This window comes from Artibeus jamaicensis, unplaced genomic scaffold, assembly GCF_021234435.1.
Source record: "Artibeus jamaicensis isolate MK-2021 breed Jamaican fruit bat unplaced genomic scaffold, CSHL_Jam_final scaffold_1019, whole genome shotgun sequence".
In the NCBI taxonomy this organism is placed as follows: domain Eukaryota; kingdom Metazoa; phylum Chordata; class Mammalia; order Chiroptera; family Phyllostomidae; genus Artibeus; species Artibeus jamaicensis.
In genome coordinates, this window is record NW_026522025.1 from 6808329 (window position 1) to 6943512 (window position 135184).

Below are 135184 nucleotides of genomic sequence, written 5' to 3' on the forward strand. Positions count from 1 at the left end.
GCCCGGCCTCCATGTTTTCCTAAGTTCCTAAACCCCAGGGGTGCCTCTCTCAAGAACTTTCTATGTTCCCATCCACATCAGTACGGCCCTGGGCTGAGAGGTCAGGTCCTGTAAACTCAGTGCCAGACCAGGAATAAAATGCTGCACTGTTTGGCTGCTGTTGTCTATGCTGCATAACAACTATCCCCAAACTTAGTGGCTTAAACCATATTTTTTCCCTCACAGATCTGTGGCCTGCTAAGCAGCTCTGTTTCAGGTCATGGCAGATGGATTGAGTCTGGATCTGGCTGAGCAACTCTGCTCCACCCGAAGGTGTGCAGTCTGGCTGAGCTGACCTATCCCAGGTGTCACTTTTCCTCTGGGACAAGAGGGCCACCCAGAGCATATCCATGAGAAGGTATATCCATGAGAAGATAACAGAGGTGTAAAAGGTACCTCTAAGTATTATGCCCTCATCCAACTATGTCCAAAAGCAGGAAGGCAAACAAGGATTCTCCTTGCGTACCTTTTTCCGTTCACCAGGGGAGACAAGCTTTGACAGAACCCTCGGAGGCTCATCAGCCAGAACTCGGTTGCCTGTGCATCTTCAAGTGACTCCCCAGGAAAGGGAGAGAAACGACCACAGTGGACCTAGAAAGTGCTTGTCGAGTGAGTGTATTCTTATAGAAATGGATTCTTACAGTAATCCTCCTCTAGGTTCCAACATCCCTTTTAAATAGGCAGAAAGTATATACAGGTTTATGGAAATGACAAAAAAGGAGAAAGAAAAAGGAAAATTCCATGTCATATTTTGTTGCTGACTCAGCTATTCCAATGCAGTTGTATGACTTCAGTAATACAGAGTGTTAATATGCCAGAACTTGAAGGTTACACCAGAGCTTTCCTAGTATTGGGGTTCATATTCAATAAAGCAAAGGCAGTTGCAGTGAGGATCTTAATAATAATTATCATAATATGTTACAATTAGCTAATAATCGGCGACTACTAATACTTTAGTACAAATGAAGTGCCAGACACTTTTCTAACTGCTTTACATATATAAATTCATTATATGTGCTGCTCATGAAGATTGATATGTCCAACTGGCCTCGCTCGATGAACCATACATCCTGATATTGATACCCTTGTGTGGTGCCCTCCCATGCTAATCCTGGGCTTGGCCATGAAGCTGGCTCTGCCAATGGGACATTAGCAAGTGCAATATAAGCAGAAGCATTGTGTCTTGGAAGTTAGTGGCTGGGCTAGGAAGTAGCTGAGATTGGACTTCTGCATGATGAGAGGCCATGGAGAGAGAAACCCTGAAGGAGGAGCGGCCACTGTTCCTGCTCCAGCCCCAGCTGAGCCCTCGGCTGAATGCGGCCCATGCACCACCTTCTATCTACAGAATCCTGAGACATGATAAATCAAAGCTGTCCTGGGCCACTGAGTTTTGAGGTAGTTTGTCACACAACAATAGGAATGGAGACATTTGGTACAACGTATGTGTGCAAATTCGGTAGACACTTTACATGAAGAAATTTCTTCTTTTTTTTTCTTATTATTTGTGGCCAACCAGAAAATCTAAGGGGATATCTGTGCGCCTCCTAGATTCAATCCTTCATTAGACAAATCTGGAGTTTCTGCTCCTTCCCAGGCAGCGTTCTGGGCCCCAGGGACACTGCAGTAAGTATGGCCCTGCCTTCCCGTTGTATACAGTTTATGATTGAACTCGTCCTCCATGACACCCTAGGAAAAGGATGAGTAGAGCTCCCGTAACTGTATCACTTGTTCTCTTCATCACCTACTATGTATCTGTCCCCCACCTAAACGTGACTTTAGTGTGCTTGCAATTCCAAAGACAGGAAGCACAGGCAGACTTTAAGCCAGACCACCTGGGCCTGAAGTCCTCTCTCTCTCCTACCTCTTTCTTTTGGTCTCAGTTTCCTCATCTTTGAACTGGGTATAAGAATTCTCATCTTCAATTAAAAATAAATAAAAAAATAAAGGTAAAGAGAATTCTCATCTAACGCTACCATATAGATCACAAGCAGAGCACAAGTGCCCATAAATGTTTGTGTCCTTCCTCCTACCTCACAGATGGAACACCTGTCTAGTTTCAGGGCAATTTCAACCAGAAGGCTGTCCAGAGGGTCAAGTCTATCCCCCTCCCATTTTCTTGGACTGTGACGCTGATGAGAATTTTGCACCGAGCTCTCCTGCGTGCTCTGTACCTGCCCTGACTCCCTCTTTGCACACGGAGAGCTGAGCCAGTGACCCCTGACAGTGTCTCCTTGCCCACAGAGCCTTGCCAAAGGCCCTTCTGTGCATTATCTCAATTACTCTTTCCAGCAGGCCTTCGAGGTAGGTGTTCTCAGCCTCATTTTACAGTTGAGATACCAGAGGCTCTGAGAACTGAAGTGACTTTTGCAAGGTTACAGAGAAAATGAGTGGCTGAACTTGCCTCGACACCCAGGAGCCCCGTGTACAGCCTCAGGCTCTTTCTACTTTCGTCACACTGCCTCCCTGCTGCGTCCCCTGCCCCTTCCTGGTCCCCCCTCGCCCCCACGGCCCATGCTTTGTCACGGAGATGCTCGAGAAGTGAAACCCACGGCATTCACCAGGAACGAGGCACACACAATTATTTTCTTGCAAATGTGTACATAGGAGGCATTAACATTCACCCACGAGCTGCTGAAATCCACTCAACCAGAACCGAGACAGGCGAGAGGGGACTGACCAAATTTGTTTACAGTGGGCTAATCCGGCTCTGTCTCTCACTCCACACAGCCTGGCTTTATGAGTGGGAAGAAAGTCTAATTACAGACTGACAGCCCAGAGTGTCTCATGGGAATACAAGTCCTGGATGAAAGCAGGGAGAGAGACTTGAACAGTTGGAAATATATACTTGTCTATTTGTTTCCTGGTCTTGTAGTTCTAAGGAAGTACTTTAGATCCAGATGATAGAAGGTTAAGATTTCAGACTGGAAGAGGGGAAGGGAAGGAGAGAAGGAGAGAAACATCAATGTGTGGTTGCCTCTCGTGAGTCCCCTGCTGGGAACTGGCCTGCAACCCAGGCATGTGCCCTGACTGGGAATCAAACCCAGATCATGTGGTTCGCAGGCCCGTGCTCAATCCACTGAGCTATGCCAGCCAGGGCACTCCCCAACTTTTCAATGCTTGAGGTTCTGGAACCTGGGCAGATGTGGAGAAGTGGGTGCTGTGCTGCTCTGTCACCCGGGCCCTACAGCCGAAGCCATTCTCTCAGCTTCTTCTGGCAGCACCCTTCCTCCCGAAGGCTTCAGGGCACCTGGACATGGTCCTCCCACATGCTGCCCTCTCCATTAGCCTCTTTGCCAGGTCCCTTCTCTCTTCTGCTTTCCCCCTTCACTCCCATGCTTATGAGAGAAGATGAGTAACTACTGGGAAGGAAGAGCAGACAGAAGGGAAAATGAAAATAAATTAGGAACAACTGTTCAAAATTCCCAGTTGAGGATGGATTTCCTCATTTAGTCTTTGGCTCTTCAACTCTATCCTGACAGGTACTATTTTATCCATTTCACAGGTAAAGAAACTGAAGCAAGGAGACTGCAATTGGTTGGTGGCACTTTCTGTCCTAGAACTGTGTTCTTTCCACTCCAGCAAATTGCCTCCCTCTGCATTAGGTGTGCAGAATTTTGAGCTCCTGTCTGCACTGGGCAAGCTGCAGGCTCAGCACAGGGGGAGTGTGTGCAGAATTCTGAAAGCTTCCCGGAGAGCACAGACCTGGCTGCCGCCCTGCAGTGGCAGCCTGGGACGACACAGAATACCTTCCACTCCAAGGCCATAACTCACGGGCTGATTTAGATGGTGCAAAGTGTTTCCCTGAGACAAGCAATGCATTTTCAAAATGAACTGGCATCTTGCTGCCTATTCTGGATGGTATTCTATAACTATCTGTCTTTGATAACAGAATGCTACAATTAAGGTGAAATCCACATATGCAAACCTAAAAATGTTTTGGCATTTCCCATTCATCTTAGAACACTCTGGCTCAAAGCAGATGAGTGGCCCACCCCCATCCCAACGCACGCACAGCCCCACACTACCCATGTGCACTTAGTCACAGAGGCACGGAATAATCTCATAGGATTTAGCTTTCTCTCTTCTGATTCTATTCTGTGATGATCTCTCTATTCGCTTTCTTCTGCTTTCTTTGTCCCCTAGAAGTGATATCTCTGAGCTAAAGCATAACAGACAGACAACTGGACCTGGAGGTAGAAGACCCAGGCCTTAGTCCTGATGTACCATTTAGTAATGTAGTGGTTGTATGACCGGACCAAAAAAGATCTCAGGCTTTGAGGTTGGACAGGTCATAAATCCAGGCTTCTGAGACTCACCAGCTGTGTGATTCCAGGCCAGTTACTTAACCACTCTGAAGGCCAATATCCTCATATTCAAAGGAATACTGTTACTACTGGCCTTGAAAAATTACTGTGAAAATTATGTTAAACAATTTTTAATCATGCAGTGTGGCAGGCACAGGGCTAGGGATGCTATCCATCTTGTTTCCATTTTCCGGGGTAGTCACTGTCTCTCTAACTCTCAGGATTCTCTTCATGGCAATGATATTTATCTTACGAGATTGTTGAGGATTAAATGAGTAAATATAAATGAAAGTATATTCATTTGCTAATTCACTCCATCAGAACGTATTTATTAAAGATTTAGTATTAAGTGATATGGGTGTTTATAAAGTAGAACCAGACACAGAATTTACCCTAAAGGAAATTTCATTCTCAAGATATACTCCACTTCCTAAGAAAAATATAATATGAGGCAAAAGGAAAAATGCTGGTAATGTGTTTATAAGCTTAAAGTAACAGAGGCCTAGCCCCCCGATGGAGCCATCAGTCAAGGGTCCGAGATGGACCTGCTGTTTGAGAAGGCACCTGACAGAAGGGTAAGGGGCAGCGGGTGACAGAAGCTCAGGTGGAGGGGCCCGTGTGACAGGTCAAACAGTGAGAATGTGTGAGAAGGTGAGGGACACCTGCACTGCCATGTGGGGGATACTTAGCAGGGTGGGGTCGAGAAGCCTGCACAGATGAGTTGGACCCATTTATGGAGGCATTTGGACTTCTAATTTTATAGACGGTGGGGGTCACCGAAGGTTTCAGAGCAGGAGAGTGATGTTATCGGAGGCAATTTTCTTGAAGACGAGTTCGGCAACAATGTGCAGGGAGGTCTGGAATGAAGAGAAACAGAAGCCCACTAGGAGTCTCTTGTGATCGTCTCAGAGATTGCCGAGGCTCTGAGACGGATCAAAGGGGGCGGTAGAGAAGGAGACAAGCTTGGAGGGAAACTACTGCAAGGGAAGCAATAGAATGTGAGTGACCACGTGGAGGAGTGAAGGATGGGACAGGCAAGTCAAGGTTAAGGAGCCGAGTGTTGCTGAGGTCTTGGGTAGAGAGAAATACATCAGGGAAACTTCAAGAAGGAGCTGGGCTAAGAAGGAAGACAGTAGAGTCTACGTATTAAAAGAAGAAAATGAGTTCAGCAGAATTACAAGGGCCCAGGAAAGCGAGAGCAGCCTTTCTGTGAGAGGCAGCATTTCCCAGCCTCAGCACTGCCCACATTTTGGGCCAGATCATTTTTTGCTCTGGGGGGTGGGGAGCTGTCCTGTGCATCACTGAGCAGCATCCTTGCCTCTACCCGCTGGATGCTGGTACACGACCTCTAAAGTGTGACAACCATAAACGTCTCGGGTCGTTGCCAAATGTCCCTGAGGGGCAAAATCGCCCCCTAAATGACCAGTGTTCTAGAGGGAGGTCTGCTCCACGTGAGAAAAGCGTTACACTGGTGGAGGAAAACCTGCGCTATACTGCCCTGGGGCGGGGGGTGGGGGTGGGTTCTGTGAGCCTGTCTCAGGAACTTGGACTGTGGGTGAGACAAGGAGACAGCTAGGGAGTCGGTGGGAAAAGTGGGCTCCAGACATGCCGCCCTGAGCTGTTCTAAGGGGATGCAGCCATAGCCCCTCTCATGACCCCCACACTTGCAGTAAAAGCTTTAGGAAATGCCCATTGTGACTGGAAGAGTGGAGGAGCATGTGAATGTACGGTGCCATCCACCAGATGTGCAGCTGTTGCTGCGATTCCAGAGAATGCTTCTGGAGATGGCCATGTAAGGTGTCTGGTTCTCTCGAGACACGGATATGCTGGGTCTTAATGATGTCCAATGTCTGGATAAAGAGTGGAAAGTCCATGGAATTGCCTGCATTTCTCAGGTTCCACATGTTTGGCGGTACATCTCGGAACCCTCACGTACCTGTAGGCATTTTTCTTTGACTTGCTGGCTGTTTATGACTGAGCTGATACACCAGTATCAGCCTTCTTTTAGTCTTGCAGTGCAAATTGATCCACAGTTACAAATTCTAAGAGCCACTTAAAAAGACCATGAATTCTGGAACTGTATCTTGATTTGACTTGTGCCTTATTCTGAAAACAAGATCCCTTTGCTAAGCTGGTATTGGTTAAATGAACATCTTATGGGTATCGTTTTTCAATAGGTCTGAAGGACAGTGGCCTTTGCTGGCTGGGGTTCTAGGGTGTTTGGCTAATCAATACCGTAGTAACTAATTAACAGCATCTGAACGAGAACCAAGGGAGTTCTGTTCGTTTCAAGCATAGGATCTTCGGGGTCGCAGCCTGTAGACATCTTTGACTCCATTCCTTCAGGTGACAGAGGCTGGCGGATTCTGGATGAGATGTTTGCTCTTGCTTTCTTCGTGTTGTCTTTGACGGCTTGTCAGCCTGGGGTGACCACACAGGAGGAGGTGAACCGGTGAGTCGGCCGTTTGTCTCTGCAAAATTTGCACGCAGGGTTCACCTTGGGGGGGGACAAAGACACTGTCATGTTTGTAATAGGCCATTTTAGGTTAGAATGTGACCTCTCTTAGTGCCATTACGAATCCCACGAAGAACTGGCCGGCAGTGGGAAGGGAGGGCACTTGGAGGCAGACGGGCCTGTGTGGAAATCACGGTTGTAATACTCAGGCGCCGGGTGATCTGGAGCACGTCACTTCACTTCTTCGGGCTTCAGTTTTCCTACCTGTAAAATGAGAGTACTAACGCCTCTTCCATAAGAAGTAATGAATGAAATAAGATCCTGGATGTACAAGTACTCAGCTTAATAAATAATAGTTGTCTTGAGTGTTGTTGGACAGTTAACCTCTCCTTCTCTGTTTGTGAATCATAAGAATATGTGTCCCATAGTGTCTGGGGAGAACACAATTAGATAATGCACATAAAATTACTGGGAAAGGCAGAAGACTGTGGGATGCTGGGTCATTTCATAGAAACAAGTCTATCTTCTGCAGTGGGGTAATGAATGGAAGTGGTCTTCTCTATGTACATCGTATTTTGCCGACTCCACTTCCTTGAATTTTCTAACCTGCTGCCGTGTTTTTTATGTCTTAACAGTGAGTATTTTGTGGTGCTTAAGCAGCTCCTTATTTCACCACTGGGACAGTTTTAAAGCAGTCCTTATCTCCCCAACATTGAAGATTGTAATTAGAGTTATTTTATTCAAATTCTGGTTGGATGATTCAATTTTAAATCATTATTGCTTTTAAACGCTGGAAAAAGAGCAACTTTTTTCTTTAGGTGGCAGTTCAGAAGGGAGGAAGGCATTTTTGTAAGCTGTTAATTTGCAACTCGTATTTAAAACAAACACAATTTTGAACAAAATCAGAAAATCCATCTCTAATAATTAGAAGATAAAGGCGAGGGGACTATGGCAAAGGAAATCTCTGCTGAGATACTCTTAATTATGGAAGATTATCACTGTAATCCTTTTTGAAAATGAACAAAGAGTCCTGATGTTTGATGAACTTATCAAACAAGACAAATCAGTGAAGAGGCAAATTTGAAGTCAAGGCAAAAGAGAACCAATTAAATAATTTACAAAGTGCTGAAGCAGGAAATCATGAGGTCTCTGCGTCTAATGCCAGTGTGTCTGACCCTGGCTTTGAAAATGGAGAGCTGCCTGGTGACGTCACTCCGTATTCAAATTCTGGCACCCACATTTAGTGTTTGTGTGACCTCAGGCCAGTTACGTAGTTTCTGAGTTAGAAGATGGGAGAAAAGCAAGAGGAAGAATTGAATGCATGAAAAGAACTTAGGGCAATGCTTGGTCCTCAGTAAGCATTCAGTGAACTGTTGCTAGCGGCTGTGTGAACGTTCTTGTCATTTTGGTAATTTACATCCACTCCAATGGTTAAAAAAAATGAGAACAAATTTATAATGTGCCAGTTGGCTTGGATCCGTTAGCTCGGCCAGTGATTTCAAACTTTGAAAATTCAACAATGACACCTTTTCTTCCCCCCCACAAACAAAATCTTACATCATCATCATCATCATCATAATTTTAAAATATTTTTCTCAAAAAACTACTTTTCTATTAAGATTTTATAATAAGCAAATGGTAAGCATGAGCTAATAACAGTAAAAGTACATCATTAAAATGTAGAAGTGTATCATGTGTTTTCAATGTTAGGGTTCATATTGATTTTATTAAATATTCCAAGTATGCTAATTGCTATGTGGTGAGCTAAATAGATAAGTCGCTACACTCCAGGAACGTATAGTATAGTGGTAGAGTCCGTCAGTAAACATGCAAACAAAACATTTCAGTAACATTTGTGGTAACTGCTAGGAAGGAAACGAACGGGCCCCTCATTGGAGGACGCGGGAGGTCAGAGCGGTCTGAAGCTAGGCCGGTAGGGGGCGGGGTTTCTGTGGGGCTGGCATTGAAGCTGAGGGGCCATGGAGGTTAAGGAGGGGAGAACGGAGAGATCAGCACGTGTTAAGACCTTACCGTAGGAGATGGCTGGTCATGCTCGCGGACCTGAAGGGTGCAAGGAGCATAAGAGCAGGGACTGTGCCGTGAGAGGATGTCCAAAAGTGTGCAGAGGCCAGATCACAGAGGGCCCGGGGCACCGTGATGAGGAATTTGGGCTTTAGTCTGTGTGTAGTAAAAAACAACCAGCCGCTAGATGGTCTTGTAAAAGAGCGATATTACCTGATTTCTGCTTTAAAAAGATCATCCTTGTAGCTGTGCAAAGAAGGGACTGGAGGAAGGTGAAGTGGAAGGTCTTGGCCCCCTGGAGGCCACGGCAATGACCTAGGTAGAGATAATGGTACCTTCACTCAGGACAGGGGCAGTCCAGATAGATGGGAGGGAAGATACTTGACATACATTTTGAAGGTGATATTACCGACAGAAATTTCCCAAGGACTGGATGTGGGGGCTATGGAAAGTAAGGAATTAAAGACCACTGCTGGGTAACTGGCTTGAGCAACCGTGTGCTATGGTGGTTGAACTTACTGCTAGTTAAAAGGGGAACATTAACAGTTTGTATTTGAAGCCATTCAGTTTTCCACGCCTGAGAGACCTAATGGAGGAATTACATGGGCAGTCAGATAAACGAAACAGGATTTCAGATCCTTCAGAGCAGTGGTCCAAGCGGAAGATCCAAATTTAGGAGGCATTAATATGGATGATATGCGAAGCTCAGGAAATGGATCTCACTTTCTCAAGAAGGAGAAAAGCAGAAAGAGAGAAGAAGGAAGGCAAGACTTGCACCCAGTGGAATTTCAGAGTTTAGAAAAGTCAAAGGGAACTGGCCGCTGAGGTAGGAAAGGAGCAAGGAAGTGTAGTATAAATGGAGTCCAGAGAGGAAAGATTTCAAGAAGGAAACTGTTTAACAGAGAGCAAGGAAGACCAACCCAGAGAACTCTCCGCTAAATGTAACAGCAGAAAGGTCACTGGAGACGCAGCACTTTCAAAGTCAAACTTAAAATACTTCAGTTTCATGATGTAATTTCCATGTAACTGAATGGAACTGGCTCAAGATGATATAATTAGTGACAATCAGCTTTGAATATAAGCTGAGCCAATGTATTAGGTGCCCTGCTCTGGCAATAATTAGGGTTAGGGTTTCTGACCTTCTAGTTTAGGACTGGTAGCTAATTAGTTACTTTGTGATCTAAGTTGCTGAAGTGGCCACAATCTGGGGTCGAGCATTGGACTTGCAAGCTCTATATTCATGTCCAGGCCTTATGTCCTTTGCCCAATGTGCCACCCTCTTTAAAAAGGCAGATGGGAGGAATCTCAGCAATCCATGGCCCTATAAAGCTTCAGCATGCAATACATTTTGACTGGGATGGAGAGTTTGATGAGCACATACAGGATGACAAGTTTGGAGATAAGAAACTAATGTGTACGTTAGGGTTATGCTTAGGAATTTTACATACATAATTTCATTCTCTATTCAAAATAGCCTTAGAAGTTTTGATTACCCCTGTTTTTAGCTATAAGAAAATTGAAGTTCAGCCCTAGCTGGTGTAGCTCAGTGGATTGAGCATGGGCCTGTGAAGCAAAGGGTTGCTGGTTCGATTCCCAGTCAGGGCACATGCCTGGGTTGCAGGCCAGGTCCCCAGTAGGGGACCCATGAGAGGCAACCATACATTGGTGTTTCTCTCCCTCTCTCCTTCCCTTTCCCTCTAAAGATAAATAAATAAAATATTTTTAAAAATTCAAAAACTCTTTAAAAAAAGAAAATTGAAGTTCAGTAAGTAGCAGAATCTGGGTTTCAATTCATGTCTGTTGGACTCTAATCCCCTTTCTGTTACATCAATGTTTCTTCAACTGTGTTACACAGTCTTACAGACGTTACTTGAAGAAATGACCTGAGTTCAAAAAATTGCATAAATGCTGGGTTAAGTAAACAAAGATGAGAACTTCTCAGAGCCTTTAATATGTCATTGGGCATTTTAAATCTCCAAAGGTAGGGTGCTGTGTGCAATTCATCCAAATGTAGTGGGCCATGTAACTTTCTTTTCCTGTCCCAGCTCAGGTGCATTTCTCGGGAACTGGTGCTCCAGAGAGAACACGCTGAGAGAGCCTCAGTAGCACCATATTGACTTGTGTGATTCTACAGAGGGAAAACTAAAAGCCGGAGAGTTAAATAAGCTTGAACATAGTCTCACAGCGAGGTACATGCAGACCGAAAACTAGAATCAAAGACTCTCCAGTTCCAGGGCTCTCTATTAAGTGTCTCAGTGCTCGAGTAGATTTTCAGTAGCTGGGAAATGCTTTAGAACCATTTGCTGATATTTACTCGCCCACAAATTTATTAATGGTTCCCCAAGTCATTGAAAAATGGATACAATTCTTTTGGAAAGGCATTGGGCTACAAGTGTCATATGGTTTAAAATCACTTCTATTCTTCAACTCAGCCATCCCATTGTGTAGGATATATCTTCAATATGTAACTTAGAATACAGAAAACCTAGGTGCTCAATAATCTAATTGCTTGATATTGGGGCAGCGAAACAATGTGCAGCCATCATAAATAGTGTACATTTCTGCTGCACCATCAAGCGGAAAAACAGGATATAAAATGCAATACTCAAGATGACCTCAACTAGGCTATGAAAATAAAGAGTGACAGAAAGTAGGACAAAATATTAATGTTGATAGGAACTGGGGCATTTTTTACTTTATCTTTTCTATGTTCTCTTTAAGGAGAATGTACTACTTTTATAATCAGCAAAAAATAAACTACATTAAAAAATTCATTGGAGTGCTAAGAGAGAAGGCTGGTCATACTGCTGTTGGTTAGAAGGTTGGAGCCCTGAAATGATTTAATGAATGGTCCCGTGCCCCTTTTGTACGCTTGCTCCGGTGATAGCATTACTGTGTGTGCCTCTGTCTAGACAGCATGTCACAAAGCTTTTAAAACTGCAGCAACATAGCTCTGCTCTGTCTAGGCCTCTGCTTCCATCCATTAATACTGTTTCCTTCCATTTTGACATCATAATGCAGTCTCCGTGGGCTTACAATGACATTATCTTGACAATTCTACAGTGAGATGCAGAACTAATGCTGCAGACATTGCTCCCCAGCCTTCTCTCCCACCTTTTGACGACTAGAACCCTTGTCTTTCTCCGTGTTCCTACGCTTCAAACTTATATTATTGGGACAATTTATCAGCAAAATGACACCTGGACCAAACCTTGAGCCATTTGAATGTCTAGATTCCAGAATAATTAGATTCTAACTGAAAAATAGACTTAAGTAAATCTCGAAACAATGCAATCTATTTCTCCTAAATTGTTTTCATTCTTTCCCTTCTATCCTTTTCCTTTTCTTTCCTTCCTCCCCCTCTCCCCTTTTTAATTCTTCCTTTCCTCCTTTTTTTTTCATTTTTTCCTTTCCTAAATATTTACTGAGCACGTCACTTGGGTCTGGCACCATGATAGGTGCTGGGACTTCAGTAGCAAACACATAGACAGCACTTGCCTTCATCAAGCTTGCAATCTGATGGAGGAAACAGAAATTATACAAATATTACACGTGTGATAATTAAGTGTTGAGAAAATGCACAGAGCTTTACCAAAGCATGTGAAGTGAGGTATCTAACTAGTCTGGGTAGTGAGCAATGCTTCCCTAAGGAACCCGTGTTGGTGATGAGACTGAACGACGTCCAGGAGCTAACCAAGCACCGAGGGGGATAGTTGGGTTCATCCAGGACTGGCTTCTAAAGGTAGGTGTAGTCAAGGGAACAGTGGCGTCCAGGAATTGTAAGTCATGGAATAAAAACTAGTTATAAAGGAAAATAGAAAGATGATGTGTGCACTGACCAGCAGTGCCTGCGGCGTCATGGATGAGACATGAGACAGATTCACACGGACTACCGAGTCCTGTGGAGGAAAAGGGCCAGCAAGGCTACTCCCTCAAGGGGGGAGAGCCTCAGAATGGCCTCGCCACCCTCTCAAGGGGAGAGTGGCTTGGAGCGGCTGGGTAACTCTCTCAAAGGGAGAGAGAGCATGCTGACCCTTGCCTAGACAGGCTTTTATTGGGATTTTTGTACAGGAGTTCAGGTACTACTTATTAATCATTGTCAGGCAGTAAACAGTACATAGTATACAAAGAACCATTAAGGCTTCTTCTAAATCAGGGTCCGTCGGGTAAAAGGCTATAGAACTTTGGGAACTCTTCTTCTGCTCGGGTCCTTATCATCCAACTAAAAGCATTCACAAAGCAGGTCTCACAGGGTTTCACATATTCCTTCTCAGGGCTAATTACCCAGGGTCACTGCCATTCCCAACGCAAGGCTGCACTGGCCTCTGTCATCGTTTCCAGGCTTAAGTCAGGCAGAGGAGGCAGATAACCAAGGAATTCTCGGAGACTTCTCGAAGACAGACTGAGGACTCAGGCTTCGTCAAAGCCTGGGGGCGAGAGTCCATCACCCCCTTTCTCCATAGCCCTCCAAGTCCTTCCCTGGGGCCTCCGTGTGATCATGCCTGACTTAGGTGATTTCCCCCTTGGGGAATCTTACCTGTCATTGGCTAACTGATCAAGCATTCAAGGCCAGTTATGGAAAAAGGAGCAGAAGCTGTGCTCCTGCCAGGGAGATAAGCTTTGTCTCCTTACTGGCTTCTGGTTCAAGGGTTGCTCACTCAGCCTTAGCCATGGTGTCTTTCAGCTCCTGAAACCAAGCAGGGCGGTTCCCAACAAAAAGAAGGAGCTTAGGAGTCAAGAGAATGGAGACCCAAAGAACAAACAAAAGAGCAGTGGGAGTTCTCAAGTATGTAAGAGAGAACGTAAGAGGTGGTGGAGCCCAAGAGAACAAATTCTCAGATGACTCATGAATTAGTGATTTGCAGAAGACGCTGTCTCAGAAAGTGTGAAGGACCAGGATGTGACCATGGAAGACAGTGGAGAGAAAAAGAAAGGTCCCAGAAGAAGAGGAAAAACAACTGAGAGGCCAGCATGTCAGATGGCTCATTGACAGGGATGATGAGGGCTTCCAGTGCCCCAAAAGAAGTTGGAACAGAGAAGAATATTGCGAGTTGAGCCCTGAGGTTTTCTTCGAAGGGACAGTAGGGGTGGTCTCTGCTCACTAGCATCCTTCCATAGATCATGGTTTTCTCCAAGTGTGGTCTGTAGAGCTCAGAGTCCTTGAGATCTTTTCAGCTGGGGGGGGGGAGGGGCGGGGATCCTGTGAGTTCACAACAATTTCACAAAAACACTGACGTCCGACCTTTCACTGTGCTTCTGTTTGTGCTGATGGTGAACAAGCAATGGCAGGTCCGACAACTGTGGCTTTAGTGCAAGTCAAGGGAGCAGCACCAAGCTCGCAGGAAGGAAGTTGAGCTGTACTTGAGAAAGTCCCTTTTGAAACAGTGAAACCCATTGATTGTCTTAGGTCTCCATCTTTAAGCGCATGTTATTTAAATATCCCATGTTTCAAAACGGGAGGGACACGTGCAGACCTGCTGCTGCCCTGAAGCACGATGGCTGTCTTGTGAAAAAGCAGGCATTTGTGCTTCGAAGGAAAGCAGCCACCTTTTCCTGGGACATCGCGTTTACTCAGCAGAATAGCTGTCACACTGGTATTCAGGCCCAGATATTTGGCAGGCTTTGTCTCAAAAGTAAGCAGCGAGCCCATCACTTCAAGTAAATCAAATAATGCTATTGTTACCAAGGGTGGAAGTTGAGCCTTTAAGCAAATGTTAAGATTTTGAAACACATATCCACTAGTATGAGCTTGAGAACATCATTGGCAATCTTAAAAATGTGTCTTTTTATATCGCATAATAATGTATTAATATTTTAAAAATATGTATAATTAGTGAATCATTAGTTTTCAAGTTTCCAAGTGCCCAATGATACAAAAATCATGCATGGGTATTAGATGCATTCAAAGTGTACACAGACTAATGGGTTTAATGTAACAGAGTCCAATAAAATTCACTGATAAGTTTTCAGGTTCCACATTGCTACTAACATTTAAGAATTACTCCTTGCTGTTCATCTTGAGTAGCTGCTCTGGTAGAAGTAGCATGAGATCGGGAGCACTCTTTTTGTTCCTATAGTAGGGAGGTAGTTGTTCCATTCATTATAGCAGAGGCTGCCTGGTTCTCAGAGGTGGGGCAATTCTGGTTGTGACAGACAACCTTTCGACTTTGCCCAGTGGACTGACCAGGCTTTGAAGCTACGGGAGCAAGTGGTGATGCTATGGAAAGAGGCTCAGGCTTGGAGCCAGGATGACAGGATGAGGAACAGGAAATGGGCTTTGCCGTCAAGCCAACTGGTTCAAGTTCTGCCTTTGTCACCCCTGGGCTATGACTTCAGGGGTTCCTTAGCTTTTAAGAACCTCGATTCTCTTATATGCAAAATAAGGCTGATAATATTTACCTCCTGGGATCATATAGAGATTGAATGAGATGATCCATGTAATGTTTTAGCATGTAATAATGAAAGCCAACCTTTAATAAACACTTCATACATATTTAATGTACTTTCAGTAACCCTATTAGGTAATATTACGTTGAACACAGTTCTACTGTTGGGAGAGCTGTAGCTCACAGAAGTGAGATATCTGGCAAAGTTTTCAAAGTCAGCAGGTAGCGAAAATTCAAACTCAGTCCTCTCATCCCAGGCCTTGTGTTTCTAACTATTGGACTTTCTGCTACTCTGACTCTTCAAAAACCTTCGCTTCCTCAGTGCTCGTCACTCTAAAAGTAGGATTCACATAAAATTAAAAGCGAGCTTTTATAGAAACCCTCTAGCATCATACCTGCATACAACAGGAGCATGATAAAATGTTCAGTCTTCCTTTTCAAAAGTGTGATTGACTGGAAGGGACACATGCACAGATTTTTCCTTGGCTTAAACTTTACATCTCCAAACTGATGCCAGGAGAGGAAAGGAGTTCTGGAGATCAACGGTGGCGATGGCGGCAGAATGCTACGGGTGTTTCTAATGGCACTGAGCCACACATTTTAAACATGGTTAAGATGGTAAATTTTATATTATTTGTACTTTACCACAATGAAAGAAATTGGAAAGGAAGAAAGGGCAATAGGCCACATGTTTTTATTTTAAAAACAGCCCATGTCATTCATAACAAGGAAGATAAAGTCATTCAAGTGTTGGAAGTACCCTCAGAACCAAACCTTTCAAGTAAGAGTAACAGCAGCTGTGGACACGCCCTTCCTCTGCCTGCTCTCTCTCCACTCCCACCTCCGGAAAACTTGAAGGTTAAAGGAACAGTTTATAATACTGTGTCGAGTTCTGCTGCTATATGTGGGTACCCAGATGCCCAAATCAATGGGCAAACTTTAAAACATAGAAAATTCAACCCATGTTCAGCTATTAAAAAAAAGGAAATCCTTCCATTTGTGACACCATGGATGGACCTGGAGGACATTATGCTATGTGATTAAAGCCTGACAAAGAGAATACCATACGATCTCTTTTATACATGGAATTTAAAAAGAGTTGAGGTCACAGAACCAGAAAGTAGGCAACAGCAGGTGGTTACCAGGGGCCGAGGAGGGGAAGGTAGGGAGGAGCTGGTCAGAGAGTACAAACGTTCAGTCATAGGATGAGTAAGTTCTGGGTGCAAAGCACAGTGTGGTGACAGTAGTTAATAAAGCTGCTTTGTGTACTCGAAATTTGCCCTAAGAGTAGATACTGTGTTCTCGCCCTCTCCAAAAAAGGGAAGTGTAGGGAAGGGATGTGTTGATGAGCTTCATGGTGGTAATTATTTCACAATGTATATGTATATCAAGCCCTGACATTGTATACCTGAGTATAAGTAATTTTTTCCAATTATATCTCAGCAAAACTAGGAAACATTCAGCATCTGTTTTCATATTAAGAGAGCTTTTTTGCATTTTTAATGTGAAAAATAAAAATTGTCATAATAAAAATGTTTTTTTTAAATCTGCATCTGAATCCTGGCTTCTTTTTTTTTTTTAGATTTTATTTATTTATCTTTATAGGGGAAGGGAAGGAGAGAGGGAGAGAAATATCACTGTATGGTTGCTTCTGGTGCATCCCCTGCTGGGAACTGGCCACTGCTGGGAACTGGCCTGAAACCCACGAATGTGCCCTGACTGGGAACCGAACTGCGATCGTCTGGTTCGCAGACCCACGCTCCATCCACTAAGCTACACCAGCCAGGGTAAAAATGTTCTAAATTGAAGCAGGGGTCTTTCTTCCCTTCAGCAGAGTGAGCCGGGCTGCTGAGACCTCCACGCCTGCAGCAGTTAACTGCCAGCTGAGCAGCTGGTCAGGGTGGACAGGTTGTTTTCCATGCCAGGACAGAAAGGTAAGTCATGCTGACCAGTTCGGGGGCATTTAATGTTTGAGTTGTGTCCTGGGCATTCCAATGGAGATAAGCAGCCAGGTCTATAATTCTGAAGGTCTGGGGAGAAATTGGGTCTAGACATAGGTACTCAGAAGCCTTGGATAGTAGAACTTTTCTCTGCCTCTCCTGATTTTGTTTGGAAGGCATCATTAGGTGAGGCTGCAAAAGATGTGTATGTTATGGCGTACATGCAGATAAGCAGTTATTTGGACAGGGGCACGCTGATCTCAGATGGCTTCTCTGGGTCCTGGCCAATCTATTGCCTTCTGGTGTGGGTCATCTGGAGGGGCCAATGGAGGAATACCAACACGCCCAGCTGTCCGTGACCTACGGTGAGCTGAAATAAACCAGAGCATGCCACAGAGGGTTTTCCCAAGGACTCCACTTTTATGCATTGAAAAGGCTGACACACCCAGTGAACAGATGTGATTCTATTTGCATGTCTAAGTGTTTTTGAGTGGTCGGCGATGGTGGGTAAACTCAGTGGTATACCAAGGGAAGGCAGATGCTGGGAGCACTTCTCAACACCTTCCTTCCTTCTGGCAGGAAGGAATATTAAAAGTCTGACTTTGTTCAGAATCCCTGGCTCATGGTGATGATAAAATGCAGACTAGCTTCTATTCTGTTTTATTAGTTTTTCAGCCTTCTACAGACAACTCATGCCTTTGCTGGATGCGCTCAGGATGGGATGCACCCAGGACCCTGCTCCCGCACACCTGCACACCACTGCTTGAACCTCATCTAACTGACACTCTACTGCCAAGTGTAAATGTTTAGGCTCCAATTTTACAGCTTAGATTCTGTCTTTGCATCTTATTTGCTGTGTTACTTTGGGCATATTTTTTAACTTCTCTCTGTCTTCCTTTCCTTATCTATAAGTGAGAAAAGTAACAATGCTTACGTCATAGAGTTATTATAAGCATTAAATAATGCATGCAAAGTGCTTTTCATAGCATCTGGCACATGTTAGCTGTTTTTACAGCTTCTCTCTGTGCCTGCTTATTCAACTCCTTGTTCACGGCTTGAGTCAGACCCTGTCCTTCTCTTACATGAGCTTTTGCTGATTTGGCTGATGGTCTTCCTTACTCCAAACCCACTCTTCAACTAGATGTGAAAATGCTTGTGAGCGAGCTGTTTAAAACCACAGCGTGATGGAAAGACAATGTGGACCTAGTTTATTCAACATCAAAGCCTGAACTTCATTGTGCTACCTCTCCCATCTTGGAGATACGCTGAAAACTCCTAGACTGTCCTCCAAATGCTCATTTGCTTTGAGATCCTGTATTCATTCTCTGGGTCTGCTGTAACAAATTGCCACAAATAACAGAAACCCATTCTTTCCTGGTTCTGGAGACCAGGCACCTGAAACTTTGTCGGCAAGTTCACACTCCCTCTGGAGGCTCCAGGGGAGAGGCTGTCTCTTGACTTCTCGAGTTTCTGGTGGCTGTGGGCAATCCTTGACATGCGGCTGCATCACTCCAGTCTCTGCCTCTGCAGCCGCATTGCCTCCTGGGTCTCCTTTCTGCATCTGTGTGTGATCGCCCTCTGCCTTCCTCCTGTCAGGCCACTGTGAAGCCATGCCAGGCTTACCAGGGTACTTCAGAGCAATCTCATCTCCAAAACCTGAATAGTGTTTGCAAAGACCCTTTTCCAAACGAAGTAGCATTTACGACTTTCAAGGGTCAGGACTTGATTTCTTTGTATGGCCGTTGGTTAACTTACTACATATCCCAAGCTGCATTTTTTTTTACACATGTTGCAGTTTAGATGATATACAGCACAGATGAATAACTTATAGGTTAAATCAGAATTGAATGACTTCCTTAAGTAACTCTTCAAATAATTAAATCCTGTTATTTAAGTAAAAGACACTCTCGTTTCCCTTTATTAATATGTTTCTTCCTCTCAAAACCACACAAAGATGTGCGTTTCTGGAAAGAAACATGATCTACTAGCTAAAAAAAGAAAATTATGTCTTAATGATACAAACCACAGGCCACAGCACGAAGTCCCTCAGGGAATGTCTGTACCAGCCTTTCTGCAACACAATGTCTTCATTATTTGATAACAACCCAGAAATTAGGGAGCGGGTGGGAACTAACCTCATATTTGCATCATTATTCCCAGTAAGGAACCATAGGAAGGATAACAATGGCATTGGCAATCACTATTTATTAAATCATTTTTACATACCAGGCACTGTGCTAATGCTTTAAATAAAATTGTCTTTTTTGACTTCCACAGCCAGCCGTATGTGGTAGACACCATCATGCCCTTTGCTTGGGTTGCCCATTAAGAAAGTGGCAGAGCCTTGAAATAAAACTTGACCAGTGTGATTCTAAAATGCCCATGCGCCTGACCACTTCACTCTACAGCCACTCCCTGAACTGTGTGGAGAGTGAAAATGATATTAGAAGTCACCTAATCCAGTTCCCACTCAGTCATAAATCCTTCTGGAGTTGCCCAAGAGTTGGCTACGAGGAAGATGACGATGTTGATAAGTATGATTGCTGACTGCGTGCTGGCAACCAGGCCCAGTGCTAATTTTCTTTACACGTATTGTCACTAATCTCCACAATGCTCATTTTACAGATGAGAAGACTGAGGGTCAGAGACATTAAGCAATTTACTCAGTAACACATATATAGTAAATGGTAGAACTGGAATTCCAACTGAGTTTTAAAATGGGATTGATAATAATACATAACCTCCCAAACGTGTAAGGATTAAGTGAGACAAAGACTGTGAAGTGTTTGGCCACTAATATGCACTCAATATGCGGTAGCTACCAGCACCATTTTTATCATGCAAGCCTGAAAACACTGGTGAACCTTTTAAAGAGTCCAAAAGAGACTTGGCTATAAGTTGGTTTGCTGAGCGCTCCTTTATTTACTGCGTTGTGGGGCAAGATGGAAAATGAAAATATCCTCATATCTCCAAATTGATCACTAACCATAATCCTTTCACAGAGTTCACTCATCTCTTGCTGCTATTGTTAACTGAAAGGCAGGGAAGGCGGATGGGGGGTGTGATCTGTCTCTTGCCGCTGCCTCTGCCTCTCTGCTAATGAGTAGTTAAGTAGGCAGAGTGGGCAAGAGGAAAGAGATGCGGAGCTGCGCTGCTCCACACCGACCGCCAATCACCGGGGAAAGACTGCATGATAAAAACGATGATGTAGAAACCACTTCTGTTTACTGAGCACCAGTGATATGCCAGGCCCAGGACTGGGTGCTTCCTCATACATTCTCTCACTTAGTTCTCAGAAATCCCTTTCAAGGTAAGGTGTCATTACACCCACTTTCCACGTTAGAAACCAGAAGTTCAGAGACGTAAATGACTTGCTCAGGGTCGGTTGGTAAATGAATCTGGGATCTGAACCTCAGTCAGTCTAATTCTCACGCCCAGGATCTCTCAGATGTAGGACACAGTAAAAGGACTTTTGGTATCATTATTAGTAAAGTCAACTAGGTCGACCGTCTCATCTTATAGACTGGAAACTGAGGCACAGAGTATCAAGCACTGATACTTTACACAGCAAGCAAGAAATAGATTCTGGTCAGGAACCCATGTCTTGCCACTCAAATCACTGCCTTTCTACTTACTAACATTCTTGAAGGAGAGGTCTGAGTAGCTGATTCAAGGTCAGAGGCAGCAGAAAACTTGGGGCTCTGCATTGCCTTTTTGAACATTTTGTATGGAACTCTCCACACAGCCTGTTTTGTATTGTTATGTATTTTACGTCCTTAGTTAGACTCCGAGCTTCTTGAAGGCAGGAACGGGAAGGCAGGGATGTGCTGCTTTCTCCTTCTACAGTGTCAGGAAATCATAGAGCTCTAAGATTGGTGTGCAGTTTGGTTTTTTCTGTCCTTCTTTCAATAAGCATTATTCTCCTGCAGTCAAAGCCGGACCTCAGACCTCGGATGATGTCTTCGGAGCTCTCTTTGTCTGTCTCTTGCATGGGCTCTTTCTACACAGTACGCAAGATGACCACTTGACACCCACAATTCCCAGTAACTTCAGTAAAAAGAAATGGTCGTTTCCAATAGTTCTGAAAGAAAATCCTCAGCAGGGCTCCGATTGCCTTAAGGTTGAGCCCTGAACCAATCCTTGAATCAATCATTGTAACTTGTCAGGTATGGTGCTCAGGTTGCCCTGCCTGGTTCATACCCAGACATCCCTATGACTGAGGGAAAGAGGTTATCCACTGAACCATATGAGCTATATCTCAAGGAAAGAGGATGCCATGACCAGAAGAAATGCTGCAAAGGAAAAGCAGCAAACATCTAGAAGTGCCTCCTGCATACCTGACTATGCATCAAAGGGTCAAGTGTACAAAGCCAAATAAGACATGCCCCGCCTTTCTCCACCCTTGCTTCCATATGCAAATTGTTTCTAAACTAGTGAGAAAGATAAACAAACAAGTGGACAATTAACCACAACTTTATATGACAAGATTTAAGAAGAGAGGGCTACATAGGGAACTGTGCAATGTTACTTAGTTAGGAGAAGCTGTCAGATGAGCTAAGCCACAGATCTTGAAAGATGAGTAGGAACTAACCAGGTGAGAAAGGGGGGAAAGAGGTTCTTCCTAGCAAATAGGAAGACCCTAGAAATATCTCGTTCAAGCCTTTCATTTGTGCTTGGAGGCCTTATTCAATATTCCAGCTGGTGATTGTGCCACCTCTGGTTGAACATCACTTTTTATGAACACTGATTTCTTCTTTAAAAGACAGCCTTTTAGGCAGCTTTCAATTATTAGACAGTTATTCCTTATGCTGAGCTGAGACCTGCCTGCACCACTCTTGGTTGATTGATAGACAATGTGTCTGGTTCAAAATCTGATTTAGTACCGATACCGGAGCCTGCTGCAGCCAAACAAGTTTGGGGGAGCCATCTGCAGTGGTGATGTCTGGGGTGAAATGAGCTGTCACAGTTCCACAGCTTGTGTAAGGCAAGCACAGTGCGGACAGGATTTCCAGTGCAAAGAGACAGGTGAGTAGCATTCCAGCGGGATAACAGATGTGCTTGTCAAACTTAACATGCAAAACACTTTCCTCGGGAGCTTGTTAAAAGGCAGACTCCTGAGCTTGTACCCTGGAAATTGTCATTCTGCCGGTTTAAGAGGGGGCCCAGAAGTCTGCATTTTAAGCCAAGCAATTTTAAAGTAAGTTTGCAGGAAAATCTGTTGATTCATTTAGAAAAAATAGAATTCACCCATTCATCCTTTTATTGACTTAATATTAATTAGGCACATATTATGTGCCAGGAATTATGACCTGCTACTGGTACAGAGAAGAAAAAATAATGTGCCCTACCTCAGGGTACTCCCAGGTGTCTCTGGGAGAGAGACCTACAAGGAGCCAACAGTAGGTGTGGTAAACAGTGAATGGGCATTAGGACACGGTTGAGTAGGACCCTCTAGCAGGGGGTACATGAATCTGCTTTGGGGGGTCAGAGAAGTCTTCAGAATGATACCTGAACTGAGACTTAGAAAACAAAGAAGAGTTCCTGGGAAATGGAATGTGCAAAAGCACAGGGATTTAGGGGCTTGCCACCAGTTCAAACAGTTGCAGGTTGAGCCCTTGAGAAGAGAGGCATTGGGTGGGCCAAGCAGGTAACCCGGGGCCCAGACTATAGCCCTTTGAGGAGAAATGGGGAGTCACTGCAGGATAAAGATCATGGGGATGACAGGGCCAGATTGGGGTTTTAGAAAGATCACTGGGGCTGTAAGGTAGAGGCTAGATTTTCGAAGGGAGCCTGGATCATGGCCTGACTGGGGGGCTGTGGGTGGGAGACAGCGAGGCTGTAAGGAGGGCAGAGGCAGGGAGGGTGCAAAGAGGATGAAATAGATTGGAGAGAGCTGAGGGGAGATTTAGGGGCGATAATATGTGCAACGGACTTGGAGACCACCGATGCGGGTCATGAGGGAGGGGAGGCTCCAGGAGCACCCACAGCCCCTCCTCTCTCAGGTCGCTGCCTGAAACGCCACCTCGTGTGTAACGGGGACCAGGACTGCTCCGACGGCTCAGACGAGGAGAACTGTGACGATGTCAGGGTCCCTGAAAACGACTGCAGCCTGTATGACCCTATTCCAGGATCTGAGAGGGCAGCTCTTGGGTGAGTTGCTGCCTTCTGGCCATTTGGGGGCACGGAATGATTTATCTTCAATCGTGAAAATCAGTTTTGGAGACAGAAGAGGGTCTTTTTGGAGGGTCTTATAGAGTACTTCCTATGAGGCAGTTGTCACTGTCCGTCTAAGGGGGCGTCCTCGTCCAAGTGGGCTGTAAAAAATACCGCATACCAGGTGGCTTACCAACCACAGAAATGTATGTACTTCTCACAGATCTGGAGGACGGAAGTCCAAGTCAGAGTGGCAGCACAGTCAGGTGAGGGCCCTCTTTCAAGTCTTGTATCCTCACATACTGGAAGGGACTAGAGAGCTCTGTGGGATCTTATTTATAAGGGCACTAATACCATTCATGAAAGCTATAGCTTTATGATCTAAGCACCTCCGAAGGTCCCCTCCTAATACCATCCCAGTGGGGATTAGGGCTTTAACACAAGAAATTTGGCGAGGGTGGGGCGGGGACACAAACATTCAGTCCATAACAGTGGGCTTGCCCAGCCCTGCCTACATGGTACTCTTGTTTCCCATTTTCCCCTCCACGTCTACCCAGGTGTCCTCCTCTCCTTTCTCCTCTGTCCACTCTACCGCCCACTCCTGTCACACCCATTCCATTGCCAAGGCCCATCTCAGAAGCCATGTCTTCCACGAATGCTCCCCGGATGTCTCAGGAAGATAGCTCTTCTCTGACCCAAGTGCACTCCTCAGGAGCCCTGTCGACATTCTGCTTTGGACTGTAGGTGCTGGTACAAGCAGGACTAACAGGATGACACAGTGCAAAGGAAATGCACTCGGGGTGACATGGGAGGGGCTTGACTCTCTACCAGCACTTGCTCACACCTCCTGGCCATAAAGTCTTTATCTGCTGAGACCCAGTCAACCTTGATTCTAGCTTTATCCTGTGCATTCTGCTCACGTTCAGTTCCTTGAATGCATCACACTCTTTATTCTGAAATTTAGTAAGTTTAACTCTTTCTTTCCGAAATGTCCTTCCCCATATTTCTAGCCTGCCTAATTTATTTCTTTTTAAAAAGATTTTACTTATTTATTTTAGGCAGAAGAGAAGGAAGGGAGAAAGAAGAGAGAAACATCCATGTGTGATTGCCTCTCATGTGCCCCCTACTGGGGACCTGGCCTGCAACCCAGGCATGTGCCCTGACTGGGAATTGAACTGGCAACATTTTGGTTTGTAGGCCAGTGCCCAATCCACTGAGCCACACCAGCCAGGGTAATCTAATTTCTTACCTAGTGTTACAGACTGACTTTTGTCCCCCTGAAATTCGTACCATGAAGCCCTAACCTCTGTGTGACTATATTTGGAGACACTGCCTTTCGGAGAGGTCGGTCAGGCTAAGCGAGGTCATAGGGCGGGGCCATCTAATAGGACTCAAGTCCTTATCAGAGAAAGAGACCCAGAGATCGGTCTCACAACATGCAGAGAAGAGGCCCCGTGAGGATGCTGAAAAGGTGGCCACCTGCAACCCAGGAAGAGGCCTCGCCACAAACCAGTCCTTTCAGTGCTTTGATCTTGGACTTCCAACCTCCTGAACTGTGAGAAAACAAATGTTTATTCTTTGAGTCCCCCACTTTGTGGCACTTTTTACAGCCCAAGCTAACGAAGACACCCATGCATCACCTGCTCCACATACTCTTCTGGCTTAATCCTCTCCCGTTGCTCCCAGAGTTCCTTGTGTGTCCTGCCCTTCCAGCACTTATCCAGCCTGGGACATCTGTTACAATGTCCTTCTGCCTCTGAAAGTAACTCCCATCACCTCCGCTTCTCTAGCACCCGCCTCCTAGTGACACTCAGTATTGTTAGTTTGCTATTTGTATTTTCAGATACAAGGGGACAAGATCCAAGCACTTTGTATTTGTCTTGGATCTTGCCCCTTAACTTGAACATAAACTTTTTTTTAACCACGTGAGCCCTGATGTCCGAGCTTTTCCCATAATAGCCGCTCACTGAGTATTGGTTGAATCAGAACAAATCAATATGATCAACTTGATCTTCACAGATGTGGAAATGGAGAAACATGGTAATCATCACAGAGTGACTGGCCACTTTGCAGCCCAGTCAGGGTCAGGGGAGGGTGCTGTGAAGTGCAGCTCTCGTTCATTAGGGCCGAATGGTCCTAATACCTCAGCCCCCCACCAGATAGGGTAGAATCCTGTAAGCGCATGTAGGCACACACTCATGAAAGAACTATAAAATTCCATTTTCTTTCAGACTAACGGTATTAGTTTGCTCAGGCTGCCATGAAGTACCGCACACTGGGCGGCTTAAGCAACAGAAATTTATTTTCTTACAGGTTTGAAGGCTCAGAGTCTGGGATCAGGTGTGAGCAGGGTTGTTTTCTGTGAGGCCTCTCTCTCTGGCGTATAGATAACCACGTTCTCTCTGCGTGTCCACATGCTCTTCCCTCTGGATGCGTCTGGGTCCAATTTCCCCCTTTTTATTAGATGACAGCCCTCCCTACTGACCTCATTTTAACTTAACTGCTTCTGTAAAGACTCTACCACCAAAATGCAGTGAAGTTCTGAGGTTTTGGGGGATCAGGATTTCAACATAGGAATGTTAGGGGCAATGCAATTCAGTCCTTTACACCAATAAAACGTGGTTAATGTAGATTTTGAAAGTGACTGTAGGATGAAGAGAGAAATATAAAATATTGAGGTTTGACTTGAAAAAGAATTACCTTCTTATTGGCAGAAAGATCACAGGCCATGATCTGGTCTGACAGGATTCAGTCAGGAGCATTTCAAAGTCCTGAACGGGCTTCACCCACACCAGGCACTCAAACTGGTGGCATGGCTCCATCCCCACTCCCAACAGCGGGCATCCCGATGGTTTTCCTGTTCAAGATCTTGGATGCCTTTCCTGACGTTTTTTCTAACTAAAGCCTTTCCTAGACTTTAATTTTTATTTATTGTTACAGAAGTCACACATGTTTGAGGTAACAACCGAAAGTCTTCCTTCACCCTCCCGGGCCTGCACCCACCCGGTCACCCTCTCTCACAGCCCTCCCTAGAGCTGGCCCCTGTTAACGGTGCAGGGTAGGCATGTCCAGGTCATGCAGAAATGCGCTGACGATACACACTGTTTGGAAAATATGCCTGTTATATGTTTTGTGCATTCCAGACATAGGTATAGTTTTCATGAATATAATCATACCATATATAATCTATAACTTGCCTTTCTCACTTCATAATACATTTTAAAGATTTCCCCCTACTTTCATTGTCTCTTTCTAAGCACTATAATGTTCCATAGCAGCAAACTATGGCCTGAAGGCCAATTTCAGCCTGGTGTCTGTTTTTGGAGCACCGCTTTTGCCCTTCAATGGCAGCACGGAGTAGTTGCTGCAGAGACCTGCAGTCTGCCAGGCCTAAAATATGTACTATCTGGCTCTCTGCTAAAAAATGTCAACTCTTCCTATAGTATAGTTATATGATAGCTTATTTAACTACTTCCTACTGAAAGATAATTAGATTATTTCCCATTTTTCTCTAATAAACAAACACTGCAATGCATATCCTTATACACATTTTTATAAAGATTTTATTTATTTTTAGAGAGAGGGGAAGGGAGGGAGAGAGGAAGAGAAACATCAATGTGTGGTTGCCTCTAGTGCACCCTGTACTGGGGACCTGGCGTGCAACCCAGGCATGTGCCCTGCCTGGGAACTGAACCAGTGACACTTTGGTTTGCAGGCCCATGCTCAATCCACTAAGCTATACCAGCCAGGGCTCATACACATATTTTTGTATTCTTATGTGAGTATTTCTGCCCAGATTTCCAAAAAGTGGAATTTCTTGACTATGTCTTTTTCTTTTCACTGCTACTTTTGCAACCTCATTTCCAAAATTGATGTAGGCTTAGGGGTTACAGCACAGTCTTAGGGCTTATTATTCCTTTGAATTTTTGTTGGCCCTATTAAAGGGCTTGTATTTATAAGCTTCAGGCAGAAATATGTTCAGTAGGGGAAAGGTAGAAACTGCAGGGTGAAGTAAAGGGAGAACACCCAGATTTGTGTCCTCCTATGAAGAAACTCTATGAAGAAAAGTCTAGTCGTGATTACAAACAACTTACTTCATCTTTCTGTGCTTCGATTTCTGCACTTGCAAAGCTGTCAAGAGGTTGAAAGCTCATGTATGCTCAGTGGCTGGTAGAGTGTACATTCAGTTCATTGGAGCTATTATTACATTGCTTCCACTAACATGAAGACAGAGATTAAGAAAGGAAGAGAAGAAGGTTAACTTCCATTTAATTTTTGCTGTATGGCAGGTGCTCTATAACTGTCCATTTATTCCTTGAGCAGGTTTTATTCAGTCTTTACCTTGCTCATCTCACTGCCTTTGTGACTTTCTACGGAGGTAAAAACAAATGTGACAAGACAATCACTGAGTGCCGTTGGACCACAGAGGAGTGATGACTCTCTGTGCAAGATAATCAAAGAATGCCTTACAGAGGAGGCAACATCTGAGTTGGGTCTTTAAGGCTGAAGAGGAGTTGGACAGACAGAAACAGACAATCATTTTATTAGATAACACAAAAGGCTTTGATTGTCACGTCTGGGAACACCTAGCCAACTCGGAATGTTTTTGTTCAGTTAACTTTCTCTTTTAGATCATTAAAGCTGCATTTCATCTGTTTGACATTATCGTTACCCAAATATGGTAAAACCATCCATAGCCTAAAATACAAAATAGTACTTGAGCAGATAGACTTGAACTTCCCCAGAGAGGGGAGCCTGGGAAAATAGCCCTGGAATGGTATTAGGCCTGGGAAAAAGAGTAACTGTGGAGTGACCAGTATGTGCTCTCAGTGTTCCTTCCGTTTTACTCTACCACTTTCCTTTAGATTTCACAAAAACCATGAGAGGCAGTTTTATTCATGTCTGGTTTTCAAAAGAGGAAAATGACCTTCAGGAAGATTCTAGAATGTGCCCCAAATCACACTGCTAGTAAAGGACAGAGTTGGAAATTACACAGGGGTCTCCCCAACTTTCAAAGGGCGCACACTCTGACATTCATGCTGCGTGAAGACAATGATCTCTCTGAGGATTACATTCTCAGCTGAGCACTCTGACTTACACCCAGTATTTCACACCTGCTTTTCTTAAAATCAGCAAATCTCTTTTCTGAAAACACTAGCAGCAACATTTATTTAGTACTTCATATATGCTAAAAACTCTTAGGATTCCTGTATATGTGGCATATTATTCCTTTGAATTTATTCCTTTGGATTCATAGAGTTAATGTTTAATTCTATGAGGGCAATCGTATTAACTGCTTTTTACAAATGACTAACCTGAGGCACAGAGAGGTTTGATGATCTGCCCAATGTCACACAGCCAGATGTGGCAGAGATAAGGAACTGGACCAGACTCTCTGGTTCCTGTGTTTGGACTTCTGATAATTGTGCATATCTCTCTTTCACTTACTCAGTAAGCACCTAGGGGTGTCTCCTGGGTGGGAGCACTGTTCTAGATGCCGAGTGGGACTGTCTGGCTGCTTTGGTTAGAGAGAATCTAAGGGCCCAGGTCTTGCTTGCTTGGTCTCCCCTGGTTACCCAAAGTGACCTTGAAAGTACTTCAAGGGTTCCATGGAACATGGTTTGAGAAACCACTGCTCAGACTTCCAGCTCCGTTTTCCAGGGAATACCTTGTGCTGTCTTTGCCCTTTTAGTGCTCTCGTAAAAGCATCCTGCCTTTTCAATCTAGGTATAATATCCTGACCCAGAGAGAAACTCAGAGTGTGTACGATGCCACATATTACGGGGGTCGGTGTGAGACGGTGTACAATGGGGAGTGGAGGGAACTTCGATACGACCCCGCCTGCGAGCGTCTGTACTATGGCGACGATGAGAAGTACTTCCGGAAACCCTACAACTTCCTCATGTACCGCTTTGAAGTGAGTCTCCACGGGGACACACAGGCCACGGTGGGCGGGGCGGGGGGGGGCGGAAAGGAGAGGCATGTTGGTGGAGACAGACGCCTTGCTTGGAAGCTCTCGTAGAGCCGGCTGGGGGCTGAAGGCCCCTTCCCGCCTGCCCCTGCATGCTCAGTGCTAAATGAGGCCGAGAGGCCGGGCGAGGCTGGGGACAGATGTGAGGTGCACGCGACCACCCCGCCTGCTGCATGTTGGCTGCGTACCCAAATCGATAAAGTAGACTTGGGGCCCATTATTTGGGTTGCTAGTCAGAAGACCTCCTTCCAAGTTGTGGACCTGTTAGAATATAAGGAGTTTCAGCCCTCCGTACCAGCAGGCGCTGCATCCGTGGATTCAACCAAACATGGGTCAAAAATATTCAAAAACATAAATGTGACATCGTTGCTGACATGTACTATGAGGTTAGGCTATCTATGGTGGTTGCATTTGTACAGAACATGGACAGACTTTTTAAAATTCTTGTCATCATTCTAAACAATACAGTATAACAACCATTTATATAGCCTTTAAGTGGTACTGGGCGTTATAAGTTATCCACGGATGATTTAAAGTATACGGGAGATTGGACATGTGTAGGTTTCATGCAAATACTATGCCATTATACAAGGGACTTGAGCATCTGTGGGTTTTGGTATCCGTGGGTATCCTGGAACCACCCCCGACAGACACCAAGGGGAAAATGTGTAAAAGATCGTGAGCAGTCCATTGCCCCTCCCTGGGCCCAGTTTCCTGTTGTAAAGCAGAGGCAGGGCAGGAGGTGGCTGGACAGGAAAAATGCTCATGCACTGCCGATGATCTGAGATGCTCTCCATCACTAAAATTCCTTGGTGTCCTGGCCGCTTGGAGCAGCACATAGGCCGGGATCAGCTCCAGAGGCTGCTCCTGACCATTCATTCATTTCCTCAAGCTTCACCCTCAGGATGAGACGTCTACCCAGCCAACTTCATCAGATGGTTACTATGTGCCAATTATCCTACTTGCATACACATTCTCCCAGGACAGCACAATGGGGTAGTTGTTATAGTTTTCCCGTTTTAGATGCTAAAACCCCAGAGTCTTAGAAGGATAAAGTGTCAGGCCTGAAGCTGTAGGTGGCAGAGATGAGATTGAAACGCAGACCTGTCGGAACTGAGCCTGGGAATGTGTCATTTAGAAGAGAGGATGAATCATACACATTATATCTATACACTTTCTATCTGTAGAGAGAGATGGTAGAATCCTAGGACTCTAACCAATTTTCAAGGCATATTCCCCACTCCTCCAAGTTTCTGAAGGGAAAAATGTTGACCCAGGATAAAGCCAGGCGAATGGAATCTGTGTTTAAGGAGTTGGCTTCCCCAACCCACTTCTACGTCTGCCATCAGGCCTAAGATACGCCAAGCTGGAAGACATGGATGACGCTATTTTTCTAAACTCGAGGATGCAGGGCGTCCAACCTGCAGTCCGCAGGCCAAGTGCTGCTCAAGGTGACTATGAATATGGCCCAACACAAAATCGTAAATTTACTTAAAACATTACGAGACTGTTTTGTGATTATGTATTGTAATGTATACAATGTGTGGTGCAAGACAACTCTTTTTCTTCCAATGTGGACCAAAGATACCAAAAGGTTGGACACCCCTGGAACTTAGGGCCTATGTATCAGGCAAGACAGGACGAGAATCCTGGCAACATGGGATTCTGAAATCTCAGTGCTTTGAAGCAGCAGTGCCTTACTTATGCTATTTGTCCATCCGAAGGCGGAAAGGAAAATCCCATGCACAGTGAACCACTCACACGCTCTTAGCCCTTGCTTCCTTGGCTCAAACGACACACAAGACCATGCCTCAGTTCAAGCTGGCAGAGAAGTGCAACCCTACTGTGTACCTGGAATGAAATAACTGAACATTCATGGGCAGAATGATCGTCATCTGCATGGCTTCCTTTGCCCCCTTCCACCCCGGTCCATGCCCAGACCAGGCTTTCTGTATCTTTCCATAACAGAGCCAAGCGGCCTTCTCTACAGGAAGGGTTATTAAAGAAATCCATGCTCAGAACAATATAGCATTTTACCAGCATTTTGTTTGTGTTTGTTTACACAAATATTTTAGCAGTACCACTAAACAGTAACTAAACACAGCTTATTTTCTGTATCTTAGTATTAATCTGATGCCCCAGTTAGCCTTTTAAAAGACTTATTTCTGATAACTTGAAACCCTGTAGATACTTTTCAAAGAAAATATTTAAATACCATGTGTGAATTGGAATATAATTCTATGTGCACAAATCTAACATCCACTTGTTTCTTTACAGGCCCTGGCAGACACTAGTTTCTCCTCAGAGATGTATGATAATACAAATGAACTTTTTGTTAAACTAAAAGATGAACTGTCTGTGGCAGGTGGGTTGACCGTTGGTGTGGGCCTTGCAAGAATCCCTGTCACAGTGGACGTAGGTGTGTCTGGATCATACGCCTCCTCGTTCTTGAAGGAGTTAAGCAAGTACAACGAGAAGGTATTAAATACAATGCCTGTGTCACACAGTGCTCCATAATGTGTACCAAACACGTACGACCTTAATTGTATTAAAAAGTACAGTCGTAATTGAACCTTCATTTGCTTGTGTAATTGGAAATGTCTGATCAGTGGTAATCAGGTTTATTTTTCTTATTATGCTTTTGCACACAGAATCATTACAAAGGGAATAAATTGAACGACGAGACTAGAACCTATATCACTTCACCCCATCCTTTTTCCTGGTTAGCTGGAGCATATAGGGAAATACCTAGAATGGTATTGTTTTAAAGAGAAATAGCCAGACCCTCTAAACCAGACTTGGGAGAATTCTAAAGCAAGCCTTACTGTTCCAAATAGATCAGAGGGCTGGCATGCCGACTCAGTTTTTGACTTATTCATCAATCATTCACTACTAACTGACTATTATCCCGAGGGGCCAGACAAGGCTTCTTTGAAGAAAAAACACCTACCTAGACTGAGCTTTAAAGCCTAGTTCAAGTTCTCCAGATGAAGGGAGGCAGAATTGAACAGGAGGGTGTTCTAGGCTTGGGAAACAGCAGGTTCAAAGGTCTGGAGGTGACAGAATGCCTCACAAACTTGAAACTGAAAGTACTTCAGCTGGCTGAAGCACAGGGTAGGAAGGAAGAATAGGGGGTGATGGGGATGGAGAGGCAATCATAGCCAGAGAAAGATTATTGAACTGGTTAGAAATTTACAAAAATGTCTCAATAACATTGATTCCAGGACTGTGGTTTCTGTTGGGAATCTAAAAACTACTTTGAATGATGAAAATACAGCTATAAAATGAATTTATCAAATATTAATTACATCCTGGAGCTTTGCCACAAATTAGCTATTGATCCAAAAGGAAACTATTGTCCTGTCATCTGGCTGTCATGGATGGATGTGGGCTTTTCTAAAAGCAGGTGACCTCAAACTTTCAGTATCACTTTGAATCAAGGTTTACATTACCCAAAAGTAATGCCTGTGCATGACCTTCCTCCTCTTAAATCAATTCAGCAATACCCTGGTCCTGGTTTCCTATTCTTCTTCTTACTATATCAGGTTCCTGCTTTCTTTATTACTTAACAGTACCAGATCACCACTAACTAGAATGTAAGTTACATGAGGATGGGGGCCTCTCTCAGTCAAGAGTATGTCCACTGCTCCTAGCGCAGTACACATGAGTGCAGACACTTCTCAATATTTGCTCAATAAATTAAATACATAATCTTGGCTTTTGACAATATTTCTAAGCATAATTTTTATTCACTACCTAATTCTTGTATAGGAGGTTGCATAACACAGTGCTTTAATTAGGGCAGGGAGCTATTGGAGATGACAATGGACCAGGGGCAGAATAGAGGTGCTAAGTGAGGAGCTAAGTGAAGCACATTGTAGTAAGTAGCCCAGGTGAGTGTTGATGAGAACTTGACCTGGACAGGGCAGTGGGAACAGAGATGAAGTCATGGTGTCTCATATGTGTGCATAAAATACATTAACACTCAATTACATGTATATCTATGCTCATATGTTTATATGTAAATGTATATATTTCTCATAGCTGCTAAACACAGACCTTTTGCATTATCTCATATGGTGCCTCATTTGTTCTCTTCCCTCATTCCATGGCTGGTATTGCTGTGGGCAGAAATACAGCTTCATGAGAATTTACACAAAGGTGCAGACTGCTCATTTTAAGATGAGGAGGGACAACATTGTGCTTGATGAAGGAATAATGCAGTCACTAACGGAGCTTCCGGAGCAGTACAATTATGGCATGTACGCCAAGTTCATCAATGACTACGGCACCCATTATATAACGTCTGGAGTGATGGGCGGCATTTATGAGTATTTCCTGGTGATTAACAGAGAAAAAATGCAATCATCTGGTGAGTGGAAGGTGTATGCACACCGTGGTTGGTGCCTGCACCAGAGCATGGTTTGCACTTTTTGGAGCACTGACTGTGAGCTGTGTGTGGTCTTGTTTACTCCTCGTGACAACCCTATGAGGTGCTGTTGGTATTATTTTTAGGGGATTGAAGTCCAGAGGGTGAAATGACTTACTAATTAAGCTCTGCAAACCTGATTTTAACTCATACTTGTCTGGCTTCCTAAAATTATGTGTCTTCTATTTCACCATGGTTACCTCTTTAGTAATAAAGAGGTAATTTTATTATTCAAAATGTGAAAATTTATTTTAAATGTAGATTCTTAATTAATGGAACAACCATACTCGTCAGTGATACCGGAAAACTGGAGTCACCCCAATTCCTCCTTCTCCTTCCTCCTGTGGATCTCTGAGACCCCCCAAGTCCTCTCACCTGAACAGCTCTGGTCCATCTGCTGTTCTCCACACCCACCCCTACAGTGGGATGCTGGGCTCCCATCTTTCACTCGTGACCGCATCAGCTCCAATCCATTCTCCTCTATTGCCACCAGAAGAATCTTTCTACTTCACAGATTGTGATGTTATCACTTTCTTGCCTAATACCCTGAATGGCTAGGAATAAAATCTAAACTTCTTAGCATGGGATCATCACAGTCTCCCTCCAAACTGCTACAATAGTGGTTCTCAAAGTGTGGACTCCAGCTGGCAGCATCGGCCTGACCAGGGAACCCGTTAGACATGCAAAACCTCAGGCTCCTACCCTGAAGCTACCGAATGAGAAACTCTGGGAGTGGGCACAGCAGTCAGTGTTATGACAAGCCCTCCAGGAGATTCTGATGCTCACGAGTTTGAGAACCACTGACCTAATCAATGAATGAGCAGAAGGGGGAGAGATCTACCCATATTTCAAAGCCAACGTCAAATTCTTGGTTTCAAGAAGTTTTCCTGAGTGCACCAGCCCAGGCTGGTCACTTCTTTGTTCAACAAATTCTTATAAATTCCACACTGCATAGTCCTTAAAAACCAATTTTCCAAATGTTTAATATTTTTTCCTCATCTAGATTCAAGATCTTTAAAAGCAAGTATCATGCCTCATGCTTTTCTGTCTCTTTAATACTCAACACAGGGCTTAGTATGTAGTGAGTGTGTAAAACAAGACATGGAGTTTGAAAGGGGTATTCACTTGGATTCCTGGCTAGGGTTAAGCCATGGAATCCAACTAATTCCTCATTAGTTAAGCCATGTATCCATATATTCACTCTTTCATAAATCACATTCTATTGAGTATCTATTATATGTTCATGCTAGGGATACAATGGTGAGCAAATCTAAGTATGTTTCCTACCCTCTTGTAGCATAGTCATCTTCAAACTGCAGGATGCAACCCCACAGTAGGTCTGGTAATCAATGTATGGATCCCAAATGACATATTGAACAACAAAGGATAGAAGAGAAAACTTATTGCCTCAAGAAACTTTTGCCAGTTAAACATAGATGTGTATACATGTACAGAGTCATGATACAAAATAAACAATTTCATATGGATCAGTGTAAGGAAGAGTTTGACAAACTTAATTCAAGTGGGTCTTTTTAGAATAATTCAGAAACACGAGGAAGGAAAAAGAGCTAACGTGTTGAGTACCTATTGGGTCCTAGGTACTTTTGTGTATATTCTCACTTAATTTTCTGGACAACACTTGGAGGTTGGTGTTGTGATAGTTTTAGCCCTGAGCAATGCTGAGTCTCCTCAGGGAGGTTAATTACTCTGTCCAGGGCTGCAGGAACTTGGCGTCAGAGCCCTTGGACCCATGGTCTTCCCACCATGTGGTGATGCTTAAGCCTTTCATTTGGGCTCGGGCCCCCGTCTTTGGTGTTGGATTCCTAATTAATTGCCTGGGGTATCTGGTGGTCCCTCCTCTTTACAATCTGTGAGGCAGAAATGGGCTTTCGGTGTGGTTAATATTCAAAAGGAGCCCACCAACAAATTGTCCCAGGGATAATTACCTCAGCTCTGTTTATAGAAAACCATATGTCGATAATAGCACAATTTGCTATTTGCGAAGAGCTGATTTTCTATAAATCTGGAAAGTTAGTGTTGCTTTTCTATAAATATGGAAATGTGCTAATCATCACCTCATCTGCTGGAGACCGCTAATAAATCAGAATGTCATTTACATATTAACCTACCAAGAACAAAGACATCTACCTTCTTTCCCTTTGACAAATGGAATCATGCACATCCTCACTCCATGTTTGATGTTTGTCTAGTTTCACTTTGTCTCTTGCTCATCCCCTATCTCTCTCTCACTCCATTTCTTTCTCAGTGCCTTGCTCTTCCTCTCAACCCATTTCTCTGTCTGTGCTCTTTGTCACTGTCTTTTTCTCTCCATGTACCTTTAATCTATGTGACTTTTATAATATTTATAGTCTACTAAGCTCTTATTTCTAAGGAAATTCTTGTGAGGTATATACACTCATGCTCTCAAAGAGCTGGGCTTGGTATGGAAGGATTTAAGTGAACACATTGGCTGATTTGCTGTCAGGGGATCTTTGGTCCTCGGGTTTGCCTCAGATCCTCCCTGGGCCTGTCCCAGACAATGCACATAGCGGTAGCTCTAATGTGTTCTTTAGATAAAATGCTTCTCCCCCAAAAGACAGCATGAAACCAGGCATCAAAAATCTTGTGAAGTCTTGGATGTAGGGGAGGTGATGTTAGACTTCAGTGGGATCCCAGATTCTTCATTGTCTGTGGCTGACAGCTTTCTACCTTCCATAGGAACCAGGATAGCTTTGGGCTTGAATTTCTGGATTTTGATTTCCCCCCCTTCTTCATCCTCTCTTCAGAGATCTTATTGTTTGTCTTGGTATCAAGGTGTGACAAAGAGAATAGTGATTCACGAGTCTGGCCTCTCTGGAGTCTGGCTCAGTCACAGAGCTGATAATTACCTTAGACAGGTCAAGTACTCCAGTAACATTGCTCTGGTCATGTATGTTTCCTGTCTCCCTTTGCACATGCTGTACTGTCAGCATCCAGAGAACTTCCCTCTCTTGCCAATCTGACAGAGTCAACTCAGATGGACCTTGTATGGCCATCTCCACCTCTATGATGATACCTGTCCAGACATCCCTCCACCCCTTCTCCTATAGTTTTGTTTCTTTATACATTCATTCTTTCAACCATGTTTGTTGAATTTTTATTATGTCAAGCAAACGAAATCAATATGGTCCCGGTCCTTACAAAGCTCATGATCTAGTATAGGAAACAAAATAAACAGCTCACAATCCAGATGTCATCTTGGTTCTTTCTTTACATCCTGCTCATCAGTAATATCTGTTGACTTTACTTTTTTTTTTAATTTATTTATTTAGGTTTTAGATTTTATTTATCTTTAGAAGGGAAGGGAAAGAGAGAGGGAGAGAAATATCAATGTATGGTTGCTTCTCATGTGTTCTCTGCTGGGAACTGGCCCCTGCTGGGAAGTAGCTTGCAACCCAAGCATGTGCCCTGACTGGGAATTGAACCACAATCCTTTGGTTCGCAGGCCCGTGCTCAAACCACTGAGCTACACCAGTCAGAGCTGTTGACTTTACTTTTAAGACACATGTGGCAACTGTCCTCCCTCCTCTATTACCATGTAGCTAGTCTAAGTTAGCCTAGTTTTCACCTGGACACTGCTGGAGTATGGTGGACCCCCTTCCTTCCTTCCTTCCTTCCTTCCTTCCTTCCTTCCTTCCTTCCTTCCTTCCTTCCTTCCCTCCCTCCCTCCCTCCCTCCCTCCCTCCCTCTTACCCTCTTTACTTTCTTCCTTCTTTTCTTCCCTTGCTGGTGTCATCATTCTTGTTCCTTTACATTCTAACACACCAAGTTTACTTCAGCCTACAGTTGGATATTAGCTGTCTTCTCTGTCTGGGCTACCCTTTCCCTCTGATGTTTGAATAGTTGTATTCCCATATTTGGATATCAACTTAAATGCTACTTTTTCAGAGGGGCCTTTGCTGATCATGTAGTCAGGTCCCTCTTTGCTATAGAACTCTATTTTAATTCTCCAAAAATCACTATTTATTCAATAGTTACCATTGCTTATTATCAATCCCCTCTTTCTAGAAAGCATGGTTCACGAGAGCAGAGACCTCATCTCTTTTATTCATCACTATATATTCATCTCCTATAACAGAGTACATCATAGTATGGCCTTGATAACTATTGTTGAGTGAACGAATCAATATGTAACTTCAGACTGTGAAAAGAGCTACGTAGGAAATGAACAGGTTGTAGAAATAGACATTAACTGCTGGGGGAGGGGCATGAGGAGGGGATGCTTACATAGCTTAGGAGGATCTGGGAGAGTGTGAGGAGGTGAAATTCAGACTGAGATGAGGTCCAACGGTTAAGCAAGAGACACCAAAGACAACAAGGGAGGTGTCCTGAGCACAGTGGACAGCCTAACCCAGAGGAGGGAATGTGTGGCTGAAGCTTGTGGAGAATGCCAGGAGCTGAGGTTGGAAGAGGCCCAGATGGGCCTCAGAGGGTCTTCCTGGTGCTGGAAAGAAGTATGGACCACATCTGCTATGTGATAAAAGCCACTGTAGTTACCAGCAGGGAAGAGTTGGGCCCATGCATGCACCAGCAGGTCTACCTGCTGCTACGCAGAGCACCCATTAGATGGGGTGAGAGTGGACTCAGGAAGGAAAGCTGGAAGGCCCCTTGCTGATGTCCAGGTGAGGAATAAACCATGGAGAGGAAAGAGTATGACAGAATTAGGATAGATTCTGAAAGGAGAATTCAGGTAATTTGCAGATGGCTTAGGTGTGGGTTGTGAAGAGTAAATTACTCCTTTCTCTAAATTATATTTCCTCTATACACACATATACAAACACACATGTGCATGCGTGCACACAGATGCACACACATTGGGGTGAGAAGAACATGATGCGTTTGTGTGGGGGTGCCAGCTTCCGGGTAGAGCTATCCTGCAGGCTTCAGAATGATGGCTACAGCAGGGGCACTGTAGCCAAGAGAGGGCTCCAGAATATATATTTTAGAAATGTATACGTTATGCCAATTTCAATGACATATGTGCCTCTGCTGCTGGACAGTGAACTTCTACATACAAGTTTTATGCTTATTCTGGTATTTTTGCACCTGGCCAGGACTGGGCCCATGGTGAGTAAACTATGAATACTTGTTGAGCTGATTTAAATGAACCCTGCTTCTCAGACTACTAATTCTCCATCATTTTGCTTGACTGTTTTCCCCTCCTCCACCTGATGCTTAAATGTGGGCATCCTTCACTTCTCCCCTTCATGTGAGTGACCCCACGTCCCCATCTGAATCCCTGCCCACATTGCAAATGCCTGAGGGCGTCTCTACTAGGGAGCTGGGACCACCAGGCACTCACATCCTGTCCTCCTCACCCACCCCCTGCTGTGCTCCTCTCCCAGAGTTCTTTCTGTCAGAGATGTCACCAACATCCCCCCTCCCGCCTCTGTTTACTGGATAGAGAGAAGTGGAAAGATAATTGACAATCCACTACATGCTAAGCTCCCTATTAATCTTTCCATAATTGATATGCCTTCATATCAATCTTTTCACTTAATCCTTTTTAAACTTTTTTTCCAGTTTTACTGAGCTATAAGTGACAAGATCATACATAACTGTAAAGACAAATTAAAGATTATAATTAACTGATAAGACAAATACAACTGTAACATTATTAAAGTGTATAACATGACAATTTGATGTGTGTACATATTGGGAAATGATATCCCCATCAAGTTAATTAACACATCCACCACTTCACGTATTACTTTTTTTTTGGGGGGGGGAGAACATTCCAGTTCTCTTCTCTGAGCTCATTTCAGTTGTACAACACAGTGCTCTCACCTGTGTTCCCCATGCTGTACTTTAGACCCTCAGACCTTACCCGTCTTACAGTGAGAGTTTGCACCCTCCTACCAGCCTCTGCCCCCAGCTCCTGGCAGCCACTTTTCTACTCTCAGTTTCTATTTGACTTTTTTAGGAGGTTGGGGGTGGGGGAGCTCCTCATGTGAGTGATACCGTGTGGAATTTGTCTTTCTCTGTTTGATTTATTTCCCATAATGTAATGCCCTACACATTGTCACAAATGGCAAGATTTCCTTATCTTTTTAAGGCTGAAAAATATTCCATTGTATATCTACACTGCCTTTTCTTTATCCATCCATCTGTCGACTTAGGATGTTTCTCTGGCTTGGCTATTGTGAATCATGCTGCTATGAATGTGAGAGTACAGATGTCTTTTTGAAATAATGATTTTGTTTCCTTTGCATATTATCCCAGAAGTTGGATTGCTGGGTTACATGATAGTTCTATTTTTAATTTCGTGAGGAGCCTCCATACTGCTTTCCATAGTGGCTGTACCAGTTTGTATTTCCACCAACAGGGGGCACAGGTGTTCCCTTTCTCTTGCCAACATTTGTAACCATTTATTTTCTTGATAATAGACGTCCTAACAGGTGTGAGGTGATATTTCACTGTAGTTTTAATTTGTTTTCCTGGTGACTCATGACGTGGAGTCCCTTGTCATATACTCGTTGGCCACTTGTACATCTTCTTACTTAATCTTCCTATGACTTTGTACAAGATGATAGTTTTTTTTCCTTCTATGGATAAAGGGACCAAGGCTGAGAAGTCCTATCACCAGCATATGAAACATACATGTGATGGTCTGAATTATGGTCCAGGCTTCTTTCCTTTGTATTCCAGCTGCTTTTGTCAGGACCCACAACCTGGGAATAATTTTGACTTTTCCTTCTCTCCTCCCACATGCATTGTTAGTCACCTCCTCAGTGTCCACAACCTGTCCCCTCCCATAGTGACTGCTGCTCACTATGCTGCGTCATGCTCTCTCTGCAGGTTCCCTCTAGCCAAGCAGGTGTGTGCAGTGAGAAAAGTATCAAAGCTTTGGTGAATGTGCTATAAACACCTTCGGGACAAAGATGGTGGTGGTCTGTCCGAACCATTCCCCACCCTCCGCTGTTTTTTGTCAATGTAGGTGGGTCCTGACACATTTGTTTCAGCTCCTGTGCCCTTGGTCTCTCAAAATGCAACACAAAATAGTTTCCTATCACTTAAAACACCTAAATAAGTCTGATGAGATGCTACCAACAGAAATGCGGTAATGGAAACAATGCATGAAATATAAAGTAAACTAATAGTCCTCAAGACACCAAAGGTTGATGATTCTGTCGTTTTTGGCCACATTAAATGGGTTGTGCAAAGACCTTACAGAAAATGACTTCTATTGATTTTTTTCTTGTGAAGGAAACCAGTAGCACTTGGTGGCCCCGTAAACGCTAGCAGGCAGTTGGGTGGAGAAAAGAATGCCCAGTACTTTCTTTTCTTTACTTTCCACATAGGCTCTGCCATTTAAAAGTTAATAGTTCACATCTCTGAATCTCATTTTTTTCCCATAACTAATGTATGGATAAGAAGCTACTTCAAAAGGCTATTATGAGAATTAACCAAGATGATATTTTTAAGAGCACTGTGATAAGTAAAGCACTGTTTAAACAGTAGCTACTGTTACAGGTTACAGTTTTAGGTGTGGTCAGTGGGTAGCAAAGTCAATTTGATCAGGGTCAGTGAAATGAGAAATATGCTGGTGATGTGACAGCAAGACCCCCAGACTTTGGGGTCAGATACCTCTGGGTGGGGGCCTGGGTCCTACCGTTTAGTGGCTGCATGACCTTGTTCAGGGTGCTTACTTTCTCGGAACCACAGTGTCTTTAAGACCTAAATGAAATGACAGCAAGGGTTTGTTTGAGAATAATTCCATGTGCATTATGCATAATAAATGTTTAAACAGATTTTTTCCTGTTAGTGCAGAATATTAGTATAACTATATTTGGTAAAAGCGTAGTTTCTGTCATGAGATGTGTGATCACAGGCATGTTATTCAATGATTTTAAGTCTCAATCTCCTTGCCTGTTAAGTTGGAGATATTAATGACGTTTACCTCACAGGGTGGTTATAGAGGGTGCATGACCTTATCTACAGAAAATATTTAGGGGAGACGCTAATAAGCATTCAATAAATGTCAGCTCTTAAAAAAAGGCTCTGAATCAGATTTCCTGGATCAAATCTCACCTCCACCACATATCACCCATGTGACCCGTGGGCAAGTTAATTAGCCTCTCCATGCCTCAGTTTCCTGCTGTTCTTCTAAATGAGGCAACAACAATATATACTTCATAGGATTGTTGTGAATGTGAAATGAATCAGTCTATGTGAGCACGTTGCCCAGTGCCTGGCATGTAGTAAGAGTTAAAAAATGTTGCCTATTATTGCTGTGCTATGTTGGAGTTATTATCACCATGTTTCTTATTCCCAGCCTTCCAGTTATCTCTGTAGTACTAACTGTCCCCTCATCTGTAGAGTGGGGATAGTAAGGTGGCCTATCTCACAGGGGCCTGCAATTGGTCAGCTCGGAAACAGTGCTCAGATGGAAGGGAAACCATTAGCATTGTCTGGCCTGCTGTGGCCAGTAGTCCTGCCGTAGACTTGGAGCCTCAGGAATCATGCTCCCTTCCCCACCTGCCCATTTCTTTGATCAAGGTCATTCATTTCTGTCTCTAGAGCTTCATCCAGTTTTGGAGGGATTGCCCTTCCCATTTATCAAGGTCACTTTGAATTCTCATCACTATCTTTCAACGTGTTAACAACTCTGCCCAAATCTGTGCCTGCTTTCCATCATTCCTCCCTCGATAGATGCCAGATAACAGTGACCCTGGAAGGACCCTTTCAGCTATTGTTACCTTCCAGCCAGGGCCCTTGAACCAGCTGGTCTACCACCTAACACACAGGGCAGAAAAGGCCACAGGGGCACAAAACCTGGCTAAAGTTTGTGTTAAGTACAATTCTATGTTCTCTTTCTTCCCTTCCTTCTTCATTCATTCACTCATTCATTTAGCTTCATGCAAAAAAAAAACCCACTTACTAAGCACTCACAATATGTTAAGTAGGCACTGTCTAGATACCAACAAGGTTTCTCTCATTGCGGGCTTATGGCAGGTAAAGTGGTTCCTCTTTGCCATAATTATCTGGATTATGGTCAGGGGTGATTTATTACAAGGACAGCCAAATGGTTACCGCCTAAAATGAATGAACAATTTAGTTGTTTTTCCATTGTAATTAGAGTTAACAGAAATATTTGGTTTTAATAAAATATATTTACACATAATAACTCCTAATATAGGTAAAGTACAATACATTCACATCTGCTTTAGTCATGCATTGGTTTAAATGTTGATCGCATCCATAAACACCCTTGCAGGGACACTCAGGGTAATGTTGGGCCAAATAGCTGGACACAGTCATAGCTCAAATTGATGTATGAAAGTAACCACCACAGGAAGATAGGTAGCGGGGAAAGCTAGAGGCAGATGTAAGTAATAACTGTCAAGACAGGTGTAGGAGTCTTGCACAATGATAATAGTTTATGCAAATGGGTGACAGAGCACTCACTGAGTTCTAACTCTGTGGCAGGCAGCTGCTGAGTCTTTACACCCATGCCATCTCATCCACGCCTCTTGGTGGTACTCTGAGCTGTGTGTTGCGGCCATCCCCACTTCATGAATGAGGCAAACAAGGAACTGAAGGGGGCAGATAATGTGTCCAAGGTGACACCATGGGTTAGAAGCAGAGCAAGGTTTGAAATGAGGACTTCTGCTTCCCATTTCAGTGCTACTTCTGGTATATCTGGATACTTTATTTCACTTACCTTCTCCTTAAAAACCATTAAACTGCTTGTGATAGTTTTGAAAGTGGTTAAATTGGGTTTTAGAGATAACTAAGGGAGTAGTATACTCAAATTGATCCCTAAAGACACTTCTGGGCCAGTCAGACCCATTGTTTGGGAACTGTAATTGGGAGAATTGTTAAAGGTAAAACTGACCAGGTTGTGGTCATCTGTTCTGAAGCGGAGGTACAGTCAGAGATGCAGGAAAAAGCATGGTGTGCTGACACTCGGGACATGAAAAGAGGTGCGCCTCAGACACAGTGCCTAAGCCAGTGACATCAGCTGGTTTTAATGGCAAATGCCACTGGGACTGCTGAGTCGAGGATTATGTCACCAACGAGGGGCTCAGCCAGGAAGTGCTGTGATCAGTTGGAGATGTCTGTCAGAGGCGGAAAGGGGGAACGAAGGCCTCTGGGCTGTGTATTTCCTATTCCTTTATGAGGAGGAGACAAAAGCAGCCCAGATGATTAAGCTGTGTATGGAGAGTAATGGGGTGGGACAGATGTATAATTTAAGTCCCTCGAATTTCTCATACTTTCCATCACATTTATGTGTAAAATTGCTGTTGCTTGCTTATCATTCCCTTTCAAGAAGTTTCCCTTGTTACCCAAAGTAGGAGGTAGGAAACACTCAATCTCTGAGGAAAGCCCTTCCCAGAATCTAATTCCCATCCCTCCACCCATTGGTTCAGGCATCCATTCACTCATCCAGTAAGTATTCACTGAGAACCTTGATTTCTGGGCATACACAGACCCCTGCCCTGGAAAAATGTGCAGCAAATTGGGGGCTAAGAACAACACAATGTAATAAATGCTTAAATAGAAATAAATACAGTAGAAGCACAAAGGAGGGATCGACCACCTGTTTCCCTTCTCTTTTTCTAGACTCCAAAGACATTCAGACCTTATCTTCCAAAATCAGGAGGAGTAGGAGCTTGTCTGATGAAGAAGGGAGTTGGGGCTTTCTAAGCAAACAGAGTTTTGTGAGAGTGGCTGAGGCGGCAAGGTGAGGAGTAGGTGACAAGTGCCCAGGCTCACCCCAAGGTCAGACCCTGTTGTGGAGGGCTTGCCCTGGAGGCCAGTGCCTAAGTGAGAGCAGTCCTGTGGCTGGATTGTGGCAGGGAGTCAGGGTTGGCCTCCAGGCAGATTGACAGGTTGCAGCGTGGCAAGCTGCTGGAGCTCTGCAAAGGTGAACGTTAAGGAGAGGAGGGGCCCTGGCACTGGACAAATGGCCAGCATTCAAGTGAGCATGCTCTGGCCCTGCCTAGCCCTTCCACCCCGCTGCTCAGCTTGAGCTTCCTATGCTGAGCTACTTGCTGGCTCTTCAGCTTATTCATACCTACTTTTTCTTTGTGGCTTTGCAGAAAGGAGCCTACTGTTCCTTCTACCTGACACTATATTCCCTTTCCCTCCCCGTCTCCTCTTCATCTGGCTAGTGCTTACTTATACTTGGGTCTCTAGGTAGACAGGACTCTTCCAGGTAGTCTTTCTATCTCCCGAGTTCTAGGTGGGGAGTCAGTCTTAGTGCACTGGGACTTCGCTCTATGTATCACACTATTGCAACTGCCTGTTTCCATCACGCATCTTGTTAATGGCACGTCCCACAGTTTTGCCCAGAGGCTGAGGCTGCCCATAGTGAAGGCTTAATGTCTGTCTAGTTGGGATGGTTCAGAATCCAAGTCAATGTATGTTGGACATCCTCTGATGCTTTCCTGTAGAGTCAGATTCTTAAAAAGTCTGAACTAGATGGGACAGTGGCGTGAGCAGGAGCCTGATTGTGAATAGTCTTATATTTACAGCTAAGCAGTCTGAGCTGGCCCAGAAGGTCTTTTGCCATGCCTGCTAACCAACCAGTCACCCTGAACAGACAGGCACTAGATTCTAACAGGCTCCAGGCTTTATCCCCAGTTACCATGACAACCAGGCTTCACAGTGATGGATGGTATTGATTGACTGACAGGCTCCTGGTGTCTTGGCTCTGTCCCCACTCCCCTTAAGTCATTTGCATACACATGGAATTGAGAGATACTCAGTACCATCCTTCTGATTTTGTCTTGATTTTGAATTCTCCCCTCTATCACAGAAAACAGGCTCAGCCTTAAAGAAGAAAAGGCGTGACAATGTCAGAACTACTCTCACAGCTACCCTTAATGCTCCCCCCTGTAGGTGATGTAATGTGTCGTGGAGAAAGTGGGCTTTGGACATTGACTTTCATTTAATCCCAGTTCTACGATTTACTTATTGTATACTTTTGGGCAAGTGACTGAAAATATCTAAGCCTCTATTTATTCATTTCTAAAATGCAAATAAGTTGTACCTGTTTGTGGAGTGGCATGTGGCCACAAAATAAGAGAACACATGGAAAAGCTTTCCCTAGCACATAATGATGCTTATCAAATGTGGGTGTTCCCTGGCCCTTCTTCGCTCACTCACGGCTCAAGAGCTCATACTGCAGAACCAAACTCCACAGCCTCCTTTCCTCTCTCATTTTCCAGATTCAGAATCTGGAATGAAGAACCCAATCTCTGTTTGCTGCAGCATTTCCAGCAACAGTAATAATAGTAATATTTGACCATTATTGCTAGATCTGACCCAGGTACTATCTCTGGCCCTTCCCTGGCATGGCTTCTCTCATTTAACTCCTGCAACAACCCTAGGAAGTAGACACCATTAAAATCCCCATCTTACAGATGAGAAAACTGTGGCACAGGGACCTTAAACAGTTTGCCCGGATAGTAAGTGAGCGTGGCAAATTCCAGCTCAGGTCATCTCCATTTCAGAGCCTGGCCCCCAGCTACACTGCCTCTTGTCATGACCAACATCATCTGGAAGAGCCAGCATCCCTGAAGATAGCCCCCGACCAGGCAGAAGAGAGGGCTGATATTGCAGTCCCAGCACTGCCCATTCCTATCTTGGAGCTGCTTTGTGGAATGAGGCGGCTGTGGACTGAGGGGCTTGGTAAGGCCATGGCTGTTAATGCCAGGTGGTGAGTATTCCTCTGCAGAGTAACACGAATGTGATGAAATGGAGTATGCACTGAGTTTTGGTGTGGCCTACCTGACATCAAACCCCTATTCTCAGAATTTTTAGTCATGGAACTCTGGGCAGGTAATGTAACCATAACAGCTCAGATGTGTTGACACTGCACTGTGCCAGACACTGTTCTTAGGGACTCATGTGTAGAAACCATTATCACCCCCTTCTTACAAATGGAGAAAACGAGGCCCAAAGAGGTTCAGTAACTTACCCCACACCACACTGTGAGTGATGGTAGAACTCTGACTCCAGAGTCTACACCCCTGACCCCCATAATTATTGCCTTTAGCAACCTGAAAGCTTGTAAAAGTGAGTAAGCCTTCCAAGCCTCGTAGGACTGTTGCAAGGCTCCAATGAGGTAATGCAGATAAAAGTGCTTTATAAAATATCGACTCTTGATCCAGGAAGCATGAGATATTACAACTATGTGATTTGCATTGTCAACCAAAAGAAGGCCTGTTAGTCCCAAACATTTTAGAGGTATTGTCAGGAGAGGTTGGAAACCAGCTCATCACTGAGCACTTCTGAAGGCTTGTCACATGCCAGGCTCTGTGCTGAGCCCTGTAAACTCAGGAGCTGACTTCCTAAGTTTGCAGTATAATTGAAAGAACAGACCAAGAAATTGGCAATTACTAGGGCATGCTAAATATTATGCTGGAGGGAAGCTTTGAATACTGTGGAGGGCACACAGGGATATGGTGGGGACACAGATAGGGTCCTTAGGAATGAGGGCACGTTTGCTAGAGCTGAAAGGAGAAGCTCAGTGAAAGAGGTGTAGGGATTTTGTAGACAGAGGTCACAGCACATGCAAAAGCACAGAGGCACTTGTACTATTATTTCCAGGTGCCTGGGAAGAAGCATGACTCAGTGGGTGAACAGAAGCACAGAGGGAGCATGTACGTTAGCTAACACTTCCCGGCTCATCCAGCCACAGGCTACGCAGTCATCCTTTCCAATGTTATGACATGAAATAGACCATATGATTCTTCCTTTCCATTCTGAGTCTGTCTTTGGGCTCAACCAAGGTAGCAAAGCAACATAGCAGATAAATCGTAGCATTCAGATTGGCATGTTTGTTGCAAAGAGATAAATAATGCATTACACCTGCTGTTTTCCACCTGATGCTTTTAATCTAAGGAATGACAGAAACTTGGTGCATTCTGCTACCTCAGAAGTCAAGCTGCCTGGTTCTGCCTCAGAGCCACCTTGGTGCAGCATCTCCACAGAGGCATGAGGACAATTCCCACACCTGTACCATGGCCAAGGCCAAGTGGGAAATGAGCAGTAGACATGGTGGCCAGAGACAGTCCTCTGGGCCCCTGGCCTGCCAGGCAGGTGCAACAACAGCTCCTCTTGGGACCAGATGAAAGTGGGAGGTGACCCAGGCGTCTCCCAGGACCTCCTTTACTGATTTTCATCTCCTTTTCACTCTTGAGTTTGGGTCATACTGGCCTTTCTCAGCGGAATCCCTATGGTCTCAATGTCCTCCTCACTTTGCCCAATCCCTACTCATCCTTTCAGACTTGACCCTGGTGTCCTTCCTCTGATCCCCAAGGCTTTCCTGACCCTGCTGCCTTCTTCACGAGTCCTCATTGCACAGTACAGCAATGGTCTGTTTACTTGCCTTCCCCTCCACACTTGGCTGTAATCTCACTCAGAATGAGCTCTCCCTTGAGCCCTCTACTTCCCAGATGCCTGGAACACAGAAAGAAGACATTCAGTACTCACCAAAGTTGTCTCAATTGTTCTTCAGGTGTTCTGGTGTATTCTTAAAATCGCAGACACTTGACTTTAGAGGAGATCTCAAAAGGCCACTGGTCAATTCTTCAAACACTTCCACTGTGCCTCTCAAAGGCCAACAGCCCACCTCTGCTTGATACCTTCCAGGTACAGGTTGCTCACTGTCTTACAAAACAACTCATGTCTCCTTGGCCTCTGACCATCACGACAACTTACCTTATCTGGAGCCTAAACCCATCTCCCTGTAGCCTCTGACCTTTTTGGTCCTTGTTCTTTTCCTTGTGACCTCACAAACAAACCTAATTCCTTTTCTTCAAGACAGTTCTCTGCAGAGTTGAATCCAGGTCTATTGATCTCAAAGAGAGATCTTTCCTCCTTTGTTCAGGTGCATATCCCGTAACCCCTTCAACATTCCCAAAAGGAAATGGCTTTGAATTTCTTCACATCCTCATCATCCTTATGTTTATTCTTCTCCAGTCACGCTCTCTCCTTTTATTTATTAGCAAAGTGTTAAGTATGCACTACATTATTGTTAGTTAGAATTTACTAATCTTGCATAATTTAAACTTTAGGCCTGTTGATTAGCAATCCCTCCTTCAACCTCCTTCCCAACCCCTGGCTCTCTGATTCTATGAGTTTGACTGTTTTCCATGCCCCATTTAGTGGAATCATGTGGGCTTTGTCCTTTGGTGACAGGCTTATTTCACTTACCATAGTGCCCTCAAGGCTCAGCCACGTTGTGGCATGTGGCAGTGTATCCTTTGTTTTAAGGCTGAATAACGTCCAACGAATGCCCTTTTTCTTATTTCCTCTTGAAAGTGTGGCTCCCAGAACTTTTCAGCAGGCTCTGCATTTCCCTAACCTGTGTAGAGAGTCAGATTATCCACCTTCCTTCCTTTATTATCATTTTCACCTGGCTTCATTCCCCAATGGTGCTGGAAGTTCTTTCAAACCAAGGCCCTTTCTCTTGTTCTCCTGCTAAGCAGTGCCTGTTCTTCACTGAGCTCAAGCCCTTGTATTTCCCCCCAGAGTAGGATGTTACAGCTTTCTCCACTGAATCTCATTTTGCTATGCTTGGTCTGTCTATCCATCCAGCCTTCTGAGGGCTTTTTGGGTCCTGATTCTTTATCTGAATTATCCTTGGCTTTTCCTTGTTTCTTCTTTTGGGTGAGATACAATAAGCCTGGCTGCAAAATCCATATGGAAGGCATTGACAAAGGCTTTGGCTGAGACTGGGCAGAGGTTAGCGCTCTGCAGCAGGCCACCAGAGCTTCTGTGTAGGAGGAGGGTTCTCAAAATCTGGTCCTAGATGCACTGCATAGGAATCACCTGTGATAAATCATTTAAAAAACGGATATTGCTGATTACTCAGAAGTAGAATCAGCTTTGATAGAAGTGGGGCCCAGGAACCTGTATTTGTAATAAGCACTCAAAGCATCTCAATGTGCAGCCAGGTGTAGGAATCATCAACTCCAGATTTCACTGCATTCAAAAGCCAAAACAAATGCCAGCGTGATATGATCCAAAGGTGACATCTGAGGTGTCCAGCCTGCTGAGACAGGGGCAGAGCCATGACAGAGCGTTGCCCGGTTCTGTGAGTGTGGTCAGTCTACCCTGCCACACACCCATCCGTACAAGTGCTATACAATTGTTCCAGACCATTCTCTGCTCTTTCCTCTCTCTGCCTCCTCTGCTCTTACCTTCCCTCTCTGGTTCTGGGTCTTGGATTTTGGAACCACATTGGAGCTCTCCTGGCCACCCCAGTTCACTGGTCGTGGCTTCCCATGCATGGGTGCTCTGTGCAGAACTCTGGTTTGGTCTCCCCATGGCTGCCGGGGTGACTCCTCTTCTCAGCCTGGTACACTGAAACGGCAACTCCTGGGTATAAATTAACCCTCGTTTCCTATATGGCCCACACCTGCTGGCTTCTCTGAGCCAGGATCTTACTCAGATTTGCATCATTTCACATTAATTTTGTTCTCACTATATTTACATTGTCCAATGTACAGTGTGCTGGGATTGGTACATAGTAGGTTCTTATTAAATTTTCCTGGCTGACAGCAGAATTCTTTAGGCTGATGCACTCACTGGAATTAGTGAAAATACCACACACAGGCTTCCAGGCAAGACAGACTTGAGTTTGCTCCTCAAAAAAATCGTTTGCCCACGATTTTTTAGCTGTAGGGCCTTACACAAGATAATTAACCTTTCTGAACACAGGGCATCACAACGAAAAATGACAAGTGTGGACTAGATGTCTAAGGACACTTTTAGCTCTCACATCGTATGAATAAGTCACAGACCCACCCTTTCTGATGGCTACCCTACTCCGGGGTCCCCGGAAGGTGATTCTTTGCAGTCCAATTGTGCTTTTCAAATCAAGCTGCTGGAATTCTCTTCTCCCAGCAGCACGTGGTGGGCTGTCAGCACACCCGCATAAGCATAATCACTGCACAGGCATCCTCCAGCCCCCATTAATCAGCCAGTCCTGTCACTTTAATTCGGCAGCACTCCACCACTCACCTAGGTAATTAATCTGGCTTCTGCCCGTGAATTCCTTTCATCCACTTTTGTTTACCACTGTTGAAGCATTTTTTAATCAAAACAATTAAATATGCTAACTCTTCCCCAATTAGGAATGCATTAAAAATTAAAAGTGCTTGAACAGAAATGGCAGAAGAAGCCCTCTGCCTGGTGCTGAGTGCTGCTGCTTAGAACACCAGTCCTCCCAGGCACTTTCTGCGCGGGGCTGTTCAGAGACCGGTGTGCACAGAGTCACAGAGGGCTGCGGCTGAAGGGGGCCTTGGAGATGAACCAGTGCGACTGCCTCTCTGCACACAGGGGAAGCTGAGGCCCAGGGAGGTCTTAGGCCCTTAGCTCATACAGGGTGTGTGTGATGGGGATTTTGTTCTGTTCTGTGTCACTTGAAAAAAACCCCTAAAATTTGCATATATTTAAGGTATACAAACATGATGATTTGATATGCAAAGTGAAATGATTACTATAGTCAAGCTAATAATTTACTTGTTTTTTCAGATAGTTAAACCATTTTTGTGTGTTTGAGAGACCACCTGAAGACTGCTCTCTCTGCAAATTTCCAGTATTCAGTACAACATTGTTAACTGTAGTCCTCAGGCTGTCCATTAATTAGTGATCTATACCTTTTCAGCCCACAGAACTGTGACTTTGTTCCCTTTGACCAGCAGTGCCCCCTTTCTACCTCCTGGTTCCTCGTGACCACTGTTCTACTCTCTGCTTCTACATGTGTGACTTTTTAAGATTCCACATAGAAATGAGGTCATACAGTCTTTTTCTTTTTGTGTCCTGGTTATTTTGCTTAGCATAACGTCCTCCAGGTTCATACAGGTTGCTGTAAATCTGTAAATGGCAGGATCTCTTAATTATTTAAGGCCGAATGGTATTCAATTATATATATAATTGAATATATTATATCTAATTTACATAATATATTCACAATTTTTATCCTCTAATCTGAGTGACTGAGATTTGAATTCAAGATTTCTGACTTCTAAGATTCTTCCCATCAGAAGCCCTTACCAAAGGACTCATGCAGTCATTTACTCTCTCTTTTGTTTCCTAAGCCAACTATTATTCTGAAAGTAGTTACTGCACTCCTCCATGGCAAACATTGCGCTGCTCTGCTGACAAGAGAGTGGTGAGCAAGATAAAAGTCCTTGAACTCATGTAGAGTGCGCAGTCTAATCGGGATGCAGGCAGGTAAAATTTGTTGCTGAACGCTCCCTTGAAAATATTCAATCTAATCCTCAACTCAATTGAGTTATAGCCCTAAATGATTTTTCCTTTGTGGTTGCCAGAATAATATAATAACTCATAATAATTATTATATAGTTGCAATTAATTAAAAGTAATGATATTTCAAAAATACAAACTCCAATTCACAATCTTCAGAAGACTTTAGCTGCAGAAAGACTAGGACTCTGCAGCAGTGGTCGGTGTCTTGCTCAAATCTGCTTTTCTATCCTTATCTTGCCAGGCCGACCAAGGGCTGGAAACCCAGCTCTGTTCACTTACAGGCTGTGGGACAAAGACGAAATGACTTTCCTGCTTTCAAATTATGTTCCTCATCTGCAAAATTCAGGTTCCTCAGTGGGGCAAATACAGAGACTGCTAATGCGGGACTCGTAGTTCTCCTGGGGTTGGAGACCTCCACCTTCTGCAGCTCTCTGGTCTCTCCAGGGTGAAAAAGATCATAGGCCAAAGGAAGTGTGACGGCTCTGATCATTCAGGTGCAAATAAAGCACATTGGTAGCTCTGAAGAAAGAGGAAATGATTCTGATCTAATCCCCAAATGCTCCATGGAGTAAACGACATTTGAATTGGATGGGGCTCCGAGTAGACTTTGGAAAGATGGTGAAAGGGAGAGAGGAAGGGGCAACATGTGCACAACTGCAGAGCGAAAGTGGGCGAGGCACTGTGTTGAGCACAGGGGTATATGGAGATGAATGAGAACCACTGCCCCAGGGAGGCCCAAGGGAGAATGCGCAAAGGAAAGGGAACTAGCAGTTTTGAGCAGCTGGTATGTGCGATACATATTCCTTCTCATTTCAAGAATTATTTGGGCCGGAACCACACAGAAGAGGACATTGAAATTGGGCTAAAGAACTGGGATTTCAACCCAGATTTCTGAGACTCCAAAACCAAAGAAGCTTTTACTACTGTGAGCTGGTTGTATCCTATTAGCAGCATTTTAGCATCTCAGCATTTTTGGTTTCTATCTCCCTGCTGCAGATGTTACCTATGAAGATATCCAGACATGCTTTGGAGCGTCTCTGGGCATTTCTTATCTGTTTTCACAGAGCCTAGACATTGGAGGAGGTTTATCAGGAGAACGGTGTAAAAAACATGGAGTTGGTTCTTCTGGTAAGTATTTAGTTAAAAGTCTCCTGAACAGAAAGGCCAGACTTTTCCTTGGACACACACTCAAGACATGAAAGCGACTCCACACCCCCACGTCTCCAGTAGATTCCATTTCAGTCGGTGGTCCGACTGCAGAGCCGCTAAATACAGCAAGCCAATGACCTGCGTTGGCTCTATTTTTGAATCAACCATGGGTTGATTATCACCTTAGAAATATTTGATTTTGTATGGTGCATGCACTTAGATTTTAAGCACTAGATAAAGGTCTAAGTAAGGCTTGGATGAAAGAAAAGTGTAGACAGAACCTGGAAAATTGACTGTTGTGATAAAGTCCCATCAGGATACAGTCCAAAGAGAGGGAAGAGGTCCCTGAGTGGGGAGAGTTTGGTTACCAACTTCAAGCTGAAAGAATCAATATTAGAGAAAGATTACACAGGAATATTTTGTGATATTTCCTGAGAATATGTGTGTTCATATATTCATTCATTCATCATACACGTATTGAGTATTTTTTTAGGTGGGAGACAATGGAGAATGCAGGAACGATGAAAGGGTTTATAGTATAGTGGATGAGGTACATAGAAAACAGATTTGAATTACTCCCCTTGCATTAGGCTACTCATGTCTCAGGGCCTTAAGTCAAGTGGTTTCTTCTCTCTGATGCCCTTCCCACCTTGCTTCATGTCCCTGCACAGACTCATTCACTTTTCTAGAAAACTCACTTTTCTTCCCAACCTGTCTCCCATCCTCCTGTAGATCTGACCTTGTCTTTCTCTGCACCCCTACTGTGCCCTATAGAGACATTCACTGTTTAATTGGACCTATTTGGCAGATGGCAGGCACTGAGTAAGCATTTGACATGTGATTGAATAAATGAATGAATGAACGAATGATCATCTGAGAGGGTATGGATTACCATACTCCGTCCCTCCTCCGTGTTGGGCTGGGTGGTCCTCCCATGGTCTGCTTTAATCCAGAGTCTGAGCCTGCTTCTAAGTATTTGTCCTATTCTCCTTTGTCCTGTTAGTTAACGAAGCCAGGTAAAAGAATGGAAGGCAGCTCTCAGAAAAGCGCGTGAACTTTGTCCCAAATCTCAGTAGTGATGCTTGCACACCCATCCTTTGGCTTTTTGGGAAGTTAGCTAATGCATTTATCCTCCTGATAGAGCTCAACAAAGATAGCTTTGCTGTGGAAGACGTCATTTCTCGGGTGCGAGGAGGCAACCCTGGCTGGGGTTTCGGCTTAGCTCACAACGGGAGCACCGTTTCCTATCGTTCCTGGGGGAGGTCACTGAAGTACAGTCCTGCTGTTATTGATTTTGAGGTAAGTCTTTTCCCAGTTGAAGAAACTCTACGTCTGTGAGGAATGAAAGTGAAACAGACCAGATCCTTTCATATTTCTTGTTATGAGCCCATCAAAGAACAAGATTAAATGTTAACGGCCCACTGAGCTGGTGGCCCTCCCCAAGCCGGGCTCAAGGGAGTATGTGACTTCAGACGCAGGTTGTAGGGGAGCTGTGGCCTCAGAAATGGGACATCTGCTCAGTGCCCTACTTTTACACTAGTGGTCCCGGGGTTTCTTCAGGCTTGGGTGACATTTAAAAAATAATAATTTTTATTTATACATACAAGACTTTTTTAAAAAGTCTGTTAAATTGGAGGTTGGCACATTTTTTTCTTATAAAGGAGCAGATAGTAAATATTTCAAGCCTTGGGGGCCATGTACAGTTTCTGTTATACCAGTTTTATTTCTTCTTCTTCTTTCTTACAGCCTTCTAAAATATGAAATAAAAAATCTGCTTTAAAAATTAAAATAAAAACCACTCCGAGCTCAAAGTCCACATGAAAACGAGCGATGGGTTGAGTGTGGTCCCAAACTGTAACTGCAGTTTGCCGCCCCTGCTCTCAGCGGCCCTCCGTCTTTGCCACAGTGGGGCCCTGGCAGGGGCAGGACTGTTCCCACTGGGAAGGTTGGGAAACAGGCTCCATGCACTCGACTGGTTTGTTTGAGCTCATAGGTCGTAGTGCCTGGATCTCAGACCTTCGGGTTTCATACCCAGTTCTCATTTCCCTCTATCCTAGCACCTTCCTTAAAGCCACACTTATCAACCACCGGGGGCCATTTCGACCTCATGGGGAAAGTTAGTAATGTCTGAAGACATTTATGGTTGTCGCCACTGGGAGCGTACTATTGGTATCTAGTGGGTAGAGGCCAGGGATGTTGCTAAACATCCCACCATGCAAAGGACGGTCTCCACCACAAACAAATATCTGTCCCCAAATGGCAATAGTGCTAGTGTTGGGAAACCCTGCCTTAAATCCCTCACCTCACAAACGGAGTAAAATAGCATTCGTACTGCAAATAAGTAATGGTTCTACCAGTTGTCAAACTACTTCTAGTCATATGCAAGAGTAATCCATTAAAAGAGAATTATATTGGGAGCTTTTAAATAAAATACTATTGTTTTCCTGCCAACGTTCTCCTCATCCTTGCCAATTTTATATATATAATGAAAATTCCAGGTGTAGATACATTCCTCTTCTTAAAATATATACCAATAGTTAAACCTAAAAGCCTATTATATATTATATATAACACACTGCTCTCTATGAAGAGAGAGGTCCAGTGAATTAACCAGATTTTATTTCTTCTCCAATAAAAAAGGAACCATTTTCATACAGTTGTAATTCACATGGGGTCCGAAAACTTTTATCGTCAAGCTATTAGTGATTTGGGCAAAAACCGTAGAACTGGTATCAGGAATGATACATAAACTTTCATGAGCAAGAGATAAAATTTGCATTTGCCTTGAGCCTACCTTCCAAAGGAAAGATTCATTCATGATGTGAAGACTAAATGCTATCTTTTGGGGGAAGAAAGTCTGGGTTTGGGGTGAGAAAGATGTAGTTTGGTTCGTGGCTTGGCAACTTTTGATGCGTAACCTTTGACAAGTTACTTAATTTTCTGAGCCCCATTTCCTCACTCTGTAACATGGGGATAATAGAATGTTATGCCACCAGGTCAGGGAGAGAGAAGGGGGTACTTAGGAAATGTCAGTTGCAGGAACAGGTTCACAGAGGGCAAGTGGGCTGGCCGAGGTAAACAGCCGAGCCCACTGGAGCCATGTGTGACAGACTCTAACACCCTCAGCCACAACCCACGTTCCCCCCTGAGTGGTCTGCACTCCATACATTATGCTGCTGGTGGTTACGGAGCAAGGAAATGACACCGCTAGTGCTGTGCTTTACAAAGGGAATGTCCACACAAGTCTGAAGGATGAATCGAGGGAGAGAGACCATAGACAAGGGGACGAGTTGGGGGGTTATCTGGAACCTGAAGATCAGAGAGGAAACAATTATTTGCTTGCGCATCCCCAGAACATAGCAGCACTTATGGTTAGGTACTTTGAGTGAATGTAGCCATCGTGTTATGTGACGTGATGTTATGATGTTGTGTTATGTTATACATTGTTATATTATGTTAGGTTATTTCGTGTTGCCATATCACACTACTTGCCTTCTCTGAATCTATTTTCTCCTCTGTAAAATGGGAACAAGACCATTGCCAATATCTCTTCAAGCACTAACTCTCTAAGGTTCTTCTTCACTACTCTTCCCCCGTTTGAGTCCCCTGTGGCGCTAAGGAGTGTTCCCTCTCTTCTTAAGGACAGTTCTAGGTGGGAGCAGTGAGAGATGTGAGATGGAGGGCTAAGCTTTGCTGGAAGGTCAAAGGGAAGTTGCCCAGTGGTCCTGGGCTTTTCCTGGAACTAAGAGCCACCTTAACCACAGCCACAGGGCTGCCTATTCTGTACTGACTTCTTATCAATGGGGCCATATTCCATGAATTTCCAGTAAGTTGTGTTCTTCCCTTGGCTGGAGGCCTAGCCAGTCTTGACGTGACCAGTCGATGACCTTAGCCACAGCCCCTGACCACAGGCCAAGGTCTGTTTGCCGCAGATCTTTCTGTACACATTTCCAGGAACCCACTCAAGGCTACTGAGGTGCCCTCCACGGACTCTGATTCTAGAGAAGTCGAATTGCTCCAGGCAACTCAGTCCTCTCCCTGAATTTCTCAATGACCTTGGCAAATGACTCCCTCTTAGGGTCTCATGTGACTGTCCTATAAAATGAGGCAACTGGAAAAGAGCTTTCATTTTCTGATTGCATGTTAAAATATCCAGCATTATTAAGCATGCTGAAGGTAACCATACATACATGCAATTCTAAAAACAGACACTTTTTTTACTATCATCATATCTAACTAATAAAAAGGGTGCTTTATTTTATATTGTTCTTCCCTTTGCAGTGGTATCTCACATTCATTACTTCTTTAGATCCTCCTAAGCGTTCTAGGCAATGAGTTATTATTTCCATTCTGTAGATAATGAGGCTCAGGTTTCGAGAGGGGCAGTTAAGCATCCTGGGCCAAAAAGCTAGGAGCTGAGCAGCATTTATTTAGCTTTTCCTATGTGACGTCCATCGACTGTCATCCTCACAATAAAGGTGGAAGGCAGGGCTCTTTTTCTTACATTGCGGATGAGGAAGAGGCCCCATGTGTAGAGTGATGGAGATCACACAGCTGGAAGCAGTGGAGGTGGGGTTCAAAGCCAGATTTCCTGCCCTCAGCGTCCATTTCCCCTGCTACATCCACTATAGAACTCCCCAACCCGGACAGGCTGATTGCATCCCCCAGGGGACACTTGGCAATGTCCAGAGACAGGTGTGGTTTTCACAGCTAGAATGTGCTACTGGCATCTAGTAGGTAAAGCCAGAGATGCTGCTAAACATCCTATAATGTACATTATAACAAAAATGTGTCCAGCTGGAAACTCAGTAGTGCCAAGCCCTGGACTACTACAGTCATGCCTGGGATGGGTTGCATGAAATGTAAATGATGCCGACCCATCCCCACACATGTCACCACCCTGATACCATTAAGGGACGTGCTTAGCAATGACAACATAAGTACCTATCAAGGACTCTGTTCATTCCTATGTTGAAGGTTGTCAACACACACACACACACACACACACACACACACACACACACACACACACAACTTTTATACCCTTCCTAATTTCTAAAAGTGCCTGAAGAGGGCAGACGAGTTGACACAAATGGCTTTTGAGCTCTCTCTTACTCTGAAATTGGGGGACCACACATTTCAGTTAATGGTGTCCAGGTTCAAAGTGACTCTTGCACTGAATGGTGTGATCCTGAGCTGGTCACTCAAACACTCCTGAGCCTCCACTTCTTCATCTGGGGTCTGGGGCTGATTGAGTTCCTGCTTCCCAGAGTGGCTGGAGGATCAAGTGCAGTGGGATGAAGTGGGGTGTCTGGCTCTGTGCCTGTCCTGTAGCAGGCCTTTGAGGAGCTCGATGGCCAGTTCCCGGGCTCTGGTAAACTGCACGGAGTCCAGGGAGGGACCCTCTGTTCTCTCTGTGCCCACAGATGAAGCCTGTCCATGAGCTGCTGCGGCACACAACCCTGGGAGCCCTGGAGACCAAGCGCCAGAACCTGCAACGGGCCTTGGATCAGTACCTGTTGGAATTCAACCCCTGCCGCTGTGGGCCCTGCTTCAACAATGGGGTGCCCATCCTCGAGGGCACCAGCTGCAAGTGTCAGTGTCCCCTGGGTCGCAAGGGCCCAGCCTGTGAGCAAATGGAAGAAAAGAGTAAGGCTCCTGCATCCTCACTCGGGTTCTAGCCTGGCCCAGCTCAGAGAGGCCAGCGCAGAGAGGGCTTTGGGGCTCCCATTCTCTCGGTCCTGTGCCCTCTTGCTCACTACTCTGAGACCCCACACACTAAGCTCTATAGCTGACCCCACACTTAATGGTTCTTACCCTTTTTTGCCATTAAGACCCTCCCTCGGATGAGGACTGTTTTCTTCTTATCAATGTGTATATGAATAGAACAATAATTCAATTTTGGAGGGATACATTAGTTTCCCAGAGTTGCCATAACAAGTTGCCTTAATCTCAGTGGCTTAGAGCAACAGGAATTTATCGCCTCACTCTTCTGGAAGTTAGAAGCCCAAAATTCAGGTCTGTGTGCTGGATTGCTTTCCGGAGGTTCCGAGGGAGAATCTGTTCTGTGCCCCGCTCCCAGTCTCTGGTGGTTGTTGGCGATCCCTGGCATGTTTCGGCTTGGAGAGGCATTCCAGTCTTTGCCTGTCTTCATATGGTGTTTTCCACTCCTCGTCCCTATTTTTGCTTCTTCTAAGAACACTAGTCATTACATCAGGGCCCACCCTAATTCAGCAATAATTCATTTTAACATGATTTAATCTGCTTAGTCCCTATTCCCAAGTAAAGTCACGTTCATAGGTGATGGGGGTTTGAACTTGCAGATATCTTCTGAGGAGGCACAGTTCAACTCACTATAAGGGTTAAGTAGTGGCCACTACAGTGCAAGGAGTTATGATGATAAACAAGGTGAACCAGTAAGGTTTAGACATTTATAGCTGCAGCATGAGCCCACTGATACCAGGAAAGAAGGTTCTCAAACATGGGTTAAGAATCCATCTCCTTTACAGAGGAAGGAGTCTGGAGACCTGATGTGAATCCCAACTATATCACTCACTTACTGTGAGACTGTTAATCACTTCTTTTTTCTGGGGTTCGCCTTTCTCATTTAAGTTTTCTTTGAGCTTCAGGAATCTCTATACATGCCCCCATCCCTAAACTTCCAATTATCTACACATACAAAACTGCTTATATAGTTTTGCCATATAGAATAATGGCAAAAACATGGGCCACCAAATCAGTGCATGGAGAAAGGTTTTTAAAAAGTCTGGATAGGTATATCTAAGGTTCTGCTCTTCAGTCCATAGAACAAACTGTTGAAGTACAAGGTCAATGGAATGGAGCCTGGTTTTTAAATGAGATGATGATGGGTTATCATTTCCTCATCCGGAGGCAGGATAGCATCGCTCTGGGGTCAACCAGGCCTTTGAAACCCAGTGCTACCAATATTCATCTGGGAATCCCCTGTAAAATGGGGATAATATCGGCACGTTCATCACAGGTTGTGCTGAGGACTGAACTAGCCAACCCGTGTGGCAGGCTATGTTATATGTAAGAGGAAGAGAGAGCTTCATTGGTGGAGGTCTGGCTTAAATCACTCCTGCGGTGGCTGCAGGTGTACAGATTGAAGCCCAAAAAGCTGCCTGTTATTGTGTAGGAGAAATCCTGAGAGGGGCGAGTCACAACGGCAAGTGAATTCCAGAGTCTTTATGAAGAAGGATATCAAGAATAAAAATCAAGCCGGCCAATTACCATGGCCAAACCTCAGAGAGTTTCCTCATGTGAATTGAGAAAAGGTACAAGGAACAAAGAAAACCAACCGCTCAGGGCCAATATTGCCCCGCTCCCGGGCCCCAGGGTTTCTGGACTTTTCAAGCAGAGTGTGGGTGGGATTTCGGCCCCCACTTGTCCCAGAGGCCAGGCAGCTCTCCCAGAGGGACCAAAGGTCAGTGAGGAGAAAGAGTCACACACTCTGATTCTGTGCCAGCCCTCTCACAATGCTTCATGTGCACGAACTCTTTATTCCCCCAAGGATGTTATGAGATAAATACGACATTAGCCCCACTTTACAGATGAGGAAACTGGGGCAGGAGGGAGATAGATAACTTTCTCAATGTCATCTAGCTGAGACCTTTCAGAGCTAGAATTTGTACTCAAATGACCAGATGCTGGACCCAAGCTCTTAACTGCTCCATTCTATTCATTTACATCCTAAGAGTCAGGAAATTTGGGCAGTGAAGACAGAGATTCTAAGATGATTACACTGACTACCATTTTGGGGACTGGGGAGGGAGGGTAGGTCCCTGTTCACAGTTGTCAGCCTGACTTGGCTTAAAGGGACAAAAGTGAGCCCTGCCTGGGTAAGTATAATTATAGCACGTCAAGGCCCTTAGACCCAGTGACTTACTTGGATCCCTGTCCACACAGCACAGACACAGAACAGGGAGCGAGAACTACCTAGACATGCCTTTCAATGGTCCGTGTGGAGTTGCATGTGCACACAATGGGCATTGGAGAAGGGGGGCATGATGCCAATGCTGGGGGGGGAGGCGGGGCACAAGGGCTGGGTCCTGCCCCTCACAGCCCCATTCCTCCTGCAGTTACATTCAGTCAGTTGTAGGAAGCTCATGTGTTCCACTGACCTTGCACCAAGTAGGTTGTGGACATCAGGGGGCCTTGGGGCTGTCAGATTAGTATTTCAACCAGACAGACATCTATCTGGAAAAAAAAAAATCTAAGGCTGAGAAGTCAGCCACAATGGAGACCCTATGACCCTAGGAATTTTCCCAGCAAACCTTTGCTTCTGAGTCACAGAGGTGGGAGAAACAGACAGAGAACCTGCTGTGGCTGCCCCACCAGGGGGTATAATTGCAGAGCTGGAAGGAACTTGAAGATAATGTAATCCAATGATTTTCACACTGGGATCTGAGGAAACTGGGGGTTTTAGGGGCTGCCCAGGGAACTGGGGTGAGCCTGATAGATACCCCAGCTTCAAATAGAACAGTTCCACTCTCATTTGACTTCTATGTTGGGGCCCATGCAAGATTTCATTTTAGAAAAAATAATGAAAAAATAATCATGTTGGAAAAACCCTACTGGATTAGTCTACCCTTTTCATTTTACAGAGGTGAAAAACTCAAGCTGAGAGAGAGAGGAGATGAACTTGCACAAAGGCATGGAGCCAGGTAGAGGCAGCAGCCCCAGGCCGGGGGCGTCTTATGAGCTGGGTTTCCAGAGGCACATGGTCAGTGCATGTTCTGATGCTCTGTGCAGAGAGAATCTGCCACCCACCCTGGCCCCACTGTCAGAGTCTGAGGGGCTATGATTTGCAAGCTCTCATTCAAAAGTCCAGCAGTCCTTTTTACAGGGGTGTGTGTGAACCCCTAGCCGGGCTTTCCTCCCACCCTCTGGTGGTTGCGTCTTTCTTCCAAAGGGACACGCCTCCCTGTCTTACTCTGCTCTCCATCATCCGTGGAACCACAGACTCTAATGTCATGAGATGGGCTCTCAGGGGCCTCTTCTCGCTCCATCCAGAGTTTCAAATTAAGTGCTAGGTGGAGAGCATAGGTCTTGGTTGGCTACACCAAGCCATTTCCCCACGGAGGGATTGCAGACCACTGTAGGGCAACAGGTAGTCCTCCCTCCATACTGTCTGAGCTGCTTGTCATACGCTAACTTCCTTCTCCTCTGGGAAATGATCTGTGCAGGAGCCAAGGCGGAGGGTCGCTGGAGCTGCTGGAGCTCCTGGTCCGCTTGCAGATCAGGCACTCAGGAAAGGAGGAGAGAATGCAACAACCCCCCACCCAAGAATGAAGGCACCCCATGTCCGGGGCGGGCAGTGCAGACCCAGGCTTGCTGAAGACCTCTGGGCACAGGCTGGGACACATGCAGTGGATGCCACCACCTGCAGTACCATGGGATAGTGACTTCCTGCAGCTGAGAAGAAATGCCAATCAACATGAACTTCTCTGTCCTGCCAGCTCCCAGGCCTAAGACCAGGCTGTGCCATCTACAACCAACTGTTTTATTCCCTACAAAACTCAGCCATCCACCAACCAGGTGTTGCGTGTTAACCAGAGTCTCGGTCCTGCTCACAGCACTCTGGATCTTAACAAAAAAAAAAAGAAAAGAAAAGAAAGAAAGAAAGAAAGAAAAAAAAAGAGAGAGAGAGAACTCTCAACCCATGTTTTAAAGGAGGTTAGGGATACAAAATAGGCAGATGCTCTTGAAACAATCAATGGCCAATAAAACAAAGTATGATGAGATTTATCTTAGTTCTTTGACAATAATATTTGTTCAATCATAGAAGGATTATTAGTAAGATAAGTGGATAATGAAATAATGAGAACAAAATTAAAGATTAACTTGAGTTCCTTCAATTTTCCTTCATTTTGACTCAACATTTTCTTCTATCCCTTCAATTAATCTCTCGTTTGCTTAAGATCTTACCACAAATATAGCATTTCTCCCAATTATTTTCTCACACTAGTCTCTTCCTTCACTGTTTTTAACAATTAGTAATTACATAGTGGTACCCACACCTCCTGTGACTATGTATGACCCATCTCCCCAACCTGAGGGCAGGGATTAGCTTTGTTTGGCTCAGCACTGTGTCCCCAGAGGCCAGGGCTGTGCCTTGAGTTGGGAGGGACCCAACAAGCATCTGTGCATGAAGTGAGGCCCTGAGCTCCAGAGAGGGTTCAAAGGTGGGGTCCGTATTGGTCAGGCTCCCAGACTGGAGCAGATTGGAGGGGCCGACGGATAACGATCAGTGCACCTTCCCTGACACACCTGCCCACCTCAGTGTCCCACAGTGTCCCCGTCAGGTGTTGTGTGGCACCGGCCTTTCGGTTCACCCATAAGTTTCTTCCCCAGACTGTGAGCTCCTTAACAGTTGAAATCCCAGTCAGTACAAGAAACATGTTGGCTGATTATATACATAATTATCTCCTTATCCTTCCAAAATCATCGATCTTTTTAGTGTAATAATAAGACCTATATAGACATGAAACAATTAGAAGGGGTTTCAGGGACACAGAAAACCAATTGCCGAGTGAACAAGGCTCAGATATGAGGCACACAAGTACCGGGTGGGACAGAGACTGGTCTTTTCACCTGTATTTTATATATGGAATCGGGCTGGACCCAAACCTTGAAGGATTTTTGAATGAGGCAAAGGGCGGGGGGAGATCTTTAAGACAGAAATGCAGCATGTGACAAAGTTCGAAGGTAAGAGAGGACACTGGGGGTGTGCGTGGGTGTGGGTGTTGGGAATGGGGAATGGGGAGGATGCTGAATGTAAATAAAATGATATAAAATACTTAAAACAACACCTGTCTCATACAAAACTATTGGCATCACCCTTAATATTACTGTTACTATTATTAATTAAAGCTTATAGTTTATTTCTGAGCTCTTTAGATTTTCTATCTGAAAGAAGGGAAAAAAAAGAAGGCTCCCTTATTGCTTCTCATCCCGTCTTTAATTTACATTTTAAGTTAATTTCCACGCGTTACTTACTGGGGAGTGGTAGTTACGTGCTGGAGTGTGATGGGAGGCAGACTGGCCAGGCCGACTGGGCAGTTTTCAGAGGGCATTCAAGCTTGATCCGAAAGTGGGAGCTCTCAGTCTTGGTTGCACATCAGACTCACTAGAGAGTTTTTTTTTCTAAAGTGCTGTCCAGAGGTTGCACCCCAGACTAATTAAATCCAAATCTTGGGAGGTAGGACCCAGACACCAACAGTTTTATCAAAAGCTGCTCAGGTGATTCTAATGCAGCCAAGGGTGAGAACCTCGGAGAGTCGAGGAGTCATCACGTGTGGGGGGGAGAGGCCATATGTGACCAAGCAAAATGGCAGCCACAGTCAGGTTTGTCCATGCTAATTTATCTAGTCTTTTAAAGGACCCCTTAAGATTTGTTCTACGAGGTCCGTTTTACAGCTAAGAAAACTGAGTCTCGGCAAGGCTGAACCTTATGGGTCACACACCTGGCCAGCCGGCCAGGGTTTCAGTGCAGTACATGAAGCATACGTTCCCCTACCTTTGTTCTGTGCTGTCTACCAGTGGAGGGACTTGTAGGATGGTTGGTGTGTGGGGTACACCACCAGCCATCCTATAAGTGCAGGAATCTCGGTGGGAGATGAGAACTTCGGGATTAAGCAATGGCCTGGATCACTTGTGAGCCCAAACTACCTGTCACCTGAGTCAGGAAAGTAAGGCCAGTGCCTGTCTCTCTCCCTCCTCTGAAGATGCTGCATCTCCCAGCAGTTTTAGAAATTAAAATACAGCAGAAGTGGCAGTTTCAGAAGCAGCAGCCCTTCACCGCCTCCAGCCTTTCCCTCTTCAAGAACTCCCGGCTCCCTCCAAGCAAAAGGCAAAACGCTCATCAGATGTGTCTTCCCTCAGGTCCTTTCAGGAGAGCTATAATCTAAGGTTTTATAGGTAGCGGATGTAAAAACATGCTTTAAAGATATAATCTTCAGCTTGACAAGGCACCTTTTGAAAAGTAAATTAATGATAGAATGAAAAGCAACAAGGAGATGCTTTTTCCTCTTTTTCCCCCTTTGAGACAGAGGAAGATCTAAAGCATTCATCACTCAATGAATCTCTTCTAAACTCTATGCCTTTAGGGTGAAGAAAATGGACAGAGAGAAAAGGTGGGTTTCCAAAAGCACATTGCAGAGGCTGCGGTACAGATTAGCAAAGGGCACTTATTTTTCCATGAGGACAATGGAGGCTGCTCCCCCTTCGCTTGGGAGTGGGTGAGCTCCTCTGCCGCGCCCCCTGCTGGGGGCTGGAGGCACAGGAATGAATCAGACGTGGTCCGGGGCCCTGGAAGAATGCTTGGTCCGGGGAGGTTTGTGAACAATGGCAGGAGGGTTTTCTACCAGCGGGAAAGCCTGGGGCTGTGGGGGCAGGGAAGGCAGCCTGAGGAGGAGAGGATGACCAGAGGAGATGAGGAAATGAGCGCAGGAGGTAGATAAGCAAAGGGGGAGGGGTGAAAGAGAAGCAGGAAGGTACAGAGGAAATAACATGTATAAAGTCACAGAAGGGGGGAAACATGAGGAGGAGCGTTGGGGGGCAGTCACTTTGCAGCTCCTGGAATGGGGCCCTGGACATTCTCAGGCTGGGACAGCTGAGTCTGAACCCTGGGTTTGGTCACTGAGGGCGGCTGCTGCTTGGTCCTGGGCAGCTTGACACAGGCAGGCACTTCCCAGTCATTCCCCTGTTTGCCTCAGGTGTCCTGGTGGTTCAACACCCCACGGCCATTGTTATAAAGCCTACGCTTTTGGAACTGAAGCCACAAGGTTCTCTGTGACCTGACACAATGCACAGCTCCATCTTTCCCTCCCATTTCAGACTCTGAGCCAATGTACTAAAAATCTATTGTCCCTAACATGACATATAAAGCCTTGTGATGACTAGTCCTTGGCTCTCTCCTTCCCTTGACTCTTCCCTCAGTCATGCTGCTCCAACCACTCGTCTTTGGTCTGTTCCTCACATGTGCCAAGCTCGCCCATGCCTCAGGACCTTTGCACTTGCTGTCCCCTCTGTCTGAAATGCTCATCCCCTAAAGGAGCTCACCCCAAGACTCACTCTCTTATTTCATTCAAGTCTCTGCTCAAATATTAACCTTCCAAATCCTTGACCCTCGTTTACTTTCCTTCTACGGCACTTATCACTACCTGAGATTATAGATTTGTTTATTTCCTCTCCACCTTGGTATGCCTCTGCCATTAATACGCAAGCTATTTTGTGGCTAGACCACCAGTACCTAGAATAGTATTTGGTCTTCATAGGGTTCCAACAAATATTTGTCGAATGAATGAACCATTTCCAATCTAGTTCCCTGAATAGGTTAGATGTTTTGTTCCCCCAGGCTGCTGTGCATGCTACCTGGAAGCATCCCCGCATGCTAGCTCCTCCCTTTCCCTGTCCATTCACCATGAAGCCAGTGCGGACCTCTTCCATTCTCCCACACTTCCTCGGGTGACACCCCTCACAGGGCTCTGTGTTTCAGCATTTTACATCCTCCATCCCTGTAGCCAAATTGTCTACCCCCCAATCTCGTGACTTCTGGAAGGCTGGATGAGGACTCACTTTTACTTTTGGAGCCCCAGCACCAAGCATAGGGTTTGGAGCTTCCCAGGAAAAGTCTGTTGGATGTTGTTCTCTCTCTGGTCCTTCTACGCAGGAGAGAGAGGGTCTGAAACAGGCTTGGCATGTGGTGCGCCAGAGTTTGCAAGACAGAAGCCCACAGGAGATGTTTTCACAGGACCCCGGGACCCTGCAGCCTTCCCGGTGCATCAGGGGAGGGCCCACGTCATTCCTCTAAGCTGCACACATGAGAGCGAGCCTGCCTTTTCCACCTTAGTGAAGGAAAGTCCATCAAATTGAGTTAAAAATTCCTCAATCATGGCCCTGAGGTTTCCCCTGCCCCCATCCCTGGGAGAGATAAAGGAAAATATGTTTTCCTTCTGTATTAACAGCTTCAAATGTGAGATAAATCCTTCTGTCCTAATCTATTTTTAACAAATGGACGTTGCTGTCCAGTGGCATGATACATGTCTGACGGATCTATTTATCCGTTCTATTCCTTCAGTGATAGCAGCTATAAAGTTTTATCTATTATTTGTCTCCCTTCCCCATTCCTATTTTCCTAACCAAGCCCATGGAGCAAGTTGATGGATGGATGGTGTTTGGGATAAAAGGAGCTGGAATCAGATATTTTTCAGGATATGAACAAGCTGGCTTATTAACTAGGAGGCCAGTCGGGCGGGAGGTGGTGGGGGATGGAGGAGTGGATACCAGACAATGGTCAGTGATGGATGAAGGAACACCTGGGGTTGCAAGGTGTAGACACGAGATAACTGGTGGACGCGGCCACTGATAAGAGAGCACCCAAGCCCCGGGTCAGTCTCCTGCACAGAGGTGACTGCCTTTGACAATCCTCCAAGGGTTCCCCACGGCAGACACAATCCCTGTTTCTTTCTGTAAAATGCAGTCTTATGATGCTAGGCAGGGTTTTTTTTTAAAAAGGCAGACATTAGGCAGGGAGGGTTGGTTGTTCAGCACCCAAGAACAGGGAGGCAATCGAGCACCCGCCACGTGCCGGGCCTTTTGGGGTGATAGCAATCCTGTGCATATGTTATGTCATTCAGTCCTTACACTCGGGCCATTGAGAGTGTTGGCCACATTTTCTGAAGAGGACACTGAGGCACGGGGAAGACACATGACTTTTCAAGGATGCTCAGCTAGGAAGTCATGGCATTGGGCCTTGCGCCTTTGCCTGTCTGCCCCAAAGCCCTCGAAATGGCTCTGCTTCTTCTCTACTAAACACCGCACCAGGGACCTTCCTCTGTCTCTTCTATGCGAGTGGGCTGGCGAGCAGGCACCAGCTGTACACAATGAGCCAGATGCGCTTCTGCTGCCGTGGGAACAGGCGCACAGTGCAGCGGCCACCCTCGGACTCAGGTGGTCCCACCTCTTTCTAGCTCTGTCTTCTGGGATAAATCGCATAGTCTCTCATCACATGTCAGAGGCAGATAAGAAGTCCTTCCTCTCGAAGGCATTGAGAGGATTAAGCTGGATTAGGTTTGTGAAAGTTCTTTGTAACTATTAATGCCCTCTGCAAATATTAGTTATTATGCTGTTACATTTTTCCTTAATAACCCAGAGCTTGGGATATAAAAGCTCTCTCTGTCCTTTATTAAGACATCTCCTAGGTATTAAGCTGTTTTATGTCTTTCTTGTTCTCCTGTGTTGTAGTAGGTTTCACACTGACATGTCTTTAAAGCAGTTTTAAATAACTATAAAAAGTCAAACGAACCAAGCATAGCCCTTGTTGATGTTTTGAGAATCCCTAGAAACAATGATGCCAATGATACAGCTGACTGTGGTGGGCCGGCTTTGGCTCAGGCACTCTCCGGACTGTAGCAGTTCACGTAATGTTCCCAGAGCAGTATCTCTTGTCACCATCCCCCCTTACCAATGAGGAACCAGAGGCACACGTGTACATAACATGCATAAGACCACAGAGCTAGTGAGTCAGAGCCAGGCCGTGTGGCAAATGCAGGAGTCTGGCACTCAAGCACCCATGTCTAAGGGCTTTGCTTGCTACACAGCCTCTGTGATTGCAGTTCTGCTTGAGAGGCTGTGCTGTCCCCAAGGTGTCTAGGTAAGCCTGCCTCTGGGTGCCTGAGAACCTCAGTATTGGGATCTGGCCAAACACTTAAGAGATACAACTCAGGGAGGAACATACCACATGGAAAACTGATTTCACATTCGATGAACAGGGAATCTCAAAGACCTCAAGTGCTCCATTCAAATGCATTGCTGTTAGGTTTTAGGTGGGCATTCTAGGTTTATGATGAATCCGTGATGAGAAAATGAATGTGGAGGCAACATGTTGGAAGACAATGTTTAAAGGGAGTCTTAATCATTTCCTGCCTCTGCCACAAGGTTACGAGCAGGACTCTTAACCTTGTTAAGCTTTGTTTTCTTCATCAACTGGGTTTACTCCCGTGCCATGGTTGCAGATTTTTCTGCTCTCTTCCTCTGTGAAGTTTCCTGGAAAATTTCTGATGGTCCTGAGTGGGTGTTCCAACACCCCTAAACGAGTCTTAACAGCCCCTATCTGACATCAGCTTTCTGCCTCTCTCCCTTGACTCTGTGTTTGCAGTGTGCCCAGGAAGCTGCATGAAGCTGCTGAAGGTGCCTTCCCTGGCCACTGCTGTGTGGGCTGCCGCTACATCAGGCATCTTTACCTCAAACTTTATGATGCCACCACCACGTGCCACCAATGTACAAGTTTCTCACTGTCCTAGGAAGGCTCTGTCCTCAGCTCCACTCACATCTTTTCCTATTAGTTCATGAATTCATGCAGCAACTATTCATTGTTGCCTAATCATCCCAGGCACTGTACTGGGTGCTGGGCATGAAAGAGTATGGCAGGTAGACACTATCCTGCCTTCGTGGACATTACATTTGAGAAGGGATAAGAGATGATAAATGAGTAAATTAAAACAATGTCTGCAAAGCCTAAACACATTGGCAAATATACATACTAATATACATACTGTCATAGAACATCTTCAATCTGTGAAACAAAATATTTCTCCATCAAGATGCTAATTACAAAGGTCCCCAGGGAGATCTGGCCAGTGTCCCAAGGGCTTCCTGCTCCAGGCACACTCTCTTCCTGTGTTTTTTTTTTTCTTTTTAAAGCAACTGGGAGCAGGCCTGAGTCCTCTTCTTCAGAACAAAGACAGCATTTTCCTCTGGATTGTCTGGCAGCAGGTGCTCCTTCTTCTGGCCTCCCTGCACATCCCTCCGCCATCCCACCTTCATTTCCATAGTCAGCTCATTCACTGTAAGGACTGGCTTCTCTCTGAAGCTTTCTTCACATGACACCTGGTGAGTGCATTAACATCTACCCCATCAAATTCAGATAAAGATTAAATGAGATAATGCAGGCTGAAAGACTTCACAAACTGAAAAGCACTGTCTAATTGGCAGCTATTATCATAATGATTATAATAATTATTATTCCCATAGAAGTTATGTTATTAGCCAAGGTCATACAGGGAGGAAGCGTAGATACAGAACACCTTCCACCCCCACCTCCCCTCCCCCACCCCCACCCCATCAAGCACATGGCAGAACTACCAGCATTTCAGAGATGCATGCTTTGGGATGCAAAACTCTCCCACATCCAGGTATCCTGTTCTGTGTTCAGGCTTCCAGGACCACTGCCAAGCCACTGCCTAGATGGTGCCCCACGGATACTGCAGCTCCTACCCGGGCACACTGGTGCAAACAGTTGCCAAGGTTTTCCAAAAGCACAGTTTGCATTTATTTTGTTTAATTCTTACATTGTGTTCGAGCCTCCTCCTAAATGCATTTGTTTGCAAGAAGAGCCACAAGGGGAAGTTCAGCCCACAAATAAGAATATAATTATTACACAGTTTAGCAGCGCCTGGGCGTCACCTGGGTATTCACCGGTGCTCCGCAATTCAATTGTCTCTCCTTCAAGACTATATTTAATAGGATAAACAATTTCTCTTAAATGCAATAAACGTGAACCTGGGCTGGCATCTCCGTAATCAACTCAAATTCCCCATCAGAAGCGGAGGCTGTGATTGAGACTCCGGATTTAATTTGGCGGCACTGGCTTCCACGTGCTGTGCCGGCGTAAGCTTCGGGGGAGCCTCCCCTCCACCAACGACGGAGCCGCTCTTCCCCATCTCTGGGGAATCTTAAAAGAAGATAGATTAGAACTCAAGAAAATTATACAGCCCTGGCATAATGAAAGAGAGAAAACATTATTGGATTAGCCTGCTGAAATAACAGCAGACAGCGAAGAAATAATATTAAGTCAAAAAAGGGCCAGCCCTGTCAGCTCAATTGCAGGGGACAGGGAGATGCAGGAAAGAATCAACATGCTTGCTCCAGCAACCCCTGAGCAGGGAGATACTGGCTGCCTCTGGGGTTGTCAGTCTCAGATGGGTGGTTGGCCCAGGATGGGGCGCAGTAGTACCCCATGCTTTTGTGTCATGGACGTGGTAAGGCCTTAAGCCCCAGGACTCAGCCCAACAGCAAACTCAGACAGATGATGTGGCAAAAAAAAAAAAAAAACCCAAAACAAAACAAAACAATGAAAACCTGCTTGAAAATGAATAGGATGAATCAATTCGCCTTCCACTAACTTGTTTTTTTTTCCTACCAATTTGATTTCAACAGATTCACATTAAGTTATGAATTCAGATTGAAAGTACCCCAGAGACAAACAAAAATATTAAGGGATGTTTTAATATCATAGAATAACAGCAAGAAAGATTACATGATCACTTGACTCAATCTAAATAGTAAAAATATTTTGTTTTTTAGTAACCCGAAGATCAACTGCCTTCTTATTCTCCTCTTCAAGTACCTCCCTCCCCCAAATGGGATTTGTGCAAAAGCATGAGTGAGTGAAGTAGAATGTACAGAGGTAGGAGAAGGTTTACATTGCTCATTGCCCCCAGCCATCAACTTGAACTTCTCCTTGACATGCTTCCTTTTCCAGCCAACACAACCTTTCCTCTATTTTCCCATTATTTTGTTAACTGTCTCCCATTCAGTGATCAGTTTCCCTGGCTCTGATCTCTAACTGAGGACCTTCTCTGGGTACCCACTCACATCACAACAATTCAGCTCTGCCCCAGAACTCCTGCTTGCAACACACAGAACCAACCCTTCCAGTGCTCAGCACCCAAGGGAGCTGAGGGACCAGAATCAGTCCCCTCAGGATGCATGGGTGAATGTCTGTCAATCCCACTCACAAACACATACACACATGGCACTTTCTCCTACGTTTTATTTCCTATGTTTTATTTAATAAAATATTCTTTGTTAATCAAATGCCCAAGTTTATCGAAAGAAAGGAAACATTATAATTATGAGTTTAGAACCCTGAACCCAAGTAAGTGCCCGGGTTTGCAGCCCAGCTCTGCCACTTCCTGGCTGTGTATCCCTGCAGAAGTCACCTAACTGTTCTAAGCCTCAGTCCCCCACCTGTTTGATAGGGCTGATGTATGGCATCCACTGTACAAGGTTGTCATTAGCATGGAATGAATTAACCTACTGATGAATTAAGTGCTGCGATTGGTCCAAAGTAACCATTCAATAAATATTAACTGCCATTGTCATTGACCAAGACAGTGTACTCCTCAAGGGAGGAGCAACTGAATATTTATTCATTGATTCATTACTGGACACCTACTCTGCGCCAGTCACTGCTAGACAGTAGGACTTCAAAGTGACTAACCCTCAGCACAGTTCCTGGCTGGGTGGTACATGTGAGTAAAAGAAAACTGTAGAGATAAGCCAAGTGAGGGTTACCAATGTGATTAAGCCTTTAAGGAACCTATAATTATTGTTTAGCTCACTATGTGTTCCAATCAATGTGCACTTTACAAATCTTTGTTTTAAACATCCTGACTGGCACAGCCCTTCAGCCCTGAGCTGGCCCCAGCAGGGAGCTAGTGTGGGGTGAGCTGCCTGAGACCCTAGGGTGTAAACCCCTACTATGTGCAGCCCGCGGCACTGTCAGTGCTAGACGCTCTCCCTTCCTTAACAGGTGAGTGTTTCTGAAGTGGGTCCCACGCAGGGGTTGCCCCCATTTTGAGGAGGTGGATTGTTGCACTGCCTCTGTCTTGTTTTCTGTCCTCCAGAGCACGGAGACCAGTTTGACCAGCAACTCCATCGGCCATCAATGGGGACATCTATGAGAAAGAAGGTCAAGGAACATTAATTAACCCTGATTACACTGTGGTGCCCTATAGGTGGCATGGAGCATATAATCGAGAAAGCTTTGGGAGTCTGAAACTCTGACCTTCCTCCTCCAGTCAACTGTTCTTCTTTTCAGGCCATTGTTTTCACCATGCTCCATTCTACCACCGGGCCTTTGCACATGCTGTTCCGCGGCCCAATACATTCTTCCTTCCTCTATTTATCAAGGCAGTCCCATTCACCCTTCAGATCCCAGTATAAGCATTATTGCTACAGGGACACTTTCCCTGACCCTTAACTCCCTATCGATTCCTCATATTTGAAGCTCTCAGAGCATTTTGCCGCAGTTACAATTCAAACTTTAAATATATTTTTGGCGTAACTCAAATAACGTTGGCCTTTCCTTCTAGAGAGGCGTCTCCGGGACGACAGGATCTACATCCGATTTGCTCACCATGGAATCCCAGCAGCTAAGCTGTCACACAGGAGGCCCTTAGTGAATGTTTGTTGAATGAATGGTTCCCAGCTTAGACACATTTCGGCTATAGGATGCTGGATAGTTTACTTCTCAATGTATAGAATAGGAGCTATGTTGTCTGTTGTGAGTCTTGTGTGTGTTAAATGATATAATAACACTGTGCTCTCTCTTTCCTCATATCTGCCTTTACTCTGGAGATTTTTTGTTGATGAGATTGGCAAATAATTGATTATACCCACCATAATATATCATGTGTCTGGCTGAGCTTCTAACTCACAGTGCAATTCTGGGTAACTACTTAATGTCTCTGGGCCTCCCCCTTTGTAAAACAAGAAGGCTGGAGCAGGAGTTTTCTAAGGTCTGTTCCAACCAATAGAAATCCAATTGCATGTTCCCTGGCAGATTACTGTGTGGGACCTGGGTGAAGTGTGGGAGAAGAGGGAGTGAAGACAACCTTGACCTTGTTGCTGGGAAGGGGAATAGTATAGACAGGCAGGAGTCAAGATCAAAGAGTATAGAGTCAGACCCACTGGACATGAACCTGGGTTCCCACATGTACTAACTGTGTGACCATTGAGCAAGTTAGTTCATGGCCCATTAAACCTCAGTTTCTTCATCTTTAAATGGTGATATCAACAGTATGCACTTTATGAAGTTGTGAGGATTAAAGGATTTAATATGTGTAAAATATACATTTAATATATGTAAAACACAAAATACATAAAATGGATTTAAAATTAACATATGTAAAATACAAAAGGATTTAATATTTATTTAGCTCTAAAACAAGCGAACCAATATCTATCTGGCTCTCACAACATGGTCAGCATCATTCTAGGTGCTTTATATGCCTGATGAGAAACTCAAGACAACTCTATGACATCTGAGTGTCCAACATCTATTTCACAGATGAGAAAACTGAGGCACAAAGAGGTGAAGTAAGTTGCTCAAGGTCACAGTTATTCAATGATAGAGGTGGAATTTGAACCCAGTTGGGTTCAAGCATTCAGCCAGGTGCCTGGCGCACAGTCAGGTGCCTAATAAATGTTTACTGCTTCAATTTGATGTGCCATTTTCTGGTTTAATGGTATCACTAAAAGTCATAGAAAGGAAAAAAGGGAAGGAAGGGTAGCTGGTTGAGAACTCTCAGATAATACACTGGCCAAAGAATTTGAGAGCTGGGAGAGAACGTGATGAGAGTTTATAGTCGTTCATCTGTTACTTCAACACATACCCCTGAGCAAGTGGCTGTGCTGTGACATGGGGACACAGAGACACAGCGAACACGATCCGCCTACTCACAGAGTCCAAAGCAGGAATTAACTAATTCTACCTGGGAAGGGGGAGGAGCTAGAAGACTTTTTAGGGAACAAGAGGCATCTGCACTGGATTTTGAGAACTGAATAGGAGTTTATTAAATTTAAAGAGAAAAAAAAGATAAGCATTCCAGAATGATCCAAAGACATGACTTGAAAATGCCATTAGTCAGCCTATCACAGGAAGCACTCTCAGTTGCAAAATAACAAAATATCCAACCTGGAGCCAGGATGGATCTCAAGTTTTATAGTGTTCAGCTCCCCACCAGACACCCCCACTTTGCTCTTGCTGTTTTGAATTACTCTCTGAACTTCCCCAGATCTCCCTTTCCCACCAACTCTCAAATACTCCTTACTTTTCCGTAAGGTGATCTCACAGCCTTGGCCTTGAAATCCATTAGGACAGATGCATTCACAGCGTGATTCTGGAAAGACAACACAGAGAGAATGTGAACTATAATCATGTGGCACAAGGAACTTTCGGAGTTCATTTCTCTACATCACTGCTTTTTCATTAGGTTAAAAGAGGGCGAACAATCAGTTGAATGGTTTGAAATAAGATGGTTCAGTGCCAAGAATACTTTCTCCTTTCTTGATAGCCCTTTGCCCATAATAGAACACATTTATTGCCATCATGGATAATTATATGGAGTTGTTGAGGAATACTACTCATTAGCACAAATTTGACCTAGTATTATGAGTTCAGAGTCAGAAGGTACATTTGTGATGAGTGAGGCCAATGGTCATTTCCACCACAAGTAATTATCTAGCCTCTGCTTGATCACCTTTAGTGATGGGGAACTCACCACCCTGAGATGTCTCATCCTCCCTTTGGCTAGTTACTTCTTATGTTACTCTGCAACATGTCAGCCTGGAGCTTCTCTCATCTGGATCACACTGAATGTCTTCACAGAACTGCCCTCCGTAAATCAGGCCCTGTGAGCATCCCAGCCCCTATCTTCATATTCTTCCCCACCTCCAGTGAATACCTCAAGTGGGTCCCAGGTTCTAGGTCCCAATGTCACACAAGGCGAGGAGGATTTCAGCAACCCTAGATCAAACCCTTGAGCTGCTGAGCTGAACCCTTTCCTTCCTGCTGAACTGAGTCTCACTTAGGTGTCCTTGTCCTGAAGGCAGAGCTTCCTGGCCTTACACTCTCACTGTGTCTTCTTTGCTCATATCCATCTTGTCCAATGAGTTAGACACTCACACCCTCAGTCTCAGCTGGGTAGCTGGGATCTTTCCCATGAGAACAGGTCTTTCCCATATCCCCTCTGTTGAGCTTGCTCCATCCACACGGTTCATCCTGCCCACCACAACTGGCTCCCTGGGCTGGGATGTCCTGGAACCAGTCCCCCCTTTTTGTCATCAGGCTGGACCGGGCACTTTCTCAGAGTTTTGCTAGCCCATCGTAAGAGAGCATAAGATCCCAGGTCCCAGAAACTCTCAAGTTTGTCCTGCTAACTGCAGTGGCCCCAGTGTGACCCTCAGAGTTAGGAATCAAATTCTAGTGGCCCATCCTTTCCACAGCTCCCCAGTACCCCAATCTGTTCACCGTGTCTCGGCCAGGAAATGCACAGAGTTTCCTCTGCTCAGCCCAAGGGCCCCTTCTTTGACCAGATTTCCTGAGTCCATCTCCACTCTTTTTTGTTACACACCACACAGCCTCAGTCTGCTCCTGTCTTCAGTTTAATGCTGCTGTCACCCACTGTGCCCCTTGTGGCTGGAACCCAGGTACCCAGACAGCCAGAGCAGCATGTCCTAGCTGCCTGTGTTCTGAGTCCTTGGGAGCGGGACTAACACTTCTACCACCACTTGGTATTTTCAGTGTAACTCTTTGCTCCAGTCCAGCTTTCCCACTAGTCCACAAGCTCAGCGAAATCCTCGGTCCTCTCTGCCATGGATGAAAGCTGCAGAGCAGCTTCTCGGCCCTGACTCTACAGTAGAAGCATCTGGCCGGCTTTTTCAAAAGCTAACCCCAAGGATTCACTCTGGGCAGAGGCCCGTGGCTTCGTGTTTGTGAGAAGCCCCCCAGGTGATTCTCACAGGCAGCCTGGGCTGGGATCCGCTGCCTTGGAGGAACATGGTGCCCTGCGCCGCGAGCTGCACCTGAGTGCAGGGGTTCCTGCTCCCAATCCAGGAGAGGTAGGGTCTCTGGCAATCCTGAATCACACCCAGGCTGCAGGTTAGCACTACCTGGAGAGGGTTTCACCATCCTGCTGCGGGGCCCTTCCCCAGAGATACTGCATCATGATTCAGGTTGGGGCCCAAGCACCAGCAGTTCTGAAGGTCGCAGGCATGGCATACCTCGTATGATTGTGCTTCACTTGATTGCCCTTCACAGGTGTTGTGGTTTTTTACAGGTGGAAGGCAAGAGTCCACCAGCAAAAAGACCAAGACTGGCTTTATTGAGATACCCGCTTTATTACTGTGGTCTGTAAGCAAACCTACAATACACTGTCTCCAAGGCAAGCTGTAGTTTGAATGATGAGTTAGGTTGAAGAAGCTCAGCTTTAAGCGGCTCCAAAGGACCCTGGGACCCTTTCCCCCTTCGAGATAATGAAGACAACTTCACGAGGGACCCTGTGGCCTGAGGCAGAGGACTAGGGATTGACCTAGAAACTCCCCTTGAGCTACTCTGGAGAGTATGTGGTCTTGATAACCTGTTCTGGCCCCCATTCAGCCCCTCCAGATGAAGGCTTCCACAGGGGACAGCAGGTGCCTGGAAGTGGTACCTTTCAGGACAGGGACTCCATTCCCATGGCAGGGAGCACAGATGCAGGAGCTGACTTCCCTCTGGAACTCCTCCAGGGCCCGCTTCATGTTCTGCTTCACCGTGCTGGAGTAGGCGAAGTCTGCGGCGGTCACCAGTTCATACAGAGGCTCTGCCTGGGAAGGGAGGCAAGGCGATCATGTCAACAGAAAGCGTTCATTAAATAGAAGTGTAAAGCAAGGCTCTGCAGGAATGGGCAAAGGGTTAGTGCATGCATGGAGACCAAAAGTGGATTCATATGGAACTGGATAAATGACACAGCATGTAGATAAGCTCATTCAAGTTCAAGTCAACCAGTACTTACTGAATACTTCCTCAGTACCAGGAATTCAGCACAAGTAGGGAATAAAATAAAATCCCCACTTGCAAGTAACTCAGAATCTAGAGATAGAGACTAACGTGCTAATGGATACTTACCGTATAGTGATGACAGGCAACAGTGGAAACTTGTAATGGATAGAGAGGAGCAGGTGGTTAACGTGTCTGAGGTGAGGGAGGATGTGATTTTTAAACAGCTCTTTGAAAGTCTTAAAGGAACCTCACCCTTGCAACACTCTCCTCCAAATCTATCAAAAGCATTCACATTATGCAAGAGCCACTATCAGAAAGCCTTTCCTGAGCTCCAGCACTCACAGAACACCTTGCCACCAGGAAATGCTCAGAACACTCTATACTGCTCCTCTGATCCAAATTCCTGCTGCTCCCTGTGGTGGTTACATTTTCTGTGTCGAAATCTCTCTCTCTCTTCTCCAGGTAGATGGTAAACTCCTAAAGATCAGGGCCACAAATGCTCAGCTGTCTCTAGCGTCCAACCCCGAGCACTGTGAGGACCACTGATAAAGTGGATAGATGCACTGAAGGGGGACTGGAGACCTCATCATCAGGACAGTAGCAGCAGGCGTGGAGGAGAGGGTGTGGACAGCAGAACCTCAGAAGCAGGAGGAGTGATGCTGGTTGCTCAGAGGGCACAGCAGTGTTTGAGGACTGGAAGCTACCAATGGAACTGGTGGTGTTTGTAGGTCAGGAAAAAACAGACGCAAATCCCCAAAAGATTGTAAAAAAATGTTCATTCTCTTGGCTCTAGTTTCGGCTCCAAGGCCAGGTTCCTCTCCAGATTTTGTTAGTGATCGTGCCCTAATCCAGCCCTGGAGAGTTTAGGGTCTGTCTAAATACAGGCAATCAGGCCTAATAGAAGCCTCCAGTGAGAAGAAAATTGCTTCCATTTCTTAATGCATCTGATGCTGACCTTCGCCCCAGTGCGCAGAGCAAGGCCCCTTGGTGGTCCCATTGTCTCACTGTTTTGTGGTCAATGAATTGATCCAGAGGCTGTTTGCAGAAGCTTCCAGCCTGCTGGTGCCCACGGCGGGGGGGGGGGGCAGTGCACAGAGCATCAGGAGGCAAGGGGGTGGGTTTGCTATACACCAATGATGAGCTCTTCCAAACAGTCAGCTTTCCCTATAGAGTAGCCCAGAAGGCTGGCTTTACCCAGGCAGGCATTGTCCTACCAGTGCTACAGAGTTGCTCCAGGAGAGAGAACAAGTCAGCGGCAGAACTGGAATAACCCTTCCATGGACGCTGTGTGTGCCAGGGGCTGTGCTGGTGGTTCACAAACATGGCCCCGCTCCACTTTCGTAAGGTAGCCGCCCTTAGCCCCATTGTCAGGTGAGGGGAAATAACTCGAACAAAGTCAAACAACTCCTAAAATAGCATTTGTCGTCCCTACTAGTTCATGGTGATTACTGATAAAAATGGCTTTAATATTTCTATTTTTAACCTCTAACCCAGGGTTCTCCAAATTTTGCAGATCATGGCGGAATTCTGAGCAACAACTCAAAACTTCACTGCTTCCTTTTTAAATTAAATTAATACGACTCATCTGTCTGTTCTTTGGTTTGCTGGTCCTCTCTTCCTGGCTCTCTTTTCTCTTTTGCTTCCTCCCTCTCTCCCTCCTTTCTTCCCATCTCTTCTCTAAACACACAGTCATAACCACTCACATTGATTATTGGGTCCTTAGCACAACTGCCTTATACAAATTTTATTTATCATATGTCTGCAAAGAGATGAAGGGTGCTATCTCTTAAAGACCATGCAATTCTCTATAATGGACCCCAGTGATTGACATTTTAAATAATAACAAATACCTTTATCGCCATAACTAGTATTTATCAGGTGCTGAACTAAATACTTTACGTAGATTATTTAACTTAACCTCCATGACAATCTTATGAGTCGGGGAATCCTCTGTATTCCCATTTTACAGATGAAAAGGCTAAGGCACAGAAAAGTTAAATGGATTGACCAGAGCCACACAGTAGTGGGAAAGAACTTGAACTGTTACCAGCTTGAACTGAAAGGTCTATTTCCTTTCAGTGCATCTGTTTTGGATTGGTAGATGGACAAATACTGTAGTGACACCAAATTGGTGGCCCAAGACAAATATAGTTTTGGATTCCACTTTTTTCATTCATCTCATATTATGAGCATAAAATAATTTTTTGTGGCTACATGGTATCCTGTGGTATGGGTGAATAAGAACATATTCAATTTTGGCCCTGTTATTAAATCTTTAGGTTTCCTTTTGTTTTTCTCTTTTGCTATTATAAATTACATAAAACAAGGCACGTTTTTATATACACATCTTTACCAACTTTAACAAGTGTTTCTTTAGCTAATTCTGCATATAGGGTTATTAAATCAAAAGCTAAGAACATTTTTTAGTGTCTGGGGTGTGTATGGTTAAATCCTTTTCCTGAAGGGCTGTAACGATTCGTAATCCCAGCTCATTTTATGAAAGTGCCCATCTCATCACTCTCAATGGACATTAAGGCTTATGGATTTTTAATCACTGTCAGTTTGATATGTAAAACAATATTGCTTTGTTACTTTAGTTTTTAATTCCTAGAAAAGCTGAAAATTTTGCATATTTATTCATCTGAGTTCTGGCTGTTGCCTATTTCTTTGAGAAATGTCTTTCTTTTAAATCACATCATTCCTTTTACAGTTAGAATTTCACATGTGGCGAAATTATTTTGTAGGTGTGCAACCTGCCATTTAATCACATTCATGGTTTCCTTATTTGAAATTCAGAACTTATTTTTGAGGGTGATGTTGTCAGTCCCGTCAGTCCACGTCCAACATCATCTGCCCAGGCCACGCTAACACAACATCCGTGTGTTAAACGTTCTCTCAGTCAGAGTAATTTGCTTTTAGGGAATACGTGGCTAAGCTGCTTTAGAAAGGTTTGGAGGTGGTTATCACTGTTTACCAAGCACAGAAGCTTTCTTTCTGGGCAGGTGTCTGGGCTGCAATCCCCTGCCATCCCTAAGGGCATATTTGTATTGTGAGTCGTCCGGAGCCATCAAAGGTGAGTACAGGGAGTGAGCCTTCCAGACCTAAGCTTTTGGAGTGGAGTGAGGTGACTTTCCCTATTTCCTTACCTCTGCTGGTGATCTTAGGGGCACAGGCCCAGGCAAAGCCTTCATCACCGGGATCCCTGAGTGACCGTGGGAAAGCCCCCCGGCCACTATACTTTTCAACGTGTCACCGAGGTTTGGGGATTGTTTCCCTGCAGCATAACCTAGGCTGTCCTCACATCTCTCTGGGCACCATTTGCTACTGTGTTTTTTCCCTCTGCCCTGGACAGTGCTCACGCTCCGTTCAATGGCTTCCAGCAGCCTGCATCTCAGACCCTAGCTTCGCTGCCCTGACGACTATGAACATGTGCACGGATAGTACACTTGGTGACTAGGGTTGCCGGTTAAATACAGAATTCCCAGTTAAAATTGACTTTCAGATCAACAACAAATAATTTTTTTAGTGTAAGTATATCCAGTGAACTACGGTGGAGATGCTTATATTAAAAAATTATTCCTTATTTGTCTGAAGTTCAAATTTAATCTGATATCCTGCATTTCCTAAAGTTAGCCACCCCTTATATACTTCCTTTAATATCTCAAAATGTCTTTGGGATTTCTCAGCCATTAAGGATCACTCAATGCACCAGAAGCTTTTCCCTTCCAGACCTGGTGGTTGTCCCTCCACTATCTTCAGGCATTTAGTGTCACAAAGAATTCTATGACCAGTATGACTTATTTTCATAGGATATATTTGTTGCTAAAAGTAAAAAAAAAAAATCACCAGAATGTGTTTCAGTATAGTCCCCCCCCCCCGCCCCCCCGGTACTTCTGCCTAATTTTGAACAAGCTGCTCGTTTTATAGTATCAGCTCAGGGAAATTCCCCTCATTATGTGTTTGATTAACGCATCTTCACACTTAATCTTGTCTCCTTCTCAGGAAGAAGCCCCTGAGTTTTAGACTGTAACTCTGTGCTCTCCGTCCATCATACTTCTTTCATGTAATTGTTTTAATCTCGTTGTCTTGTGCTCCTACATTCTAAGAACATTTTTACAGCCCCTTCCACATCACTGGCTCAATTTTCTGCAGTGTCAATTCTGTTCTTTATAGTTTCCCACGTAGGTTTTAATTCTGCTATTGCGAGTTTGGTTTCCTGTGTTCAGTGACGTCCCTTTTCACCTGATTCATGTCTAAACATCTCAACTCCTATTTTTTATTACATACATTCCCCATTTTCTTGAATTTCATTATAATCACAAAGCCAATGCATTTTAAATTTACTTGTTTTTCTGTATTTTTGACATATGCTTGTCCACTGCATTCTGAGTGTCATGTCAATCTTTTGTGCTCAGAACTTTCTTTATATCACTTTCACTTAACTCTGCTGCAAATAAAGAGCTCTCTCTCTCTGTGCTTAAAGTTCACCAGTGAATAGGGGGCTTTTCCGTGGCTTCCTTCCCTGCCCACCTGGCTTCTACAGGAATCCTGTCTCAGGTCGTGGTCTCCAGCACTGGCCTTGGCCAACGCTTGTGTCCAGAATTGCTCATGTAGTGGACTCTGCTGTCCTGGGAAGCAAGCACTGCTCCAGCTACCTAGTAAGCTGACTGTGCCGAGGAGAATTAGTCACAGATCGTGTGAAGCCATTTATAGGTTTCTTTTGCCAGAAACTGCATGAAGGATTGGGATGCCCAGAATGTATGTTTCCAACTCACGTTAGGAATGTACAGAGGAAGTGCCTAGAAACCTTCAACAATCCTGCCCCCGCAGCTCTTGAAAACAGCTCTGATTCTCCAATCTCTTCCCCTCTTTCAGCCCACTTAGGCCTGCAGAGCCCCACACTGATGTGGGTATGACTTTCTACTACGTGCCATGTGTGCTGCGAAGCCTCAGGAAAGTGCCACACATCTGTGGTTGTTTGCAGGCCTGTTTGAGAAGCTTAGCATGCAAACATGGCCCCCATACACCGCATCCCATATCACATCATATGCTTGGCACTTGGCATTCCCAATGCCCAGGCTAGCGTATCTGACCTATTCAGATAGGTAATCAAGGCAATCCACTAACTCTCAGTTTTAAATAAAAGGTTCAGGTGAGAGATAACTAAACTATAAGTGCCAGGGATCTGTTTCTTCCTGAACTCTGTTCTCTCCTATGCCCATGTATGATACCAACCCATGTCACTGTGCCATCAGCCAATCCTAGACTTCTCTGGAGCTACCTGCAATGCTGTCCTTAATGCTTTCCTACATGTCACTACTGAGTAAGTGGCAGAGGAGAGGATTTGAATGGCAGCCTTCTTGTTCTGTAGAAACTATGCATTTGACATACAAATGAAGACCCTATGGGTAATTGCCGGGGTTGGGAAGTGCAGAGCGCTAGCTCCTCAGCTCCCCCCTCTGCTGTGAGAGTAAACCTCCAGGGGCTGGAGGCTGCACGCTCAATGACTGCACAGATGACGGTGAGAAGAGGACGGTGTAAGATATGACATGGACACCGTCCTGAAGGCCCCACAGGCAAGGACCTACCGCTGCTGATGTGTATGACAGTCCCGTTCCAGCAAATGTCTTTTTAGTTTAAGTTTTCAAAACTGCTCTTGTTTGGGTGACAGGTGGTTGGGATCATTATTTTTTAAAAGTCTGGAGGGGAGGGAAAAGGTGCAAGTCTCAGGTCTAGGCCTATTGGAGACTCCCCAGCAACCACAGATGGGTGCCACCTCTGTGACCTTGGTTTTTATCTGCCACAAAATGGAGATAAGTGCACTTAATCTGAAGACTTGTGGTGATTAAATCAAATAAGACTGTTAAAGCCCTGGGCCGAGTGTCATGAATACGTGCCCCAAAGATGTCAGTGATCACCGTGATGTACTGTCCTGCCCTGCAGGACGGTTGTGCCTGATGTGTCTTACTGTTCGGTGCAGACTGTATTTCTCATCCTTGCACGTCCCTCTATTTCCCTCCAGTGCCTCAGTGCCTATCACACTGCAGGAACACAGCAACCATTTGTTGGTTACCTGAATGAATATTTAAATGAACAAATAAGTGAATGAGCAATTCTCTGATGAAATGGCAACAGTAGTAACAAGCCTGGAATAGAAGCTGATGGTTCATTTTCTTCAGCAACTTGGGGGCCCAAGGGAGAGGGAGTCAGGAGTTTCTAACCAGTGCTGAGCAGTGTATTGCAACCAGTTCATTCCAGATGTATTTTCCACTATAAGGTATGTATCTCATGACTGGGGGCTGGGTTTTATTGAGCTCTGTATTCTACATGCTGGCTCACTCAGTGGCCCCTCATGGCTGTTTTCTGAATAGAGAGAGGGTGGGTGGAGCAGCCGCCCAGCTGTACCTTGATTTTGATGATGTCTGGGTTGTACTGCACTGCATCTCCCCACTCCTGCATCAGGTCTGCCGTCGGCAGGTCCTTGTAGGCCAGGGCGGTGATGTACTCACTTGCTCCTCCTCGCACTCGGACCACCAAATCCGCTACCATGCTGTTTCTTTTGTTTCTATCTGATATGGACACAGAGACCTGGAATGTCAGGGAATCTACTTTTGTACCTTAGAATTTACTGCAACCCAGCTAACAGCCTGGTTACCATGATATTCACTGAGTTTGCCCTGGAGAAGTGGGTAGAGAAGACACATCCCTGCCAGCAAGGGGGGCACACGGCAAGGGGCAAAAGACAGCTCACCCAATCATGTGGAACGCAAGTTGGGGACAGAACAAGAGGGACATTTATTTTGAGCATCTATAAATGACATTCACTAAGTTAGTCAATGGAAGATAGATATCAGATAGATTAACAGCTCATAGGTATGTAAAGAGATTAGTAGATAGTTGATAGGTAGATACATGCCAACATACATACATACATTCATATGGCTAAGTTGATAGCTCATAGTTAAATAAATAAATTAGTCAATAGATAGATACATAAATCTGTCTATACATAGGGATAGATTCATAGATCATAGATAGGTAAATAGTAAGTAGATAAGTATTGATCATTCACATGTCAGTCACTAATCTAAGTGCTGCACATGTATACACTCAGTCTTCACTATGGCATAGAAAGTATGTAGTTCTTACTTAGCAGAGGAGAAATCTTAGACGCTGGTGTGAAGGAATTTATGCAGATAGCTCTGCCCAAGCTCTGAGATGCATTGCTTCTTTGTGTGGAATGACAAAGCTGGGAAAATCTGTAAAGGCTGGGCTCTGCAGGGGACAGACACTTATGAAAGAGTGTCTGCTACAGACTGACTATTATTTTGATTTTTCTTGGAGATTCCCAGAAAGCCCTCAGTCACATCAGTGAGTCATTCTCATTCTAATTGGTCTATGTGCCCAAAGCCCAAAGAGCTGATATAAAGTGGCTACTCAGCTCTGAGTAGGGGTGTAAACAGGTAAAACTATTTCAGAAAACAGCTTGGCACTATCTAGTCTAGAAAAAGAACATATCAATCACCCAGCAATTCCATTCCTAGGTGTGGTCTCTGGAGAGACACTTGCACAGATAGACCAGATGCCTAAGTGAGAATAATCATTGCAGCATCGGTTCCAAGTGTGTGAAGTAGCAAAAGACCCAAACTTACCAGTAGGACAGACAAAGTGTTGTATTCAAACACTAAAGTACTATGCAGCAATGGAAATGAACTAGTTATAATTATACACAAAAACATGATGTTGAATGAAAAAAACCCCAAAGAACTGAAAAGATTACATTCCATCCATCCATGGCTCAAAGACAAGCAACACTGATCCATACTGGTTAGCGATACATATGGGAGGTGAAACTATTAAGAAAGGAAAAGCGTGGTTAACACAGGAGTCAGGATGGTGCTATCTTGGAAAGGAAGGAAGGGGTTGTGATTGGTGAGGGTTCTGGGGTACTGAGCAATGTTCTCTCTAACAACCTGGATGGGATGTTGCTTTACCAGTGGTCTTTAAAGAGCACCTGTATCTTATGTATGCCTCCATATGTAGAATGCATCTTCCAACCCAGCCGCACCAAAATGAACCAATTAACATCAAGCACACATCAGCCACAGTACAAGAGATTGTTTTAGATGAGTGGTTAGTTTTTTGTTGTTGTTTTGTTTGAGCTGTGGAACTCTATCTCACATAAGCTTAGTAGGTGCAGCAGATGAAGGAGAGCGGCTTGAAGTGCAGAAGGGGCTGGAGATTGGAGCCCTGCCCATCAACCTCTCTTTCCTCTTCCGCTGCCCATGGTGCATCCCAGCTCCCTTGTTTGGCCTTTGAGTTTCCTGCTCCTAACCTGACTCTACACTCTGGCTTCAGTACACACCCCCAATCTTGTCTCTCCTGCCATGAGGACTCTGCTGAATTTTTTATTTTGCCAGTTCTTCTAGTCTCTCTAAAGCCCATTGTCTCAGGCAAGGGCTAGTCTTCTTGCCTACCTCCCCTGACCCCAGCATCCTACCTCTAGCCCAGCCAACTCCAGCTAAAATGAGCCCCCGGACTAACTTTCCATTGTTAGATTTTTTTTCCTGCCTAAAACACAGCCTTGATACTTGACTCCTGCAACTCAAATGATGCCTCCCTTAGGAAGCCCCCCCAGATGCCTTAGGCTGGGTTTGGTGCTCATCCCTGTCTTGTCTTTGGTTCTTTTTTTGCCTACCTCATGTGACTACCATGAGGATAGAAATGCAGTTTTATTCATTTTTGTATGTCCTGCATATAGTAGGAGCTAGGTAAATTTTTACTGAATGAATTACTATTATTTTAATTGAGATGTCTTGGAATATCCGGTATTTAACATAAAGAAAGACAAGATCCCAGAGGTGTTCTAGAGGGAAAGAGGCTAAGCATAGGAGTCACAGGCCCCTGCCACTCACCTTTTATTTCCCTCAGAATACCCGTGCACTTGGCCAGTGACACACCAAGCTTGACGTAGACCCCCTTTATTGCAGCACCAGTTTTAAAACCTGCTTGGGCACAGGCATGAACATCCTTAAGAGAATAATCTGAAAGAAGCAAGAAAAGAGACTCTTGACCTAAAGGTGATTCATCCTGTCCCTTTCCCTGCGTTGATTCTAGAGGCTTGGCTGGATTGTATGGGGCCACACAGGGACTTGGGTGCAGATAAATGGGTAGCCAGCCTGATGGCAAGAAATGCAAGCAGCTACTGCACCAGGGCAGAGACCTCTCAAGAGATCAGCAACAACTTCCCCTGCAGCCCCCTCAAAGACTCTGAGGGTTCTTGCCTCCCGCCAAAGAGGGGAAGTGCTCAGAGAGCCCTTCTCTAAAAACGTGGTTCCTTAGCAGGTCTCTAGGGATTGAGCCGATGAATATAGGCTGCTATAAGCATCTCCCTTCCCTTGACCCACCCTTGCCTCATCTTTGATGTAGTAGAAAGAGCTTGTTAATTGACTAATTGAGGTAATGCATATCTAGTGTCTGGTATAGCACCTGGCAAAGGGGCCCATTCCAATTTCTTCTTTGATTCTGGATCACTTCTCACTCATCCCAATTCTAATTCTCCCCAAGGCACTCTCCTCCCCTGGGTGAGCTGAAATATCAGGTATGCCTTGTAAGCACCTTTCTGCTGCACTCTAGGGCCAGTGCAAGAACCAGAATTTTGACTACTCAGGTTGTCTAGTGATATCGGTGCAGATTCCCCAAAGCATGTTTTTTGAAAGATGAATCCCTTGATAATATCTCTTATAATTCTTGCATTAGTAAGTTTTATAAAAGAAGGGACTTCTGTGGTAGAGTAAGTGCAGCCGACGCTGTATCAGAACAGGCGGAGTGTCACTTCACGGTGTTAAGTTTGGGAAATGCCTAAAGGGGGATCTGTCATGTTCCCCCAATTTGTTTTATCCCAGAGCCCATTTGAGAAAGCATGAGAATCACTTTTGATACCACTGGTATGGAGAAAGGTACCCTCAATCTTGGCAAGACTGGGGTCACCGTGATGTAAGTTTACATTATGCACCATGTGGCTTCTAGCAAGTACCCTGGACTTATAACCAAGCCCCGGGTCTGCCACTGCAAACTTTGTGGCCAAGGGCAAGTCACTTAGTCTGACAAGTGCCATGCTGTTGGACACAGTCCTGGTTTGGAAGCAGAAATCATGCCTTAGACTTGTAGTTAATTACAAGTGCAAAGACTGGCAATATCTGTATGGAGAACAGATTGTAGAGGAGGGATGGGAGTTGAATATTAGTTTGGAGGCCATGGCAAATAATCCGCAACCTCAATATTTAAAGTGTGGTTTATGGGACAGCAGCACTGACTTCACATCAAAGCTTCCTGGAAATGCAGAATCTTGGGTTTCGCCCAAAACCTTCTGAGCCAGAGTTTGCCTCTTACAAGATTCTCAAATAATCCACATTCACATTTTGAGAATTACCGGTCCTGGGGTGAGCGTAAGATGGTAACAGTAAAGAGATAAAAGGCAATTGGGGGCTAAGCTGATGGGATGATGGGACTTGCTGATAGGCTGAAAGGAAGGTACAAGAATCAAGGTTGACTCCTAGGTTTTTGCCCAAGTCTCTGGGTTAGATGACAGAACTATTCTGAGATGTGGATGACTATGGAAGAAATATATTTGGGAAAGAAAAGCAAACGTTTTCTTTACTGGGCATATTAAAGTTGTGATGGTTGTTAGGCATTCAAATGGAGATATCAAGGAGGCATTTGACAGAGAAGAGAACCAGGAGGGATAAAACTGGGAAGTTATCTGCATGATAAAGGCATCAAAAGCTGAGATTGGACACTCTTGTCTACAGAGAAGTTGGAGACAGAGGACTGCCTGGACCGAGGGCTTGGTGGAGAACCAACCTTAGTAAGTTAAAAAAAAAGTGAGGAAGAATCTGCAAATGAAACTGTAAAAGTACAGTCAGGGAAGGAGAAGAAAAGCAGGGCACAACTCGAAACTCTTCTCCCTGCAATTAACGGAAGCCCTTCCTATCACCACACACAGCTCCCACAGGCTCCAGTAGGAAAGCCATGGTCCCCTGGGCCATGTACCTGCTTTCTCCATGGCCTGTTTGTTCAAAACGAGTGTGTATTCATAAATGCCCCCAAGCACAGCCTCTGTGATGTAGTGGGTCCCAAAATCGCGGAAAAGGTCTCTGTATTCCCCATAACCATACTCCAGGGGCAGTTGCTTGACTCGCTGAAGGAATTCATGATGCAGCATGAGGCTTCTGGATTTCAGCTTGTAATGTGCCACTTCAAGGTCAGAGCGTGCGTGCAGAAATTTGCTTTCCTAAATGAAGTACCAACATGGGAAAACCAGACCTTTAAAGTTAGGAACATGGAATGGGAAGATGAACTTTACAAATACCAGCCGATGTTCTCGGTCTGGGGTCATCATTCTTATGATTCCTTTAGGATATCTGAAGGAAGACAGTCTCTCCGACATGTGTCATAAATATTCTGATGTCCTTTTCAGCTTGGAAGAGCTAGCTCTTCACTTGCCTCCTGAAAGCAGCAAATACGGAATGAGAAGGGGAGGTAACCAGAAACAAGACATGGCAGGGGACAGCATGGGGCACATATGGCAACAGTGTTGGGACACCGAATGTGCTGACCCACAAAGGCAACTTCTTTATGTCCTTCAGAAGAAAAGCTACTCAAGAAAAATTAAAAGCAGTGCTTTAGGGAGGCGAGACATTATGTACGGCAAGACACAATCAGCCATAGCCTGCCACCAAAATCAATACCTGGCTTTGCAAATAAAGTTTTATTGGAATAGAGCCATGCCCACGCGTTCATGTCCAAGGCTGCTGTCACACTACAGTGGCACAGTTGAGTAGTGTTAACAGAGCCTCTGCAGCCCCACAAAGCCCCTCTGGCCCTTCAGAGAAAGTTTGGTGACCTTGACTTGTGGGATCATCTGAAAGGCGGTGATGCTAGGTGACGTGCAAACACCCCGGAGCTGTTTGTATACCCCGAGGGGAGAGGCTGCTACACTGCTGTGGACGCTGAGAAAAAGGTGAAAAGTGGGACATGTCCAGTGGGTACATTCTACCCCAATATTAAAACTTCCACAGCCTGGCCGATCAGATCCAGAAAGCCATGCCCGCTCTGGTTGTGACCCCACCCAGCCCCTCCCACCCCCATGTCTGTCTGCCTGGCTCCCACCCTCTCTAGTCCTGCCCCAGTGACTTCTGACTCCCTTCTTCCCTGCCCCTCCAACCTAAGCCATCAATAGATGCTCTGTTCATGAGTATTCTAAGTATTTGAGGCTTCATTCCTTGCTTGGGTTATTATAAAAGCTTTCCTACCCATCTCTCTTCTTTTTCTAATCAGAACTGACATCCTTACATTCTGGTCGCATTATTATAATGCTGCTCTGGGCTGGAAACAAACCCATGCATTGGTTCGCTGTTGCCTCCAGAATAAAAATCAACTCCCTTACTTTGAATATATGAGCTTCACAATCTGTGCTCCAATAGCCTCTCTGGCTTCGGCTTCTACAGCCCTCAGGTCTTCCTCTCCATACCTCACTATTTCCTTCGCCCACACCATACTGCAAGCATCATCTCAGGTTTTACTGTTCCCCAATCTGCCATTTTATTTCATAATATAATTTTGCACACACTGTTCCTTTTGCTGGAACTGCTCTTCCCTCCCTTTTCTGCCTGACACACACCTACTTATATTTTAAATGCTTGCTTAGCTATTGCCACCTATTTGATATCATCTCTGAATTTCCTGTACACATACTCTGTTTTCCAGGATTGCATTGCACTTTGCTTCTAATTCCTTCATAGCATACACAGCTCTATATTACAACTGCTATTTGAAGACTAAGAGTAGGTTACCTACATACACATTTGCCTCTTGTACTGACTGTGAGTGTGAAAGCAAGAATCGTGCTATATTCATCTTTGGGTCCCAAGTCTCTAGTTTAGTGCCTCACATGATGTCAGCAGTCTTAAGTGGCTATTTGAACCAAGGGGGTAGGGAGACACAGAGGGAAGGAGGGGAGAAGAACAGGAGAGAGACAGAAGAAGAAAGTGAGGGGGTAAATGGGTCGTACCCTTCATTTTCTCTCTTAACCAGGAAAGTTCCTTTTAATCAGTTCTATCCTTCATCATGAGCACCTACGAAGTGCCATCCTGAGTCTAAAAATGTGAAACGTCAGCCTTTGCTGCCAAGGCACTCACAGCCTAGAAGATGAGGAAAAATAAACCAAGATAACTATAGTCTAATAAAGGTTTACTACCCATTCTCCACTGGTTGGTATTTTTGCAGCAGAGATCTTTCTGAGCCCCTCACCCTTCCTTCTCGCATAAATCACTGTCAACTTTAACTCTCGGTCTCCCAGTGTACCTCTCAGATTAATCTTCTCTCATGTCACACCCAGGTTGAAAAGGCTCAGAGAAGACAATGCACCTCCCTCACTCTGGAATTCAAGGTTCCTCACATCTGCCTGTTACGTGTTCTCCAACCTCACACATCCCATTACTCCCCACTCCTATTACTCCTCTTCCATCAAGGAAGGCTTTGACCTTCACTCTATGGGCAATAGGAAGCAGATGAGATGATTAGACTGGCATCGTAGAAACATTTTTCTGGCAGCACAGACATTTGAAAGGGCAACTTGGAAGACAGGAAACACTTTAGGAGGGCAAGCAAGAGATGGCAGGGCCTGGGACAGTTAAGATGGGATCAGAGTTAAGATTTAAACATATTAAAGAGTTCTATTAGAGGATTTGGTGGCCCCAAATGGTAGAACTGAAGAGAAAAGAGAATCAAACATGAGTCTGAAATTAAACATGAGCCAGAGAAAGTAGTAGAAAAAGAATATTTCGCATAGAAAATTTAGGAGGAAGAACATGCCTCGGAGTGTCAGTGAGGTATGCAGGGCATGAGGCCTGGAGGCGTAGGCGATAACTGGTGAGAGCTTAAAGAAAGGTGAGGAGTAATGATGAAGGCTCATGGTTTGTCCACATAAAGGAGGGAGGTGAGCAGAAGGGGTCACCCAGGTTGGCTGTAGAGGAAGAAAAGAAGATGTCACAAATTGAGGAACAGGTGGAGAGCCGTGGCCAGTGTGGCTCAGTTGGTTAGAGTATTATCCCATGCACCAGAAGATTGGGGGTTCAATTCCCAGTCAGGACATAGACTTTGGTTGCAGGTTCAGTCCCTGGTAGGGTATGTATGGAAGGCAGCCAATCAATGTTTTTCTCTCTCTTCCCCCCCCAAATCAATATACATATTTTAAAAAAAAGAACATATGGAGATATAAGACCCCAGGAAGGGAACTGGTAAGGGGCAGCAAGAATACAGGAGAAACAGGTGTGTGATATGAGGTCAGCTCCACCAAAGGCCCCCCCAGAAGTCAGAGAATAGGTCTTGGGTGAATTTCTGGAGAGGAATGTCAGCTGAAAGTTTGAGGTAGAAGTCAAATGGCTGGGTTTGAAAAATCTCCAGAGATAATTTGGTCTGGGGTAGCTACAATCTTAAATTAATGAAAACCAAGGGGAAAAGCTTCTTAGAAAATGAGGGTAAATAATTTGAGAAGGCCACTGCTGCCTGGTCTTCTGAAAAGTAAGTTGACCCAAGACCACGCTATTTTTTTGTGTGTATGAAGGATTTTCAAGATAACGGAAACATAACTAGTTACTAGGACTAGTAGTAATGTGAAATATAAACACATCAGCGGGCATGAAAATCAAAATGAATACATAGAAATTGAAGAGCAACAAAAGGGTACTTACAGTATGAGAGAATCGTTTGGTTTTGCGAATAAAATGTTTGTTGACATCACTTGCTGTGTTTATGCCAAATTCAAATATTCCAGGTATTGCAAAACCAAACTTGAAACTAGATTTGCTGTTTTCCAACCTTGAGACATTACGTTCATAATCTAAGTATGATTCATATTCTGTCAGTGCAAATTCATATTTGCCTTGGGTCTAAAGGAAGAAAAAAAGAACACGTTTTTATTTCATTTGATTCACATCAGTTCAGTAAAAGTCCACAAACATCCACGGTATGCTGACTATGTGCCAGACACTGGACCAGGTTCTCTACATACAAGAAATGCAAAGCCAGCTCTACGTCTCCCCCCGGGGCTCATGGTGCAGCAGAAGACACAGAGGTGTTCAGTACTGGGGGGAGGTATTCAGAACTGAGTGCTTGGTTTGGATTTGAATTGGCAGAAAGATAGGAGAACGTTTGGGCTGCGAACTTGGCTTAGGCATAAGCATGGAGGTGGGAAAGGGCAGGATGTATTTAAAAACTGCACAGACTCTAGTGTGGTTACACCAGAAGACATGGGAGTGAGGAAAAGAGGGGTGTGGTGAGAGAATGTGCTGATACGCGAATGCTGAGGCTTCTGGATGACTTGCTCTCCAGTTGGACTTAATCCAAAGAGGAGTCGAACCTCAGGAAGGTCATTCTAGGACAACACAGTGGTTGGATTGGTGGGGACAAATTTGGGGTCAGAGATGCAAGCCAATGAGGAGGCTGTAAGAGGAATGCCAGGCAGGAAATGAGGGTCTGACCGAAGGTGGCGCAGTGGGGATGAGGTGACAAGGGTGGAAAGATGCCCTTGAGAGGCCTCAGAAGAGCTCCCTGCTTAAAAATCAGGGCTGACTGCTTTGCACTTGGGGAACTGCCAGGGGGACTGCTTTGGTGGCCCTGGAGTGACCAGTCCCAAATTGTCTCCACCCCTACCCCAGCAATCATCAACTTCTAGACACTTCAGTTTCAATAACATCTCAGCTGCCAGTACAGAGAGGGAGACATGATTCCAGTTGCCCATTGGGGCCTAGAATAAGGCTGCCATTTTCAGGTTGGGTGACCTTGAACATCTGACTTCATCTGTTCATGCCTTACAGTTCCTTCATGTGTAAAATGCAGACAATAATTATTCCTGCCATTGGGCTTGTCCCGCGGGTTGTGTTTATATGGGTAAAATACTGTAAAGAGCCTGGCACAGCACTCAAAAAAGTCGGCCACGGAGAGGGGAGACAGATACACAGGCATGGGCAAAAGTAGGTTTACAGTTGTGAGTACGTTCAACGGAGTGCATTCTTGTATTATTGTTGATTAATTATTGCATTATCTTCCATACAAACAACTGTAAACCTACTTTTGCCCCCTCTGTATACCGTGCCTGGGCCTGGTTGATAAATGGCTGTCCTAGGGTCCTCTCTGGAAAGTACAGGCTGTAGAGAGGGCGCTGGCTCCCTGGGGGAGGGCATTTGTCCTCCCAGGCTCCCTTTTTCTTTGTTGGCCAATAAGTACGTGTGGGGACAATGGGAGCAGGAAGGGTGGTGGGTAGGGTAGCAACTTGACCTCCAGGAATGCACGGTTTTCAAAGTGGAAACTACCATGAAGGTCATCTGGTCCTACCCCTCACTTCATAGACAAGGACAGTGAGGCCCAGAGTGGGAAAGGAGCTGAGGCTGAAGTAAAACTGGGACTGGGGGCAGAGCCAGGCCTCGGGCCCCAGGGTCTTCTCAGACCTTGAGTGTGTGTCACTCACAGTAACACAGTCTATTCTAAGCCCCGTTCTCTGTGAGAATGCTTTTCAGATCGCACATGCCTCACAACAGCTTCTGTTGGTAGAGCTTTTTAGAACAATGTCTGATTCTAACAGGCAAGGACAGTAACACTAAGAGTTAACGTTTCCTGAGGGCCACCATTCAGCAGGTATGCTCAGCACTTCACACGTTCCTGAAGTAGTCCTCTCCCCACAGGGCAGAACCTTTGTAACTCCCAACTTAACGATGGGAGGGGGGGATTAGTCAAAGAGCATATGTGAAGGACCCACGGACATGGACAAAGGCGTGGGGATTGACTGTGGGAGTGGGGGGTGGGCTGGGTGGAAGGGGCAATTAGGGAAAAATTGAGACAACTGTGCTAGCATAAACAATACAATATTTAAAATAAATAAATATGCAGACAAGAAAAGGGAGACTCGGAGCACTTAGGAGCACATGGTGGGAAATCGCAGAGCCGTCCCGTGAGTGAGGCTCCACGTCCTGAGCTATTCTTCTGTTTTCCTGGTAGCTTTTGACGTTATTGTTAGTATAATTGCGGCTACCACAGCTATTGCTCTTACTCTGTGCAGCACGTCAGCCTCACCCCATGTCGTGAGGAAGGAACTGCCCATTTTACACACGAAGAACTGAAGCTCAGAGAGATGAAGGGATGCCCCAAGCCCGCCCAGTCGCAGGCTGCAGGCCTGGCCTCTCGGCCATGCCGGCCGGCTTTGCCCTGAGTGCTCACTACCCTGCGGAGACCTCCTGGCTGCCACATACCTGCGGGGTGTAGCTCTCCACGTTGTATGGCTTCCTAAACCTCGTGTTCAGAATGTAATGAGGGGAGCAGCCACCGCCGTAATACCTGTGATCGAGAACCGGGCCCTCCAGACTGTTTGTGAATAAATTAACCCTGCAGGGAAGGCACAGAGAGGAAGAAGAGGTGTGGGTAAGCAACGAGCTGTGTAACGTTAACTGGTAGACCTACCAAACAGCAGATGGTCCTACAGAATTTCTTGGCATGGCATTCAAGGCCCTTGATAGCTGGTAGGAACCGGCTTTCCCATTTGATCTCTGGCCACTCCCACCCACGACCTACTCTAGTTCCCCTGCTCCTTCTCTTATGTGTAAGTGCTGTTCCTTATGCCTAGAATACCCTTCCAGCCATTCACTGTTTTTTTTTTTTTCCTTATCTTTCAAGATTGAGCTCTGCCATTGCCAGTTGTGCGAAGCCTTCACTGACACTTGTTCCAAGCTGGGAGAGAGGTCCTCCTATGACTTTGTGCTTGTCCCATTCATGCAGTTATTGTTCTGTACTGTTACAGCTGTCTGACAAGAGTGGTCTAGCCTAATAGGTAAGAACACAAATTCTGTAGCCAGAAGCCTGGGGTCAAATTCCTGGTCTGCCATTTACAAGTTACATGACCTTGGCCATACCAGTTAACCTCTCTATACCTCAGGCTCCTCATCTATAAAATGGGAATAAGGAGAATACCCGCCTCATGTGGCTGTTGGGAGGAATGCGCAGGTGCTATCTGCTAAGTGTTTAGAATACTGCTTGGTCCATGATAAATGCTTGTTATTAACTATGTGTCTGGTGTCCCCACTGGATTGTGTGCCCCTGGAGGAGGGGGGTTTTCTTCTGAATTTCTGTATGACTCGCATCACGAGACAGTAAAATAATTAGCATTCACTGAAGTCTAACTGAAACAGACACAGGAGTGTCGTGGTGGTGCAGCATCCAGTGCAACACCTCAGTGTCCCTGAAGCCCTGGGCCGCACGCATCATTACGTCCATTTAGAACAGACACAAATGCCGTCCATAGTTAGACGTTATTGCTCACTCGTCCTGTGGCCCAGGCCTGACTGCTACTCAAAGTTCTTCTTGCTGTTGTTGAAAGGAGCTGTGTCTCCTTTCAGCTTCTGCCCATTGGCCTCAGTTCTGTTCCCAACAGAACTGTCTCAAGCTCTTTTCCCTATGGCAGAATGTCACGTGTCACTAAAAAAATTGTATATTTATTTATTTTATTTAACAAATATAATGTGGTGCTTACTTTGTGGAGGCACTGTAATAGTCAATTTACACACTTTGACTCATTTAATGCTTACGAGATAGGGATTAGTATTATTATACCCACTTAACAGATGAGGAAAGTGAGGAATGGAGAAGGCAATTGACCTGCCAGAGCAGCAAGTAGTGGGGCCGGGACTCTGCCTGAGGGACTAATTCAAGAACAGAGGCTGCATTCTTCCCACTACATAAGCTGCCTCTCACTTACTAGTTTCTTGCAATCACATCAGCTCCTTCAGTCCTTCCAGAAGTCGAAGGAAGGGTTTACTGTCTTTCTCCTACCCATGACAAAACTGAAGGCTCCCGTAGATAAGTGCTTCACCTGAGGTCTTGTGGCCAGGGAGCTCGGACCTTCACTATCTCCACTCAGAGTCTGCTGCCGGATCTGAATGTCCGCTCTGTCCCCTGGGACAGCCACGTGATCCCTGGGAACTGTCTTAACTTTTCCGGGCCTCAGTTTCCCTACAGAGGAGGTGGCGGTTATAATAATGAGCATGTAAGGTGGCCTTGAGAGGATGTCTTCCCCAGGTGAGGAGTCTCTTTCTCTCTCGTTGTTCCAATAGCAGCCTTTTAAGACTGTTAAGATTTGATTTTTGTTGAGGAAGAGGGTGAATCCCAGCAGGGCCACTGCTCTCCTCCCAATACTGTGTCAGATATGGTGATTTTTAATGCCCATGAGGGAAGCGTCTCACTCTTGACCCCCAGAGGCTGAGGAGATGCAGAACAGGGCAGGCGAGCAGGGCAAACACCGGGCCCGTTTGGTCCCTTCTGACCCGGCTCCTCTCACTGAGCCAGAGGACTGGACCAACTCAGAGACCCCCAGCAGCCTGGAACACAGAGTGACGGCAGACCCAACCTGGAAATCCATCCCTTCCCTAGCTGCTTAGGAGCCTCTCCTCTGGGCCAGACCCTACAGTGGGGCCCAGGGTTACAGAAGCAGATAAAACCTCCCACACAACTTGGAGATGGGATTCCATCTCCAAGGCTTAGAAAGCTCCTCACGTGGTCACAGAGCAGGGGCTAAATGCACACAGGCCTCTGTGGTCTCCAGGCACAACTCTGTCCCTAGTGTTCCCAACGTGGCCCTCCTTATGGCCCCGGTGTGTCGATGGGACATGCTCCTGCGGCTCCTCGCAACTGTCCTGGGAGAGCAGCCTTTTACATTCACTTATACCACAGCCTTTCGTCAGAAAGGTGAAAAGAAACAACTCTTTGCATATTGGCTTCTACTTCTTGTTTAGAATTACATTTAATTATCTGCCTCCCCATCTATATCATAGAAACGCAGTAACTTACCCACTAGCCAGATTGTCAATTGCCCAGTACTGGTCCACTTCTTGCTGACACTTTTTATAAATCCTTTTACAGTTTGCCTCGTCCGACTGGTCCCCACAGTCATTGTCCCCATTGCAAAGAAGTCTGCGGTTTATACACCTCCCTGGGATGGAAAAATGATGTCACACGCAGTTACAGGGCCGTCAGAGGGGAACTCATGCTATGAACACCTACTGGGCACCAGGTACCTTCTAGAGCTTTAATACTTTCTTTGACACATGTCATGGTGGGTTGGTAATGGCTTTTACATTTCACTCCCCCCCAAGAGGCCAGTGCTGTATGTCTGAAAGCACTTCGAGGGGGGATTATTAAGGGAAGGCAAGGGTAAGTGCCTGGCAGGCAGAGGTTGAGTGGACTTCCCTCCGTGAGGCTGGGGAGAGACGTGGGTTTGGTGGGTCCTGCACATCGTACCAGCTGTGTGACCTTCCTTATGTGACCTAACCCCCCACCTCAACTTACTCATCTGGAGAACAGGTAAGTCATCGTACCTACCCCTAGGGTTGCTGGGAATTTAGATGAGTAAACAGAACAGTACTGACTCAGGGTGCATACCCACTAGGTGTCATTATTACTATAATTAGTGCTTTTGTGGGCCAAGGGCATATCGCTGGTATAACTGCCTAATCACAATGATTTCCAGTATACCAGACTGCCTTCCAGACTATTGCCATGTGAACTATTTTCGACTATAAAAGTATGTGGACTACATGTTTGAAATTATTTGCAGCACTTAGGACTAACTTGGCTTCCTCTATTATTTGTATATTCTTGAGGGATGAAGCCCATAATACAGGCAACCCTATTTCCTTAGACGTGTCTGGTCAATTTTAATCAATGTTTTTGGGGTGTTAAAGGCAGAAGAACAACAATCTGGTCCTCAAATGTTTCTTACAAGGCATTAAACTAAAGCCTGCTCAAATGACCATTATGACTTTGGTCAGAATCACGGAACGCTGGCCATAATGAGTCTGTGGACACACTGTAAAACAGTCTTTCAGATTTATTGGATGGAATTTTGCATTTGCAGTGAGCCTTAGAAATTGTTCTATAAATCCCTAACTCTTTCTTGAAAGATCCCAAAGCATAGTCCACATGGTGACAGTAAGTGTAGAGACTCATAGCTCCTATCTAGATAATTTGGGTCAATCAAAATACTCTTATTTTTGGTGGACACTTGCAGACATAGAGACACATATGTTTGCTTGAATGAGACAGATGAATGGGTTGAAAAGATAGGCGTTTACTTAGTCCTGCCGCTGATGATTATTCATTTGTGTGCTCCTTTCTCCCTCTGTCTGTCCACCCATGTGTCCTTCCTTCCTTCCTTCCTTCCTTCCTTCCTTCCTTCCTTCCTTCCTTCCTTCCTTCCTTCCTTTTATCAAACATGTTTTTGCTGATATAGTGTGCCTTAGGGGTTATGCTGGACTTGGTGATGCACAAATGTGGAAGATAGAAACTGACCCTCCAAAGATTTTTCAGAGATCACTGACGCTAACTACCCTTATTTAACTGCTTCAGGCTCTGCCTCTGGCAGAGCCAGCTCGGCTCACGGTCTGAAAAGAGCTTCCACACCCATCCTGTCACTTGAAACTTCTAACAGATGTGTAAGGTAGTGACATCCCTTTGGATTTTTTGTTGAGAAAGGTTAAGTGACTTCTCCCAAGTCACAAAGTCAGAAAGAGACCACTTGGGATTTCTGATTCCTGCACACATCCTTTGGGTGTCCTTAGTATCTGTGAATGTGATTAGAATCCCCAAATTTCTAATTGCAGCTTTCCCACACACCTGTTGTATAACCTTCAGCAAGTAACTCCGCCAAGTGTTAATTTCTTAATATGTAAAATGGGGATAATAATTAACACCAACTTCACAGGATTGTTTTGATGAAACAACACATGTAGGAGGAGGCAGAGATTTGGAAATAAAGGGGCCTCCTTGCCTGACACATGGCTCTGATCTTGGCTCTGATCTTGAGCACAGGCAAGAGTTGGCACCACTGTCACCACCTGCCACTGCCTACTTTGCTAGCTTCCCCCTCCCACCCCTGTGTCCCTTTGTACCTGTCTGTGCACACACAAAGCCTTCACATCGCACTTGACTTCGGCACGGTGCACTGGTAACACAGTCTTCGGCTTCCTTGTCAGAGAATCTGCATGGGTCCCCGTGGAACTGAGAGGGTCGCAGCAAGGTCGCATGTCGGTACTGGAGTGGAGAGATTCAATGTGAGCCAAGGGCTGAAGCTCACGGACCTCGGGTGCTTAGGGATATGTGCTTGAGGCTCCACATTGGCTGCTTGCCTATTTCAACTGTGCTGTGAGCTTCCTGCAGGCAGGGACCTTGTCTGATCTCTGCATCTGCAGTTCAGTAGAGGTTTGCTGAATGGGGGGGGGGGACGCATGGGCTCTGGAGTTGCCAAAGGTGATAAGTAGATGGATGGGGCCTGTTCAATAGCACGAAGCCACCGTCTCTCAGCTTGATTATTTCACTGGGCTGACTCAGGTATTCTCATTTACTTCAGTATCTTACGAATGCAAAAGCATGCACTTGGAAGCCACAACAGACTCTGATACTTTCTAGTTATGTTGGGCAAGTTACTTCTATGATTTCCGTTTACCAATCTTTAAAATGGAGATAATTACGTAAAGGAACAGTTGTGAGGTTTCAATTACATACGTGACGTGTATATGAAATCTCATTACGTTTTCTGGTATATAGTAGGCGCTCAATTTCTGGTACTTACTTTTCTTTTTTATTACTAATAGCCTTTAGCAGCCAATCTTTATCTCTACCTTCCAGTTTGTTTATTTCAGGAATATTGATTGAATTTCTGAAATATTGATTGAACCACTCAATGGTTGAGAAAAAAAGATAGGTATTATTTGTGCTTGCTTATTTTGTTTGTTTTAAATCCTAATTGTGCCCCCGGGCTACCCTCAGGGAGGTCACAGGTGACGGTGTAGGCACAGGTTTTGAGGCGGGGGGGCCCGATAGAGGAAGCACGCAGTGCTGTGACTTGTAGGGGCATTTCTGATGCACACTTAGCAGATGGAAAAGTGACGTCTAGACTGAGCCCCGAAGGATGAACAGAAAGGCTGGGTGAGCGTGGAGGGAGCTGTGAGGAGGGGGAGGGAAGAGCAGCCTGGGTAGAGGTAACTGCTGTGCCGAAGCCGAGAGACCAGAGAGAGCCGGCCTCGTTCCTGAAAGTGAAGTTCGTCACGGCCAGAGAAAAGAGTGCAAGGCGGAGAGAGGCAAGAGGTGGGGGAAGACAGAGCAGCAGCGGGCAGTGCAGGGCTGTCTGGGCCCAGGTGAGGGCAGATGTAGTGTTTCATGGTGGGGTGATGGGGAACCGTGGCAGGGGAAGGGAGTAATGCAATTTGGGTGGCTTCCCAGCTGGTGTACCAGCCAATTACGGTCAGGACTTTGGTGAAACTCAAAGGGGCACGCCAGCCTGGCAGCCCCTTTGCAGAATGGCACACTAACCAGCCACAGTTAGTGATTGTACACTATCTGGAAATCCAAAAAAAATTTTTAAAGTATAGGCAACTATTCACCTATGCATTTCCAGAGGGGCTTTCTTCCTGGGGGGCAGAGGCTGGCTGGACAGGGCTCACGTCTGAAAAGTGGGCTGTAAAGGACATGCTGGTTGGAGGAGTGCAGAGATGTTGGAGGAAAGACATCTCCCAATTCCAGTTTGGGAGGTTTGAGGACTCTTCTCCCTTCAGCCAGTGACCTGCTGACAGCGAGAACGACCGCTGAGGGAAGTGGACTCTGAGTGAAGAGCTGTGGATGGCTGGGGGAATGGGTGACTCATGCTGCGTCTTCCTGGTTTACAGTGCAGATGAAGCAATTATCCAGATAATTGGATCAATGTTGATAACTTCAGCAATAAAGCCTACTTTGGGAACCAAACGATCCTGCTTGGCTCTCCACATCGATCCAATTAAGTGTGTAATTGTTTCGGGCCACTAGCCCACGGTCGGTTTGGTTTCCCAGGGAGCTGAGGACACAGCGGCTGTTCTCTGACACATCTGCTGCTCTCAGCGCTGGGGTCCCGGGTCAGCTCTACTGCAGTGAGGGGGCAGGAAAGACAAGGCTGCAGAGACCACGGTTTCTATCAGTGGAACACTAGACAAGAAGCCAGTGGCCTGAGTTCAATGCCTGAATTTGCTACTAGGGGGACCTGAGGACACAATTACCTCTCTGTTTACCCATCTGCTTAAGAGGGAGTGTAACAACCATCCTCTCTTCTTTACAGGGATATCAGAAAATACAATGAGATCAAACAACACATATTTATGGAACACCTATCATGGGGCAGAAGTTGGCCTACATAATGAAGATAAAAAACCGAGTAAGCCTTTAACAGCTCGTAGTTTAATGGGAAGCCAAATAATAAAAGAACAGTAAATGATAAATGCAAGAACACGGAGGGAGAGGGAGCTATTACATATCATTAAAGGGGGCTTCTCTAACTGTAAGTGGGGTTGAAAATCAGGGAAGGCTCCTCAAAAAATTGGTCCCTGAGCAGGGTTTCAAATTGTGAGTGGGTGTTAGCCAGTAAAGGAAGAGGGAAGGCTCATTCTGCCTGAGGAAGCAGCATGAATAAAGGCACAGCGAGAAGGGGTAACGGTCAGGGAATCACAAGTGTTCAGTGTGCTGGGGTGAAGAATGTTTTATGGGGATGTAGGCCAGGCCTAGTCATGGGGTCTAAACTTTAATACCATCAGCATGGCCTTGACCCTATGGACCATGGGTAGACATGGAATGGTTCCAGGCTGGGGAAAGGCGGGTCAGACTTGCATGTTTGATGCCTCCCTCTGGCTGCATGAAGAAAGATTAATCGAAAGGGCAAGGTTGGGGGAAAGAAGCCTAATTAGGAAGCTGTTGACATGAGCAAAGGCACATAAGTTTAGAAAAAAACCTGAAAGATCAAAGAAAGAATGTAATTGCTACTTGGCGGCACAGAGGAATGGAAGTAATTCATTCAATCGGCCAACATTTACAGAGGTCCTACTATGTGCCAGGCACTGTTAGTAGTGCCTCAGCCAGTCTTGCTGAGGATTAAGGTTCCTAGAAGCTCAGAGATCTCTCCAGGCCTGGGTCCTTACCCTTTTCTTCTGACAGGGATCACACCTGGTCCAGGAGGACCAGCTGGACAGTTCACAATCAACAGGCGTCAGTGCGACATCCACACTCCGTGTCCGCCTACTCTTGGCGAGGCTCCCATTGACTGCGTCTGACTCAAGAGAGGGTGGCCTTGCACCTCTAAAATGTCGTCATGAGAGAAGGAAGTCAAATATCAGTTGGGAATTAAATATACATACAACCACCTATCCATCCATTCAATAAATATATGTTTGCTCACTTGTGCAAAGCTATTAGTTTGTCATTCAAGTGTAGGTTAATTCATCTAACAAATATTTATTGAATACCAAGTGAGTGCCTGACATTATGGTTAGCTGTGGTTGAAAGTGTATTGAGCTTGTATCAGAAGACAGTCCATCAGATTTCTCAACAGAGACTTTGCAGGCCAGAGGGACTGGCAAGAAGTATTCAAAGTGATGAAAGCAAGGACCTACAACCAAGATTACTCTACCCAGCAAAGCTAGCATTTAGAATGGAAGGGCTTCCCAGGCAAGAAAAAGCTAAATGAATCCATCACCGCCCAAGAAGTATTATATGAAATGTTAAAGGGTCTGCTTTAAGAAAAAGACAAAAAAATATGAACAATGAAATGACAAAATTACATATCTATCAACAATTGAATCTAAAAAACACAATATACAAATAAGCAGAACAGAAAGGGACTCATAGATACAGAGAACATTTTGACAGTTGCCTGCTGGGAGGGGAGTTGAGGGGATGGGTGAGAAAGGTGAAGACATCAGGAAGTAGGAATTGGTTGTTTCAGAACAGTCCGGGGGGGGGGGGGGAGCCTGGGAATTAAACTTTCAGAAACACTGTATCTCCCTTAACCAGCCCTCATCCCACTTAACCTACCTCCACAACCACATACTTCTTGATATTTTAAAAAGACAAATTTAGAGTCTAAAACAGAAAAAATAACATCTTTAGATCACTAGACTATGTACTATAACTTTTGCTATGGTAACTCCAGTTTAGGCACACGACTCCTCTCAGAGCCTAATTGCCGAAAATAAGTTGCTTTCCATTGCTTTTGTCAGAATACGGCTTTCCAAGTAAAAGCTACCCAAGTACCTCTATCTGGAGTACAACTACCCACTATAAGTCAATGAACCCCTGTGCACAATTCTATAAATTTGAAATATTTCTTCAGCTAGTAGTTTCGGATAAATTAGTTACTTAGCGCATTACCTTAATATCAAACATTCTAAGTAACTGTAGGATTTAAGGAATAGGTATTTGCCAGGTACGCATAAAATGCTTCTTTGTCCCCACCCCCCACCCTCAGCTCTCAGGCTATGTAAATTTAAAGTAAATGTCAAGTATTCACCAGTTCCTGTGAAAAGAGGAGAAGAGAAGGTAGTCCATCAGCAGGTGGGTCATCTTGGTCAGGCTTTGCAACCTGTGTGAGCTTCCTTTTTCTCATTTGTATGATGAGAAAATCATACCCAGCTCACAAGGCTATTTTTCTAGGATCAAATTAAATGTATGTGCGAGCACTGTGTAGACAGTGCAGGGAATACAACCAGCTGGATGTAAGGTCTTCAGCAGTTCTCTCCCCTCTCTGAGCCTCTGTCTTTATGGCCTGGGGAGGGAGAGGTGTGCACGAGGTGGTCTTCAGGGTGCCTCTCGGGTAAGGTCTACGAGACATTTACCGAGATCAGAGCATACTGAGGGCGCTGTGCCACAGGAGATGCAGAGAACTGCACATACCATGCAGGTTCTGCCTTCCGGAACCCAGAGTCTGCCTCCAAATAGAAAAAGAGAAACATATGTTGGCTCTTCCAGAATTTACCCAGTGGGCAAGGCTGTAAAGCCTACAGTCTCCACAGCCACAGCTGTGCGTTAGGACATCACTGTGACTGCCAGGGGAGGCTGCACAGGGGTGGGGAGAGGCTGGAGGCAGGAAGCACAGGCAGGTGGCATGTGCAGTCAGTCCGATGAGTGACATGAGCCTGAGGTATGGCAGTGTGGGGGGTAGAGAATGGGACGACAGACGAATGAGATGTTTCTCTGGTGGAACAGACAGACAGTCAGTGATGGGTAATTGGATGGGGTCTGGGTTAGAGAGAGGGGTTTAGGTTGATGCTGGTTCTCAGTCTGAGTGTGTGGGTGGGTGGGCAACACAGGAGCAAAGGAGCTCATCGGGGGAGATGTGTCTGGAGCATGCTGAGTCCCAGTTGCCCACAGAACACCCATGTGGAATCATCCAGGCAATGGCCCCTGTGTGGTTTTAGAACCAGGGCAGAGATTTGCGCTGCAGATACAGCACAAATCCGATCATGGAAAGTGGTGAGAGAGGATATGACTGTTTTCGTGAGGACGATCAGGTCGGGGTAAGCTCTTGGGGAGCTTCCGCACCATCAGGAGACAGGAGAGACTGCGTCCTGCAGTCTAGGCGCCACAAATGTGCAGAGGCGACGGGGATGGGGGCAGCCTGGGGGCGCTGTGCGGGGACGGGCGACAGTGTCACATCTGCAGAGCAGTCAGGCAACGTGAGGCCTCAAGCGCATCTAGAAGACAAGGCCGTGCTGTTCGGCTCAGTTCCCGACACAGGGGGGACAGACACGCAGTCAGAGAGTGAATGAGGGACTTAATCTGACTAGGCCTCCAGCTTCCCCACGTAGTATGATGGGTATATGATGAATTTTCTTTCTCTTCCATCTGAAAGAGCGCGTAGCACTGTAAGATTCTTTGTAATTAATGTTTCTTTTCAAGGCACAAAGAAGGAAAAAATGTGAAGAGAGGAGAAAGAGCACTGAGGTTTGCCGAGTGCCCAGGGCTTGCCCAGCCCTGTGTGAGGGGTTTAGCCTGTGCTCTCCTCCAATGCTGGCGGCAGTGCTACGTGGTGGCTCTGCAGCTTGGCCACCTGTCTGGGCACGGGGGTGGCCCAGGGCCCTGCAGCTGGTGTGTGTGGCCGTGGGTTATCCGCTTGACTCTGGAGTCTGTGCAGTGCCTCTGCCCCAGGCAGCCAGGAAGAGAACCGGGCCAGTGTCCGCTCCGCCGGTCCCCACGGTCTCAGTGCCTCTTTCATTGCTGTGCCCGAGACTCAGTCATTAGGAAGAGAATCACATAGTTCCCACCGTCTCAGAAACACAGTCTATCACTCCAGACAAGGTCATTAACCAACACATTCTCACTTGGCAAAAGCCCTAAAAAGAGGATAATATTAACTACAGTGAAATCTGTCTCCATGACCACCCCAGAGACCTGCAAAAAATCAATTGCCTAGTAAAGTTAGATCTTTAATGAAAGGTCAAAGACTCCACTAGAAACCACAGGTGGATACTTTAAAATGGTAACTGGAGGCAGGATGTTGCACGCCAGCCAGCAGGAGGCAGGGGGCACTTCCGAGTGTGTTTTTCTACTCGTTTGCCCAGGTTTGACGAAACGACACTGTCTGTGATTTGGTTGCTCCTACGTGGTATTGGACAGCGCTGCTGGGCGTCCTCTTCCTGTTCCAACTGAGAAGCAGTGGCTCTGGCTGGGTAGGCCAGCGGTTAGAGAGTGGTCCCACTGTGCCAAGATTGTGGCTTTGATCCCTGGTCAGGGCACACATAAGGAGCAGCCAATCTGTGCATAAATAAGGGAACAACAAAATCTGTGTCTCTCTTTCTCACCCTTCCTCTTGCTATAAAAAAAAAAATCAATTAGAAAAAGAAACAGTTACATTGTGTTTATAGCAACTATCCATCCAATTTCAGACTATACTTGAGGCTGAGTTGATAAGTAATGTGCACACTTGCTATTAAGAGTGGCAATTATTTCCTTCTCTGACATTTGAAGGCCTATTAATGGGCAAGATATCACTTATAGAAGGAACTTGGTAAAAAGTTGTTTTAACCAGCAGATCTCTTGTTTTTGCACCCTATTTTCATTATGGAGGTGGCAATATAAGAAGTAATCAGCTGAATAAATAGTATGTTTGTCAATTACATTGGGTGAGATGTGTGTTGTTTATAACTACTACAAAATGCAAATTTGAAAGCCAGCAGTAAATTTTATCTTTGATTCCTGGGAATAGCGTGGAGCCAGGAAAGGGCAGGGCCGTCAGGCCCCAGGGCGTGGTCACAGCGCACGCTGTTCCCGCCTCTGCGTTCGGACAGAAAGAAACCACGTGAACGTTCAGACCGGCTGACCTGACTGCTGTCATTCCAGCTCCTCCGTGGTTTCCATGCTGAGAAATTAGACAGAGCAGCACGGAAAACTCAACAATAAACACTCATGAACTCACAGCGCAGAACTGGCAATTGTCAACATTTTGGTATACTTCGAGTTTTTTTAAATAAAAAATAACCCTATAAGTTTGATACCTGAGTTTTATATCTGCCCCAATTCCATTTCCTGTTCTTCTCTGAAGAGGGAAATATTGTCATGAATTTGGTATGTATCCTTCCAGTCTTTGAAGCAGTGTGTGTGTATACATATACATATACACACACATATACACACAATACACAGTTTTGCTTTTGTGTACTTCACTCACACTGTACACATTATTCTGCAACTTGCTTTTGTCAGTCAACATCGTATTTCTGAGGCCCTTCCACACTGGTTTACAGAGACCTAGTTCCTTCCTTTTACTTGGATGTTCTATCACAGGGCATATATCACATTTAATTTATTCTTTACCTTTTTGAAGGACATTTACTTTTTCTCAATGTTTTGCCATTGCAAGTAATGCTACAGTAAACACCTTCTACAAGTCCTTGGAACTTATCCCTCCACATAAACACTGGCAAGAATGTCCCTGTCCTGGAGGTACACAGAATGCTGTGCCCAGCCTCAGGACGTATTTCACCGGGTCCCCGTGTCCTGCACTCTTTCTAACAGGAGTCTGTGAACAGAACAGAGGCGGATGCGTCAAGCACGGCAGGAGCAGGTCAGCAGCGAATGGCGAGCCGTCAGCGCGTGCAGGCGGCGTGTGTCAACAGGGTTTGGCTGCCGGAAATGCCCCGGCACAACTCTCTTGTCACACAGTTTGTGCAGCAACTGCATCCCCTTTGCAAATAGCATCATTCCTCTTCGCTTACAGGGACAGCTTCTGGGTGGCAGATTTTCAATTTCTGCTTTCTCTGCTCCTTGCTATTAAGGATGTGAAATTTAACACAGCATCTCAAGGCAACATACGTGTGGCCCGGAGACAGGGAGGTGACACGGGAGCCCAGCACGGCAGACGCATGTGCAGGAGGAGGGGGCAGTGCATGAGCAGGATGCACACGGGCTCTGGGACCAGGAAAACCCGGATCTGAGTTCACCTTCTGCCACGTGTGGAGCGAGTAGCCTCGTGGCAGTTGCATGCTCCCTCCAGATCTGTTTTCCTCTCAGTGAACTGTAAGCAGCAGCGCTTGCCTCGAAGAGCCATGAGGGGCAGAGCTCCAGCGCTTAGTGCCTGGCACAGAGGGGCCGCGAGGGTGCGGTTGGTCTCGTGAGGACAATGTGATGATTACATCATCTGACTAGATTACAGGAGTAACTGGAAATGAAAGCTTTCTTAGCTGATAGGAAGGAGGTCTCCGCATTTTCTGTCCCAGAACTGAAGGCTGTTCTCCCACTTCGTGTGTGGGGACACATGCTGCGTTCAGGACTGCCCCGCGGGAGTCAGCAGTGGAGGCCGGAGTACCACGCCTGGATTCAGGTCAGGGTCTGAGGCTCATGAAACAGGAGTGAATGAATCTCTCCTCTCCCCCAACCAGTCCTCTCTGCTACAGGGCGAGTAAGCAATAGCCCCCAGCTCGTGACAACGCTGGAGGACCAAATTAGGTTTCCCAGCCCTCACTGTACTCACCCACCCGCATACGCATTTCCAACCACAGAGTGAACTTCCCAACATATTTAAGTCCGATTGTGTTGCTCTTTGGCTTAAAACCCTGCAAGCTTCTTCTTTTTATCCTCAGGTAAGGACATTTAAAAACTGCTTTTAGAGAGAGAGGAAAAGAGAGAGAGAGAAAGAAACATCGATGTGAGAGAGAAACAGTGATAGGTTGCTTTCCTGCATGCGCCCCAACTGAGGATCAAAATCACAAGCTGAGCATTTGTCCTAACTGAGGATCAAGCCTGCAACCTTTAGGTCTATGGGAAGACCCTCCAATTGAGCCGCACAAGCCAGGGCAAGGTGCGAGCTTCTTAACTAGCACTCTAGTGCCCCCTCAGTTCTGTCCATGATCTAACTCCTCCTCTGCCTTGTTTCTGGGAGCTGCCCACTTTGGTCTGTGCTCGAGGCTACTGAAGTAGGCTTGCAGCTTCAGGAACAAGCCAGTCTCTCTCTCACTTCTGTGTCTTTGTGCTGCTTCCTCTGCCTGGAACACCCATAACCCCCTTGGCCATTCAGCAAATCCCTGTTCAAAGGTAAAAATGCAGCTCTAGCATTACCCCTTCTGGAAGCCTTTCCAGACCCCACACCCAGGAGAGCTGACCACTTCCTCTCTTGCCTCCCACCTGCCCCTGTACCATCTCCTGGCAACAGCACACAGAGCATGCACTCATGTGTTGGCTCTCTCCATGGGAACATGAGCTCTTTGTACCCTACTCATCTCTGCGTCCTCAGAGATGAGCCTGACAGGAGGCCTTGTGCGGGAGTGGGTCAGTGTTGTGGGTCAGTGTTGTGGGCAGGGTCGCTAGGACCCCTTCAACCCCACCATTTCAGACACATTTCCTTGGATCCTGAATGCTTCTCTGCATACACACGGTGCAAGCAGGCAAGGCCTTGGCAGCTTGGTTCTTCTCAGGGCCAAGTTGGGATTCTTGATAACCACCATAGCTGTTATTTACTGAGAGTCCATTGGGTAGAAAATACTCATGGTACTGGCCTTGAGGTGAGTCCAGGGGCTACTAGGTGCTCCCCACATTAAGAGAGAGGTTGTGCTTGGGGAGCATTTATGGGATGAGTAACCGCATTCACAATCCTTCTTCCTATCACATCACTCACAGGTACCCAGCGGGAGGCCTGGGAGGCCTGGCATCTCATGGCAGGGGCTCCTCGTGCCCCAGGGAGACCCCCGAATTGCCAAGTTACTGCCCCTCTTTTCACTGGAGCCCAAGTTTGAGCTTCCGTTCAGAAGCATCCATTCCATTAAGTTTGAGCTTTGACTCAGATATTGTCTTTAGCCTGTTTTGCATCTTACTGATGGATACAAAAATGATGAAATATAGCATTTAGCATTTAACTCTGGGAACATCTGGAGTGTGTACTTGTGTGACAGAGAAGGGGGGAGGGTAGAGAGAGAGAGAGAGAGAGAGCGTAAACCCCCCAAATCTGAGCTGATGAGCAGGTAGAGTGGGCTACTCTCATACAGTACAATCTGTGATAGAATGAGCTCCTTTTTCCCCCCACACATAACAAACATTCTTTTGCATAACAAATTGCACCAAGGCTTTGTTCAGAATACGGAACCAGTATCCTATTATTCTTAGCATGACAAAATACATTTAAACATGTCAGTTTCTTGTGGGAACTTTTGTTGAAATCAGCCGCTTGGTTTCACAATAATTTGAAGCAAGTTGTTGATATTATTTTATCGGATGCGTGCAAATTGCTCCAAGGGATGTTCCTCATTCAATAGGCATGTGACAAAGAGATGGTCGGCATTATGTGGCTTTATAGTCCCTGTCGTATTATTGATCACGGAATCGTGTGTAACTGTCGCTTACCTGCAGCCAGGCAAACTGAGACATCCCAGGGCAGCCCAGAGGAGGAAGAGCCCGGCTGGTGCCCCGCAAGCCCACGTCCTGCATGTCTTCATCTCCTCTGTGTGACGGGACATCCAGCCGAGGCTCCCGGACCCACGAACAGCCTGTGCAGGCGGCGCTGCCACCAGTGTCTGTCCCCACAGAGCAAACAGCTCAGCAAGCAGTGCAAACAGACCAGTGACAAGAAACCCTTAGACTTTGCACAGACAGAAAACCTGCCTGCAACTCTGGAAAGCAATGACAGCAACAACAACAAAAAATCCACCTCTGCAGAAGCTTGGTTTTTATCCGCATATATGGACTTTTGGGGAGCAGCTAAGAGGACAGCCTGCCGGTGGGGCAAGGACTGTGGTCTCTAAGTCCAGGCTGCCTGGGTTCAAATCCTTTCTTTTAAAAATTTTTTTCAATTACAGTTTACATTCAATATTATTTTCCATCGTTTCCATGTGTATAGCATAGTGGTTAGATAATCATTTACTTTACAAAGTGTTCCCCCGGTATTTCCGGTCCCCACCTGGCACCATACACAGTCAGTTTACAATACTATTGACTAATTCCCTGTGCTGTACTTTACATTCCTGCGACTTTCGTAACTGCCAATTTGCACTGCTCAGTCCCTTCACCCCTTTCAAGCAGCCCCCCAACCCCTCCCCTCTGACAACAGTCTGTGTTCTGTGTCTATGAGTGTTTTTGTTTTGTTTGTTCATTCATATGGTTTTCTAGATTCCACGCATAAGTGAAATCACAAGGTCTTTGTCCTTCTCTGACTAAATTATGTCACTCAGCCTAATACCCTCGAGTTCCATCTATGTTGTCACAAATGGCAAGATTTTGTTCTTTTTTATGGCCGAGAAGTACCACCACTTTTTATGCATCGAACCCTTTCTTTGCCACTGACCTCCCACTAGCTCTGTGACCTTGAGCAAGTTGCTTTTGTTCTGCGCCTGTTTCCTCACTTAGAAACGTGATGAGCGTTAAGTAAGTTAAGGCACCCGACGAGCTCAGACGCGGCTGGGGATGTGCACTCAGACACCTGCGAGTGCCAGGTGGGATGCAGGGCTGGAGTCAGGCCCAGTTTTGAATTCGACTTCTGCCTTTTTCTGGCTGACTTCGAGCAAGTCTGCAAGGGGCTGAGGAGCTGAAGTCTATCTACTTGGGTTCAGATTCCCTGCGTGTTTCACCAGCTGTGTGACCTGAGTCACGTTATTAACCTCTCTGGGCCCGAGCTTCGTCATCTGTAAAACAGAGATAACAACGTACTCACCTCGTGGGGTTGCTGTGAAGGTCGGATGAATCTAAATACTTCAAACACCGTGAAGTGTGCCTAGCACTGCTCTGTGCTGTCCGTAAGGGGCTGTCTGTGGTTCTGTCTCCTCACACATGAAATTGAGAGGGCTGTGCCTACCTATCACTCAGAGTTGGGAGGGTCATATAAGATGCTAAAAGTGAGAATGTCCCACAAACAGGTATTATAAAAACAAAGGCATAAGATAATAATTACCCAAATATGCGTTTTTGTTATTCTATAACTTAGGTAGAACTTCATCGTGTTTGGGGAGAAACAGATCACTTCCCTGACCTTGCTGGGAAGTGTAGTACAGGAGTGGCATTTGATGAATTTAACATTTGTCACCAGTAATTGCCGGTCACCCTAAGAGCCGCATTAAAGGTCAGAGGAGACCCCTCATCTTTCCTCTGGGTTGAACGTAGGCCGAAGACAGATGCCACTCAGGTATGGTGAGTGCACTTGTTGTATTGGAGTCTGGAAGTGTGTCTCTCCCTCATCTTCCCATCGTTCTGAATAGTCCACCCATGCCATGCGGCCTCGCTGCTAAACTGGATTTAAAGGAAATGTCACACCAAGGCTCACTTGAAATGCCTGAATCCAAGCAAATGTTCACCTCGGTGCCTCTCGAAGTAGGTCCCAGATTGCTTGTAACCAGATGAGGGATGGGTGTCTTCCCATTTTCAGTTCCTGTGTGGAAGAGAATGTCAGCCCCGATTTGCAGCCTGGAGGTGGTACCCACCCTGACTGCATGAGGCACACAGGGGTCTGGTGTGAAGGAAGCAGGGTGCAAACTCAAAGGCTGTGTGTACATGGCTGAGGCTCTCAAACGAACCTCCCTGAGAACCGTCACTGACTCCTCAGAATCAGCAAGTTGAAGTCCAACCTGCACTCACCTGGCATTTACGAAAGTGATCTGCGGTTCATAAAGGGCTGTATGAACTTGGTGGGTGGCTGTTAGTGAGGAGCCTCGGCGGGGAGAGCAGCGGGCAACTTGTGAGTGGGCTGGGGGAACACAGACTGAATTTGACTTCCTCAAAAAGACTCAGTTTTCTCATCTGTGACATGGGGATAAGAATTCATTCATGCCCGCTTCATAAGGTTGCTCTGAGATTTGACTATATAAAACACTCTAAGCCCTTACTTCCTGATCCAGGTGGGCATTCTCTTGAGAGCAGCTTGCTCCCCTGTCCAGGCACGTCTGCCCGAGTACTGGGCTGCGGCTGCGAAGGGGCTGGATGGAAAGTCTCAGAGGGCAGGAGTCCCTTCCCATCAACCGTGCCAGAGCCCGGCACACGTGGTCTGCCACCAGCCTGCCCTGTGTGTGTTCAGTTATCATTAGCCCCGGCACAAGGCACCATCTCACTGTTGTCCCAGAGGAGGCGGTGACTTGAACTTTGACACAATTGATTGCAATAGTTAATCATTTGTAAACAAGCAGAAAATTGCATTTCCAGATAGACTCATGCCCCCTCTCACGTCTGCCTGCATTTAAGGGAAAAGCCGCGTCCTCCCAAGATAGGGCCTGCTTTCCACTGCTTCCATCTGATGGACTCAAGGACAAAGTTGCAGATTTTGGATGTTTTTTAAAACACCTCACCCGAAGATGTGTTTATTGATTTTTTTAGAGAGCGGGGAAGGGAGACAGAGAAACACTGATGTGTGAGAGAAACATCGATTGGCACCCTGACTGGGGATCAAACCACAACCTAGGTGTGAGCCCTGACCAGGGACTGAACCCGCAACATTTCGGTATATGGAATGATGCTCAAACCCATTGAGTCACCTGGCCGGGGCAGGAACCTTCTCTCTCACCTCCAGATATTTTGTGCATGTTCTTTCTCTTGCCCAAAATATGTGTCACTTAGCTAAATATGACTCATTATTTAGATTTTAGACTGATGTCACTTTCTCAAAAGAGCTCTCCTGATTGACTCTGCTGTGGTTCTTTGGATCCAAGCTCCAAAAGGTCTCCGGGAAGTCCAACCTCATAGTGCCCCCTGGTGGTGTCAGGTGCCACTCACCCACTCACCTAAAGGTCATGCCAGGAGATTGGCAGCCTCAGGATGCAGTGCTACCACACATAGTTTTCAAGGGCAGCTCTTAGCAGTTTAACAGTTTTTCCCATACATCATCTTGTTCAGTCTTGACAATAATCCAACAAACTTAAGTATCATCTTCCATGTTTCTAAGATGGGGTTCCAAAAATCTATGATCAAGTACAAGTTTTGTTTTTTCAATTCCTAAACTCAGCCTTTCCTTCCTTCCTTCCTTCCTTCCTTCCTTCCTTCCTTCCTTCCTTCCTTCCTTCCTTCCTTCCTTCCTTCCTTCCTTCCTTCCTTCCTTCCTGCCTCACCACTCCTCTGGTCTAGCTGCTCTCACTAAAGGCCGTAGTTCTCTTCTCTAGCTAGAACACAGATTTAAAATGATCATGCATCTCTAGGCCTTCAAATTGTATGTTAGAATTAGAAGCTCTAAGTCAATGGGTTGCCTAATAGTTCACAGTTTCTTTAGCCTTTGATAACTAATTTTCTAGTCCACACCAAGTTCTATAATCACAGAAGGCCACCTGGTTTAGGCCTTTGTTATGGCATAATTCCACTCCTGTTCCCTATTTTTGTATGAGTTAGCTTTTGCTGAATAACAAATAACCCTCAAACTCAGTCACTTAGAGCAAGAGCCATTTTTTAGTTCACAGTTCACTGGGTCACCAGTTAAGTCTGGGCTAAGCTGGGTGATTGTGCTGGTCTTGCCCGGGCTCACTCATGCAACCTGTCCTGATTGGCACACTCTTGTGTTACATACAAACTTTGGTGTGTGTTCACCTTTTCTTTTCCTGGCGAAAAAATCTATAGATTTTCCTCACATTCTCGAAAGGCTCAGAGATTCAAAAGAAGTCAGAATAAAATAAAGTAAAAAGTAAAAACTACCTCAAGAGATATAAGCTTTTTTCTTACCCAATTATCTGTGGTCCCTTTGAATGTAGTGGGGATTAGTCTTTAACATTTCATTTCTCCCATTTTTTATTTTCTATCCTGGAAAAGTCCCCTAATCTCTCAGAGCAGTGGTATCTCTAGTTTAAAGTGCAGGCTTCTTAAAATAATGCTTCAATCACCATTTATGAAGAGCCTACTAGATCCCAGACACGATGCTGGGTGGCTGGGTATAAAGATGAATGTGTAATAGACCTTCCCTATCAGAGCCGACAGCCTGGCAAGAGGGGTGGAAACAGTAACACATCAGGGTGGCACAGTGTGATGAGTTCAGTCACAGAAACCTGCAGAGTGTAGTTTGGCTGTAGCCAAATGTGCGTGCATGTGTCTGCCTGTTTGTGCACGGTCATTGGGGAAGATTTCGCAGAGGCGATGTCACAGCTGGCCCTTGCAGGGTGAGGAGGAGTTAGCAGACCACAGAACCAAAGGAAGGGTGTGTGGCATTACAGGGGAGACACAAGCAAAACTCAGATACACGGGTGAGAAACTGTATAGTATTTGTGGGGAACTGTATGCCATTCTGTATTGCGGGAGCACAGGTTCAACCTGAGTAGTGAGAAGAAATGAAACTGGAGAGGCAGGCAGGAACCCCATCACACAGGGACTGATGGGCAGTGCTAACGATACAGGTTTTATTCTAAGTGCAAGGGGGAGCTATTAGAGGGTGTTAGGAGGGGGAGGAAGGGGGCAGCTTTCTTTGTGAGAGAGATTACTCTTGCTGCTATGTAGAGAATGGATTAGAAGGAGGCAAATTGGAGCGGACAGACCAGTTAGGAGGCTGTTACAATAGTCCACTGAGAGATGATGATGGCCTGAATTAGGGCAGTGGTAGACGGGATGGAAAGGAGGGCATAAACATAATATCTGTCTGCTGGTGTACAGAGGAGTAAATAACACACTGCTTGTGGTGGGCTTTGTAAACCACACAGCTCTGCACAAAGGTGGGGCTATTATGACTGAGGTTATGGTTCTCTGGTAAGGAAGGCATATTAAGTCCCCTTGGCTGAGCTTGGCAGCTGTTCAAAGCAGCATGGTTCCACAAAGCACATGTTTCCCTGCCTGTCACCTACCCGTGGTCCCAGGGACCAAAGTGCAGAGCCTGGTCTACCTTAGGATGAGTTCCCTGTCTTCAAGGCTCATCTCCCCTGGATCCTGGAGAGAAGGCAGGGCCAGTGGGTGGGAGGCCCTCAGTCACTGTGTCGCACTCCCCAGGGTGAAATAAACCTGTGGAACGTCTTCCTGAAGTCCCACCATGGACAGCACGGGAGACCCAAGCTTGTCGCCTACCTCCATCTCTGCATCAGCTCCCTGGGGAGCTGTCTCCTTGGGGATACAGTAATCATACTCTAGCCCGTAATGCTCATGTAACTCTGCTTCTGACTGGCTGTGAACACAAATGACGAGATCCTGGACCACTCCCCACTGGGGACCACAGCTCTGGTTTGGATCATTACATTGCACATAGACCAGAAAAGGGTATGGGAGGTTAAGCTGGCCTTCTTTCCTTGCTCACGTGATGACCAGTATACTGATCTTCTGTCCCTTTGCTCTGGCAGATGGTGGGTTAGACGGACCCATGAGTCCATCGTTCTAGAGCCCATATCACTGTCTGAGATCCCCTGATCTTCACTGTGGGTTTTTCCTGGAGGCCTGGGGAGCCTGACTTAAAGAGCCCCTGGCAGATGGCTGTGGTCCCTGCACCTCCGGAGGTGGTTCTGCACATTGGGACTCAAATGAGAAGATCAGAAAGAGAGAGCCCTTATGGCACAATATGATTTGGACTTAGGGTGGGCTTGGCTCCTGGTCATTGACCAGAGTGTCAATCTGAGGGACCCCAACTGTACATGTGAGGAGAGGAGGTAAAGAAGACACTAGAAGACAGGTAGGCCATGACAGTGGTAAAAATTATGCTTTTAATAAAGTCGCCAAACTGGGGAAAACTTTAAGTCATTGATCATGAAGCAGTGGTGCAGCCGGGACCCACATGTGGCCAAGGTGGGTGATTACATGTTTAGTATTGGAGCACAGTACTACATGTAGTCTTACGGCAATTTACTGGCTTCATAACGCCTATTGACATCAGCCTAGGCACGGAGGCATCCCAAACTTAACTCAGAGCAATACATTTTTGTAAATGAGTTGATATTAAAGTAAGGGTAATTTTTAAAAATCAAATATTGAATACTTATTGTCTTATTTCAGATATTTCCAGGAATGCTAGAAACACGTGAGGTGGGAAAAGGGGATTACACTTGGCAATGTACTAGGAAACTAATTCCCTGGGGGACTTGAAAACAACTCGATGGATTATGTAGTTGAGTTTGTTTTGTGGATTAGCTGTGGCAAATAGTGAAATTTAAGTCAGCTTGTTCACCTGTTCTTTTGCCCACTATTGGATTAAGCTCTTACTCGTTAGCCTGGCAAATGAATGATTTCTCAATCAGTATGCCTCAGCTACTCTGAGTTTTATACCAATTCCTTTATTCATGCAAATATATGCACTCAATGTCTACTGTGTTGGGGTGGGTGATGTAGCAGCGACTATCATCTCGACTCCCTGCCCACACAGAGCTTCCAGTTTCAGAGAGGAAATAAACTGGAGTAATTACCTATGTCTATCCTGATGACTTGAGTAACTGGATGTAGTAAAACTATACACTTTCCGGATGTCTTTGGGGTAGTGGCTGGAGTGCAGAAGAACGACGGGGAATGTCCCCTGGGCTTGGAAGCCCCAAACCAAAGGGTGAAGTGGTCGAACAGTCAGGCTTTTGAGTCACTGAGGCTGTTGCTGATGTTACCTAGTGTCCCTGGTATCTGGTGTTGCCACAAGGAACAGCCCCCACATTCAGTAGCTTTTAAAACATTAATATCTTCACGATTACTCACCATTCTGTGGGTCAAGAATTCAAATAGGGCAGGGCAGGGTGGTCCTCTCTGTTCCATGTGAGATCTGCTGGGGCTGGGGCATCCCGGATGGCTTTTCCATGCAGATGTTTATGGGTGTAGCCAGGGAGCTCAGCTCAGGGCCGGGTGGGACAGCCTGGCTGGGGCCTTGGTCCTCCTCAGAGCCTCTTTCTCCCCAGGTGGCCGCTCCACAGGCCTTTCCACATGATGTTGGCAACAGGGTAGCTGGATTCTTACATGGCAACTCAGGGCTCCAGGATCATCAAAGCAGAAGCTGCCAGACCTTCTCAAGGCTCCAGCCTGGAAACGGCATAGCCCAGCTGCCACAGCATTCTACGAGTTCAAGCGGGTTACAGCAGCAGCCCAGATGCATGGGAGGCAGTTGGGAGCTACACAGGGCTGTGAAAACAAGGAGGTGTGTTTCATTGGGAGCCACGTTTGGAGGCCAGCTACTACATTTAGGAAGCAGTGCAGTTTAATGAGATCACTCTCTTTTTTTGTTTTTAAATATATATATATGTCTTAATTAGGAAGAACCTCTTTTACCCCAAAGAGTCTGAAAGTATTCTTCTTTAACTGCTGCTGCTAGGGAACAGGGCTCACAGAAGTAGGCAGAGCTTTTTGACTAGAAAGATGCTACTGTTCCACCAGCTCCGGGAAACGTCATCTCCAGGCTCACAAGTAAAGCAGCAATTCTCTGACTGGGACGCAAGACCCACAGTGGACTTTGAGACTTGGCGGGTATAAAGACCAAGATCTTTCAAAGGGTTGCAAGCCCCCTGATTCATGAAAGGGTGCCATCCAGAGGTGGAGCCTGGGAGAGAGGAGCAGGGACACTCAGAAGAGGGTCAGCAGACCTTACATCAAGACAAAGCAGGACATCTGGTCCACCTGAATCAAGACGATACTCTCGGCTGAGGAAGACTTCAACTCTGACGTCAGAACCCCACCCCAGCATTCTCAGACTTTGTCCTACATATTTCTGCTCACCTGTGTAGGAAATCAAGCACACGACACCAGGCTCACCTGGCCTGCATGTTAGGAGAACAGGCTCTCCAGTAAGAGTGTCTCATTGTAAAGCCGGTCTCTTCTGCTTGCTGGTTGTATGGCCCTGTGTCAAGCTGCTTAACTTTTCCATTCAAGACTGTGAATAGTTACTTAACTTTTCTATTTAGGAATGCCACATATGGCAGGATCTCAATAAATGTTAATTATTGATATCATTCTAATTGTTAATTTCTGCCTTAACACAGTCCTTCTAGCTAGACATCTGAGTTGGATGGGCTCCTATATCTGTCTATTTATGTGAAAATTTCGATACCCAGAATGGGAAAAACCAGAATAAGAGCCCTCTTTGCAGGAGAGAATAGCGACATCTGTCTGGGTGCAGGCAGCAGCCAACCTTGCAGCGTGTGCTGGAGCGGCCAGCCCTGGCCTTCTGAGTCTGGCTCCCTGCAAAGGGTGGGTGAGCAGCACGGTTGAAGTCAAGGCTGAATCACCTGCACTTCTAAAGCATATTGACCCAAGGAAGTGTCTTTTGTTTTTCATTGTACAAACAAGATATTTTAGAAGTCCTGTGTGAATGCAAATGGGGTTTTGATTTTTATTCAAAGTATACTTTCTATGTTTCTATTTATCCTGAATGCATTAGTCTATTTGATCTGGACCTGTGTTTGAATAATTGGATTTGTCAAGTGTGCGATTGCTCTTCCTCAGAGGCTCCCTTTATCCTGGAAACTGACACTAGTCTTCATAATGAGCCAGTGTGGGGGGACCTCCCTGTCCCCTGAGAGGAGAGACACAGGGCAGTGGGTGTGCACAGACTGCAGCATGGCGCCAGAGTCGGGGGCTTAGACTATTCCAGCTTCTACAACAAAAATAGCATAGGCTGGGTGTCTAGTAAACACCAGAAATATACAGGGTCTGGCACAAATAACGTCCACTTTTTAGGACAAAATCTTTTATTACAAAATCATAAACATGTAATTCTGTAACGTAACAACATCACACTCAAGCATACCATATGGCATTTTAGGTGAAATGTTCAAATTAAAACTATATATTGCGACACCCATATGATGACCCTACCAACCACACCCAGGCAGGCCTTAGGTCTGCAGGACCCAGTGTTTCTCACGGTTCTGGAGGCTTGTAGTCCAAGGACAGGGTGCCAGCAGACTCGGTGTGTGGTGGGGCCGCTTCCTAGTTCACAGACTGCCGTCTTGTAGCTGAGTCATCACATGGAGTGAGGGGGCAGGGAGCTCTCTGGGTCTCGTTCATAGGGACAGAAATTCCATTCATGAAGGCTCTGAGCTCATGACCTAATTACTCCAAAGGCCCCACCTCCAAACGGCATCACACTGGGGGTTAAGTTTCAACAGATAAATCTGGGGCACGCACACTCAGTCTGTGGCAGTGGGCTTCTGCACTGACTGCTCATGTTAACTTCAGTTTTCCCAGCTGGAAGATGTGGCTAATTGTGCCCACCTCTTATAGGGCTCCAGTGAGGGTTAAATGAGTTAACACATAAACTATTTATAGCAACTCATGGACCATGATGAGGACACTTTATAAGCATTAGTTATTACTATCACCCAGCTTCTATGGCAAGTGTGGGGGTTTACTCCAGTCCTCAGGCCTCCCCTGTTGTGGACCCTTACTCTGAACTCCAAGGACCTCCTTGCATGGATGTGAAAGGGACAGAGGGGTAGCCTTTTCTAGATCTACAGCTCTGCCTGATGCCCAGAGCCTGGCCCCAGCTTTTTGATTCTTCTGTGGGCAGAACAGAGTCAGGGGAAGTGCCCTGGGAATCACCCTAGAGCATGAGGTTCAGGACCTATTTCTGCTCCTCTGTACCACATGTGTGTCCTTGCAAAAGTCACATCTCCTTTCTGAGTCTCGGGTTCTCGCCTGCACAATAAGGGTGACACTCCCTGTGGATGGGATCCCCAGCATTTCAGATCCAGGGTGACCTGCTGAGGCAGGGTGAGCCCAGGGGTCCAGGCAGCCAAGCCTGAGTCCCCTGGATTCTCTCCAGAAACCAGAAAGGAGGTGACGACAGGAGCCCAGCCACTAAAAATGGGCACAAGGACCACAAGAGGCTGGCCTCCAGCTGTTCTGTGCTCAGGAACTTGTAGAGCAAGTGAAGGGGGCCTCATAACCCTGCAATCTTTATCCTCAGAGGCTGGGAGAAAGATAGTCTGTAGGGGGCACTAAGTGGTCCCCTGAGTCTGCTCTGTTGGGTCCACACAGGCCTTGCTGGTGGGGCTTCTTTCCAAACCCTCTAGAATTAGCCAAGACCTTTTCAGTTTGCTCTGACCCTCTGCTCCTTTCTGGCATCTTCTCCTGTTCCTTCCCCCACCCTTGAGTTCATCTCTTTGGCTGGCCCTTTGGTGGAGGCAGTTCTGCCCCACCTTCCTGACTCAGTTGCCATCCTTGCACTTTCGAGAGGCAGCGCTAAGGAGTGTGGGACACGGGCCTGAGCTAGGATCTCCTTTCTGTCACCTACTAGCTATGTGACGTTGGGCAATTTTCTCTTCAATCCTCAGTTCTTTCATTATAACGTAGACAGAACAGTACTTGTTAGAGGGTTATAAGGATCGGAAGCAACATTTATAAATTACCTGTTCAGTGCTTGGCCCACAGTAGGTATTCAAAACACAGTAGCTGTTTAATTTCAGTTGTAACTAAAACTACATTATCCAATGCCCTGTCCATGTCCAGGACTGTGGAGGAGGTCGCACAGTTGTAGGTGGCCTCATGTGACCATAAATCAAAGGCCATTCCATCTTAGGGCCAGGCTTCAGTCCTACATTTAGCCAAACTTCAGATTTCTGACCAAAAAGCCCAGGCAGGACATTCACCAGGACTCGGAGATCTCCAGCACCCCTTTCCAGCAGGGTGGGAAGAATAAGCGTGAGGAGAACTCAGTGCTTTGGGTTTTCAGCCTGAGCCCCCAATCCCACAGGTGTCCAGGAAGAGGGGCGGCAGGCGCTAAACACTGAGTGGGGACAGCAGTGATGATGACCATCCCGGCATGAAGATGATCACAGCGAGTTTAACAGAACGGGTTTGTGTACGGACGCATATGGGTCTGTTCCACATGGCGCTGCTCAGGCTATTGTTTTTCTTAGCAGCTCTGACCCCACTGCAAAAACAAATTCTGCAGAACTTTGGGAAAGGAAGGAGCCCCTGTCTTCAGCCCCATCATGGCTCTGAGTTCTCAAACGTGAGCCTTTGTTGGCCAGGAGGGCACTGGAGTGGGGAAGGCAGTGGCCAAGCCTGGGCCACAGCGGTCTTGCCAAGTTTCTTGTCGATACCTGTTGACATTTCCCTGAGTAATTGTTCCAGGCGCCTCGGTATATTTCTTCATATACCCAGATAGATTACAGGGGCTCTATTGATTTTGTGGTTTCATGTGTGAAAGATCTAATCTTAATCCTCCATTGTTCATTTTCCTTAACCTTTCTTTTAATAACACAAGAGTCAGGAAACCCATCAGAATGGAAATTGTTTCTGAGGCATGTTGTCATAAATATATGCCACAGATGGTTTTATTTTATGGGAGAAACCATAGTTTTTTAAAATAATAGTAATGATAAAATTTGTACGGTATAATGCAGTTTACAAAGCACTTCCCCATATCAACTCATTTAATCCTGACAGCAATCTTGATAGGTAGGAGTTATTTTTTTATTTTGATTTATTTATTCTGTGAGTCTTTCCACAACATGAATTTTTATTACTATCCGCCATGTCACAGATGAGGAACCTGCATCGCTCAAGGTCACACGGCTCTTAAAAATAAGCTTTGGAGTCAGGGTGATCTGCACTCAAATCCTGAGCCTGCCAACTTGTCACCTCTGACCTTGGACGAGGGGTTTAAATTCTCCACGGTTCATTTCTTAACCGACACAACAAGGATGATGCTACCTTTCCGGGATTTTGCAAGAATTAAAGATGATGTGGGTAAACCACCTGCACCGCAGTACCTGTGGCCCAGAGAGAGGACCAATTACTGTTAGCTATTCATTAAAATAGTACTATATGAATTATTTGACAAAGATAAGATTCGAGCCAAGGGCTTTATATCAAACCTTAGTTCTCCTCTGCTGGAGAGAAATTAGAATCTGCTCTCTCTCTCTTATTACTTAATATTTAAAACTTCAGCGAATGACAATAAATCAAGGGCTTTTCAGGTGAACACCTGGAAGTTTCTATTGGTGCTGGGGGTGAAGAATAGAGCTATCTGATAGAGAGCAATGCCCTTGAGTCTTTCTTTTGGGAGCAGGATTACAGCCAGTGGTCTGGGAATTAATTGGTACCCATGGTGCATTTGGGATGCTGGAGGCATCCTGCCCACATCCGGGTTCTGCTTCAAGAAGAACTGATGGGGTGTGCAGATGTCCTCACCATAGCTCGTATAAGTTAAAGAATCCTGAATTTGAACCAAGAAAGCAGAGGGACTGGTGCTTTATTCCCAACCCTGCCACTCCCTATTTCCAAGGCCTTGAGAAATTAATTTCCTTTACCCAGGCCTTGGTTTTCTCTTTAAAATGAAAGTGTTCACCTGTCATTTGTGTTTCCCAGCCCAAATTTACCTGGAACTCCCCCAAACAATTTAAGTTCTAATCCACCCCCTGCTTTCCCATCCCAGAAATGAGGGTGGGGAAGAAGGAGGCAGCAGGAGAGGGATGCGCAAAAGAAAGAAGAGATGCTCACATTAGGAAGTTTTAGCTCGGCTGATTTCTGGGTTCCTCCTGGACCTCACAGTCTGTGGCTTCAGAGCTCTGGACCCGAGTCCATTGCTTTGCTGTCTGTTTCACTGCCTCCTCCATTCGTTCTTGAGTGTTACTCAACAATGCAGGTAAGGTGGAAACAAGTATTTATTTCCCTAGCATCAAATGGCATCTTCTCTCCTCTCCTGTTGCTTCCTCCCTCTCCTCACACCCCTTTCTTCTTTTCCTTTTTTTCCTCTCTACAAGAAATTCTTTATCTTCTGGTTGAGCGTCTGGGTTTCCACTGATAAATCCTAAACATCCAGACTTGTGCTACTTGGTACACGTCATTCTCTCTGTCTAAATGGGCTTTCCACTTGGCCCCCCATTCTCCATCTGGTGAACTCCTATTCATCCTTTCAAGACCCACCTCAACTGTCACCTCCCTTACAAAGCCTCCCCTAACTATCCCAACAAAAGCACCCATTTCCTCTTTTGGCCCCACAGCACACTACCTGGATGAGGGCATTTCTGACAGTGGACTATAATTCTTTAACTGCCGTCTTCCTCCACATGGGCCCTCCTTCAAGGAGAGCGCCATGCCCTTATTCGTTCAGCATCCTGAACACTTGTAGGATTGTTCTTTTATGATACTGCTATGCTGGTAAGAATGCTAATTACCCTTTCAAAAAGCCTTTATTATTCCCTGATTCATTTATCCATAGACTCAGGATATTTTATAACACCATAACAGACATTATTTATCATTCAACCTCTTCATTGGAAATTGGGGCTCGGAGGGGTAAAGAAACTTGTGGCAGGCTACCCGGCTCTGCAGAAGCAGAGCTGCAAGGGAGCTCTAGGACCCCTGACCCAACTCCATGTCTTCCTCTCAGTCCTGTGTATTCAGTAAACCTTTGCCACTCACCTACACGTGTGAGGCACTAAGCAATGTATAGGGACGTGGAATTAACACGACGTGGTCCTGCTCTCAAGGGGTGTATAGTCCAATAGAAAAGCAAAGATGTTTACCCACATAATCCAAAGCACCATGGAGATTTAAGCCCCACTGATCCACTAGTGTACTGACCTTCTCGACAGTAGGTCCCAGGTCACAGCTAATGCTCCTTCAGGAACGCTGTCCTGGGCTCGCCCACCCTGAGCTGCCTGGTGCCTGGCCCTGCACCCCTCTCGCTGCACTCTGATTCTGACTCTGACAGTGGCTCTTGTCCACATTCTGTCCCCTGATCATCAGTTCTGGAGTTTGTCTGACCCTTTCTTCTGGCATTGTATATCCCGGCTCTCTTTCATGACCTTGAGGCTCTTCCTGATCTGTCTCTTGTTGTCTTGATAAAGACTCCTGCTCTAGTTCCCAACGCCACGAAACCCCACCGCTGGCTTCCCCACTCTCCCTCAGGCTAGTCCCAACACCTGCAGTGAAATTCACTTAATTCTGGCACCGTTACAGAGATATTTCCATTGGCCAACTTTTCTTTTTGTGGAGAGCAAATCTGCTAAAGCACATTTTCCTTGAGATGATAGTTTCCAGCGCAGCCTTTGGGTTGCAAATTATAGTGCATTTGCAAGATACAATCTTTGTTCTGCATAAAATGCCATCAGCAGAGGGGATGCAGAGCTTTGTAGATTATTATTTTTTGAGAAACCTCATATGTAGTTTGAGAAAACCTCTTCCCCATGATCCATAAGCCAGATGCTTCCACTGGCATTGGAACATGGCAGGATGCCACTAACATGGCATTGTTAGTGGCAACTCTCCTGCATTAGTGTAACAGATAATAGCTGAGCTCGTTCCATCTTCTGCCCAGGTGAATGTGGAGAGAGCCCGGGAAAGAGCAGGGGAAAGGTAGCATAACGGGCCATGGCCCAGGAGCTTCCTGAAAGCCAGTTGGATCCCAAGTGTAAGCAGAGGGACAGTTGGCTTACTTTTACTTCCCCCAGGAAGCATGGAAGGATGAAAGACCAAGGGACCAAGAGTCTTGTCAGGCATGATTCCGATTTTGGCTGCCCCATGTATCTGGCAAGGCTGTTTCCTGTCCCTGATCTTCAGTTTCTTCCTTTATCAAAGGTGAGTGAGAATACCCATCTCATAGAACCACTGTGAGATAGAAACAAAGAATGTAGATACATTAACCCTCATCCCAAATACCACCCTCTACAGTGAAGAAGACCTGGTTGTACAGAGGAGGTGGGGCAGGAGCCCGTTGCAAAGGAGAAAACTTGAATTGTGGAGATCACTAATGGGCTGGCTAAGGGACAGACCCCTGGACTAGTCATTTGGGGGTGACAAGGTGGAAGGGGCTGATGGTCATAAGACGAACAGCCATGACTAGGGTTAGAGGACACCTGGGTCTGGCCCACTGTGGCAGTGAGGCAGAATGGATTTCTGGGAGACTGAGGATTGACTTGGAGCAGGTCTCCAGCCCCCTCACAGCCCTGGACCAGACACCAAACCCTGGAACTAAGACCTGATCACTGGGCCTGGGCACGCACAGCCAGGGACCAAGAGGAAGACTCTGGGTCCACGGGGAGACCCATTCTGACTTGGACAGCAAAGCCAGCCCCAAACCCCACCTGCTGGTGGGGGCAGGCCTGCTCATAAACTACTTCCATGGGCAGACAAGCTCAGCACAGAGCAGAGCGGGGCTGTTGGCAGCTGGACACGGCTGTTGGCATAGAAGAAGAAACCTACAGTGTTCCTCAATCTCTCTTATTCCTCATCTTCACAAGAAGAGAGCACACAGAGACTTCTAGGACACCTAAAGAAGAGAATCAGCAACTTCTCAGGTTATAACTTCATGACAAAATTCCAGAAACCTTGCCATTCATTGTAATTTGAATTTCTCTTTGTTCCTTGGAAAACCTGGGTGGAAGTAAATATTGGACTCACCCACACTTAACTCTACAAAGTAACACGGAGCTATGGAAGGTCTTACAATAACAGAGTAAATGAGCAGAAGTTTGTTACAGATTTATCAGACATTGTATAAAAGGAAAGACAAGGTGAACACTCAGGAGGGGTAGTGCCATGGAGAATAGGGGATAGATGGACACATGTAAACAAAGGGAAGTTGTCAGAGCTCTCCTGTAAAAACTGGCGGAGGAGGTTTAGATGGCAATCAGGCAACGCGTCTTCCCTAGCCCCTTGAGGATACCCTGCCTCTACTGGAGAAAGGCTGGGAGACCAACTGCTCCACTCTCTCTTAAAATGGAGAAGCTTGCCCTGGGTGGTGTGGCTCAGTGGATTGAGCATGGCCCTGTGAACCAAAGGGTCACTGGTTCCATTCCCAGTCAGGGCCCATGTCTGGGTTGCAGGCCAGATCCTCAGTGGAAGGTGCACGAGAGGCAACCACACGATAATGTTTCTCTCTTTCTCCTTCCCTTCTTATGTAAAAACAAATGGGTAATCTTTTTTAAAAAGAAATGGAGAAGCTCAGAAAGTTTAGGGTTATAAGCAAGGGTGAGGTCAGAATCCAGCCACATGGATTCCATGTGGGCTGGCCCAGGCAAAGCCCGGGAGGGGAGGAGTGGGGAGGGTCTCTGTGGCTCATTCTACAGCTGAATTTCAAGCCACTACTCTACTGGGCTTCTGCTTTCCCATATATAGGGTGGAATCAATGACCACCGTGCTTCCAACAGAGGGTCATAATGGTGTGCACCTCAGACCCTTCATTAATATTGAACAGACACAGGTGTAGAGCTTACATGTGCCACCCACTTTACAAATGCCGGCTCACTTGTTCCTCACTACAATGATATTCTCGTCTCTGTTCTACAGATGAGGATGTGGCAGCTCAGAAGGTACCTCACCCAGTGGCACAGGGCTCCCAGGTGACAGAGCTGGGCAGCTGGGATGTGAACTCTGTGCTGGGAGATTGTGTACTTTACTGTGGGAACACTGCACCTCAATTTCACGCACACACACACACACACACACACACACACACACACACACACACTTATCTCTGCTGATCTACATGTACAGGAAAGGTGATATCCCAAACCCATGGTTCAGTGAAGAAAAACAGGTACACACACTGTGATACTATTTATGTTAAAAAAAACCATACACCTGCAAGATAAAACAATTTCTGAAGTAAATATAAATGCCTAGAAGAGTAGACTGGATAACTAGTTTTCTCTCTGAAAGAATGGAAGAGCCAGGTCAAAGCTTAGTTTTCTCTCCAAGATTAAAGTGATTTTGATATTAAGAATGTATTTATGATTTATGTGTATTAAGATCCATTTAAATAAACTAATGGAAAAATGGGGTTGACAGAGCACAGTTAGGAGTAAGCTTATAAAAGCTTGGTATTTTTCTTGTATTTACTAAAATAAAGAAAGGGTGCATGCTAAAGAGAATGCTGTTGTTATAACTTGTAAATGACAATGTGCCTCAGAGAGCGACTTAGGTTTTTCACCTTAGATCAGAGCATGGCTTTCTCAGGAAGAGAAGAAGGGCAACGAACTGGGGGTGCGAGCGGCCATGGGTGTTTCTGGGCCCTCTTCCTCCTTCCTCCAGCTTGCTGAATGCTGCCATCTCTGAAATGTCAGCAGACTCACTGGCTGACCAACGATTAAACTGGTCCCGTCCTCCTCAAACTGTTCTCTCCTCTATTGAAGTGTGGGGCCAAGCAGACTGCTTGATCTTCCTTATGGTCTCTTTGCACCTGTTTAGAGATGACAGTGAGTCATTCACACTTTGTCCAAAGAACAACTTCCTTTGAAGAGGGGATTGATGGACCTCCACTGGCTGCTTCATTGGGATGGTTTGGAGCTTAGAGTGAGAAATTGCTTACATATTTGAGTTGCTTTTGTTGATTCCGAATCGTCTTCTTTTTCTCTGACACATGTCACTCAAGAGCACTATATGACCTCTAATAAATGGCTCAGTGGGTACTTTTTATCCTGAAGCTAATTGAAGAGTCATTCTTTAATGAGATACCTAAGTTCTGGAGTTGGACTGAGTGTGACTTGGCAGCCCTTCCAACAGCTGCTTCTGGGACCTGAACTTCCTCTCTATGTCCCCATGTCATTATTTGCAAAATGGGAATCATAATTCCCATTTTGCCCAGAGCTATGGTGAGGATGAAGACCTGTGATGATCTAGGGAGAGCATTTCACACACTCATGAAAAACTCAGTAAATATTACCTCCTAGTATGATGTCTGCTTAGCATTTTACACCTTTGTCTGATGACTCCTTCTTTCTCAAAATAGCATTTATTTCTGCCTGAAAAGGTAATAGATATTCATTACAGAGAAACTGAAGACTAAAAAATTCAGCACAAAGAATAAGAGAAGTCATACATCATCCTATTGTCCCACCTGGATTTTTGCAGGTTTTTTTCCTATAAATGTATATATCTATGTAATCAAATTAGGATTACAGTGTATACATGATTTTAACTCTGCTACATTGAACTATTTAATAAGTGGCATGGGAAACCCTGGGATAAAATAGAGGTTCTACAACATTATTTTAATGGCCGAATAACCACGTTCTTCAACTTATACTTATGCTGAGGATAAACATGAGACATACAGCCTCTTGTCTTCAGAAGGATTGTCCCTGATTAGCATCCCATTCTACAGATACAACATGTAGACAGTCTCCTACATATTGGCAATTTAGATTTCCAGTATTTCTGTATTACATATAATAAATGAACATGCAATATGTGCAATATGTATTGCATACTGCAAATAAACATCTTAATACCTATTTGTTCACCACCATGGAAGTTAAATTCCAGTTTTAGACATGGAATTACAATGTAAAAATTATGCGCCTTTCAAAAGAATTTGATGTAAAAATATCAAATTCTTTGAATCAGAGAATTTTATCTTTGTATTAGAGGGTGCCTGTATCCTCATATCCTCACCAACACAGGGATTACTACTTTTTAAATCATTGCTGATTTGAGAGGTGTAAATTATCTTAATCTGAATTTCTTTGACTACAAACATTTATGCATCTAACAAATACTTTGTAGCCATTTGACAATTGTGGAAACAGAAAGTAGGTAGTAACCTAAACTTTCACAAAGTACAATTAGGGTTAGATAAGCATTTCTTTTTCTTCTTCTAGAGACCCCCTTTCTAGGCTTACTCACTCTAGGGCCGGCGTGCGCATGACTTCCACCACGAGGGTCGGGACTTCACTTCCCGGCAGTCAGCGCGATGCCCGGCACGCAGCACACACTCAGTAGACGTTTATCGTCTACTCAGTGTCCCGAACACCATAGTAAAAACTTTCTATGAATATATAACAATTACATATACACTTTTTCTATTAATAGAAATGGGAATTTACCAAACTCACTTTTCTTACCTATCTGTGGCATCGTTTCATATACACTTATTTACATTCATTTTATTTTTAAAAAATGCTGCATAATACTGTACTTTAGTTAAGGTGATCCCTACTGAAGCAGCTAGTTGTTTTCCACCGCTAGCTGTGATTTATGTGCCATTTATATTTCTCCTTTGGGAATTGGTTGTTCATATTCTTTATCAATTTTTCTATAAACATTTTTATAAGCTTTTAGGAGATTTTACATTCAGGATAATAAAGTTTTGCTTATAATGTGTGGTACAAATACTTTGCTAATTTTCTATGGCTTTTTAATCTTGTTTATGGTGCTTTTTAAATATAAATATTCATGAAATGAAATCTATTTATATTTTTATAAATATATATTTGCTGCATTTGGTAATTTATTTGAGGGCCTTTTCTACCCTAATATATATATTAATTTTGCCTATATATTTTCATGTCTATATATATGATACACTTGAAATTAATTTATATGAATTTTAATTAATTATATGGTATGAAGTTGTAATCTAATTTTCTCTAGCAGTTTTTATTATCCCAGTTCCATTTATTAAATGATCTTCCTCCCCACTGGTCTGAATACTTTCAATTATACATTAATTATACATTAATTTCTTAGGCTTATTTCTGTATCTTATGTCCACTGATCATTCTTTTCTTTGTTCTATACCAATTATTTTAAATTATTTTGGCTTTAGGTTTTGAGATCTCATAGTATAAGTTTATCCTCATTACATTAATTTTTCTGTAATATTTTCACATACTATTCTATTTCAGACATGCTTTAGAATATGACTAAATATTAGTATGTGATTGAAGTTGTGGAAGTAAGATTATGATTGGAATTGCATTATCATAAATTAATTAAGAAGAATAGACATTTTTATAATGTTGAACCGTCCTCAGTTTGTTCAGTTACTTCTTGTTCTTCAACAAGGATTTGTCATTTTTTTAAAATCTAGATTTCACATTTTCAGTATTGTTTATTCTTGGGTGTTTTATTTTTGTTGCTATTATTAAGGAAGTCTATTAACTGTTTTAAACATTAATTAGCAGTACAGGAAATATATATATATATATATATATATATATATATATATATAGAGAGAGAGAGAGAGAGAGAGAGAGAGAGAGAGAATGAATGAGGGAGAGAAAGAAACATTGATTTGTTGTTTCACTTATTTATGTATCCACTGGTTGATTCTTACATGTGCCCTGACCAGGGACCAAACCTATAACCTTGATGTATCAGAACAATGCTCTAACCAACTGAGCCACCTGGCCAGAACCTTATTTTTAAGCTACTTACCTTAATTGTCTTATTAGTTCTTATAGTTTCAGACAGATATTTCTTATTAGATAATATTATCTGCAGACATTGATAGTTTTCTCATTTTAAATGCTTGACTTCTTTTTCTTAACTTGCCTCAAATTTCAGAAATGTTAAATGATGGAAGTCATGGCTGACAGCCTTGACCTCCATCTGATTCTACTGGGGATGCTCTCAAGTTTCATGCTACATTTAATATTGGCTGCTGGTTTGAGACAGATGTGCTTTATCTGTGAAGGGAATTCTCTAATTCTAGCTTTCTTTTTTTCTTTTCTTGAGGAGAATAGTGAATTTTATCAGATGCCTTTTTGGTGTCTGCTATGATGAGACAGTCTCTCTTGATGTATTAATTGCATTCCAAGAATCAACTTCTTTTAGCCATGGTTTACAGCTGTATTTAATTTGCTAATATTTAATTTGGGAATTTCTGATTATTCATTAGAAAGCTTAGGCTATAATTTGGACTATTTTTTGATGTTTCCTTATTCTAGCTTTGAAATATGAACTGAGAAACTGGTTTTTCTGTGCTATTCAATAGCTTATAAGGGTGTCAATTGCCCCTTTATTTATAGCCACTTCAGGCGCATGGTGCTCATTGGTCCTGCCAGTTCTGCTAATGCCCTTCCTGCTTCTGCCATCACCTGGTGGTGCACTCCTGCTCATGTAGGACCTGCCTTGACCATCAATGCTGCTCTCCAGCCTTCTCCCACCATTCCCAGAGGATTAGCGCATGCTTGGATTCCAGCCCTATTCCTACCATAATTTATTCATCTCTGAACCTATTTTTCCCACTAGAGCCTGAATTTCTTGAAATGAGGACAGTAATAGATACATCTTGTAAGTTTTTTTCCTGAATCTCCAGTGCCTATCATTGTTCGTGGCTTATAGCCTGTGCTGCGTAACTCTTTGGTTACATGAATAAATTCATAACACAGTTTTGCTTTAAACTTTGCCAGTGAAAACATTTCAAAGAGGTATGTGTATGCTTCTTTGCCTCTCTTTGACAATAACATAGAGATAACAATCACTCACTGACATTCTGCACACTCAGTAGAGACACTGCGTGGGGATAATGGATGTGAAAGCACAACGTGCACAGTGAAAGAATTAAGTATGAAAACACACCATAGCAATCAGACTTTCTTTGGTATTAAAAGAAGGTCATGTATCGAGCATTTACTCTGTTCCGGGTATGGAATTATCAAATTCATTTCTCGTAATAGCCCTATGAGGTCAAGAGTATCACCTCCATTTTACATGTGAGTGAACCGCGTGTTAGCAAGCTTATGTGCCTTGTCTGAGGTCAAACCACTCACGTGCTATGGAACCAGAGCCTAAACTAACACTTTCTGAATTGAGTCCATCATCTGGCAGTGGCTCCGTATTAACCAGTAAAGACAGTGTGCTCTTCCTGCATGAGAAAAGTAACAGCTAACAGGTAAAGGGGGAAGGTTTGGTGAAACTCTCCACTTCCCAGCCTCTGCCTGTTTAATGCACGGGAAAAAGAAAATGACTGAGGAGCTACCTACCTGCTTGGCTTTTGCATCTCTCTTCTGGTGGAAGTGGGCCAACCATCGAGTAAGCTCTCCTTTATTTTTAGTTTATGCCATTTAGTTTTTGTTGATTTATCCTAAAAGGATAAACATGGGCTGTGTGATTGTGGATCCCCTCTCTTTTTCCTTCTGTGGACGTCTGAGAGGGCACAGGACAGGCAAGAGGAAACAACTTTCCCCGAAGAACCAAGTTCATAGGTTTATGAGCTCATGGCTGTGAGCTACAGGTAAGTGACTCTGACCTATATAGTCTGAAATGAGACAGATGTCAGGGTGCCCCCATCCCCAAAGGGAAGGCAGGGTAGGGTCCCTGAAGTCGGGTCACTGAAGCACAGTCTGACGGACAGGATAATATTTTACTGTTTGACAGTTTGTGAGCCCGGATGGCCGCTTATTCCCTCCCCAACCATTCCTGCTTGTTTCTTATTCTTACTCCAGGCTGTGACCCCAGCATGAGCAATAAAAGTAGCAAGAGGTTGTTCAGAAGATTAAAGACCCGAGTCACCAGAGGCTGCCTTCTTGCAAGAATATTTAGACATTTTCCACTAGGCAGTCATTCATATTCTTCAGCAAAGGATGAACAGAGAGCTTGTTCAAAAAGGTTTCCTTTTCAGATCTCTCTACCTTGGAAGATACAGTGAATGCAAGGACTTTGTTTTGAAATTAAATATTCATTAGATTGGGTTACAGCTGTTACTGTTCTTCAGAAGAAAACTGGGTTTTTCCTTTGTTTTTAAAATACCTGCAGTCATTTCACTTAGGAATCAATTTCTGTACTAACCAGTCAGGGTAATGCATGGTGTGATTTTTCTAATATAATAGACACTACTTGGAACTGAATACCAAAAAGACTCAAACTGTTTTACAGAAGGTGCATGAGCAATGTGACGTCACAGAAACCCTGCAGACAGGAGCATCCGCGGAGTAAAGGAGAGTCAGGCCCTGGGAACCTGAGTGAGCTCTTCAGCTATGAGTGAGCTCTGATGGCCTCTGAGTGAGCTCTTCGGCTCTGCTGATTGACAGCTGTTTCATAAGAGCTCTGACTTTCCTCAGCTATAAAATGGGGAGCGTACTTCTGTCCTCCTGGGGTCTGTGTAAGGACTTATAATTAGTGGTTATAAAAAGCGTGGTGCCTACAGGGAGGAGCCGTTACTCATGTTGCAACATGAATACTGAGGACTGGCCACCAAATGGCTTGAAAGTCATTTACATCCTTTAAAAAAAAAAATCTTTCAGGCACCATTGCTCACATTACCCTTGAATTTAAACATCTTTTAAAAGCTTTCAAAGCTTTGAAGGTTGATTTCAATGAAACCTGTTTTTATTCTAGGCGTTTTTCCTACTGTCATTCTGAGTAAAACAAAAAACATTTACTGTCAAAACAACCAGGGTTTGCTCGTTAGCACAAAACAAAAGCAGAGATGTCTGCCTGATTTATTTTGGCATCCGACTACCAGTTAAATAGGACACCTTTTAATTTGTCGGTTCTTTAAGATTCACTTAGGTTGGAAAAGGAAGCCACCAGCACTTGGTTCCAGCTAAACTCAAACTAGTTGGGCAAAAATGGGGTATTCTTTATCCCTCAGACACACCACCTTTCAAAAGTGCCCATTAAAGGGGAAACTGTGTATTTAGCAACATGCTTCAGAGAGTAACATCTAATAGATTTTTTATTTTCCTCAAACCTGGAGGAACTCAGACATCTAACTTACTACCAAGCCCATCAACAGGTCCGGGGAGAGGCACTGGAGGTTGGTGGTCTGCAACAAGCCTGCACAGAACTATTTAAAAGAGTCACTATCCGATTATTCTTTAAAATAAAAATCAACTATGAGTAAAGACTTGTTATTCAGATCTCAGCTCTACCAAGTCAGCCACTCGATCTCTCCGAGCCTCAGTTTCTTTCTCTGTAAGTTGGGCACAGTACCGCCCTGGCTCCTGTTGTCTAGCATCCAGCAGGCACATACTAGTTACTCAAGCGTGAGCCACTGCTGTCATTCAGAAGAGCAGGTGGAACACTGTTTAGCGATTTGATTCAGGAGTGGACATCTCTCACTGTATGAAAGTTGTTCCTTCTAGCTGCCTCACATTTATTTTGCTGGAATCTAAGCCTGTTCTCTCATTTTTGCAAAGTCGGTGAGAACATCTGTTTAATACTTTCTGGATAAGAAGGCCAGGTTGCAGGCCTGTGTTTGTGCAACTATTAATAAAGCCACTCCTCAACGGAGGTGTTTTCTGGCATCTCAATGACCTAATTGTAATCTGTAATCTGGCTGATTATTGGCTAGACTAACTGATTTAGCAGCAAGAGGAAATGAAAATGACACACATACATATACATACGCTCATAAATATACACATACATAAACATATATACACATTTTTCTGTTCTTCAATACATATAAAAGTCAAGGTCCAGCTGCAGACTTCTTTTTGTTCTACGTTTTTGGGTATGGAGCGGGTGGGGAGTGTGAAGGGAAATAAATGCTTCCTTCTATGGGTCCCTTAAAGCAACTGACTTTGAAATGAACTA

At 45.2% G+C, this 135184-nt stretch overlaps 2 protein-coding genes across 3 annotated transcripts; one reads left to right on the forward strand and one right to left on the reverse strand.

Annotated features, from left to right (window-relative positions):
• Nucleotides 1–6623: 6623 nt before the first annotated feature.
• C8A (complement C8 alpha chain) lies at nt 6624–62882 on the forward strand. Of its 2 annotated transcripts, none has more exons than XM_037148530.2 (11): nt 6624–6795; nt 17038–17140; nt 22027–22171; nt 23149–23296; nt 29027–29216; nt 31548–31748; nt 33402–33642; nt 52966–53097; nt 54260–54417; nt 58545–58767; nt 62325–62882. In XM_037148530.2, the coding sequence occupies exons 1-11, from the start codon at nt 6719–6721 to the stop codon at nt 62474–62476; spliced, it is 1770 nt and encodes a 589-aa protein (XP_037004425.2). In that variant the 5' UTR covers nt 6624–6718; the 3' UTR covers nt 62477–62882. The 2 variants fall into 2 exon arrangements, with proteins under 2 accessions (XP_037004425.2, XP_037004426.2); XM_037148531.2 differs by having other exon boundaries at nt 17041–17140.
• An 8523-nt stretch (nt 62883–71405) lies between these two features.
• On the reverse strand, nt 71406–110702 carry C8B (complement C8 beta chain). Its single transcript, XM_037148515.2, has 12 exons — nt 110474–110702; nt 102787–102943; nt 99739–99880; nt 97640–97781; nt 95053–95185; nt 92500–92697; nt 88799–89039; nt 86662–86790; nt 84152–84315; nt 77418–77571; nt 75039–75107; nt 71406–72881 (listed from the first exon to the last, which is right to left on the reverse strand). The coding sequence occupies exons 1-12, from the start codon at nt 110584–110586 to the stop codon at nt 72730–72732; spliced, it is 1794 nt and encodes a 597-aa protein (XP_037004410.2). The 5' UTR covers nt 110587–110702; the 3' UTR covers nt 71406–72729.
• Nucleotides 110703–135184: the final 24482 nt, after the last annotated feature.

Coding starts and splice junctions, on each gene's coding strand:
- C8A (XM_037148530.2), top strand. CDS start 6,719: ATGTTTGCTCTTGCTTTCTTCGTGTTGTCTTTGACGGCTTGTCAGCCT. Junction 17,141..22,026: donor TTCCATGCCAGGACAGAAAG/GTAAGTCATGCT, acceptor AATCTGATTTAG/TACCGATACCGGAGCCTGCT. Junction 23,297..29,026: donor TCTGAGAGGGCAGCTCTTGG/GTGAGTTGCTGC, acceptor TTTTCAATCTAG/GTATAATATCCTGACCCAGA.
- C8B (XM_037148515.2), bottom strand. CDS start 110,586: ATGTCCCGTCACACAGAGGAGATGAAGACATGCAGGACGTGGGCTTGC. Junction 89,040..92,499: donor CCAAACGATTCTCTCATACT/GTAAGTACCCTT, acceptor TACTTCATTTAG/GAAAGCAAATTTCTGCACGC. Junction 72,882..75,038: donor TGAGATCACCTTACGGAAAA/GTAAGGAGTATT, acceptor TCTTTCTCATAG/ATGTCCCCATTGATGGCCGA.